At 34.9% G+C, this 144,179-nt stretch overlaps 2 protein-coding genes across 2 annotated transcripts; one reads left to right on the top strand and one right to left on the bottom strand.

Annotated features, from left to right (window-relative positions):
* The first annotated feature begins 48,460 nt into the window (after positions 1-48,460).
* Positions 48,461-86,802, top strand: LOC107193582. Its single transcript, XM_015583055.1, has 6 exons — positions 48,461-48,548; positions 49,382-49,463; positions 81,743-82,524; positions 83,241-83,558; positions 84,983-85,307; positions 86,392-86,802. Exons 2-6 carry the CDS (start codon positions 49,395-49,397, stop codon positions 86,800-86,802), a joined length of 1,905 nt encoding a protein of 634 aa, XP_015438541.1. The 5' UTR covers positions 48,461-48,548; positions 49,382-49,394.
* A 3,491-nt stretch (positions 86,803-90,293) lies between these two features.
* Positions 90,294-94,644, bottom strand: LOC107193457. Its single transcript, XM_015582904.1, has 7 exons — positions 94,523-94,644; positions 94,321-94,432; positions 92,339-92,400; positions 92,144-92,263; positions 90,708-90,848; positions 90,547-90,630; positions 90,294-90,468 (listed from the first exon to the last, which is right to left on the bottom strand). The coding sequence occupies exons 1-7, from the start codon at positions 94,642-94,644 to the stop codon at positions 90,294-90,296; spliced, it is 816 nt and encodes a 271-aa protein (XP_015438390.1).
* Between the last annotated feature and the right edge of the window lie 49,535 nt (positions 94,645-144,179).

The raw sequence follows: 144,179 nt of genomic DNA on the forward strand, positions 1-144,179 counted from the left end.
CTTGAATCTTTTGAGGCCAGTGCATTTGAGTACATGTTTCGTGGAGGTAGAATTTTCTGATGCAGTTCTGGTTCAGTTATTTCAATTTTGTTTCGGAGAAAGATCGTAAATTTATGTAAAATAGTGTTCAGCCGTTTTTGAAATAATAGGAAGTTAAATTCTAAATCTTTATATAATTGAAAAGTTTAGTTGAATTGCTTTAGAGATAGGAATATTAGAAAAGCATTTATAAAGTGATAAATTATGAGATAATTTATGGATAATATATAGGTAAGATTAATTAATTCAGGAATATCTAGTCTACCTACAAATTAAGGCTCACTTGACTGTTTTGCGGCCAGTACATGTTTCGTGGAGGTACAGTTTTCTGTTATAGATCTGGTTCAGTTTTGTTTTTATTTGAGATGAAGATCGTAAATTTATGTGAAATGTTCTTCAGCTGTCTTTGAAATAATAGGAAGCTGAATTCTAATTCTATATTGGTCTGGGGTTTCGGTCAAATTGAAATATGTTATAGTCCATGTAAGAATAGAGGGCCTTTACGTCATCATTTCGCTGGTCTGAAAATCGTTTAAAAAATACCGACCCTTAAAGTAGGCAATTTTCACCGACTTTTTCCGGAAACTACTCTCACAAAAGACTTTTTACCTCTACTACTTTTAAAGTAAGGACGTGAAGGATCATTTTTAAAAACTAATTTTAATTTTTGTACATTCAGTTATTCTGCGATGCAACCATATTAAAAAAAGATATTTTTGTTTTGCAAATTTAATCCCCGATTCAAATCTGAAACAATTTGAAAAAATATTGTTTTTCCCTACTTTGTGATCTTTTCTTTTTAAAATCCATTTTTTTAATTCGCCGAAGATTTAAAGCTAGTGATCCGCTTGGCGTGGAATGATCCTGAGTCATAAGAAAGGTGTTTCTAAAGTGATAGATTATCAGATAATTTAAAGGTAATATCTAGATAAGATTTGTGGATATTTGGAGAAGATTCAAATTAAATTAATTCAGGAATATCTAATGAATCTTTCTATAGTCGTTGCTACCTATAAATCAATGGACATTTGACTGTTTTTAGGCTAGTAACAAACATATTTTATGGAGGTACAATTTTGTGAAGCAGTCTGGTTCCGTTACTTCAGTTTCATTCGAGACAAAGATGCCATGATTCTGTAAAACATTTGAAGTAATGGGAAGCTGAAATCTGAATTTTTCAGATAATCGATGAGCTTAGTTGAGTTGCTTTATAAACAGGCAAATACAAAAGGTGTTTTTAAAGTGAGAGGAATATTTGTGGAGATTTTTAAAAGATTGGAATGTAATTAATTCATATATGTTTAACGAATTTATTTATAGTCTGCTAGGACTAGTGAAGACGATAGCTTTTGAGATCGTTCAAAAGGAACAATATAATTCACAGGATCTGTATAATACATAACAATTATTTTATATATTTCTAAAGCATTTCGTACGATGCAAGGAGATTTCATTGAATAACTTCAATAATAACTTTTCAATCGATGCTAATTTTGATGACGATTTAAGTTACCTATCCAATATTGACGTAGACGCAAATTAATAACATCAATACATTAAAAACGAATAACATTAAAGACAAATCGATAACGTTAACAAATATAGAAATTCTGAAATAGTAGATACACTGAAACAAAAATTAACAATTGAAATACAACTGAAAAAGTGAATGAATACAGAATGGTGAGAATATTCTTGCAAGAATTAAAAAGATTCATGAATGGATGAATATTAAAGAAGTAATATCGAAGTGGTATTAAAATTTCAAGGCGAGGAAGAATGGTTCGGCGAGTGAAAATTAAAATTTAGTACCGTAAATGGACACGATCGATGGCGTTGAAAAAGAAGCGTCGATGGAACGAAAAAAAGGAAAACCTGCTGCGAATTCACGGAGACGGTTAAGAAAGCCTTTAACCAATGGAGAAACGTTTCGAACGGGCGTGAATAATTACCAACAGTGTCCGGTCTACCTCCTTTAAGAGCGTATAGTGAATAAATAATTGAACGTTAACGCAAAACTCGGCGAGCGTGGCATTCTTATATCCGTTATTTAAAAGCGGATGCCGTGGAAGAAATAGGATAACGTGCGTTCCTAATAATCGAGGATCATTTTCTCCCACATAGATCGCGTTTACGATTGAACGAATCAATGGACAACATTGTTTGAAAGTAGCAGACAATAATTTTTCACACAATATGTACAAAGTAGAATCAGAAAATCGATTCAAAATATAGCATGAAAGTTTCACCATTAAAATGACTAATTTAACCCATTAAATCTAAAGCAGTGAAATAAGGCAATTTTTACACATATAATTATATAATGACTTATAAAACTGTGTAAGGAAGAATATAAATCCTATTGAAAAAATGTTCGAAATCGCTACTTTTTGCGTAACAAATTGTTGTGTTTATGCTATTTTGGGCAATCTTTCATTGAAAAATGTGAAAAAATAATTTATATATTGTTTTGTCAAAATATAAAAATGTATTATAGTACCAGATACCATATCACCCACTACTTGAGACAGGTACACGAAAAATTTTCCATGATTTAAGAAAAGAATTAGTGCTATAAATGCTTCAATTTCTTCAAATTTCAAAACCTCGTAAAATTGTAAGTGGCAGAAGAAATAATGACGAAAAAAATATTAAGCAAATTTTTGATATCCTCTTTCATAATTGCAGCATGAAAAACAGAATTTAATAATGTAAATTCACCGAGAAAGAATTGCGAGTGAAATGTTGCGGTAACATAACGTTGGGTTTTAATGGGTTAAAAACACTGAATCAATGTTAGTGTATTTCTTCTTAAGGAGAAGAAGGATTTATAAATTTACAGGCCATTAATTTCAATGTAATAATTTAATGATGTTTTATGTCGTTAATAATAAAGCTGTCGATATTTTCATTTTTGCAGAAGTTGAAATAAAGACGATTAAAATATTACACTTGAAGTGGATGGTCTCCATCTTGGGAAATCTGCTTTTCGTCTCATATTAAAGAGCAAGAGCGAACTTAGAATGCTATTTTATGACTGTAGGTCCCAAGGGGGCCGCGACTAAAGTGCAGAATCCACTTTGCGTTGTGTACTCCGGAGGACTGTATAGACTGTGGAGCATTAGCTTTTCAAGAATTTAAGCAAGTTTCGTCCGTTTCGAGTAAGGATACGGTTATGTTGTAACATGTTATTAACTGCAATATCGTTAATAGTTTTAATTAATGCGGAATTGATACCGAAACGGATACGTACGACCGCGTTCTCGGTTCATAATTCAACTTTAATTATAACTGTACCATGTAACTTCAGTTGTTCGTAACTGTTTCTTTAAGTAACACATTTTCGAAGCTCCTACATGTTGCAACAAATTTGTTAATACATCTGAAGATAAGGTCATGGTTTTTAAGCGAAAAGAAATAGCCACAGAAAGTAGTGTTTGGATGAGATACATCTACACGACATTTAATCTTTAAAACAAATTCTTTAATATACGATAATTATAATTGCGTAATCAGTAATATATTTTTTGAACTGTTAGAAATGTTTCAAACTTTATAATGGATAGAAAAACAAGGCAAGCCCAGCTGACATATGTATACTGCAACAGTTAACAATACATTTAAACAATCGTCGATATATTTTATTCAATATTAGGCAATCCGAAATTAATATCTGTTAAAGAGAGTTCAATTTTAATTGCAATATTTTGTCAATGTTTCGAATAAGAGAACAAAATCACCGTTTCATTTCAATCTTAAGATTTAATGAATAATAGTGATGAAAATATTGAAGTTTAACACTAGAATTGAATATTTATGTCGATTTTTCTAATAAAAGGATAAAATCTCCATTTCACTTCAATTTCAAAATTCAATGACTAATAGTGGTAAAAGTTGTGAAGTTTAACACTAGAACTACCAACGATAAACATAAGTATATCTATTTTTATCAGATAAGTAAACATGACAAATTTTTGAAAATATACATATTTATAAATTAACTAATTTCTTCACTTTCATATTGCAATAACAGTTATAGAAGATTTGAGAAAATGCACTGTAATATTTTAATCATCATTCTAAAAGTGTACCAGTTAGTAAATTTAACTGCTTTGTTAGTTCTAGTGTTAAGACTAATTGTTACATTCAATAATGATGGAAAGTATATGAAAAGTACATACGAACAACAGTAATAAAGAAAAATAGAACTTATTTATAATTCGAGCGAACAATTTTAATATCAACATTTAATCTTGTATTCGTCTGTAAAATATTTCTCATTATTAAAAATGTTAAAATTACTTCTAAAACCAGGTTAAATCGTGTTACTATATTTGAAGGTCGGACTAGATATGGAATTCCTTACGCCTTGACGCGTTAATAAGCGTTTTTCTTTTACTTAATGTGTTTAAGGTGGAACCAAGTTCTATTAGCCAGTGAGTTCGATGAAAGCTGTTGAGCGCTGCATCATATCATGATTACTATCCTATTTACCAGAAGAACCTCGGAGATTCCGGATGCACAGTGTATCCAGCCGGTGAAAGTGAGTTCAGAGGCGTAACCTTGCAGAGATACATGCAAAGATTACCTTCCTCGAGAAGACAGAGATGGGCGGGATGGCGTGAAAAGAAAGCGGTGAACGTTCAGATCGTTCATAAATCGTATCCGATTTTTATAAACCCTTTATCTGTTTTTTCGGCCACACCTTTCAATGACTCGTCGTTTTCTAATTTATTCAGTATGTCATTTATGAATTTGTGTGTTCATACCATAATATTTGTGTTACCGTTGTTAGCGTTGTCAGTATATTAAAATCCATTCATATTTATTGTACGGGAATAAAATTTCTAAAATCTGACACGAATAAAATACAAGAGAAAATGAAATTGAGGTGTATTAACAGAATCGTTTAACTAGACAATAGCTTAAATTTAAATTTTTTGGGTAATAAAAATTCAAAAGATAGCAAATATTAATTAATATTACAGAAATTATAATAGTTTAAATATACTTCGCATATCTATATAATTTTGTCCCACAGCATAGATAAAAAACCGTGTACTGTACCCGATATGCTCCTTTAGCATCTGTGGCAATGGAATTCATGCAATTCGTCAGATCTCCAATCACTTTAATCTACTTTATTTTACACTTTAATACACAATAAATAGAATAATGTGTACGAAAAAGTTTTTCCCTAACACTGTCAGTAGTTGTGAAGATTTAAGTTGATAAAAAATTGGATCAGAGCACTCTAAACACAAGAAAATATTGAAATCCTAGTAAGCACACGTGTATCGCGATCGGCGTTTGTTGATGAACTGATGAAAATGGTGGCTATATGTGGTTGCAACGATGTGAGAAAATTTAAAACCGTTTTTAAAATAATAGGTAGTAAGTCCTGGTTTTACTCAGGTATACGGTTTTGGCCGGGTCTCCCCTATATTTACATTTTTCGTGGTGTACTAAAGGCCATATTGTGTTGATATTATTATAAGAAAAAAATCACCCCGCAGGTTTATTTTGATTCAGATTGATTGATAGTTATTTTTTTTCAATTTTGTAACAGAGAAAGTAAATAAGAACATATTAGAGTGAATCATACGTCTTGTCCAGTTTATATCGTGTTTTATCAATTGATTATTATTTTACTTAAGTATTTCCTTAAGTATTTTCCTCGATTAACAATGTTCACTGTACCGATCACTTGTAAATAACTAAATTTAAATGGTTCACTCTGTGCTATATACTTTGTGCATAAATTGGACAATAACTTACGACTTACCCTTGTAAAACGACTATCCAGATGGCGGGAAATAATTGACGTTTGAATATTGTAAGGTTATTCTTTCCTACGTTAGACATTTTCTATGTATAGAATTTAAGCTGTCCGAGAATAGAGTTTGTAGAATTTGAACGAACAGCATTGAGTGATACAAAACTACAGATGTGAATACTGATCGGCTATCTATTTTCCCACCAGTTTAACAGGACAAATGTCCCAATTGCTGTCATTCTCCCGAATACTGCCTTTATATTTATTTTACTTAATAAAGACGTGACGTACAAAGATTGTGTACAAAAAATTATGTTATTAAATTAGGACTTTGATTTATATGAAAACAAAGAAATACATGAAGATGTATGTACCTGGTATTTAGAAATTAATGTTGAAAAGTGAAAGTGGAATTTGAGCGTCAAAAACGCGACTATGTAAGTAGGAAGTGATGGCGAAATCACACTAAAGAACGAGCCGTAATTTTACTATGGAACCTGTATCTATTGTACAAAATGAATTGTTAACCTCTTAGCTGTGGTGCCGCTTAATAAAAGTGTGTATCTACATTGTGTCGTTAGAACGACACGATGACGAGTATACTCGTCAAACACGGAGTATGTGCAGCTGCTGTAAAATTGAATTAAATTATAAGGCAATAGTACCTATTTCTTTTTTAAAATCAATAATTTCATTGTTTAAATTTATTTATATTGTTTGCAAAACATTCATAACTTTTTTATTAATAAAAATTATTTAGAAAAATGCTATTTTATATACTAATTTTTATTATTAAAAATTAGTCTGGTCCAGTAGTCTCAAAATATTCGGAAATCTCTCAAATTTACAAATATGTTTTAATTTTCATAAAAATTTTAATTCTAATAACAAATGGTAATTACTTTGCTCGTATGTCTAGTATACTTATCATTACATAAAAGATTGCTATTTCTTTATGACGAGTATACTCGTCATTCACAGGTAAGAGGTTAAAGTATACAAGAAATACTTTAATTTTTGCGGTGACAATTATAGGGACACTGTGACTGTTCGCAGATTTCAATTAATTATTAATTAATTCTTCATAATTAATGTACAATACCATATTTTTTAATGAAAAAGGTGTTAAATAATATTAGGTTCCAAACTGAGGCGATTGTTATGTCAAACAGCACGTAAAACGATTAAAGGGATTTACGCTACAATCTTAAAGTGGCAGTAATTGGGAAGTCTACCCTGTCTACTCATTATTACAAAATTCAGGCCACTGATCTCTCGCGAATCCCAGTCCTTTATCAAAGGTTCAACTATTTCCCGCAAGCAATCTTCCTCTTTAATCGCAGCCTCCTTTGTTCAAAGCACCATCCTTCGAACGAAAATCGGTAACAATTGCAGATTCCTCAAAAGCATTTCTGACGAAACACAAAGAAATGCAGCAACCTAGGTACAGAAATAGATACTGATGCAAAGAGAAATGGCGTGTGGGAAGAGTGAGAGTGGGGCCCGGGCCCGATCCGATCGATATTAATCACCCATCCCCGTATTAGGCGGTTCCGGAACTAACGACATCGGTATGCAAGACGGTGACCGAGAAAAGTGAAACGCCGAGAACACGCGGAGGTCGGTACCCGCGTGACCGCGTATCCACGCAACACGGGACAATTTCAAAAAATTGCACCGGCTCGAGAAAGCGACGACCGAGCCGGTGTGGCCCGACGACGGTGACTCATTGTCACGCGAATCGTTAAGCGGGCCGGGAGAGCCCCAGCCGAACAGAAAATTCTTGTGTAGGTGGTGAAAGTGAGTGGACGGGTGACTTAACCAGGGAACCGTGCCCCGTCTGACGAATGCTATAGAGGCCGTATAATAGAGGGAATTTCCATTGCTATATGCATCTGAATTCGAATCTTTAGACGAGAAATGAAAGGGAGCCTGGTCTTCAAATGTTTCAAAAGGTGTCACGTGTTATTTGAAATGAGTACAATGAGTATACCTATTGACTGAAAGAGTATAGTGATGGGGGCAGGAGAAAGTTTAGAATTTATGTTTCTGTGTATACAGGGTGTAAGAAATGTGTTGTAGGTCCTTGAAATGGGTCACTCGTGAAATGATGTGGATCAAGTTTTTCCTTAGCAAAAGTGTTATCCGAGGTTTTGTTAACGAGATATTAACGACAAACCCTGACCAATCAGAGCGCCAGTTTGCCAGACGAGCTTTGATTGGTCGGGCTTTTTCGTTAATACCTCATTAACAAAGCCTCGAATAACAATTTTGCTTCAGGAACCTATAACACTTTTGCTACACTCTGTATATGAATTTAGTATGTTGCACTAGATTGAATATCGTTTTGATGAAAATGATTGATTTGTTTTCTGTGATAGGTATTTTAGTTGTTGACAGAAAATTTTGATAATGAGAAAAGTATGTTTAACCTTTAGAGGTCGAGACGTCTATTCTTAGGCTCCAAAGGGGTCTATTATTTTTGGTAATATAACGCTATAACAAATATATAAAAATGTTAACTCCAAGATAAATAAAATCATGAAAAAACCCGCCCGTTGTCTAAAGGTTAACCTTCGCATGGTGGGCGTGGAAGCCGGTGCTCGGTCACATGTGACCCATACTGGACACAATAGAGAGATATATGTATTATAGAATTTGTAAACATAATGCAAAATTCGAATTTTTGTAAAAAAATTGTTATTCATCAGAAAGATCCTCAATCCTCAAAATATCGAGGCATACTGAACGAAGTGGCCCAAGCATCATTATGTGAGGATTAATGCTTGTTTTGTTAAAATTACGTTGGAAAATACTGGATTCCTCGAAACTATGTATCTTTAATATGATTGTTAATTGCGTGTCTACATGGCCATCAGACCACGGAGTCCTAGATGCAGAAAGTACAGCATTAAAAATTTGTATTTGAACCCATGTTGGCTGAAATAATTTGTTACGTTTATTTCTCGTATTATTAGGTTGATAGGAAATAATTTGGGGATGACCATTAATGTTCGTGGTGTTATAATTTTGTATAGTTTGAATAGATAAAAAAATTATCCATTACAATTCATCTTAATTATACAACCTCTAATCTTGATCGTCCTATTAAACAATAATTGAAGAAACTCTTCATATTTTGCAAGTATAGGAAAGATTATGATACCCCTAAAACACGTTCATTTATTTTCCACTAAATTCACTACAAAGAAAAAAAGCAATGTAAATGTTACTTACACAATGTTTTAACTTGGGAAAATGTAGTTTGAAAGAGATGCTAAATGTGTTATTCACTACTACTTGGTAGACGTGTCTGTTCCTTTCATACCATTTCTACTTATTGTTAGCTCTAGTAACAGTCGAATATACGTGTCTCGACTGAATTTTTTAACCTCTTTAAGCATACTGGCACATGTACATATGTACGTTTAGCTTTTCTTCAATGTAATCATGATTTCAAAAGTTACAATGAACATTATTGTCAATAAATATATACTAGGACAGTCCATGACAAAAAAACAAAATACATATATTACTAATTGTTTGCCATTAATATTCATATAAATATGAATATAAATTTATATATTTATATTTCAAATAAATACAGCTGAAAAAATAATCAAAAAATTATTTTCTTTAGGTTTTAATAAATTCGTTCCTGAAGAGGTAAAATTAACATTCCCGAAAGTCAAACTTTGCAATAAGATAGTATACTCTATAATTTCGACTTATATTTTTCGCATGAGGAATACGGTTATAAGTAGACTGCGGATGTTTATGCTTTTATTGGATCTCCTGATTTGTAAAGCATAGAAAAATAAAGATTTTTATACATTTTTAGGCTCTTTATGTATCATTATTAATATTCCGACGCCTCTAGTGTAAGAAATAAATCTCTGTCCAATTATAATTATATGTTAGTATCCAAAATTTTGAATTTGCATAAACTTCGGCAGTCTACTCGTAAAGATTCGTAGCATTAATAGATACCGTTGAGCTCTATATACCTATGTATAATGTTATAAATTTCATTAATATAGTCTAACTTAAGTTAAGAAATGTAATGCACAAAAAGTTATATCTTATAGTGTAGTTCACTATAAGAAAAGAAAAAGTAGGTACCATATTTTGTCGGAGGTGAAGTAGATGTTTTTCACTTTGTTTTCTTAAGTAAGTACTGCAATATTTTCGTGATATCAAACTTCCGTGTATTTCACAACAATAGCAACCATACCCGAAAAGCTTAAGCGATAAACTGGCCCTGTTACTTTCTCGATCGTTCCCAAATTGCACGACGCCGCGTGTGTGTAGAAAACGGTCGCGGGAGCACACGAAATATCAAACTACTTTCTACTGTTCGCATATCGCACACACGGGTACCGTTAAACCCCGGCGCTAATACGGCGAAAATCGTGGACTCGAACTTCGAAAACCACTTTGGACCGATACCGTATCTCGGCAAATAAAAATGAGAGCCACTTGGTCCTTTAAGAGTTGAACAGTTAGAGAAGTTGCTAATGAATGTGCAAATAAGGAATCTTTATCGATTATAATATAATGCTTTCATCTATACAAATATTATATAATAAAATCAATAAAATGTTAATTTAAACTTATTCTGCTTACGTCTTTAATGTTCCAATACCTTAATATCCTTTTATAAAAGTCAAAACAGAAAAGAATGTTTAATTTTACTAAATTTCAGAACAGATAAGAATATTTAACTTTGTAACCTTTCCACGATATGAACATTTTAATATTGTAAAATGTTTTGTTTAAAACTAGTGTTGTTAGTTTCAATACAAATTCTATTACTTTGCATGATATATCGTACCTTTTTATAGAGTTAACATTTATTATTTTTTTTAGATTATGAAATATTTTGTAACTATACAGTGTTAGATTAATAATCTTTACAAAAGTCTAATTTTATTATATAAACTACTTAAAAGAAATTTGCAAAGGAAGTCATGTAATGCCCTACAGCGAACATTAATAAATAAATAAAAAACAAAAATAATATAAGTTACTTAAATTGAGAAATAATTTGATCTTGTTTCTTCTGACGAGCATTTAATAAGTTTAACAGAAACAGACCACATATTAAACACACATTATTAATTAATTCTTTTTGGTACGAAATACTTCACCACTTTTTCATTACGTATGTTGAGTACGTTAAGTGTACAACAAACACTTAAATACAATGAATTCAAATACGTACAGTAATTAACGCAATCTTGATACTTCATGTAACATGGATTAACGGAATCATATATTTATTGGGGTTTCCGCAGTGTCATGTTAATTGCAAATTTCCTATGAAAGCTTTTTATCTTTGTCAAAATTAAAGATTTCCACTTCGAATCTCACTGTTGTCGACTGATTAGTGGAAGAGAGAGTTCCGGAGCCCACATATCCACGTCATGACTGTGGAACCGAAGCTAATCAAGGTTACGGAAGCAAAAAGGCACGTCAGTAACATTCGCCCAATCATGAAATGAATACGGTAAGAGAAACAGAAAAATTAACAATCATCATTTGTCACGAAATAAATTCTCTCCTTTCAAACTTTCATTACGAAATTCGACACTAATAATAATCAGACTGTGGATCTTTATGCATTCTTAGCATTTCTTATGTTGCGAAATACAGTAAAATAAACATTACAATATAGTTTAGTAATATTTTTCTATTAACATTCTATATCATTAATTTATTTTTTAAGTATTTTAGATTGTGGATTTTTATGCAAAATTAAATTTTATAAAGTAATTGATAAGAACAAGAGCAAAATAATGTAGGAATAATTTTGTTGTCTCAAGTATCTTATTATGTTAAGAATAAAATAGGAAATATGTTACATCTGATGAAAGTTTTGTCTTTTACTGTATTTCATATATGTATACATAAATTCATAAAATTCGTAGTGAAATTATTAGAAATTAACGTTCGAATTTCTCGATTTGCATTAACATCTGCAGTCTGCTAACAATATTTGATGACTTCTTATAATCTTATCTTCTTGTTAAGGAATTTACAACACATGCTTTACTAACGTTGAAACGTGAAAATTATAGTACATTCTAACATCATTGGTATACTTGAAACAAGGTAGATCTATCTAAAAAATACAAAAATTTAGAATACTTGTTTGTGCGAAACTTCGAAACATGAGTTTGTCTGAATAGATTCGTTAAATGTTGGTGAGTCATCTGCATCGGTTCTTCAAACTAACAGGAGCACACGTTACAAATACTTTAAATAAATATTGAGTAACTGAACGAAATATAGAACACTAATTTATGTTAATAACATCTGTTATTTTACTGTAATATTTTCGTATAACGGTAGTGTTATGATTTAAAATAATTGAAGACCATACATGAAAAATGTAAGTCCATTTTTGTTGATTTTCTTATTTTAATGCCTTCTGGTAGTTAAAAACGAGTCCTCTAATATGACATAAACGAAAAGAGGAACCACTTGCTAAATTCGGAGATATAAAGCCTTTTAAAAATAGGTATATTTAAGGTACTAATATGACAGGCCCAAGTGAAGCAAGAAAATAATTTGAATTTAAAATACTGAGTTCACGAAAAACTTAAGACTACAGACTCTATTTAAGGGTAAACTAATAAGTAATACTTATTAACAGGATTTATGAAAATAATTATTAACAGGGGAAAAAGCTAAGCTCATGAAGTTTTGTAAAAAAAACCAGGGGCATAATAAACTAGTGTTACGACAGTCAATATTTTTGAAATGTTCAACAGCATGACAAAAATACATACGTTAAAATTTCCCCACTATAAAAAACTACAAATGCGACATTATGTTTTGTGGTGTTCGATTGATAAAGCTCTATTTCCATTCATTTTCGCAAAAAATCTCTTGGTTATTTGCCAAAAAACTTCATACTAATGTATAATAAAATAAGAACTTCTTTTTTTTCGTAATTATTTAGTCTGCCTGCGGACAATCTATGCGTTTATTGGCGCGTTAAAAGCGTTAAAAGTGCAGCTTCTTCAGGCGTTTTTGCAGGAAATCGCGCCGCCGGCGCTGATACGTCCAGGTTAAAACTGTTCTTCGCACGAGATTAGCATATAGGCACACTGACACACTAAGATCGAGTATCTACGTGCTTTCCTTTTTTCTTTTTTATTTTCTTTCATTCCGATGATGGTTTTTCGGCTCCCGGAACCGCGAATCGAGACTTTAGAGCACGATTAGTTACCGAACGTTCGATCGGATTAGCCGTGGGTAAGCAGACTGATAAAATTAATGAGCTCGAGGCTATAATATAAAGGATGAACAACCTTTTTATTGAGCCTGACACGGGCGTTCTTCTAAGAATATTTTCGAGAGACGTGTCTTGGGCACACTTGGATTTTTAAGCGGATCCTTGTTAAATACATTTCTATTGCATCATTGTATGAAATATTGTACACTCATTCGAATTGACGATTCTGCCCTCCTTAGCTCAACTGTCCTCAATAACAATTGATAAGGTTTTATAATTTTCTTTGTGACGTAACTTGTTTTTCAACATAAAATATTTTAATACAACAAACGGTCTTGAATTATATTTATTGTTTATTTTTCACACACGAACGCAAATAATTGAGGCATAAACAAATTAAACGTAACACTTATTATAGTCATCATTATTGTTAAAAAGTGTTAATGATTCCCGAAAAGCAAGACGATTGGCTTCAATTTTGTAATTAAGTAAACATTTCAAGTGATAACTTAGGATTATCTAACTTAGTGGATCTAGTAAAATCAGCTGAAAAGCAGTTGGGACAAATAAATTAGACTGGCTCTAGAGTTCTAAAAATGACGTAATAAAATTACAAAAGTGTAAAACATGTGGAGCTCCAAATATTTCCAAAAATCTAGAAAAATGATAATTTGTTAGATGAAATATTTTAACTAAGGAGGGCAGTGTGATAGTTCACATGTGATCATAATTAATCTTCCAGTTCAATTATCTGTATTTAATATATTTACGATTCAAAATACAATTTTCAAAAATGCGACTTCAATATAAATTTATTTATTATATTTAAGATTGAAGTATGTTGAAAATACTGTAAATATACTGCTGAATCTCTACAATTTTATGTATTTTATCATGTTTTGTGTATGTATATGTAGATATACTACAAAATGCATAGAACTCACAGTGAAGCGATAAGACGAAATAGGTAGTGAATCTTTGCCTGGAAGAATTGTATGTCTAGCGAAATGATTTAAGGCGTGGGTGGTCGACAACCGAGGACGACTTTCACTTCAATGTGAATGAGCACGCCAGGCCATGCACGTATGTATGTTCTCACAGAATATATTTTAGTACTCGTCAGGTCCTGAAGTACGGGAACCCTTTATCTTTCATGATACTTGCTCCCAGTTACGTAAGTCAACGTAATTTCTTGTTCCTTTTAATAAACACGATATTTCGCAATTAGTAGCATAATTATATCGAAGTTCTTTAATTAATAAGTGACGTAAGTCTGAAATTCTAAAGAATAAATGTATTTTCTTTTTCTTTTAAGTAAAATGATAAAACATTTTTTTTTACTGACAACATATAGGTATTAATTGTTTATTGTGGGAAAATATTGTTCCTTTCGGAGAGCAGAAAATAAATGGAAAATTAATAAATACTTCTTTCTCTGAAATCCATTTGATTGTAGTAATTGAGCAAGAACATTATACAAACGAAACAGTTATAGTCGTTGCTGCGAAAAAAAACGATAAAAAAGAGTTTACATTATTTTTGCTATAATATAGAATTTTAATATAGCAATACGCCAACGTTGACTACCAATCGCAGCGCGTAGCTAATGCTACCGCGGGAACTCAGCCGGCAGACTCGCGCTCTGATTGGTCCGGGTTTTTCGTTAATATTTCGTTAACAATGCCTCGGATAACATTTTTGCTAAGGAAAAACTTGTTTCAAATCACCTCACGAGTCTCCCATTTCCGGGTCCACCAACATTTTCGTTACACCATAAGTGACCTAATACTTAGAAGCGAAAGTGTAAGTCTACATACATAAAACATAATCATAATGGCAACTATACCATAATTTTAAATACAACTTTTTACGTCTATATTCTAAAAACATAACCTTAATGTTCGCCATATGAATAGCGGCACTAAATCAAAATGGCGGACCGTGCACCGCGTCTCAAGCTTAAAGGGTTTCAGTTTCGTGACACGTTCCAGAAACGCTGAGTAAACGAACAAAAACCGGAAGGACATCTTCGCCAGCCCCGATAAATCCACCCTATTCCACCGATGCTTCGCTCGTCTATCCTATCGAAGGAGCTATAAGTCTTAAAAGGATCCCAGTGTCGCATCGCAATGGTGAACCTGAGATTTATACCCACTCGCGATAATTACCGTACGCAGTGGAGGAGGAGGTCGACGGACACGTTGGATGCGTATGTATGATGTACACATTTTCTCGTAGTCCGTGCGGAGAAAAAGAGGAAGAAAGAAAACCAGCGATTCAGTGACCTAAAATTATCGACGGTATCGGCGCGCCGACGGTTTCGCTTGGGACGAACGCCCACGAACGATTGTCTTCACGGCGACGCTCAGTGTGTTGAGTACACGGGTGTCTTTTTACACGGTGGATGCGTACCTTATAAAAGAATACCGTGCCAAAAGAAATCCTGCAAATAAGAACCATATAAGGTACTTGGGTGGGGCAGGGAGGGATGGCAAACAACCATAATTTAGAATTTATTTGGTAGATAGTAGCAAAATGATATCTACAAGTTCATTTGTCATTTCCATTACTAAAATATTGCTTGGCATTTGTTTTAACCTCAGAAATACGTGTATCTCGAACAAGGCTATATTTTAACGTGCATAACCATTTTTTACTGCCACCTAATATTTCATATTTTAATTAAAAAAAGTGTTATCAACAGCGTCAGACTGTTAGCCAGAAGAAAGTAAGTATGTTTCCGATTTATTTTGACCTTTGCATAAATGATTGGCCTACAATTTGACTTGTATTTACCATACAATCTTTTGTTCTGTCTGTATCCTTCCCAATACAGTGGGGTAAGATGCTAGATTATGTATAAAAAAGATTGTTATTTTTATGATTTATCATTTAGTTTTTGTTAATTTAGCAGTGTACATTTCATAATGTGTTGTTTAAATAACAAATGAAGTTTATTAGTTTCATAGAAATATATGCATTAAATTTGTTATACACATAATAAGAAACCTTAGGCATCTTCCCTCCAATTATCTTCAGATAAGGGAACTGTATAAAAAAAGTAGAAAACTTAAATATAGGAATACATTCACAGCAGACATGAAAAACGGTCAATTTGTCGAAGAACTACCTCCTCGCCGATTTTGATGATTTTTAAATACGTTGTAGAAATTAACATTCTGAACAACTTTTTTCTTTCACGAAAATGTTGGATGGCTCTAGTTTCCCAAATATTCACAAAGAACTGTCGCTACCATTACAGTGAAGGTAAAAGTATTGTTTAGGGGACCCATCTCCGATGATCTTGACCTTGATATATGTTGTTGAGGTCATCCTCCTAAGTGACCTACAGAAGACAAGAATTTGATATATTTGTATGGGATACGCATGATTTTCTTGACATTTTTTGTGAACGAATTAGTGGGCGTTTTCAAGGCAACTGTGTAAAAGTAAGTAAAACGTGTAAAAGTCAATTGTGTAAAGGAAACGTTTAAGAGGAGACCCAGTGTATATGGGAGACGAAAATCATAATGTTTGAACTCAATTTTCGACTTGAACACCATAATACTTTTTTTTTTAAGAGAATACAAAGGTACATTCATTGGTACATAAACAAATGTACAGTTCGATCCGAAAAAATTCAGGTGATCCTGATTTTTTATTGAATAAATGTTTTTTATCGATATTTACTATTGCAATTTGTGGTCAACTAAATACTGACTAACTTTTGTTCGAAACATTTTTTTGTCAAATTAATTATAACTACAATACATCATTATCTGAGTCAGAATAAGAATCAGTGTTCGTATTTGACAATTGAATATATGATTTATCCATTATTACTTATATAATTTTTTATATCTTTGTACCTACACAATTTTTAACGTATATTAAATCTATTTATTAAGTGAGCCTATGGTATGTGATAAAGGTCCAAAGAGTGAACGTATAAATAACGACTTTTACCATTGTGGGCAAATTCGAGCAATTGAAGTTGATTTTAATGTAAAATTTATTGTGTCCTAAGTTGAGCAAGGAAAAAGCCACGGAGGTATTTTTTGGTAATTTTTTTAAAAGTCATTTCAAAACTGATAAACATTTTACACAACAATGTTAAGACAATTTATTACTATTTCATTAAGAGTACTCATTAATTTCAAAGGCATTACTGTATTGAACTCAGCTTATAAACACCAAATTAAATAGACAAATGGTCTGTAAATAGCACGTGGCTGAAATAAATGCACAGACTTTTGCAGTAAACTTTACGTCTCAATTTTAACTTTGGTATATTCACCAGTATTTGGTAAGTGGAAATTTGGTAATTGGAAATATTGGTAATTGGTATATAGATCGAATCACAATTTTAACTAATATTACAAATTATATTTTGTTACTAACATTTTAAGATAGAAGAATTTGTAGATCTGAATACTTTGATTTTTTCATTTTTGTCTATTGATCGACACACGACTGGAACGACGTGTGTTCAAGGGGCCACGAATCGAAATTAACAATCGAGCACAATCGAGGTGTGTCCTCGATGTCTCCCTCTTCTTCCTCTTTTTCATGATTTTCCCTCAGCTTGGATTATGAAGGAATCCCTGGCGCAAGGTTCGGCACGTGCAATTAGGCCCGTTAAACCGCGCGGTTTTTCCCCGTTTTGCAGCGTGCATCTTAATTAGCGGTGGAGAGAAGCCACAGATTTTACACGTCGGTGTCCGCGTCGAGGAGAAAGTTGGCTCAAGGTGAACCGTAAGAATGAAACGATGTCGCGTGTCGAGCACACAGGATGCTATGCGGCTCGTTTTAATGACCATTTTTTTTGTTCTTCCATCGTACGCACTTACTTGCTCTTCCGTTTTACGATCTGTACGCCCGAACTGTTGTTTAATGAGTTCAATTAGGCGCGTGAGCTTGGGATCAGCGCGATCGTAATGGAAATCTGATTGACTTGATCCGTTTATTGGACAGTGTGGTTCGTTGCAATGTGAAAAATTAAGGTAGTTGCATACTAAACAACGGTCGACATGTTACATTTCTTTTTAAGCCGATGGCTTGGTTTGTTTCACCATTAATCATTATAAGGGCGAAACGGAAATCTTATTACTTATTACATAAATTTTATTACACATCTAGTTTTTATATTGTCATGTAAGAAAATATCGAAATAAACGAGCATCTCTTTCAGTAACTATTGACTAAAAATAAAATATTCTAAAACCGTTTATGGAGTTCCTCAGACTCTACCTCCGCAGTTAAAGGTTATGTGTGCTTACAATATTGCTATAGAATATTGTAAAATGCGTAAAAATTGTTTAATTTTTCCTGTATATGATATATTAAACATAGGAGGTAGGTATTTATTTATATACTACTTTCCTTACTATTATGTTTGTTATAATATTGTTTTATAATATTGTAAAACGAGTCAACATTGTTTAATCTTTACTGTATATGATTTACCTACATATGATCTAAACATAGGAGATAGGTGTTTATTTATAGATCTAGACCCCAGAGCCAGAGTGTATTAAGTCACACATTTCAAACTTTAGAGGACAGCAAATCAAAGGTGCAAAAACCTTTTAACTTTGAAACTGTTCGGTAAGAATTGAGCGAGAAACAATCGCCACCTTCGAATTATTGAATGGATTTAAGACAAGTCTTCCTACGTAGAAATGGTGCATTGTGTATTAATTCCTCTATCCGATGGACTTTACACTGTTTTAAAAATATGAACTTAATATCATTTTGTGAAGGAGTAATACTGTAATTCGCGCCTTTCTGTATTAGGCAGAGTCATCTGACGTGAGCCTCAGAGTATAGAGGGGGCTAGATGCGTGCGCTAGAACTATAGAGTAGTACATAATATGGCGATGCGTAACGTGAAACGTGCCAAGCACGTGTTTTCTGTTATCTAATTTAATCGGTGTTATAATAAGGGCATACATTAAAATATATAATCACGCATAAACTCTAACACATTTTTAGACTATTATGTACCTATATTAAAAACTAGACGATTTAGAACGAAATAATTTTTACCATCAGAAAGACTGAAATATTTGATACAGGCAACATGTCAAATGTCATTTTGTTAAAAAGTGGACGTAATAAACCAGGGTCTGGGGTCCAGATATGTACTAACTATTCTTATCATTACGTTTGTTACTAACCGAATAAAAATTGTTTAATTTTTCCAGTATATAATGTATTAAACGTAGGATATAGGAATTTTTTTGTATCCTACTATTCTATTAATTCGTTTATTTATCATATTTAATTTTCTTTATTTAACTATTTGTTCCTTAAAGTCTGCACCGAAATTAAAGCGTTACATTGAAACAGGTTCGTTACAATTTCATCGGTTGGCATGAATCACATTAAATTAACATCTAAAGGATTTTATGATTATGTATTTTGAAATTTTGTACTGTATTATAAATTATTTATGCATTTTCAATTGTTTCCGATCTCTACAGCCGAAATGGCTCCGCTCGCCTTTGTATTATTGATTATAATGTCGGCGTACTACTTCCCTCAACGTTTCATCAAGATGATATACGATTCGCTATGTGGGTTAATCCGTTTTTGCATAATATCACGGTTCCCTCTTTAAAACCCCATTAAGTCTTCAATGATTTTTAATTTCATGTAAAATGTGTACTTCTTGAGTACCTATACTGCAAGATTCTTAGTGAAAGCTTAAAGTTTATTAATTGAGGCTGATGGAGTCGACTTTGTGACCACATTGTACAGCAGTTTACGACAAGTATGGCGTAATTATTGTAAATTATCTTCAGAGTACCGTTATGTAATAAATTTTCATGTGATATTTCAAAAAATCATAATGCTCCCTTATTATAGTATACCTAGATAGCGTCTATAAAATACATAGGAAAATTACAAAAGAAAATAAAAGATCTAAAATCTAGAGTCTAGATTCTAGACAAAGGACAAAACACCTTACGCTGTTTTAAATCAAACTTCAAATATGATTTTTGTACAATGCTAGTATTGGATCAGTGTAAAAGTTCTGATGGATTTTGCTATAAAAGAGTTAGATAAACAACATTCCTTTAATTATAATTGAACAATAATTTAATTAAGTACATACTAATATTTATACAATTTAATTTTAAAAATTAATTTAAACGAATTACGCTGGGACTTACTCCCACATCCACCTTATTCGTTTGATCTGACACCCAGCAACTATAATCTGTTCAAAAATTAAAAAAACCTCTACGTGGCAGAGTGGTCCTCTTTTCGAAATGCTGGCTAAAATAAATTTTTTCTAGTAAGTAGCAACTTGTTGCTAGTATGACACATTTAATGTATACATATCAGTGTAACAAATGTCGCTGGAAATTGTAAAATATAGTGGTCGGTTAGTGGAGATATAGCCTATTAAAGTTGACGAAATTTCGTGCTTCGTAATGGATTGAAAACGCTAGCATGTTTAATGTATCAGGCAAATTTTGTTTTGAAAGTAATCATATGTAAAACATTTTAGCATTAAAATACATGTTATAAACATAAACTTTGCATACAAACAATGCCAAAACATCTTGGAATTTATTCTTGTTTATAATTCTTGCATTATTTATTATCATTATCAACAACATATTTGAACTGCATACATGACCTGCTAAACGTAAAAATGCTGAATTTTTCATGAAAATCGAAAACATGAAAATATGGATTGTTATGAAAATCCAACGAAGTTATGATTTTTGGGCAGCTATTTTGGAAAAAAGGATCATTATGTGTGATTTGCAATTTCAGTGGATGAAAGGGACTTCCAACAAATTTTTTAGATTGAAAAGTTACAACGCAAAACAAAAAACATACTCATAGACGAAAATTAAGAAAGTAACAAATGCTAGAATACAATTCCCAGAATTTTTGAAGCACCCCTCGTATTACAGTGTCGTTGCAAGAACAATCGGATGACACGGGCCAAATATTACGTCGGTTTCGGAGCTGATTTCGGGCTGCACCGGGTGCGGATTTGTAATGTTAATTTCGTGGGCGCGGTAAAGACAGCGTTCCCGATGCGGTTTTGGCAGTCGAAAGTATGCCAGAACTAAATCTTCCGTTCGACTTACCACCGAAATGAGCGATCGGAGTTGCGCCGCCTTCGAAATCGACGGTGAGGATCGACGCTCGGAACGCTCCTCGAATTCCTACGATTCGGCAGACGGTACGTACTTAACCGAGGAGGAAATCGGTCAAACGCGCGATTGGATTGGATTCTTCCACGTACGGTGCAGCGGTGCCTTGGAAATTTCAAGTCGTCTCAAAATACCTGATATATCGAGCGTTCACCGAGGTGTTCCGCAAAATGGCCGGTACTTCTTCACCAACTAACCGTGGTACCGCCATTATACGAACGTTCGATCCGACCCTTTATCATCCGAAAGTTCTATTATATTACGGTTGATGTGCAATATGATATATGGTTATTTCGCAACCATAACATTTCCACTTATGGGGTTCCACGTGTTATGGTGGATCATTTTTTTCATTTTCACTTAGAAAATCCTACGTCGGACAACAGAAGATTTGGAATTGTTTAATTTGTTTTAAAAGAAAAATTCAAACAAAGATTTGTATGAATTATGTATATACAGGGTGTTCCACCTAACTCTGCCACCCTTAATTATTCTCTTATTTGTCACGGTACAAAAAAATGCTTCGGGACAAAGTTAATGTATTTTAGGGGGGAAATTAGGCTATGAGATTGGTCATCTCAAGGTCATATCTTCTGAGATTTCTCTAATGGTAACGCTTTTTTGAACGGAATGCCCTATTTTTTTGTTTGCCATTACAAAGAGGAGATCAAAACGTATTCAATAATGTATCACACTATGTCCTTGAAATGACCTTGAGTTAAAAATTTCGCACGAAACTAATTGAGGTGGAAGCTCAAAGAAAATGAATTGCAGAAATAAAATAAACGCCATAATCTCATTATTTATTATTTTAGAGTATAGAAATTTGCAGCCAGAAGTCATTTTAAGGTCATAGTGTGATACATCGTTGGATATATTTTGATCTCCTCTTTGTAATGGCGAACAAAAAAATATTCCCCCTAAAATACACTAAGTTTCTCCCGAATCATTTTTTTGTGCCGTGACAAATAAGAGAATAAGTAAGGGTGGCAGAATTAGATGGGACACCCAGTATAAGGGTGAACCACGAATCGTGATCAGTAGAGATTACTCTGGTATTAGCAGTTCGATCAAAAATGTTTTTATCAGGTATAGCATTGTTTCAAGAGAGCTTTAACGTGATTATAGCAAATTTTTTGTCAACTCTTTTTTCATGATTTTTCAAGGTCATCTTCAATTTTTTGCGAATACACCTATAATTTTTTTACGCCTTTCTGTTAGAGAATTTTAAGACAAATTCGGTAAGTATCGTAACATAACACGTGTTACTTTTTTTCTTAAATGGAATTTTTGAAAGAAAATTGAAGGTGACGTTGAAGAATCATGAAAAAAAAGAGGTGACAAAAATTTGCTATAATCATGTTAAAGCTCTCTTGAAACCATGCTATATCAGATAAAAACATTTTCAATCGGATTGTTAATAACAGAGTGATGTTTACTGATCACGATACGTGGTTCACCCTGTATACTCCTGCTCAAAAGTTTGGAGCACACTTTGCTTTTTAGGCGAAACGAACTGTCTCGTGTATATGCGATTTTTTTTATGAGAAATGTTGTATTAAACAATACTATTATGAATGAAATATTTATTTACCTAAGAAAGTTATTGTTTTATTTTGAAATCGTAAAAGTGCGTATCCACTTGTTGCGTTTCTCGTATCGTAAGTGTTGCATCGTTGCGTCTAAAAATGTATCGTATGGCGATACGATACGATAATACGCAACGGTGATAGTATACGAGGATACGCAACGAATGGATATGCACCTTAAGATGGTCCAAATTTTTTAGGAGTGTATACCGGGTTTCTTTGAAAATTTTCATAATAAAAAGTGAGTTTGTCACTTATTGTTAGATATAAATTCCCAAAAGTTCGGTGTTTTTTTTAAACACATCAAGGTGTTCTTACCTCTTACAGCGTCATCTTCTGAACGTTTTGTGAAATTAAAAAAGGGAAATGATAGAAGCGTAAAGTATAAAAGAATTTTAGGTCTTAAGGACGTCCAGACGAATTCCTATATATTGGATAATGTTACTGCCAATTTTGTAGGTGTACCAATGAGTAATTCATTATTTTTTCTTAAATTCACGTAGAAACACCTACGTTTCCGTTATATCACGGTGTAATTGGACAACCAGAATATTCTACCAAACAAAATTAAAACTGCGTTCACGCAATCCAATTAAAACTGCGGATCTTTATGCATTTATAACATACCTTAACTTGAAAAATGAAATAAAGTATAGATTTTAATTGAGTTTAATACTACTTATGTGTTATTCAAAATTCATAAGTAGTTCAAAAATTCATAAAATTCAAAATTTTGTCCCATTTTAATTTTTAGATATTCGTATGTAAAGTTGTGAATCTGCATAAGCTTCCGGAATAATTTCTTAAGTGTAGGTACTAAGTAATCCCCTCTCGACATATGTAATCAGTAGACTGCGAATTTCATGCATTTATAGCCTATAGGTCTCTGTGAAATACAATGAAGGACAAAACTTTCGTCAGATGCAACGAGTTTTCTATTTTCCTTTAAACCCAATAAGTTACTTAAGGGAAGAAAGAAATTTCTACTTTTGTTTTTGTCTTTTTGAACAACCTTCTAAACTGTGATTTTGCATAAAAATCCGCCGTCTAGTAATCAGTATTCTACTCCAGAGAAACGTACCACCTTATTTTTGAGAATTTGAAATTTCAGACGAAGGGCTTTCACGGTATATGTTACAAAAAATAATACACTGCAGCCACATGGTTAAACATTTCACAAAGTTCACGCCATTCAGCGGTTAAAGCGTTTTTTAAACGTTTGCAATGTTTCTTTCAACGGTGTTCTACGTCAACAGCAGTGCCACAATTCAGAAAAATCAAAACGAAGGAAATGGTAGAACCGGGTTTCGAGCTGTCTGTTAAAAGTTGTCGAGGCTCGTTCTATATCAAATGCAAACTATTAAACGTCGGCGTTATCAACGAGAGTCTCGAATTTTTCTTTTTGCGGCATCCAGGTCGGAGGCTTTAAAAATTGCAGCGGCAATTTTTTCCACGCCACTTTATCAGCCATGGAATGTCACAGCCTGCTGTTGACCTGCAAAAAAAAATCTGCAAATTGTTTAAAATAATTGGAAAGCATTGTTTTTTCACGGTGGCTCTTTACACATCGCGTCACTATAGTTCTGATTGTTTGTTATGCATTTTTCGGTCAATTTTTTCTTTTTAGTGTTAATGTTTGGTATATTATTACATTATTAGTTAATCGGTTATATGTTTCCAGTTTTACCGTTATTTACGGTTAAATAATTTTCGTTTTATGGAAAATAATTACTGTGTCGTTTAAAGATTCCTGTGGATGTTTACGCAAACGTAGATGTTTGTGGATTAATGTATAAGGATCGGAGTCAAGTAGAAATTAGTTTATCTTATTAAGGTTTTTATAAGGCTCGAAAGAAAATAAAAACCTTCGCAAAAGTTGTTTAGTCAACATAATAATTAGGTAAGATGGTTACACGACATAAGAATTACAATACAGGATGTTTCAGAAAGACGGTAACATTTATGTGGACAATTAGTACATGTATATATTATGTTATCTTTGCAAATATGATTCCAATTATACTGAAAGAAAAGATCATCTGAAGAAGATTCCAAGGATGTCTTAAAATGATGATAAACAGGTGGAGACTTTTTGAAGACGAAATACATTTGTTAATATATTTTGTCATCAGTACTGTATCCCTAATAAAGTTAGTTTCATATAAATGTTCAAATTTGTTTAAGTGGCCTGTAGGTTTCATTTTTCCCTTCACTTCTGTACCATATCTGTACCTCAAAATTACAATTTTTTTAGATGAGTCATTCGTCTAACAAACCGACGATACGTTTCCTAGCTTTCTTCAGGTGAAAGGAATTTAATTTACTATATACGCAGAGTTGCAAATTAAAATGTATGCTTTTTTTTACTTTTCTGTGTTCCTCTATGAAATATTTTATTGTTAGAATGTTCGTCATGTTTGTTTATATTATGTATGTTTATGTACGTTTTGTGAATACTATACAGGGTGGATCACGAAACGTGATTAGTTGAGATTCTTCTACTGTACATTACATTCAATGAGAATTGTAGATGCATGCTTAACCATCAGTGGAGACGCTATAAATAGAGCTAAGCAGTCGTTTCTTAACCGTTTGCGTGAGTGCATTACATCCGACGGACACCATTTTGTACATTGTTTTAAGGAAGATAAACGGTATTCTCTTAATGTTTCTTTGGTTTAGAAGGAAAAAAATTATTTGTAAAAAATTAATGTTCGGCAAGCATTAGCAGAATTCGTCTCAGTATCCGCTAAAAGATGGGCTTAATGACCTTGAAAACTCTGAAAAAATAGGTTAACAAAGAATTTCCTCCTTTTTTTGCATGCTTTGTTAAAACTCATATCAAATGCAGTCATTTTATTTTTTACAATCATCTGAAAGCTCTCTTTGAATCATGTTATATTAACTAGAGAAATTTTTGATTGAACAGCTACATAGCAGTAGAATAATTCAAGCTGATCACATTTCGTAGTCCACCTTGTATATTTAAATTAATGTAATGTTCATTATGTATATCAGCAAATGCGTCTGGTACTATTTATATTTATGTAACATTTGTAACTAAACAATTCTCATCTTAACAATATTTTCATTGTAATCATTCCAAAGAGAAAAATTAATGCCTGTACTATTCCTTATTTTGATTTTGCAAATGCATGTATTATGTCTGTCAATTCTGCGTTATTTCGATTTTGATAGCGAAAAAGAAGTGCTTGCAGACATTCTAATGATTACGATAAAGGCCACAACTCCAAAAAACATAAAGTATACCTTGAAAGGACAATTAATTTAAAATAAAGCTGACGTTATACCAGTGGGTCTGGAATGATTTCAGTCCGAAGAAAAGCCCAACTTTCCATCGGTTGCGTGGCGGTGTCTAAACCTCTGTATGTAGGTACGCAGACGACAAAGTAAGATCCGTGTGAAAGCCGTGCGTCTAGGCACCTCGTGAATGGCCGCTGACGTCAATGCTCGTGGAAAAATTGCGCAATTTCACCCGTTCCGACGGCCCGCGAAATTCGTTCGCTCAGCTTTCTTCCGGAATCGGAACCGGGGCCCCCGGTACGAAAGAAGGGAAATTAACGGGGTCGTTGTTTTAGAATGCGCGTTAATTGCGAACCGATTTGCGTTTGTAATTTTCGCGGATCGCCGGTAATTTCCCCGGGGAAAACGCGGCTGGTGTTAACTGGAGGTCAATGTTTTGCAATTTATCGCTTACTTTCGGTTACGCTTCCACTGTTAATATCAAAAGTCGGCCGCGCTGCTGCTGCGTAGTTTTCACGCAAAAGAAATCTGTTGGAATGCCGCGTAAATTTCGTCTGATTATTTTTCGCTACGTTCACGAAAAGAAAATTTGATTTATATCGAGAAACTGTTTTTATAAGTAATGTCTAGGTAACAAGGTCGGATAATTAATTGTTAACACTGATGACGACCGATGATACTACTTTGGCGTCATGTGAGTGTCAACTTGTTAATGACCGATGACGTGGTACCTAGCGCCATGTGTCAACTGGTAATGTTCAGATATTCAGAGTTGTGGAATTTTTTTATATACACCATAAAAAGCAAATTTTGTTAAATCTTGACAAGTACATTCGGACAGTGGTGAAAGTTACTTGCGAAACTACCTGGACGTCATAGTGTTAATATGTCCTTTTTCTGTGAAATGGAATACGTGGTTAACTCTAGAATTACTGAAGAAGTGAAAACGACTGGTTCGTAAATTCTTACGAAAATTGTTACAATGTCATAACAGTACTTCTTCTGAGATTCTTTGCATTTTTTATTGAAATATGTAAGCGAAGAAGTTTGTTCATTTGTCGATTTCTAACGAACGTCATAGACATAGAGACACGTTCATTTTTGATAGCTCTGCTGTTAATCTACATATAGTGATCGATACAGTTAGAGGATTACAATAGGTACTGTAGCCATTGTATTCGTCAATATAGCGTATAATTCATAAAAATGTTATCATCGTAGCAAAACTAAATAGGTGTCGGTATTGTGTAGAAAAGACGTCAATTTATCAAATCCATATTTATTTCGTCTTTTTCACTTGGTGAACACTACAGGAACTTCCACAACAGTCATCCAATTCGAAATCATACAACACCTAATAATATATGAATTAATCATACTCAGGTATCTTACCTTGAACTTAGATTTCATACGGTTCTAAGTTAATTAAATGTTACAGATGTCAGTGTTATTACGATTTATGGTCGAAGCAACAAATTTAAGTCTACCACCCGGAATTTGATGTGGATCAGCTCTAAATACTTGATACACATTAAAATATTAAATATTGATCTATAAACAGTTCATTTTGCGTTTCCAAGGTTCAAGGCTAAATACGTCGTTGTGGATATTTACTTCGTAGACCCACTTTGATTACGAATGTTTAACACTTTCCGCTCCATTGATTTGTTAAACGTCGTTGATTATGGCTGCGTTTAAAGACTGACATCCTATGCGTTGTGATCTTTAGTGATGATTATTATGAAATTTCACTGGTAGTATATCGTCTTCCGTCGTACTGTTCAACTGAAAATACTGTATGTTTTTTTTCATCAATGTACTCATATTCCCAGGTATACATATACATATTATACATACGTATGTGTACACAATCTGTTTAAAATCGTCCTCGAGGGCAAGTATTAGCGAAACTAGATCACAAATAATTTGCTTTCGAAAAAAAAACACTTAAACATTTTTATAGTAATTAGAAAAATAATTTTGACAGTTTGTGCGCAATATTTAAAAATATCGCCCATATGATATGCAATAAAACAGGTCTGTTTGGTCGTTAAATTTAACAAGTTTGTTTTTTATGAACATAACGAATTAAAATTAATTTATATATACTAACCACACGTATTAAGATAATATTACGATGTAAAATAAATTTGATTAAAAATGACCTTTCGTATAATGTTTCGAATAAATACAGAATAAATGGTAAAAATCAAGCTCTTCCAGAAAATAATAAATCTTTGAAAGGAGTTATCAATATTTTTAAAATTATAGGTGGATACGTAGATGTATCGGAAAGTAATTTTATAAAATGAGTTTACTAATGTTACCTAGTAATTAAATTAAGAAATTTAATATCTTCTCGTTACAAATTAACTGTTTCAACACTCATTTTTTTATGAGACATATCTATGTCGCTTGAAACTAGCTTTCATGTTCGCAGCTCATTTGGAGAAATGATACGCATCTTCTACACCGTTTACATAACGCACAAGCGTACAAAAAACTACGTAATTGAAGATGTAGTGTCTAAAAACCCACAGTGACCGTGAACGTTCCTGGTCGAAGACTTTCGCTGCTATGTATCTTGGCCGTGCTCCACTTCCGGTACCCGAAGGATAGAAAGAGAAACAGAGAGATACAGATAGAGGGAAAGAAGAGCGCGTAGTCCACTCAAAACAGATATTCCAAAACTACTTTCTATGAATTGCGATATTAATTACATATATAAAAAGTACGCGTTACCATTTAATGCCACAATTTCTTCATATTTACCATGTGATGTCGCTGCAACAGAAATAAAACATGACTTAATAATGGAAAGTCATTGTGACACTGAATACAATACCGACAAGAAAGGAACTGTTTATTTCATTATATTAGGTGTGTAATAATATTTAGTATTCAATTTGTAGTTACATTTTTTCACTGCAGGCGCTTTGTTAAGTCTGAAAATTCGATGTGCTAATAATATCGTGAAACCCTTAAAACTTTTAACCCTTTAAAGCCCAAACACCTCTCCCGGGGAAAAAAGTATTTATCACAGATTAGTTAACTCAAAAATGGCCCCAATACATGCTTCTAATCAGTATTTTCACGACAAAACCCCTAGAAATATGATTTTTTAGATGCGACGTATACATACGTCGCACTGGGCGTTAAAGGGTAATGAAAAGCCCCTTAACATTGCACAAATCTGTAGCTCCCTATTTCGGCCAAAATAAATCGTACATGAAACATTTCATCAATCATATTCCTATGAAAGTTTTGCTTACTACTTCAATAATTGAGAGTGACGCAATAAATATTTCCAGTACTCCACAGTTAAATAGGTTACCCGTTTTCCAAGAACACCATACCCCAAATCACCGAACCGTGGAAAAAGCGATAGACCGCGTTCCTCCGCAGCAATTTTCGTCGACCCTGAAATCCACGGACAGAGGACTTTCGCTGATATCCGGGGCCCGCCTAGACTTCCGGTATTCGCGGTAGGTAGACCGCGATCGCGCTGCACGCGTCATTCCCCGACGAACGTCGTGATTCAACTTCGCTCCGTTTACGTCTCTTCCTGTGGCTCTCTCGATTCTCGATGATTAAAAAAAAGAAAGTTGTGCCCGAACGGTGCAAAACAGTTAAAGTATTGTCCATAGGTTCTGGGGGATATCAGGTAACTGATCACGGATCCAAGTGGATCATGTCTGATCCCCTTCGCCAATGAAAATTCCTTCGAACGAATTTTCCCGCGTTCCAATCCTGGGATACGCTTTCCTTGTATTCTGGAGGATACTCGCGGATACCAGCGAGGAATTTCGATTTTTCTGGCAGGTGACAGGCTCGTACGGTGGCCTGGCGAGGGTTTTTGGTGAAAGCCAAACCGTGATCCCGAGAGGGGAGAGTATATAGGCTGCGTTTCGTTTCTGGCGGGCTCACAACGAACTCACTCGGCGAACACGTCGCTGTCTTTTAGCCCGTCACCGTTTTATTAATTGATCTCTCCGGTTACCTCCCGGCTTCCCTTTCGTTTCATTTCTTTCTGCAACATATTCGCGAGGATCGCCACCCGTGTCGTCGGAGGAGCAACAGAACGGGATCACAAGTGCCAAGTGTGTGTGCCAATAGGATTATTAGCCTTTCGTGCTACCCGGAAAAAGAGGTTTGTGACTATGTTTTGTGATCAGTGACACTCGATGAACTTACGCTTGCGTATTATAGTGGGTGCGCATCTATGCTCTCGTTGATCCTAGATCTATATCTGTGAACGATTCAAGGTGTCCTCATTTCCTTGCCCCAAAATGTACATATAGGTTTCTTGAAACATTTGCGCCTCCCTGTATCGTTTAGTGATTCGTATACGTGCAAAGTAATCATATTCTCTTTATCATGGCGGAGAAGATGACTTTTAGCCATTGGAGGATGTACAATTTTCCATTTTCTTTTGTACTTAACTAATAAGGTATCACTATAAGTGTGTTAAATGTCTATATAGACGTGATAGTTCAGTTTTTTAGAATTTGTTCCACTCAAAACATTGTATTCAGCTTCTATACTCAATTATTTTCTTTCTGTGAATGATTCGAAGTGTCCTCATTTCCTTGCCCCAAAATGTACATATAGGTTTCTTGAATCATTTGTGACTCCCTGTATCGTTTAGTGATTCGTGTGTACGCGAAGTAACCATATCTATAACATGGAGTGGAAGATGATTTTTAGTCATTGGAGGATATACAGTTCTTCAATTTGCTTTAGTACTTAACCCAAGGAAATACCACTATAAATTTGTTAAATGTCTATACAGATGTGGTTGTTCACTTTTTTTTAAACATTGTTCGATTCAAAATCGTATGAAACTCAATTATTTTGTTTCTGTGAATGTATGCTTTCGGAGAAGGTGCATCGAATGAAGCTGCCGTCTCCTTCCATTCTTCCGTTTTCCTCCCCCCACTCCGAGTGTCTTCTGAATACTCGTTGAAAAGGCAAAAGGGTATGTGGGGTAGCGAGTCAGTGTGTCAGCGTTCTCACGTCTTTCTTCGAGGCGTCCTTCCTTCTCCGGGTCTATGTCGAGAATAAGGCCGCGTGTAGGCAGAGAAAGATCTTCCGCGCGGATGACGGAGAAAAGGAGAGAGAGAGAGGAAGGTGGATGCTTCGCGGGGGCACTAGACGAAGACCAATTCATTCTGAATCTCACGAGCGCCGTCAGAAGATCCGTATACTCGATCTAGCTGCATGAGAGATGGGCCCTCGCGATAAATGCCAATAATTTAAAGATGTAATCGAAACGGCTGGTCGACTTTTCAGCGAAAACTGTTACTGCACGAGCACACTTTTTCACCTTCTTTGAATACCAGTGAAGGTTGCTGTGGTCCTGATAGGACGCTTGTTTTATTCCCGCTGCATAGTTAGAGAAATCTTGTAGTCATCTGTTCGAAGCGTGTTTTTCGACAATTAAATAGCGTATTTAGTTTGTAATTTTTTAAGCATGTTTCTTTATAGATTATGGTTTGAGGTAAATTTCGCTGTATTTTTGTAAGTGGTTCATGAGGTAGCAAAGAAGCTTAGCAGATGGTTAATTCGAATTAAGTGGGTTAGACTGTTTCAAAAATTCTTCAGGTGGTACTAAGTCACTTCAGAAGTTATTGGACTTTAACACGTCCTATGACTTGACAGTATTCAGAAAAACTTAAAGTGGTCAAAATACTTTTTTAACTGTATAGAAGCTGCTTCTTTCAGCTGTAGCCTAGTCCAAGGCACTAAATAAAAGTGAACTGAATTTTGGGCTAAACATGTACTTAACGTTTACTGTTTGATGACGTTAAGTATCACTTCATAGATGAAAAGTAGTCCAAATGAGTCGTTCTAAGGACGGAAACGCAAATGTGTGAATATTTTGTAGGTCCAAGTGAACTCTCTGTCCTGATGAGGATCTCTTCTCAGCACTGATGCTATCTAACAATCAGTATATTTCGGAGGTTAAAATCTCATCATAGGGATAATTTATCCCATTTTGTACGAAAGTTTCAGTCTGCTGGAAAAAGCCATATAAATCCTTTTCACAAATGCGAGAGATGTTAGTTTCGAAATAGTTGCTGATCAATGGGCATGCTAGTTCGTCATCGAATTTCGGTGCCCTCCGACGATTTCGCGGCAGTTAGGAGCTCGTTCTGTTTCACGGAATCAGCAGGATCACCGTCGAGAGCGTTTTATCGGCGACCAACGTTCGTCCCTTTAACAAGCGAGACGAATATTCATGAAAGTTTCTGGGCAACCGCTCGTGTCCACGTGAGTTCAATTTTCCGCAGCACGACGTTGCCTTAATTTCCCGCTTTCTGCCCCGTCCCAGCAGGAAACCGCGGAGAAAGGAACACTCTAATGAATAAAAAAAAAAAGAATTTGTAAAGGAACTTCTCGTCCACTCTTCCATCGCTAGAAATCGTCGAGCAAAGAGCACATGTTGCCATCCAACTTTTATCCGTTTTACTAAACGATGTTTCTTTTGTACTTTCCTCGCTTGATGCTTTTAACACCTGTAACTATCTTCGTCGAAGGTGGTATTTCCTTCTTTGATGTACATTATTTCACATTTTGTGTCGAGTCAGTAAAGTTGAGGGCGTAACATTCATACAGTTCTCGAGGGTGTATTATAGTTTGAGCCTATTTTGGAATTAATGGCACAACAGAAACTCTTCAATACGTATTCTGGCGCTTGGTTAGGATATAAATATTATACACAGATATGGGAAAAATTATAATATTCTTATCATTTCTTAATAGACGTTGAAAGAAAGTTGTACGATAAGTATGGTACGTAATTATTGCTATTACATATATTCATCGAAGTTCATAATAATTTCTCCTTACCTACTCTGCCTGCAGGGATTCTGCGCCTAACCTTATAGCTCTGAAGGCTAAACACCTAATAACCTCAATACGTCACCTCAAATTTTTCGAAAATGGAAACTATCAAATTTCGCACTTCACTCCTTTAACAACCATCAACACAAAAGAAATATAGTATAAAACAACGTCACCTGTTCTACGATCAGTGTTGCTAAATTTGTATGAGTCTCACAAACACAGTTGCCTAAAATCACCCAAAGTCGCTGTAGTGCTATCAAAATACCTTGAAGCTGCAGTTAACGCGGGATTTTTAAATCAAAGTATGTACATTTATGAGCAAACTCGGCTTCTTCTAGGGGAAAAGGCAGTGTGGGGGAAAGGCCTCATACTAATTGGTCCCAGAAGTTACTGAAATTTATGCGAAATTAACATTCTGGTTAACATTTACTTCAATATTTGAAATAAATTTAACAAGTGATCGGAAGTCCTTCCTCTACGCCGATTTTTCCCCTGGTGAAAGCCGAGTTCGTTCGTTAGTGTACTTCTTTTAGTAGGTATAATACATTAAGAAATAGGCATATATAATCAATTATACATAGAAAAACATATATAATGTATATCCATTCGAAATCACCCAATTTGCAACTTCCGATTTCATAAAAAAATGAATTGCAATTTAAGTACAAAATGAGCCCAAATTGCGATAAATCACCCATTCTGGATTGAATACTAAACCGTTATACATTTACCTGTATATCAATAAATAAATGAATAATTATATTTTGTCAGCACTGTACGTCACCAGAAATTCTTCGAAAATGGTAAATCACCAAATTTCCCCCTTCGCTTCTTCATCAACAACCTACAAAAAATAAAAACGGGATAAAACAACTATTCCACGATGCGCATTAGAACGAATTAAGTCTTCGACAGAACGCAAAGTTCGTTCAATCCACTTTCCGCTACAATGTCATTGCGCGATTAACTTTCCATCGATAAGTGGAACATCGTAACCATTAGCATGGTCTCCTCGGGAGTTACCGTTCGTTTTTTTTTCTTCTTCCTTACCTTCGCATCCTATCCTTCGCCGCGTCACTTTCACAACAGGACAGAATTTCGCGGAACACCGTCCCTCCCCGTTGGTGTTCCGCATCGCGTCCGTCCCCCTGGACATTCTTATGGGGTTTCTTCTTTGACCGGTGGGCGCGCGCGCGCACGCTATAACGGTACTCCGTTACGTCACGCGCTCACACCTGTCACGCTTCGCACGGACAAAGGGTTGCACCACCGGTCGAGCTCCGTGTAATAATAACAACCGCATCGAGGAAAAAAAAATGTACGTACGGGGACACCGAGGAGGAAGCGTCGCATCGCCGCCATACGATATCTGATTTCCGTGGCGAGGAAACTGGGACTTCTGCGCTCTCTTCGTTTCCGTCGCGGGCCCCAGTCGTATTCGGAGCGCTACAATGCCCACGGCGACAGACTGTCTCCAGGCACTGATTACCACGGATTACGCCCGGTAAATCACATTCATCGTCGTCTATCCGCTGGTCAAGGTTTAGGCATATACGCGTTTTCGTCTCGACGCTTGGTGTTTCAGGAAATGAAAATCCAACTTAAATTCCTAAACGTGAAATTTCTTTTAAAGGATCCTTCCTTGTTGTATATCGAACTCTGACGCGTGTCCTCAAATTATATAAACTGAGTTTTATGATACTGAATTTTTCGAGCGTATACACTTTTTCGAACCGATGCGTAGTGGTTCAGAATCCGAAAATCCTAGCTAAAATCCTCAAACATGAAATTTCTTTTAAAGAATCCTTACTTGTATATTGAACTCGGACGTATGTCCTCAAACCATATAAATTGAATTTTATTATATTGAATTTTTTGGACGTATAGCGTTTTCATCCCGACGCGTAGTAGTTCAGAATTTGATGATCCTGGCTAAAATGATTAAACATGAAATTTCTTTCAAAGAATTCATACTTGTTGAATATTGAACTTTGTTTAATTAAATCTGTGTACCTAATCCAATTTTATGTATGCCTAAAATACAAGTTAATTAAACTGTTCCTAGTAGTTTAATTAAATCTTTATGTATGTCCTGAACACTAGAACTACTAAACCCGTCGAAATGACGGAATTCAATTTTGTTAATTTACAATTACTGAAATCGTAAAAGTACTTTCGTCGATATTCATGTCGACATTTAATTCATTGTCTATTCTACAATACATTACACTATATTATGCTATACTATATGTATAATATAAATGTTAATATATTATTACATTTAATTTATTATACATTCAACACTGGTAGTTCTAGTGTTAAACCATTTAAACGGAGTTTTATGATACTGAATCTTTCGGGCGTACCTGTACACTTTTTCGTTCTGACGCGTAATGGTTCAAACACCGAATATCCAGGCCAAAAGTCTTTAAGTATGGAATTCATTTTGAAGAATCATTACTCATTGTACAAATTCTGATATGTCCCCTCATACCATACAAACTAGATTTTATGATATTGAATTTTTTGAGCGTATACTCACGTTTTTTTGAACAGACGTGTAGTCGTTCAGAAACCGAAATTTCTGGTCGAAGTCCGTAAATATGAAATTTCTTTGAACTTAAAATCTTCAATTGTAAAAATACAAAGGCTTTCATGTGACTTAAAATTTTCAACTGTAGAATCAGAGAAAGATTTCAGCCAAATTTCGAAATATTTATTAGGTATACCAATAAGTAACCCCCTATTCTTCTTAATTATGATACGACGTATTTTAAATGAAAAATATTTTCCCCATCTTTCGCTGAGAAAAGTGGTCTAGAATTTTCGGAATTCATTATAAACATGAATGAAACAGTAGGTACGGATTCTCAATTGTAATAGTCTTGAATATTGATTTTCTCAAAAAATAGTTGTTTTCTTTCTTTAAGCATTTGAAATCTTGTATCATTTACAATATTACATTTTCTAGTAGGGTGGACGCATCCGTAAATGAACACGTACCAGTGAATGAACATTATAATATATAAAACCGAGTAAATTAAGTCATTAAAATAAGCAAATGATTAAATATTATTTTCTTTCAATTCTTTGTTTCATGTTCAAACAATTTTCGTGTCACTGCTTAGGAATGTTCATTTACTTGACATTGTTCATTCACCGATGAAATCTGTATTTCTTCTTTTTAATTTAATTGACTATATTGTTCCAATTTTCAAATAGAAATCTATACGTTATAAAAAGGTATGGACTATATCTTCTAAGTACATAGTAGATATTATTATAAATTTAAAAAAAATTCTAACCTCAAGAAATAGTGCTTATTGCAACACCTAATAAATTTGTATTAAAATGTTTTAAACATTTCCTCTGATAAAACAAATTCTGCTTCGTAAAAAGGTACAAGACCAACCTTTAACTTACCATACAAATGACGACTACAGTTAATGATTCTCGTTCATAAAACCTCATCCAAATATACCAGTCTATAAAAGTGACATTTCACGTGTGTCGCGCAGCGACCTAATATTTCACGTCTCGTTATTAGTATCATCATCGAACCCGTGTACCTGTTCGAGACTCACGAATGTGGGGTACGGGGGCTTCTCCCCGCAGCCTCCCATGTGTGCTTTTATACCCGCGTTATTCGGCTCGAAAACTTTCCTTTCTCCGTCTCATCCGCGGGGGAATTGACGAAAACGAGGTTAAAGGAAGCGCACGGGAACGGTGCTGGGTGGTGGACGAGCGCGCGTGCGCGCATCGGTCCCGTGAAATAATTGTGCAACGCTGGTTTTCACCAGGCAACGATTACTTTGGGCCGTATACCGACTCGCCTGGCCGCGGTTTAATATGGGCCTTCGTCAGTCTGATTGAGACGATTTCAAGGATGAAATCCCTCTCTGTTGCCCCCACTCCCCGCCCATCCCGTTGGCTCGTTGGAATCCAACGCGAGCTCGATTCCATTGGGTGTCATTTTCCTCGGCGTCTACGCGACCGTATTTAGGACGTGAGACATAAACGACGCATTCTCGACACGCATGCATACTTCCTTACCGTTTCTCTGGGACAAAGCTGTGCGAGAACGACTCAGGTAATTGGAGAAACGAGACAGGTGAAAAAAAATTTACCCCCTCTCGGACCAGGACCGGAAGAAAACACGATTCATTGTGTTGAACGGTTGAATTTCCCGGGGATTTTGTCGGAACAAGATTCTAGTTGTTCACGGGAGTTTGTTTTTTGGTCACCGGAAGTTGGTAAAATTCTTACTTCAAGCGCGAGAACAAAGGGTCTTAATGGGTGAAGTGGTGACGGTTGTTTGTTTCTAGGTCTTATGCAAAAAGTAGTATGTATTAAGACCGTAATTAGCTACTGCAGTGGGTGATCCAATTATTACAGCCACTTTATGAAAAATACGGTTTTTCTTTGTTTGTGTACAAAAAAGACACAATATCAAGGTTTTTACACTGTATAATGTTTCATTAACCATTGAGAAATCAGTGCAAGAGGAAGCTATGCCACAAAGTGTTGAAAAATGAGATTTTTATTAATCTCTTATTATAATTATCTCTTCATGTTTAACTACGTGGCAAAATTCTTGCCTATACTATGATTGTATCAATATATTGTCACTATATACAATGATAGTACACTATGATGTACACTAATTTTTGTATTTTGTAATAGCCTCAATATTTCAGAACGCTACTGTTGTGGCATAGTTTCCTCTTGCACTGCCCCCCTCCATTGCTCATTAAAAATACATTAAAAAAATTAAACTTAGCTTATGTAATTATGAAAAGTACAGGTAAAATCGTAAGATCGTCTTCATTTTCACACAGAATTATTGACTTTTTATTAATAGAAACATCAAATATGAAATAAATGTAAAAACATGAAAATTTTCATAAGTTCAATTTGTACAGTAAATTCAAGGAATTTTCTTACCGGAGTTGTCAGTCGGAGGTGCTCCAAATTTGCACAAGAGTGTTGCAATCTTCGAAAAGAAAAGACATGTATCTTCTGAACGTGCAAAGCACACTTAATAGAAATTTTTAATAATATGTGATATAATTTATTCTATGTTTAATTTCACGAATAAATATAATAAGTAGACTGCGGATGTTTATGCAACTAGGAAATTCTATCGATTAATTCGCAGAATTTGAAATCAGACAAAAATTTGTTTGTCCCATTAAGTGTTCGAATCATTAACTTACTCAATATTTATAATACATATCATGAGCCTTAAGATTCCCGATATATTCTCGAAAATAATACTTAGGAATTACATAATGAATATTCGTTTTTGTTCATAAACAACTGTTTTATTTATTCTTTTCCTTTTTTCCTGTTTTTCTGACACAAAAGAAATAACTATATGTAAAAATATTTTCCTTTTGGTTAGAAAGAAATAACTCTGGTTAGAAAGCATTAATTACACTTTTCACTGTACTGAACTTTAAACAGATATGCTATGAACGCATAAAATCCACAGTCTAATAATAATAAGCGACTCCTTCATTTCTGTCTGAATAAACTGATCTACAAGTCTACGAACTTCCATAAACATCCACAATCTACCAATTATATTCGCCTCCAAGAGTCTGAGTTTGCATAAATGTCCAGAGCATTGGCGTAACTAGAACTTTTTATGGGGGGGGGGGGGGGAACTAATACTCCTCATCAGGCCCCTGTACGTATTTTATACCACGTGTACGTGGGTTGCACAAAATAAAGTTACACATTTTGCAATCATTATTTACATGTTAGTTTAACAGTAAAACTAAGAATAGAAGAAAATACACATAATTTTTAAAAATAAAAGAAATTTGAGATTGATTAAAATCAAGAGTATATTATGTGCAGATACCTATAATTAAAATGTATCATATAAAAGCTTCAATTTGCTGCTTTCTTTTTTGCAAAATATTTTTCACATTCTCGAGCGCTAGTTCCCTTAATTGCATCCGACCCTTCAATCGATGTTGCAGGATTATTAGTTAAGTAGAATTTAAAAATTAAACAGTTTAATTCTGACACAATTTTACTTAATACTTTATAACGTAATGAGGATAGTATTATATTTTTTCTACTTAGTTACGTTGCGTATTGCATTTCGGCCCAAGTATTTATTTTTCGTAATAAAAGATTTTACTAACTGGCGAATGTTTTTTTTCCTAAATATTTCAATAATATCCGAACGGGGGGCCCACCCTGACCGCTATTTAGTTACGCCAATGGTCCAGAGTCAACCAACATGTCTAACAGTCACTGTATCTTTCAGAAATTTATAGAACATGGATGTTTTGTAAGTGGAAGCCGAATGGCCGATGTTAAACAACATACGACTGAATAAGAATTTGATGTAGTAAATGGGTTAAGATTTCGGTGTACGTGTGTCCGCGTATGTAAATCTAAAATATACAACAGATCCTGTCCCGCGGCGAACAGGTGGCCCCCGGTGCCTCCCATTCGGGGTCGTATGTATGAGTAATCGGATAATGGATTTCTGTGTATCCGGAACACGATTCTAGGGTACCCCCGCGCTAGGTTCCCAATTTTCGATCGGCTGTATCGCCGCGGCGCCAACACGAAGGATTAATTTTTCGGGGCCAGCTTTCACCTAATAGCCCACCTTTCTACCGGATCCCATTTCAGGCGTGCATCCTGCTATCGCGGGCGCACGAGCTTGATCGTGGTGACCGTGTATCGTTTATTCGAGCGCGATATCGGTTTTTGCGACGGAATTCTTTGTGGTCGGGCTATGTAAGGTCCACTGGTCACACCGAAACTTCTTGTTCGAGAAAAAAAAAAGAAGGTGGAAGCTATTCGGAGAAGTTTGAGAAAGTCGGAGATGCTTCGGACCTACTTTTGCCGTGACGTAGAACGGAAATTTCTAACATTTTTTTAAGTCTTTCACTCGGGTGTCGAAGGAGGTGTTAAAATTGTATTCGTACCTGCGTGATCGTTTCTTTTCTCTTCTTAATACGATTTAAGTACAGAACTGCCGAGGACGAAGGTGTTTTTAGTTCTGTCATGTTGGTGATGGGGACAGTTTGTTGGAAATATGGAAGTCGTTATTTAACAAACTTCTTCACTTATATATTACAATAAAAGTTGCGAAGTTGCGACAATCAAATTTTCAAACAATGAAAGATTAAAAAAATACGTTGTTATGAGCGTATTAATTATTATGTTAATCATTTTTATAAGAATTTACGAATCAGTCATTTTGACTGTTTTGGTAGTTCGAGTGTTAGTGTATTAACGCAACAACTGCATGAATTTGTTATTAACGATAGGCTGGAACGAGTAGGCTATTGTAATTTACATTATTTTGTCTATTGGTTTCGTTTCTTTGAGACATGTTAGTATGTTAGGGATCTGGCTTGTTGTAGAATTATGTTTCAAGGTCGTTTCAATTGGATCCTTTCGGCGGGAACTTGAAAATTTGGAGCAGTCTAGAATGATATTTTAGACAGTTTTGTACAATTACAGAGTTTACAATAGGGTGTGCCACATTTAGTTATTAAATAGGAGTGAGTAAGCTTAGCATGGTCGATTATAATCGAATTATAATAAGAATTATTAGTCTATCGGTTTGTTCTTTTCTTCTAAAATTTGAACAGTATTGAGGAAAACACTGGTCATCGGTGTCTAAGCTGTATGTCAGTGTAATGTTCTTCCATTTCTAATTCCAATTAATCTTCCGCTTTTGTGAGCAGAATTTTAAAATATCCGTCGTTGGTACGGAGGAGGGATAGTTTGTCGATGTTATCGTCGATTGCTTAATCGACTGCTTTATTGGCTCTTTAATTTCCTATTACTCAATGTGCGACGGGATGCAGACTAATTATTATTGTCTCGTTTTCTTTTTTGATTTTATCATAAGTTTCTCGAACTCCGTAATCTAATTTTTCTGGTTTTAAATATTTATAAAATATACTTTTTTTCCTCAATCTTCTAGTGGAAGAATTCTTTTAACTTTCTATTCGTCGAAAAATAAGGAAGTAATCGAACAAATGAGGTCTCAATTTTGCCGATTCTTCGATTGAATTGAATGTATTTGCTGACCTACTACGGTATTGGTACAGAATTCCAGTGACTGGGTGAAACGATAAGGTTCTTAGGAAAAGAGAAATGGTTCTCGACGACTGGCTGAAAATTGCTTACACCTTCTCCAAATATTCTTCGACGTCTTTACATCTTCGAGTTTCAACGAGTGTAAGAAGTCCTTGTATCGTTTGGTGCGCGTATGAAACGCGAACGTGATGAGAAAGACGGGGATAATGAAATCGAACAGAGAAAAATTGAGAAACAAAAGTAGAAGGGACGTTGATAGCCAGCTCTATTGGCTCTGGGGTGAAGATTGGCGGAAAATGAAAATCTACTTCGGGAAGAATTTTAAAATTACTATCTATTTCCTTGGATAAATAATTTAACACCAGAATTACCAAAGCAGTCAAATTGACTGGTTCGTATCCTTGTATAATAATGATTAAAATGTTATGATGTATTTTCTTAGATCTTCCACAACTTTTTTGCAATATGAAAATGAAGGAATTAGTTGATGTATAAATTTGAATATTTTCAAAAGGCTTATCTATCGGGTAGAAATGAATATACGATCATCGTCGATACTTCTAGTGGTAAATTAACTATCTTCAAATTTTTACATAAAATAATATCGTTACACATACATATAACTGCGAGGAAATTACAGTGATAATTTTAACCTAGATATAAGATTTATGAAGAAAGTTGACATGAAATGGTATTTATGTCATTAACTTTATCGTTGAGAATTTATACTCTAATTTATATAACACAAGATTCGTGTTGCATTGCCAGTTTATAAAAGAAGGATAACGAAACAAATGTAATTCATTTATTGGAATACTTAATAATTATTGTTGTGAAACTTAAAGTGGCGATATTAAAACAGTTTTTCCATTTCGTTTAAAAGAAATCGTTCACGAGTTAAATTCGCGTGGACACCTAATGAATTTATCTCTACATCGTACGATTGCTATCGTGATTGGTTTTTTAATTAACTCCGATACTCCATTTGCATGCAAAGAGACGCCATCGAGTATCTCGATAATCCGGTAATTTCACGTGCTTTTTCTAAAACAAAATAAACAGGAAGGTTAAACTGAAACTGAAATCGTTTCATATAAACGTTGAGGAACCATATAATGTTTCATACTGTATACGCACTTGACTATCGATTTAATTGTTATGCTGATTATCTGCTATTTAAGTAAATTCAGCAAATTCAAGTTAAGAATCTTTATACAATTTCATGAGTGACCATTAGTGGTGTACTTTTCGAAAGGAAATTTCTTGAAGAATTAGTATAAACAGAAATTACCGAATTAAAAATTTGAAAGTAATAGTTTAAATCTACGGCCTCATTATTAAAGCAATTACTATTCGTACATTTCACATGATCTTGGTCTCTTTTCTTTCAACACAAATGCATGTTTTAAAATTCCTATGAGTAATTGATATTACACTACTATGTTTCTGTAATTAAATAAATACTACAAAATACATTTTTGACGCCTGTACACATTGGTAAAGTGATTAATTACCACAGTTCTCGAGTTAGTAAAAATGGCGACGAGAAACGAGGACACTCGCAACAGTCGAAAAATAATTCAACGAAGGGGAAACATTCACTCTCACTTTCACGTATTATCTGCCGTTCGGCGTTATCCCTGCGTATAACGACTACCATAAGCCACTTCCGGATGGACGAGTTAACGCCATGCGGGTGAGGAATCTGGGCCAGGCTGCCGGTTGGCTTTTCTAGTCTCGTTCTTATCGGTCGCGGTGTTACGCAAATCCAGGTTCGCGATGCGATTTCGTAAGGCGAAAACGAAAGTAATACCAGGCTAAGGGCGACATGTTATTGTCTGTACCAGTAGCTTTAAATTTATGAAATTTCTGCTATCTGTGGTTGTACAACAATAGATGAATATGAAAATATGACTGGGCAGCTAATGTTTATGGAAATTCTCAAATAAAAATCAGAATCGAAAAAATTCTATTTAACCAATTAATAAGTTTATTTAAGTAGAAATAAAAATGAAAGTCTTAGTGATCTTTTGTGGAGTTCCGTTTTATTGTGTTCTATATATTTAAATGAAATCTGTAGTATAATATTGATACATTAAATTTAACAAGCTACTATTTGTGCTCAACTAATATACATTGCCTAGGAAATCGAAAACGAATGATACTTCAGTAAAATATGTCAGTTTGATCGAATATATCTCCAAAAGCTCTGTAAAAAGTTGCGTATCTAAGGATGTCAATAGGGGAGTAAAATGTAGTAATCGTTAGAGACTCGCATTTTGGTGCCCCAGAAACTTTCACTGATTTTAACCATGTCATTCCAATGTATATAAGATAATATTAAATCTATATATTGCGTAGCATAACTGTGAAATCACTCTAAAATGTTCAATCCTTATGTATAATGGTTAAAATAAAAACGAACCACTTTTTTCTAGGAAATATAGTTTATTCTTTTCTGAAGCTACATTATTTCTCGACATGATTTCAGAAATGATACACTTAGTTCGTTTTTATTTTAACCACAATACATAAGAATTGAAAATTTTAGGATAATTTTATTAGTATGTCATGCAGTGCATATCATACATATATGTAGGATCATTAAGATGTCCACACAGGAATACACAATACTAAAATCGAATATCAACACCGCAATTCGACACAAAAGCTCGAAAAGACTACTTTTCCTCACATCCACACATAAAATATTTTTTAAACCTTCAAGAGAAATATTTGCGTAAAAGGGATTTGTTCGTGACATCGCTACCAATATTTGATTAATATGTTTCGCGTTGCATCTGTACTGGAGCGTGACATACCGCTTGTACGCAAACAGCTTCTCATCTCCGCCATATTTCATACCCGCGAAAGTGGAGCGTTTTATAATAAGTCTGACTAGGTGGCAGCATTTGCCTGATATACATTGTAATTAATCGACACGTGATAATTATGTAAATTGCTACTTGTCATAGGAAGATGATGAAAATGGTGGACCGTAGGAAGATTGCTTTGGTATTCGACTTATCTTAACGTTCTAGTTCGACATACATATCTACGGTTATCGTGTTTATGTTTTCGCAGCTTTAGAAAGCCAGAAATTCTAATGAAAATGCAAAACTTTATTAAAAATTATTTTTATTAAATAAGTATTTACTCATTTAAGCTTCCACCCTTTCGCGTGAACATTTTTTCTTCGAAGGTAGAGCCAGAAATATATTTTTTCCTTTATCGAAATTTTAAAGTTTTGTAATTTAGCATGTTAATTGCTAGTGTATAGTTTACCGAAGAAGCTGCTGTTATCTTTATTTGGTTATAAAGTTTGACAACTATACCTGTCATAAATGTGAAGATATTAGTGAAGGAACTTCCCTTCTGGTTGAGATATTTCATATGATATTTTAATTAAGAAATGTTACGAAAAACTTGTATAGTCCCCACTTTAATTATAGTCAATTTATATTAACCCATTAAGGACCATGCAGTGAAAGAATATAATTTTTTATTTTTTATAAGATTATATACCTAGATGGAAGAGGAAATACCGACGAAAAAATTATTAAACAAATCGCTTGAATTTCTTTTCATATCCACAATCTTAAAAGCAGAATTTTATATAATGTAGATTGACTGAAGAAAAATTTCAAATGAAATATTACATTAACGCAACATTGATTTCTAACGAGTCAATTGTAAAGTAATTTGTTTAACTCTGTACACATATTACGATCGTTCATACGCCCACGTAAATATTCCTATTTTCTTCGTCATGATCACTTCCAGATTCCGAATCTGTATGCAAAACCACAGTTTCACAAATTCATTCACCAAACTGGAATTAAATGGAACTCTACTTCCTCCAGTTTAATATTCCAATGAAACAAACTAAAAGAAGTACCTACTAAACTATATTAAAGTTTCTATTATACTTTATAGCGTTTCATTCGCCTACGTCTGCCATAAACGTATAAAATCCAGTGATAACGGTTTCCACTAAACACACGGTGGAAAGTACATTCCAAGGTGATAAACCGCAACTTCGCGTGTGTGGATCGTACCCGAGGAAAATGATCGAAGCTTGCGTTTCTATTTTGTTTCTTCGTTTTGCGCCACCAAGCGGTAAGAACGCGTTTATCCGGTCACCGGTGAAAAATCACCGTAACGTCCACGATTCGAGTTGTAGGAGAGTGGGACACGCCCTCGTTTTGGTTTTCTCCGTTCCTCGCGATTTATTGAAATCGAACTTAGTCGAACGAAACTGTTCCATTTGTCAATTTGTTCGCCCGATTCCACCGTCGAGGATCCTTGGCCGTTTAATCGTGCCCATTATTCCAGTCACGATCGGCTGTTTCACCGGTGCGAGAGCGCGCGCACGACGAACGACTGAAATATATTTTCCAGACGTTTACCTACACCTCTTTCTCGCGTTTCAGGCCAACACGGGCCAGCTGACGCTACGATGTTATTACGCACAGAGGGCAGTTTCTGCTGCTTTTCTGTTCTCCTACTACGTGTTTTCTCGTAAATTAGCTCTCTTGGAAAATCGGGTTTCCAACGGTGGAACAACGGAATTTGTGTTCTTCGATACAGTTGCAAGAGAAGTTTAGAAAATTGTAATAAATAACAGGCTGTCTTTGGGTAGCTTGCACGTGATTCGGATGGAAATGAATTAGGACATTGCGATGTGAATTGTAGTCTTCTTTTGCTTTCGTTTTTGAAGCGTACCGTCTTTTTTTAATACTAGAATTATTGAAAATGCACGGGTTTCTATTGGTATTACGTTGGTAAAAGAGACTGACTGTTGAAAATATACAAATCGATGAATTAGTGAAATTTTTTTATTTGTATATTGCAATAAAACTTTGCGAAGGACTCAGAAAATACATTGTTGTGGTATTAGTAATTAATATTAGTTATGTTTATAAGAGTTGACGAACCAGTAATTTTTCTAACTTTGGTAGTTCTAGTGTTAAAATCATTCTTGATATTGTGATTGGTAAAATGACAGTCCTTACGATTTAGTTCAGGACACACTCTAGAATATTTCGATTTGATATTATAGAGGCCTTGTTTAGGGATGGTCATAAATTAAAAGAGAAAATTTTAGTGTAAAAAATTGTGTCAACCTGAGTAAAATTGCGAATAGATTGGCACACATTGTAAGTTGATCACATTCTGGGCGAACAATATTTTTTTATACAAGTTGAGGCTCAAAGTGATCAAGACATTGCATAAAATTTTGTAATGAAATTAGCAAATTATGAAAATTTTTAACTGAAATGCTGTTTTAGGTAATTCTTGGACAAATTAGCACTTGAATCGCTTCGTGCGTTCTAAGAGCATTGAAATCTCAAAGTAGATTAAATGAAATCATTCCTTCAGTATGAAAGTGTTGAAACATTTCTCACTTCACTACGGTCGTTTCTAACATTTTTAAACAAAGTCAGTCCCTTTAAAAATACTTTAATCACTAATATATAAATTTCGAACTGTATGTTTGTTCATAATTTCATTTAATTATGGAGGAATGTATCTGTTAGTTGATTACTCTAGGAATATTTGAATGTTACTACACCAATTATTAGTACTGCGTTAATGTTACTTTTATAACATTAAAATGTCTTATATAGTTGCTGTAGAAAGGTTTATTCGAATGGAAAATTGAAATCCAAGAATTTCCTAAAACAGCGTCCTAGTTGAAAACAAACTATTTATATCTTGAATTTTCATAATTTGTTAATTTTATTCCGAAATGTTATGAAATATTTTGTTTAAAAACCCGAAGGTGACCGTTATATCTTGATAAAAATCAAACATACTAAAAAACATATTATTGCATTATGTATCACTTTTTGATACCATGCAACTATTGTCTAAAATATTTTTTCATAGTCAGTATTATACAAATAATCAAGGTGGTTACGTTAAACGAACTATCCTGTACATCTGATAATAGAAAAATTTACTTATGAACCAGTCGAATACTTAATTACTGAGAGAAATTCAAAGATGTTCTTTCTCTGTCCACGTTTTCGTATCACTCGAGCGAATTAACGTCGAAAATTCCCACAATTATCACAAAATTCCTACTCGCGGCACCCAAAATTCGTATCTGTCGTTCTCACATTCCATTTAACTACCAGCGTTGAATGTACATATACTAAATTAAATTGTATAATAGAATGAAACACATAATACATGGTAGAATTTGGTAAAATATGTTACATAAAATATAAAATTTGTAATAAATTAAAAGTTAATATAAATTACACCAATTGAACTCTGCTGTTCTTCTCACTTACGTATTCTTCATGTTTTGCATGCCTTTGAATAAAATTATTTCAACATTTGAAATGATTGGTTCCTACGAAGTGGAAAATACACAAAAAGTAGGGGTAGAATTTAAACACGTCGGATACTAAAAACAAATATTTAGAAATATCATAACTATCGAAATGTACATATAATCTTCATTTAGGGTCCGATAGACCCGAGGAGAACAGCAGGGTTAAGTAGTCGTAAAATAAGATATCTGGAATCCGTCATTTCGACGGATTCGGTAATTGTAGTGTTAAACTGCTCCCACCCATTCCACCTGGGCCCCACGAAACGTGAAATTTCATTCTCACGAAATCACTCTTTCCACCAACATCAGCGAATTTACGTCGTTCGCCGTGTCGTTTGATCCAGGGCTCGAAAAAAAAGCAGCCCCCATCCCCCGATCAAAAGTCCCCGCGCGCATTCTCCTTGTTTTCGAGAGAACAACGAGCACCGAAAATAAACACGGCTCTCTCCTCCCCGTTCTCTATTTAATGACTCTCGCGCCTCGCTCCGAGCGTCTTTCACCTGTGCTCGAGGAGAGCATCGTACGCCTGTACAGTGAAGGAGGGATAAAGGAAGACCTTTGCGCGGTGGGACAGACGCGTGGAAAGAGAAAGAAAGACAAGCATGTAGGATCGGAGAAAGAAGGAAATGAAAACGGTGGCAGAGAGCGGCTGGACGGAAAGGAAGGGGAAACGTACGGACGGCTCGCGAGCACGGTGGGCCCCTGTTTGGGACCGAGCGTAGAAGGCGGAAGGAGCGTGAGGGGAGAGGGGGGTGAGCGTGTACGGCACGAACGATCGAGATCCGTCAGTAGGTCACTGGGACGTGGCTCGTGGCCGAGACGAGCGTGGCTTGCACCTTCAGTCAGTCCCCGTTGGCCAAGGTAGCCACCTCTGGGCCCCGTCGAGTCGAGTCGCGGCAGACAGACACGCAGTAGTAGTTCCCCCCTTCTTCTTCGTCATTTTTTTTTTCGTCCACCCGAAAAGAAAGGAAGTACGGTGACGCTCGGGCCCGATGAGGAACAACTGACGCGCGACGATCATCAACCGGGGTTATTTCGTGTGATCGACAGCGGTGCTCTTCTTTGGGGGATGAAAAGGATATAAAGAAGGAACAAGAGAAAAAGAAAGGGACACAGGGGTGTTTGGATAGAGGATCGAAGAGGTGGACCTAGTGGTGTCTCGACGAGGAATTCGACAGAGGTGCATCGATTTATCATTCTCATTCGCCCCGTGTTTCGGTTTTCTATCTGTGATTCGTTTCCTGTTCCGCGGGAAGGAATGATATGCCTTTCGTCACGAACTTCTCGTGTAACTTGTTGATCGCAGCGGATCTAATATCCAGCGTCCACTTTGACGTCTGGGGCCCCAGAGTTTTTCCAGTGTTCCACCCTCCGGTCTCCTATCCTTTATCTTTGTACCGGTGTGCGCGAAATTTAATTTTTTCCTTCTTGATTTTTCTATTTTTTTGTTCGATTCTCTCGTCATCCTCCGCCGTTAAAAACTTTATTTCCCAGCCAATTTCCACGGAAACGAAGCTCTACTCCTCGAGGTCTTTGTGTCTCTAGGCGAGCCGGGCGCGGACTTTGAATCCCGCGAGATTGAATTCCCCACTGTTCGTGGATAGGGTTAACTTTTTCTTTCGGCGTTCGCGCGCGTCTTCGTGGGCGAGTTTTTAATTGAGAAGTTCGACTTTTTGGAACGTTGTTTTTGACGAGGCCCGTTGCACAACGCTCTTTTGTGCCTGGCCCGGGACAGTGCACGTGCCACTTGCGCATCCGACTGACTATAAACGGCTGGGCAGCTCATTTGGCCGCCATATTTTTCGTTCGTAATCTGCCAGGAGTCCTGAACTGTGACGCCTTACTAACGTTTCCGTTTACGGGTTCAATTTTAATATGAGCGATCGGATGTGTTTCTTTTACTTATCGATTGAAATGTTGTTTAACGATCGATCCCGTCGATCGTGGGTCAATACATCGAAACGAGTGTTCGCGTGTGGTCACATTGATAGCGAGCACCATTTTTTATTGCAGAGAGGATACTCGCATGATGGAGAGGACGTGGCGGAGTATACGGAAGACAGCTTTAATCTTCTTCCTGCCTTTACTGTTGGCTGTGAGTAAAATTTATTGTTTATATTGTGGTTGAAGGCCGTTTGATATACATGTTAGGCGAATATCGTAACTTATTATTAGACTCCGGATGTTCATGCAAGTATAGATTTGTTAATGTAATTTACAGAATTTGGAATCAGATAAAAGTTTATTTAGTGTATTTATTATTGTACGAGGTTTCAAACAAAATACAGACCTCCAACTTTATCAAACTCTCCACTATACTGAATTCTGATGTGTGTGCAAATATAAATTTTGTTAGTCTAATTTAAAGAAACTGGAATCAGATCAAAATTTATTTAGTAGCTACCTATATTTAGTATTGTACTAGGTACCAAGCAAAATACAAACCTCTTTTAACTTTATCAAACTCTCAACTACACTGAATTCTACCCAATCCTATATGCTATAAATGCATGACATCCGCAGTTGACTTTTTATTCTGTAAAATGAATTTTAATCCACTTAGGACTCATAGTTAGTTTATTATAAACGAAGGAAAAATTATAACAAACGCTTCTTAATTTAATAATTAATATATTTGTGGAAAGTTTAGACTGAATTCACTTGACAAGAGGTTTATCGTCCACTCTGTCCCGAAAGTTGACGATCTTGTCTTCAATGAGTGTTTTAATAATCCGTGCGATCCATCTTGTCACTCGCATTCGTTTTAGCTTCTCCGTCCTTCACCAATTTAATATTTATAACAAGAAAAAAGGAGAAATATTACGCCGATACAACTGCTGCAAAATTACCAGCATCAGTTACGAAGGATTGTTAGCTTCTGGTCTCCAAGGAGACTCTTCGTGAACTTAACTTCTAAACTTCTGAAACTGTCGTCTGCATTCAAGTAATTACAATCCCAGTGATCCTGTCGATGTAGTTCAACTTGGACAGGACTTTTACTTTTTTTATTAATCGTAAACTTTTTTTAATATGATGAAACAATTACAACATGAACAGGCTTTAATCAACTTTCCAGCAGATTTAAACACTCGCACCTGATGCTGTTTAATTCTCATATGGTGACCGGGTCAAGTCTACCCTAGGATATCAAAAACTTCACGTGTCATTTCAGCTTACAGAAACTGATTAAAACCAGTCATTTATAATAATATTGCATAATGCAAATAAGACGACCAGCACATTTTGAAGAAATCACGTTCCAAATCACATGCAAAGACAAATGAATACGGAACTATATCGGGACCCCAGGGCGAGAATGTATTAAGTTTACTTTAATAAAAAAAATGACGTTGTACAATGTTTCCCATATCGAATTTCTCATTCCCTCCTACGGTACAATAAAAATTATCTCGTTCGAAGTTGTTTAGTTTTTAATGAAATAGTATAACAATGGTACATATTAAGTCCATATCTTGTTCCAAGCCAAACAATGTATAGTCTATCACATAGGGGATCTAATGTTCATCATTTCTAGATACGGAGACTTGTCTTAAGTCCATTCAATAGTTCGAAGGTAGTGATTGTTTGTCATTGAATTCTTACCGAACGGTTCCAAAGTCATAAGGTTATTGCACCTTAGATTTGCTTCCCTTCAAACTTTGAAAAGTGTGACTAAATGCACTCTAGATCTGGGGTCCAGGTGAAGATCCAAATGCCGTCATCCATTCGATCATTAAAAACGTTTTCTTAAGGGGTCATGCTCTGTCAGTATCATGTAAGATGGCCGAAAAAAGAGTGTTCTTTAGGAATTTTTTTCTCGAAAACTATAAGACGTTTCTCAAAAAATGTGGTTGTGTTTCAAAGATTGCAGTTTCTAGATTATAAGGTAATTTTTTTATTTAAAAATATTTATTTTTGATCTCCCGGATGTCTCTCCACAAAAAGTGGTCTGCCGTGATCACTAACTTCGTAACGGTTCATCTGAAATAAAAAATTCAGTAAGATTTATGTAATGAAAGAACCAATCTTGTCCTTGAACGCGGGGTTTTTCGAAATATTGATTAGGTACAAAATAGCGGACGTTTTCCTGAAAAAGTGCGATATTCACTTAAAAAATTACTCGTTTTTGGTCAATTAAAAAAAAAGTATGGAACGAACAAAAGAATCCTTGGTTCAAGGACAAGTTTTTCTGATTTGAAATAAGGTGCAGAAGGCTTCATGTAAAAAGACACAGTAGTTTTCGAGAAATATTGATCACCGATTTGAAAAATGTAGTTTCGAGAAAAATGCCTTTAAAGTTTCAAGTCACCCTTACACTTATATAAAATGTTCATTTTTTAACGCCTGTAACTCTGTAATTTTTAATTCGATTACCTTGAAACTTGCACAGAATATTCTCGAGATGTTGTACTTAAAGAAAATGTAGAAAGTGAAAAATCGATTTTTTGAAAATTTTTGACTGAGCATGACCCCATAATTCAGACGATTGTAAATACAAGTTTCTCCCTAGAATATCTTGTGTTCCCACATTTGGGCAATTATCGATGACACTTGTCGATAGAGTATTACCGACGATCACACAGTTTCCCCGAAGTATAGGTTGTGCTGTGGCAAATAATCGATTGCCGCGGTACCACCATCGATATTATTACGTTCTAAGCCACCAATTCATCCTCCAGCGAATGGAGATTGCTACCTAGTGGCTGTTCCCCTCGCACGAAGTGACAGACAGCTCGTACGGGTGACCGTTATGTCGCGCTGCGTAAAACAGGTGAATCTATTGATGCAGTTCGTGTTGTATTGTCGGCTGGATCGTGCTTCCGTTACTGTCGTCGAAATCCTCGAAAATCGATGGACCCTGAAAATTATCGATTATAACATGGGCTACGTTACTTTTGTGTCACTCTGTATTTTTAACGAGATTAACGATAGTTTCCAAGGTAATTATATATATATACATATATGTATATATATACATAGACAAATTTAGTTTACCATTTATGAATTGCCTATGATCTTCAATGATTGACAATCTGTTTCAGTGACAATTTGAACGAGAATATGTAAAAACTCATATGTAGTGAGAATGCATCTGTAAATTTGATAAGTAAATAGATCGATGGATATCGTGCTAGTCTCTTGAAGTAAACTTGAATAATCGATATTGGAATTTCTTTAGTTTATTTATTTTGGGTAACTGTCGTCATTGTGGACATTACAATTCCTCCATCGTTTAGGGTAATATTTGTCAAGCATAAAAAATTGGATATGCAACATTTTTACGATATTCTATATTTTTGTGATTTGTGAGAAACTTCTGTTGACTCTGTTCTAAGAGGGAAACGAAATGGGCGAGTTTCATTCATACACTTGAATGCCTGACAGTTGAATCCCTATTTGCAGAACACACACGTGTCGACTGAGACGCGACGCGACGTTAATGCTTCAGGGGAATCAAGGTAGCCGGGGGGGCCTACTTGTGCCACATATTGTCGTCTGAAGTCTGAAGCCTCAATGAAACGGTTTGCACCCCGAACGGGAATATTCAGTCGTGAATTATTCCTATTCGTCCTATTTCTGTGAGATTAGAGAAATTTTGTAGCAACAAAGTGTACGTGAGATCCTAATTCTTTATTGACTTCTGATTTAATTTGTTGCAAAGGTTGTCTAATTAAAAAAAGTGTCACACTGTAGTAAATGTGAATGTGATGTAGTTTCTATGGGCACACATCTAATGGCTCTACATACAGTAACGGACAAAAAAGTTACTGCTTCATTGATTTTTTTTATTTTTATTATTCCTTAACAACTTATGATCTTAATGTAGTGGCTATTATACAACATTTCATTCTATATCAGAATATATATTAAATAGATACTAAAGTTTTGTTAAAGAATAGCAAGAGTAGAACAAACCTAAAAAGTGGTAAGGTTTTTGTCCGTTACTCTATATGCAGATTTTACCAGTTTTATATTTTTATTTTGATATTTAAATTATTAAAAATGATAAAAGAATTCATAAAATAATCTGGGCAATCGAAGTTCGCGTAAAGATCTGTAGTTTAGTAATTGTATCATTTAGGAATAGTTGTTGCATCTCGCCAATTGCAGAATATATTGCTATATTTTATAATAGTACATGTATTATTATTGTCTTCGTAAACGCAAAAGAGGAAAATCTGACAGAATAGGAGTGATGAAAAGACTAAATGATGAATGTTCTTTCTAAATAATGGGGTCAGGTACGATAGGTTATTCAGAAGATTATTACTAGTGAAATAGATTACAATAATTATGAAAAGAAGAATATTCCAATGGTCCATTAATAATACATTTGGGTAGACGGTTTATTATTGATTACCTATCTAGTTAGACGGTTTTATTTTTTATATTTTGTGTATTAACTTCTAGCAGCTTGTGTTGCACACATTAGAATAACATTATAGAAGCTATATTATATCATTTAATGTCTACAAAAAGTTGAACATTGGTATTATTGATATGATTCATTACATTGTCTCGAAACAGAATTTTGAAGTCATTCTAAAACTGGGGTGGGAAAAAATTAACTATTTGAAATTCATATTAAATGTAATTATTAAACACAAGTTACTGTTTTGTTATTCTAGCTATTGTTTGAAGTCTATACAAATTTTGAAAATATTATGTTGCGGAAAAATAAATGGTCCTTAGAACATGTTAAAATTATTAGTCTTTACATTGCACAATGAAGAGTATTAATCAATAACATAGTTATTAATTGGATAGAGTAATAAAACTTCATACAATTGTAACACTAGAGACATGAACGGTGGCAGGCAATTTTATTCACTGGTGGAACAAGTTACAATAATATTTCTAAAAACCTATTTCTTTAACATTCTATTGATTTGATATTGCACATATTGCATCTCTGAAACATACACATTTATTTTTCATTAACCAATAATTGCTACATGGAAAGCTGTCAATAATCTTTTCATAATTCAGAATTGTTCTGAAATAGATGAACGACTTTAGTTTCTTTCCGGTCGTTTCAGTAAAGGCACTTTGATATTCTATTAAAAAGAAATTCGATGCAAACTTTAGCCGACCTTCGTTCTTTTATTGTTTAATCAGACCGAGTCCAGGGCCAATGGATATTTTATTCACGAGAAAACATTTCGTTTTTGTTTCGAGTGTGACAGCTCGCTCGTAGAGACGGCGACCTGATTGGTTGTAAAAGGTTTAATACAAGAAAATACACGGTTGATGGTTCTGCTTGCATACTACACTCAACTGTAGATGTATTGCACTCTACAGACGATAATTCTACACCGTGCGGATCAACACGATTGCCAGACATCCGTGTAAATTCGTTACGGAATTACAGCAATTAAATCTTTCGTGAATTCATGGATATTTTTCAGACTATAAATACGAATATATAAATCGAGGAAGCGTGCGATGTTTTCATTATTTGTACTAATTAAATTGTTCGACGATGTTGTTTTTGGACAACGTAAGTGCTCGCGTTGATTGCTAAAGAGATTTTATCACGAGATGATTCCAGTATTTTGTAGTCAAATTTTAATTGAATCGATATTGTCTTTTATGTTTTCAATCTTATTTGCATATTGGACGTATGTTACAATTATAATTTACATTATCAATTGTTATATTATAATTGCTATATAACAATTACAGTATAATTGTTAAATTTGTATTTCGTTCCAATATCTCCACAGACAGAATAGTTTCTCCTCTCTGTAAACAGTAAGAAACTTTGACACATAAAAATATAGTAAGTACGTTTTAAACATAAACTAATGTTTCTAGTAAACTACTAAGATTTTAATGCGTTATTTTTAAATTTAGTATATATGAAATTAAACTCCGAATTAAGCTATTTTCATATTGCATACTAAAACTGACCAATGTAATTAAAAGAAAGTCTAATATCAATGTAGAAACTTTTGTTTTATAATAAACACTTTATTATTATTAGAAGTATAAAACAAATTCTTTAAGAAAAATGAAAAATTTAGAACACTTGATCACGTTTATGTATACTTAGTTGTAATAAATCTCTGCCCTGAGGAATTTGATTAACTTTGTAAGGGAAACACAAGATTGTGGATATAATTAATAGATCCAATTGCAGATTTGGGTATATCACAGATGTATAGATTACTGGGATAATTATAACATTACGTCATGACATGCAGTTATTTCGGTTACGATCTAGAGCATTCTATCGTAAAATTAAATTAATTCATTAACTAATTTTCTATAAAAATTCATCAATTTGCACTGTAAAGCACAGTGACGTGAAGCCTCTGTATAAAGCTTAACAACATCGTTAACCTTAAACTAACGAAATCCTAAATGAAGCTATTAAATTGATTAACTCTTTCATTTCTATACAGACTTCTTTCGATTATCGTCTGGCTTGTTTTACACGATTGTTGTCTATGCGTTATCCCAACCACTGGGGGGTGTGGAATCTATCAACCGCATACTTTGTTGCTCCTCCGCTTTTATTGCCGAAGTTCGGGCTTTAGGCAAAAAACGAATTTACGAGGGTCTGTAGCATTTCTCCCTATAAGATTATTGTCCCGGCGCGGACCCCAGTTCGGGACGATAATCGAGAGGAGTCTGTATGTAATTTTTTTTCAAGCTAATTCTTTCAATTCATTTCCAATTTTAATCGAAACTATTCACCAAACATTCCCGGCGTAATCATATTTTATAATGTATGTATTTGTTCAATTAATTATTGTAATACATATAGCACAGAAAGAATATTATATTTATAAATGCAAAGGGGGAAAATCTGTACGAACAAGAGTAACGAATCGAGAAATTCTAAATGATGATGTTCTCCCTAAATAATGGGGTCAGTTACGATTAATGATTCTGAAGATTACTATTGATGAAACAAATTACCGTAAGTAAGAAAACAAAAACACCTACTCGAATTTATTCATTAAACTAAAGCCACTGTACAAAGTTTAGTAACCAATTCAATTTAATTATTCAATTTGTTTAATTAATTTTCAATTCTAATTAAAATTACTATTATTATTTATTATTTATTTTAATCATAGATATTAGTGTACACAAGTAGGAACGTTGCAAGATCCTCACGAACTCTTACGTACTAACATGGTATTGGCTGGCGGGCAGGTGTCTGGTCTCGCGAAGGCCCTAATAGTCTCGTCCCCTTAAACCACGGAGACATGAATGAATGGAAACGCCTAGCCTAGCCTAGCAGGCGCGACGTAGGTACACACACGCACGCATACATACTGTGTGCCCCGCAAACGAATACACCGCGCACGGTATTCAGTGTTAACTATATGGCGAGCAGCCGAAGCGAAGATAGTAGGTCATCACGCGCCGGACGCGTTGCCCTCTTTCGACTATACTCTCTAGACGATCTTCTTTCCTCCATCGGCCGCTCTTGATCGTGTCCTCTCTCGCTCCGCCACCCCCCCCCCTTCCACCAACAACTGTTTCCCTCTTTCTCTGTCAAGGGAACGGGCCCGCGATACGATATATAGCGGGTCAGATTCTAGTCGAGTTCCAGCCAAGGATTGACTTCTTTTCCATTGGCAGCTTTCTTTCCTGAGAAACGTCTCGCCCTGTTTTCGTGCTGCCTGTGTTCCGTCTCGGCTCGACTCGGCCCGCCGGCGTCATGCCTCGTTTCCGATCTTGTCGGGTCTTTAACGCGAAATGGTACCACTTGTCACCGGTCTCGATCCGCGATCACTCCCCTTTTGCCGGTGAAAAAAGATCAACCATGGGAGTTAATAGAGCGGGGTCATTAGAGACTCGTAATTTGAACATTTTGTTCTTCAATTCTTTAGAGGAAAGTAGTCAAGTATCATTTTGTTTTTCGAATGTCATTCTTCCAAGATCACAATTGCACATATATACATTTACAAAATGAAAGATTTTTATGGGTCAAATAAGGGTTATTATCAGTCATATATTTAGGTTCTATTTAGGAGTATTCATAGTCTTCTATTTCTAATTTTATGAACAATTTTCAGTATTGAACTAACATTATAAACACACGAATTGAAGCTAATATGGAATAGGTACTCAAATATGGAACATTGATATCAAAGTATTTTCATGGAAAACAAATAGAAAAATAATTTTATTCTTCTTATTGATTAAGACACTTTGTAAAAGAATAAATACAAGGTAGCTATTAGGAATAATCAGATACCTATGTGTCAAACTCTGCACCAGCACTTTGGCTATACATATTCTATATTTTGAATTTCACAAAGTTAAAAGCACTGTTTTGTAACAAAAATCGCATAGCTCGAGAAATATTTATGAATGTCACAGGCAGGTATGTCAACAACAGCAAAAGAAAAAAAAACAAGTAAGCATGGTGAAGTAATAACCAACACGAATAATACATCAAATTTACGCATTGTCATATGTTTTCGAACACCAGAAAAACAAAACGATCCTGCCATGTCACTAACCTTTGCTCGATTGACAAGTAACAACGTGTGCAGTGCCAAAGAGAGTGAGGGAGATAGCCTACAGCCGTATTTGAAAGATAATCATTTGTCAGATGTTTAAAAATGGCACTATTCCATATTAGATATACTGTGCCATATTTGACCATTTTTCTCTAACACTGGAATTACCAAAGCAGTCGAAATGACTGGTTAGTTTAGAAATATTTCATTTTCTTAGATCTTTGACAAGTTTTATTGCAATTTGCAAATGAAGAAATGAGACAATTTGCAGTATGTTTTCGAAAGTTTATCACGTGTATGGACGTGATAGAAATGTCTATACGTTTATCGTTAGTAGTTCTAATGTTAATAGCTATATAAGAATGTTTGTTTATAAATATGCGGTTCGTGAATACGTTTTGACATCACCATATGTCGAAATAGTAATCTCACTAAATTTTGTTAATCTTTTTATTATTATGCAAGTAATTCACACTGTTAATAATTTCATTCTTACATATTGCAAGCGTATCTTTTATCTTTCCATTCTGATACAAGACTATTACAAATGAAACAAAATAATTAAATTTTTAAATCGTTTTTTATATATGTGTGCGGCGAGATTTTATTATTGGTCATCAATGAGTTCATCGTTTATTGGGTCGTCATCTGAAAGTTATAATTACAAGCAGTTCATTGTCTTTTTCGAATAGTTTTTATCTTTAGATGTTTGACCGCAATGATTTCCATTTAATAATTTTTTTAATATATTCGGATATGAATAATGTTTCATAACTATGATTACTTGAAAGAACGATTAACATAGGAAGTTATGGCCAATTCGGTAAAATTGAAAGTATTCGACTGAAGCGTAAATTAGAAAAGGATTTACAGATGTGTCCACAGAAAATTTATACAAACTGATTTAGTGGGCACTTGAAAATATAATTTTTTTTCTCTGATGTTTTAGAGTTGTTAAAACTAACCAATAATTGCAGTTATCATACAACGTATTTACAAATCTGTATTTCGACAATCATCCAAATGACAATGATATTGGGTGTATTAAAAAGATTTTTGCTACATATAAATAAATAAAGATCCCTTTACACTTCGATTAAACAAAATTCTACTATTGTACACAATTCTACTTATTTCGTAGAGTGCACCAAAGTAAACCTACTGTCTTTTAATTAAGAATTTTTACAGTTACAAATATTAGAACATTTACACTACGAGAAGTCTGTAAAATATTTGAATAACGTTTAAGTATATAAACTTTATATTTGAATATTTAGATTTGTAACTGAATAGAATAAACATACAGTAATTCCTCGATGAATGCGGCACGAGCAATGGTACCCTTTCCACTACTGGGGGAGTCCTCCTCTTGAATCAATCAAAACAGAGTAAACCGAAGGTAAGCAGAGGCACGGTTTCGGGCAAAAGACAAATTTACGAATGCTCCGAAACGGACCCGAGTATGTCGCACTTATCGAGACATTACTGTAATGAGTATAAATAAATACTTACGACAAGCATCACAGTAAGTAAACACTTTGCTGCACATTTTCCTGATACACAATAATCAACTTTAATTTCCACTGTTCGCCACTGCCACCGTATAAATTCAAATGTTTCGCGCTTAACCGCAACGCTCGTCCATTTTGTCAAGTAGCGAGATATTACTCGAAAACGTAATAGATTGTAACTGTCTAACGTGCCTGAGAACACGATGCAATTTCGTTTAATGAAACACAATTTAAAATCGGACTGTTGACAACGGAACTGTGCCTGACGTGTCGCGGAGGAAATTAGATTACGCTGAAATATGCTACGGAGAATTAATGCAAACACCCCGAACAGTCGGGTGTAAACCGTGAAAAATGCGCCCAGCCGCATATTTTCATTTGACTATGAGTTCAGCTGTCGCGACAGGTCAAGGAACCCACTTCACCTTTTCGTTTCGGGAAATTGGAAAAGATTTGCGGGCAATTGCCATCGTTAAACGTCTTTCCCGATAGTTAATATTTTTTCTGAATAGCAGAAAATTAAATAGCCTACGTTGGCTTATTGTATAAATTTCTGTCATAGTGAGATTCAATTTAGCTTTTATATATATTTTGTTTTTTACGTTTCACCCTTGAAGCAGAAAGAAGAATAAAATATATACAGTGGGTAACAAAAGTATCTGCACGAATCCACTTTTGGAAAATAATTTTGTAGAGACCTAGATTATATTATAAAAATTTCCACACCTTCTTCTAATTTAAATGTCTCAAAGTTTCAAACAACATATTTTTTATTATTATATAGTCTTTGTTCTGGTATATATGTTCGTTATAAAAGACCTAATTGGTCAAATACTGTTTTTATCCATTGTATTAAAATATACGTTTCATTGATAAAGATTGGTGAAGATTGATGACGATTCAGCTGTTTATGTCAAACAAAATTGACAGTTGTTGTTAATAAATTTACCAATACTTCTTGGTGTTATTGTACTCTTATTCTTATTTGATACTCGGTATTATTAATTTATTATGATATGTCCATCGAAACACGTTTACTGTCATAGTATCGAATCGTTTAAGTCAGAAACTTGAATATTCATAGGAAATACCATTTTCAATTTTGATATAATATTTCACTACAAAATTTAATATTTCAATGTACAATATTAATGTAATATTAAAAATACAGCATGTGTACTCTGATTGCAAACTATTTACATGGTCCAAGTTCTTAACATTTAATCACTTTTATATTCGTTAATTTATTCAATCTTAAATATCTATATGTGACAGTAGTTTCCATTCGGAATGTTGCTTTGCTTCTTCTAGAATTTGTCTACAATATTAATTTTTTAAATAGTCGTATTGCATTTACAGTTACTACAATAATCATTCAGTTATGTACACTTTTTAATTTATCTTACGCGATGAAATTCAAGTACAGTGTCTTGCATGACCAGAAGCTGCTCAGAGCTACTGTACGACTGGTGTTTAAAGAGAAATGCAAAGGATAGTGAAAACTGATGATTTGGAATAGTTTTCGTAACTGTGGCCAGACCACATTCCGATAACCTTTCTCTTGATTTCGTAATTTGAGATCATTGTGGTGATTCCACCAGACTGTCGATCTAAATCCCTTAATGACAAATATTCAGCTCGTAACATAATTATATACTAACCTCAATTAATGATATTTTCTTTAAGGGGGCACTCGGGTGACAATTAACTGCCAGTAATTTTCCAGACAAATTTTGGAAAATACGTATTTTTATGTAATTTTTTACGTTGAATTCAATTATGTAAGAATTAGTATTGTAAATAAATGTTTTCATAATTCGAGAAAAACAATTTCGAAACAATTGTCGGTCCGTAGCATCCATACCCTTTTTTCTTCACTACCATATATATGTATACACTACAAAAGAAATTTCAGCTCAAAAACTTAATTTTTGTCAAAGTTATTCTAATTTTACGATGAATTATTTACAATTTACAGTATAGCTTCTACGTTTCACGCAAGATACGTAGTAACTGAAAACAATCTGCTCTGTATATTGGACCTTCTTCTTCATGTATGACCCTTTCTCTTCTTAATTGTGCAATTCGTATAATGTTCCTTAGACGTTTATATCTTGCCTGTGTTAGTGAAGAAATAACGGTATGGATTTTACGATCTGATGATTATATTTGAAATTTCTTTTTAAATTATGGACGAAACTTATTTACAAGATTAATTCTTACATGACTGAATTCAGCGTAAAAAATGACATAGGAATAAGTATTTTCAAAATTTTATCTGGAAAATTACTGGTAGTTGATTTCCACCTGAATGCCACCCCCCCTCCCAGGCTTTGTATATTGCCAACTGTGAGCTGTGCTTCATCTTGTTTACAACATCTATAACTCCGTTAATTTTATGAATTCGGGAAAGTCCTTCTGCAGGCATATTCTCCAAAACCTACACTCTCAGAAAATGTAACAAAACAGAAAAACTAATTTTTCGAAAGATCTAGATTAGAATATCCCCTCACCTTCATTCAATGGTAAAAAATGAATACAACGAAGAGATAAATAATTAAATTTGAAAATTAAATGAAGTCTCAGCTAAATTTACCTACACATGGCAGAATAACATCAATTCTTACGGGAAAAATGTATCTAATTGATACAAGGGACGGATAAGGGTTAAAAGAAAAATAGCCGAGACACCGATAAACATGATTTTCCCGTCAGTTTCGCGAAACAGTTTCTACAGACGAAGAAACGGTGCACAGTGGCCGTAGAGCGTAGGACAGACATTTATGCGCGTAAATGCGCGGTCGTTTCGCATAGCAGTACAAACGTGCAGTGTTCTTTAATTAAAATCCCACCCCGCGCGTACTCGTCAACAAAAGACGGCACACTCGCTATGGTTCTCAGCCTGATTCCCACGACTGGAGCCTCCGCTATGATCGCCTTGTTGTAATTAGATCGTCTCCGTTTTTTTTCTGTCCGGAAATCACGTTTTCGGCCGGAAACAACGGATATGATCCTCTAGTCGCACTTGTTCATCAACCGATGCTCTTCTCGAATGGAAAACTATCACTATAAATTGTTTAACCCTTAAGTAGGCAAATTGGGTTACAAACACTTCAATTTAAGTATTTCGCTTTTCTTTTTGTAAAAATAATAAACTGTAATTATCAAACTGATTTATTTGTATTTTGTAATACCTCTTGGTTTACCTAGATTTTCAAAAAAAATTTGGGGTCACATCTGCGTTAATTTATTTATTTAGATTTGTTTCTTGTAAACGTAATACACATGAATTATAAAATTGATGCGTTCTTATTTTTTAATACAATAGATCATGGTTTACTTACATTTTGAAAAGAAATGTAGGGTCCCTGCGGACCCCAAACGCCCACTTGTGATTTTGCCAGCAGAACTGTCGAAAATGAACGAGTTTCTGTTTCTATCACGTTGATAAATGAGATAAGCTTGTTGAAAATATGTAAATCGATAAATTAGCACTCTTCTTCACGTGTACAGGGTGTCTCCAATTTAAACGTCAAAACTTCGATAACGTGTGGGAAATCGATAAGAAATAACGTCCTTTGGAGATTTGCTCGTTTTTACTCCATTTTGGAGGAAATCACAAAAATTGCAACTCGTGATATTTGGTGCACTGCAGGCTACGATTCAATCTTTCTGTTGATTTCTTGAGATGATGTGGAAAATGAACATTTTTATTTCTTTTTTTGTGGCTTTCTCCCAAATGAAACAAAAACGAGCAAATCTCTAAATGACTCTTTTTTTTAGATTATCGGTCGCCTACACGCTTCCGAAGTTTTGACATTTAATTTGAGGATACCCTGTATATGGCACTAAAGTTTGCAAAGAGTCTCAGAATATACATTTACGACATTTGAATAATTTTTATAAGAATTTTCAGTCGTTTTGACTGTTTTAATAGTTCCAATATCGATCACGCTCGGCTTATCGAACAAGCTCGCTCGTTAGGCTATTAAGTCGTTCTGATTGTTACAATTGTCGTCGTGAGAATTTCTGTGACATAATGCATTACGCTGATACTACGGTAATTGGAAGCTTTATAATGGTATTAATAATTATTACGTCGTGAATATAGGAAAACCCTTTCTGTTTTTATTAATGACGTATTCCCTGGTCTGTGCTTGCCTTTATATTATCATTATGTGGCTGCCATTACGTTATTTCCAATGAACAGTAATGCGTTGCGAAGTATATCGAATTTTTCTGTGAATTAATTACTGCCAATGTACTGGATGGTTTTATGCTGTTTAAGATTATATTTTTATCTAATATTATGACTATTATATTTTTCGAAACGAGATTCTCGATTAAAGTTTTGTAGATGAAAAGATCTTTCTATGAAACAGTCGTTTCAAATTTAATTTTGGAAAAATTGTAGGAATTGTGTAAACATTTTTATTACGGAAGATTTTAGAAACTTCGAGGCAAATATATACACGGTGTCCCAAAATCGCGGTACACTCGGTAAGGTGGTAATTCTACATGGGAAAATTAGTCAAAATATGAAGAATATTATTTTTTCAGTTAAGGCTTCGTTTTCGAGAAATTTGTGTTTGAAAATTCATCTATGATATATTACGTGCTGGCAATAAGTAGAAACGGCCTGCAATAAACAGACGCCATACCCATGTTCTATTCTGCTGCCTATGTATCCGATAAATTTTCCAATTCGATTACTTCGAAAACGAAGCATCACCCGAAAAATTTTTATTGTTTTTCTTCGACTTATTTTTTCATGTAGGGAATCATGACCCGACTAGTTGTACCACGATTTCGGGGACAGCATGCATAATGTCCAAGTACGAATAATATTTGGATCATTTGGAGGCTGTAATATTGTTAATATTATATAAAATAATTTTTACACACACATGTAGAACGTAGAACTCACCTTGCAGCTAAAGTCGTAATATACAACGTCTCGTGGTACTGCAATAATTTTTGCTAAAATGTCCCAAACCAATTATTGGATGCGTGATCCACCCACTCAATGCGTTACAAAACATGGTTTACGTGTGATTTTTATAGTATTAACATATCTGTTATGACAACGAATTACTCCATTAGTTGAGCCTTATTTCGGTTGATTTTCAATTGCGCCAAAAAACCATTTACGTACACTGTCGTTTATAAGTATAGTAAATCTTCGATGAGTGTTCAAAGGCGCCTCGGCACTGAACATTAAATATTTCATAAAGTAATGATCGTATGTGGTTGAAATAAATATCATTGGCTTAAGAATTCCGAGCTCTAATACTGTGCCAAACCTAATTATAAAGCCAGCGTTAGACCTGCAGACTTCTCTTTGTCAGCGCCGAGATGCCTTCGAACACTCATCGAGGATTTACCGTATTAAGACACCTGGCCTATATGAAGAAAATGTGATGTTCCATAAATCTTACACATTTCGAGCCACTCTAGCTAGTTTATTTTAGCACAATTGTCATCCATCGAGCTTTAAAATTTCCTGCACCATATTTATGGCAGACCAACAATTTCGTAATACTTTATCTTGATTACTTCATATACGATAAGTGTCCTAATACATATAAACGGTAGTGCGCGTTCATTTGATATTATTTAGAACGATGTCACCAAGTTTTATGAAAATCGGAGTGTGGACGTTTCTAGAACTGCAGCTGAAAATATAATTAAAAATTAAAATGCTCGAGGGTTAAATAAATTTTCCAATTTATGAACAGATTTCTTTCGTCGATTCTCGTTTCACTAAAATAAACTCCCACGAATAAAGCCTTACCATTCGTTGTTAAAAGCCGAAGCATCCAATATTATTTTGAAGCCCCGTTACCTTTCCAAGCCTGACGGAACCAGCAGTCGTCGAATTTTCTCCTCTGCATTTCTCGCTTCTTTTCGTTCGCGAACCGCAGACCCAGCCGCGTTATCGAAAAACCCGCGACATATAGGTACTGTCGTTCGAGCAAACTGACCCGACCCACATTTTGCCAGCATATACACACGGAGAAAGAGACGCGACCCGGTCGTATTACGACGTCGGGGGTTTTCTCTTCGTAAAATCTGCTATCTTATTTTTCGATAGCGTACGAGGGAGAGCCCCGTGGTGGACCCGCAGGATCGCCTGGTAGCTTTCTAAACGGCTGGAACTCGGCCCCATTGGTAGCCGGTGCCTTTTATTTTTCGACGGACCGTCTCGTTCCCTCGTATTCGCCCGCGATCGACCTTCCTCCGCCGTTTCCCATTTTCATCGACGACTCCGGTTAATGGAGTTCCTTGCTGCACGATAGACTCCGTAGTTTCGTTTTCTACGAAATGTTATTGTCAGGTCGGAGCATGTGTTAATATTGCTTTCTGAAGTCTGTAAAAATTTGTTGAATGGATTAAATATTCTATTGGATATTCGTGAATTAAATACAGAATTGAAAGATAATTTCGAAGACTTGGGAAGTACTCGTGACATTCTCGAGCACTTAACCCTTTTATTCCGAAATTATTTAATGATCGCAAAGAAATATCTTTTCGCATTTTGTTTCTGTATGATATTGACATGTAAATGATTCACAAGAACACTTTAACATTTTGAAAAGGTTTATTGCTATCTTCCATTCCGTTGCCATTTGGGAAAATTGTTCACTTTTGTCAGAGTTATGTAGGTATTACAATTTACATTATAAAGTTACCAGATATAATAAAATCCAGTTTTCTTATCTTTCATCAGTAAATCCAGTTGAAATGTTTGAATGAAATTCAGGTTTTGTAGGTTTTTATTCCATTCCTAATAATGCTGAACGCTTGACTTCCAACAAATAAAAGAAACAAAGTATAATATTGTTTTATTTTACCGATAAGCTTGTAAATGTATGTTAAAATTCGTATCAGGCCATCCTCTACAAGACTGGAAGAAACTATTAAATACTCTCCGATATGAAAAAATACACGAAACTAATATTTTATTTCGCAATTTATAACCGCAATATGGCTATAGTGGGAACGAAAGGGTTCAAATTGATGAATGTTATCTACTGAATATAAGTATTGAGCAGTTGATGCGATAGAAATAAACGAAAACAGAATATTTGTAAGTATCAAATTACTGTTGAGAAAATGTGTGCAGTTCGTTTCCTCGCATTTTCGAATGCTCGACAGAACATTTCTCGTCATAAACGTCCACATTATTATTTTTGAATCTTTCAAATCAATATTTACGTACTCTATGAATTAAATACCTTCATGACCCTGATTGACTAAGAAAGAAATGGAATATGGCAGATATAATTTACCAAGTTCCATTTTCAAAAAGACGAAATATTTACCTCAGTGAACAATGGTCAATTATATTCACTTCTTCTTAATCGTTTAATTCTTCGAAGCATGGCGGTATAAAAAATGCCCCACCTTTGTTTATACCCAACTCGTATTGTGGGATATTATTCATACCACCTTTAAATCATGAAATTAATAAAAATAAAACATAATTGAAATCAATCTGTTGTAACATATTTTATACAAAAAAATGTCCGTGCAGCTACGCATTTTTTAATTGTAAAATCCTGTGCTTCAAAAAGTTAACGGTGGTACTTTTTTTTGGAAATATGTAACCGTTTGATTCATATATTTTTTGAACATATACTATTGAAATATATTTTTCAATTTTCATAGTAAAAAGTATTTTTTTCGTGTAACAAGCATATTCCTTATCACCCAAAAATTGGTCATTTTCTCATGACGAGTATATTCGAAACGCAATCAAAATTCTTGTTGCATCAATATTTACGTTGTTCGAAAAAGTTGCAAACCGGACGGTCTAATTGCAACCGAATCGCCGACCGAAGTTAACTGCTCGGACAATTAACGAGCATCCTTTGTCCTCCGGTGTTCAGTGAAAGTGTGCGCTGCCCAACGTGAACGATGGGGGCACGATGACACAGTGGAAAAATGAAATCCGTCTCGGTCTTTCTGAGCCGCTTTCTGCCGGATCCGTCTCGCGGCTGGCTTCTTCCATTAGTGGAACGTGTCGAATGCGCGGGGGCGTATCGAAAGTGACAATATAGGCAACCCAGTCGAGAAATTTCATTAGAGATATAGAAATTTTATGACAGCTGAAAGGTTGACTGTATAACGATGTGGAGAGCCAATACTAGGTCAGATTTGACATGTCTTAAGGGGGATAGAAAGGAGGCCTTCAATGTTATTAGCAAACGTTATTTCATATGGAAATGCACAAAGACTTGTCTGTATGTATACTTGGGTGAAAGTTAAAGAATATTTATGCTTTTCTTCTGTTGGGGATTTAATGTTGCCATAATTGCTTGTGCCGGGTATTATTGGGTTGTGGAAGTTTGTGCAATTCTTCGATATTATAACTTATTTCACAAAAACTAGACTCATGGAAAAGTTCACTTTGACGACTGAAGGGTTTTTTAAATCAAAGACGCATACAAAGTTTTATTAATCTTTGTGTAAGTTTTTATTTCATTGCAGGATATTTTACACTTTGCTTACACTCTCAATATGTATAATTTTTAGTGTAGTTATTTGCGATGGAACTACAATTACAATTTACACTATTCTGTCCAATATTTCGTTTTCTAGGACTAGTAGTATCTTGAGAATCGTACTGATTCTCTAGAAAGGATGGTATGCCTAACAGTTATGGCTGTGTCGTTGACATCAAAGGGCTGTGGATAGAATATTTTTACAATTGAGTGGTTGTCTTAATGTTTCATCTGCCCTTTCCTTTTCTACTGTAATACATATTCCAAAGTAGTAGGAGATCCGGACAAAGATTACAGTTCTGTTGCTTTATTCAGTTATACAATATGTTTATTAAATGTGGAGAATTGAATGATTGTGCGGGAATTCACCATTTATGGTTTCTACAGTCAATGAACATAATCTGCATTGTAGCTAATTTAGTTCGCAATTTTGAAGATTCGTCTGGTAATTTCATTTTTTTTTATAATAGTATCTGCCTCTAGCACTATCCCTTCCTTGAGTATTTATATTCATATAATAAGAATACAAATATATTCAAATTCAAAGAATTGATTAAACAATACTACATTTATTTACCTGATCCTGCAAATATATTATGTATTTAACAGCATTTATTAAGCTACCATTATTATTACTTACTACATACTATTCTAATAACAGTAACAGTTTATGTTTTATTACACTATCTAATTATAGATTATAGGTGCTCGAATATATATTTCCGTGAGTCTATATTACTAGTCACGTGTTATTTACCTTGACCTTCTACTTTTTACCCCATAAGGATACATCCTGTTTCAATTATTTGTAGATCACTGTTTCCAACGGTAATTCCATTTTTCTGAAATAGACTTTTCTTGTTGATTAGCATATTATTGTAGAATGGCAATACATAATTAAAATTGATATCTGCCATTTGTCTATTTCTATTTCCTTAGTTTCATGTTTATTCTACGTATTTACTTTATCGAGTTGTCAATCAAATTTAAGGTGTCTACGTAATATTTCAATGATTCGCGTCATTCGGGTCATACATCAGTTAGTTATGAGAGGCAAGATTTATTTGAGCATCACGTCCATCAGAACAAAATTTATATTTATGAGATCTCTTAAATATTAGGTGCATGCAGAAACAATAATTTTATTTTATCGACGGGGAATTCAATTTATACCAGAAAAAAGAACAAAACTTACAGAAAATGAGAAATATTTCAAGTATCAGATGCTGCAGCACCTGTTCAATATTAATTAAGATTTCTGATGGAAAAACTATCATTTCCTTTGCATAAACCTAATAGTAAAATATATCTGCTTGTATCAAGTCAGTGATTAAGGAGAAACAGACTGAACTTTATACGAAAATTAATACGGGGGACGAACGTTTTCTCAGTTACATACTATACTGTTAAATTTATGTAATACATACAATTTTTATAACAAAATGATTGCTAAAATGATACGTAACCACTTTATTTTGGCCAAGATAGTGAACTACACACTTTTGCAATGAAAATCTGTGTTTATTAATTTCTCTAGTACTAATAACGAGAGATGTATAAGTCATGGCGTGTTTAACATTCAAGTGGTACAATAAATATTTCCAGTACTGTCGCCCACCTGTCATGTTCAATGCTCTTAACTTACACTTTCAGTGAATCATAAAATAATACCAGTAATATACTCCAGAAATAAAAAGTCTCAACATCGAAGATAATCATTTCGATGTATTTAAGAACGTTGTGTACAAAAAAAAATATTAAATTTAGCAGACTTATTATAATAGCATTCCCAACTACGGTATGTCTGTGTACAATTATCGGCGACTTCCACAACTAATGTAACAATAAACATCAATCAGCCCCCAGCCAATCGATATCGGGTCCCTTTTAATTCGTCTTTGTATTTTAAATTATATGTGTAATGAATACACTTTGAAATTTATAAAATAGCATAAAAAAATCAGTGCATGGAGGTAATATTTTCTGCTTAGTAGGTATACACATAAACGAAATAAAACGTAAAATATTTATTGCTTCGAATATATTCGTTTTTATCGATATGATTTATCTTTTAAGTACTTCGACACTTAATTCTAAATAAATAAAAGTTTACTGCAACGAACATTTCGGCTGGTGTAAAAATATTGAATTGGCCCCCCACGTTGTTAGATTGTGGATTGTTTGATTATGACTCTATCTATTATTTATCAGCATTAACTCAAAGAGGTATTTTCCACTTATTTTCTACTATATATTTTTTTTTAAATAAGAAACGAAATGAGCTCCGAAAATTTCCATCGACAATTTTGAAATTTCTATGGGAATAACTTACGACTATTTTTCTCTTTATCACATGTCTGGATTAATTTAAAGAGGTATATTATACGTATGTTCTAGTATTTTTCTATAGAAAAAAAGAAATTGCAACGTAGCTTAAAAACTTTCATCGAGAACTTCGAAATTCCTATGGGAGTAGCGTACTCACAGTCACGACTTGATTTTTTTTCTCTCCACGTCAATCGTTCGACGATTTCGTTTCACGCATCGACCGGTTCCGCGATACTTTTCTGTCCAGAAAGTCCTTAGACCAGATCGGGTGCAGGTGCAAGTAGAACAAGAAAGCGGACAGGTATGCGTACGGTCGACCTGCCTATCGGTCAGGCGCGAAACGTGCATTTCCTGTTGATCCTGAATCGGCTTCTTCTGTCATTCTCGCGCGGTTGGAGAAATTCATTATTTTTTAGAATCCCATTTTTATTTGTACCTGCTATGCATAATATTAATAAATAGTTATATAATAAGCAGATAACATTTGGCTTTCATTACATTAGCACTGGAACTGTCAAGGATGAGAATATATTTATTTCTATCCGATAGATAAACATGACAATCTTGTGAAAATATTCAAATTTATATATCAACTAATTTCTACATTTTTACACTGCAATAAAGATTGTCCATTGTCGTAACATTGTAATCATTGGTATATGTGGGTATTAACCAATCATTTTGACTGTTTTGGTAGTTTTATTATTAATCAACAAGCACTGCAAGAGTCACATGTGCGTTATTATTTACATTTATGTTGTTTGTGTGATGGAGTTTGAAATTATATTAAATCTAAAGGGTGTTTGCGTTTCAGTCTTCTAGTTATGTTGGTGTAGCAAGTTACCGCTATGGTATTTATGTTTGGGATTATGTTATATTTTTTTTATCCAACTCTGATCTTTTGTTCGTTCATGAACCGTGTGATTTCTTCCTGTATAGAGGGGATGTATAATGCTTTGCGAATTGTCATCATTTCTAACGTACCAGAGTACGTCTATAATTGTACGAGGAATTTTGGCTCGAAGGCTTTCCATTTCTTGTATAGGTGGACGATTGAAGAAATGACGAATGATCCGTGCGCGACAGTATTTGATTAGTAGATTCACGCGAATACATTAACGTTACGTTTCGTTTATTAATACTTTTCGCTGTGACATTTTGTTACTAACAATATCAATAAGAAAGAAATTCTTTAAAATTTCTTACAGATTTATTATTTGTATGTATTAAGAAGGTTTTAGTAAAACAGTATATGAAATAGAGAATGTTTCTGATAATGACCTTAGGAATTCTATTATTCTATTTATATTATTAAATTGTCTTATAGGAAATAATACTATTATATATGGAATAAAGTTTCATGTATATTTCGTTGAAATAACAGAGTTTGAGATAATAAACTTACATAATTGTTTTCTTACTATAAATGTTAATAAAGAGGTACATGTTACGATAATATAAGAAGGTGATTGAAATTATATTAATTTAATAGTAAATAAATGAAGGTGGTATACAAGAGTTAGGAGTTTATGAGGAAGTTGTGAGTAACCATTTTCCTCAACATATCAATTGCAATAAATTGAAGATCTTAAGAAGTTTATTATTTATTATTTTCCTTCGAATGTATGTGAAACAAATATTAAATTACCCATCAGTGTAAATAGATAAATTGTATAGCTCCAACGAATTGTAATTAACTAATGAAAATTACTCCTACGTATTGCGATTGTAAATTCTGAAAACGTTTCGTGTTACCATGTAATTTATTATTTTATCGTGTAACAGAGCGTCATAGTGAAACGACAACACGAGGTATCCGAGAGAAAAAAGACGGTTGAATTTCGTAACTTTAGTAACAGGAACTCGTGTAATTTGAGGAACCTGACTATGCATGTACAGTTAACTTTCAACTGTGCCTATACGTGATACTTTTTCGTGATTCTTTTTTTTTCGGATGTAGACAGTGCTCTCGTATGCAGAAGATTTTCGTGATACAGATCGTTACACGAAACTCAATATTCATCGCATTTTTCTGTCTTTTCAACGCTAGGCCGTTTAATTAAAAAATGTAAACAACAATAAGAATGTTAGGAGTAATATTACCTCCGATTGAATTAGTATGACTATATTTTCTATCACAACAAAATATTTAATTATTCAAGACTTTATATTGTAAGTATTCTCTGAAACTGTTAACAAGAAATATTAAATTTTTGTAAAGCTTTATCATTTTTATGATAGGTGAATTGATGAAAAGAAGGTATACAGTTAATCAATGGATTAATATTTAACAGAAAACAACAAGCATAACTATATACGCCTGAAATGTGAGGACGTGATTATGAAACCTTTATTTCTCTAATAATTATCCTTATAATATTTATACAACAGTGATAATTGTACAGAGTTTAGGATTCCAATTCATTGGATGATATGAACTTAATTTATCGAATATTGATTATTCTAAAAATTAAAATGTATATGAACATAAACAATTCTATTCTTGCAATTATTGATTTCTTCCATTTCTTAAACCATACGTCTCATTATTGTAATTATTTACATGCTTTAGTATAAACATAAAATATTATACTACAATAATGTAAATGCGTGAACATAGATGTAAATTAAACAGAAGTACAGAAAAGTAATTTTATACACTAAAATATTCGGAAAATAGAAGTTCTATTATACGATTCTTAGATTGCACGTAGAACTTCAACGTTGAAAAAATAATGAATTAATGACACGAACAGTGAAAAAAGGAAAATGTTTACCAACAGCAACCCACCACTCCGAGAGACATGAAAACTCGAATAATTACAGCTTGTGCAGTTATCACGTCAGAAGAGATCATCCGGACATTATTTCATCATTTTTTCAATGTTCAAGTTCACTTCAAGGTCATCAGTTGGATCTATTTGAATGCACCTTAACACGTGATACATGATACACTAAAAAAAAGTACATGCTGTCTGGCAAACAAACACCGGCGATCTAAAAATAAACCGAAAAAAATGTTCCATGTACGAAACTTCCCTTATGAAACCATTCAAATTATGTCTGAAACAATTATCATATTATAAAAAATAAAAAAAATATTCAGGTATCCGTTTTCAGGTGAGACACCCTGTATATGTTTTTGTTTAATGAGTATGAGCAAATTTCGCAACAAAGTTATACATATACATACACGTTCAATAGAATGTTTAAACTACAGTCTAATGTTTTCTTTCGCATATTTTCTCGTAAAATTTGTAATGCTTAAGTAGTTAAGCAAATTAGCAATCGTTGAATATATTACACGAGGGCTAGCTCTCACTTACTCTTAATGATCATTCTTTAATATTTTTTGGCGTCACCCCCAAAAATAATCTCTGTGAAGTTTGAGCTTGATTGGATAAGGGGAATAAAATCGATTTTATCAAACTTCACATAGATTATTTTTTATTAATTGAAACTATTACGGCTTGTGATATACGCAAGAGCGTAGCTTGTAATATACTTCACCTAATCCTCTGTAAGCAATTTCCGAAGTCGTCGTACGATTCCATCCATGGAATCGCCCGGCAACAAGTTGATTCCGTGTGTAGGGAGGTATATAAATTTGGTCGCGTGCGTACGTCAATCGTGTTAACCTGAAATGTAAAATCCGTGGGCGTTGGTCAGCACACTCGACATCCCCCCAATACGCGTGCCGCGATCGATTCGCGCCGGACGAACCGTCTCTTGTACAACAGTGTATCCCTGTTTTCGGTTGCTTTTAATCGAGTCAGTTAGTATTAATACGAATTCTGTGCCGTGTAATTGACGCCGGGCGTGTGTCGGTCTCGATTCGTGACTCGGTTGCGTTATCGCCGAGGCCCGCCCGCTTCAAACACAAGGAGGAATCGCAATCAGAGCAGACAAATCGGTTGCTCGTGATAATTTGACTTTATGATTTCGCGATGGATGTCAATGCGTGATATACAAGTGTGGATGTTTATGCAAAAATTTGGTTTTGAGGATTTATTTAGGGAAACGGGAAGAAACAGTAGTTTGTACACTCATGGGCGCAACCAGGGTGCCCTTGCCCCCCTAGAGGGAGAAAAGTGGCCTTTGCTCTATCTTAGAGGGAAAACAATTGGAGTTTACCTCCTCCTGGAGGAGAAAAATAGTATGTATTGTGAAATTTATCTCAACATACAGTTTGCTCCCCTCCCCCTGAGTATAATTTGGCTCCGCCTATATATTTACTATATTGAAGCTTCTATCGGATCCCATATATTTACATTTATTAATAACATACGCTGTAAAATTATAATTTTTTATTAAAATGGCAAGAAATAATTTTTTTGTTAATAGGAAGGAGCAATAGTATACAATTCAAAGTAGCAAACCATTGATGCTTTGTTCTCTGGATTTGTGACTCTTATTGTTAGAAGGAACGTATATAAAATAAAAGACGTATTAGAATTTCTTACACTTCTTAATGTATTGAGTTTTAGACAGTCGGGTATGCTATAAATTCATAAAATCCATAATCTAACAATGAATAAGTTAGAAACTTTGATAATGTTTCATATATTTTTGTCGTATTACATTTAACATAATGAATTTATTGTTATCCGTGTAATTCTTGGCTCTATAAATTCATATAAATAAACGTGAAATTTGTTTTTTTATTGACATACTTACGAAGACGAGAATTGAAGGGAAGTTTAACTTTTTATTGGGAGTTTTATTGTGTTTGAACGACAATAAAAATTAAGAACATTTACTTTATTTATAAATGTATAAATATTCATAGTTTCATAATAAGTCTTTCGTGATATTCTCAATTGCTTTTTGGAGTTTGCCATTTGCTTTTTTTAGTCTCTCATATTAGTTTAATGGTTAGTAATAGTAGTTAAGAGAGCGTGAATAGTAATTACTGTTAATATATGTATTTTTGTTTATAGCAACAGTTACGTACGTATATTTTACGGTACCACTATAATTACTCGAATGTGAGCGAGGAACTCACGTGTAGTGTATAAATTTAGCTCACGAATGTAATACAAATACAGATTGTGTTATATATTGGCATGGAATGTAATTAGTTCAGATACATTTCCATTGGGTTTTAGGATTGATATAAAATATTAATAACGATTCACGGCTCTTTAAAAGACTCCAAAGTGGTCATCGTAATGATATATAGGCATGAGGTAAAGCTTAATTATGTTCTAATAAGTTCTATTCCTTTACTTATTTAATATAATTATTGTTACGTGTGGTACACAGGAAAAAGTTCATTCTCACTCAAAATTGAATAAAGATTTTCTGTTGTTGCAAATCAGAACTTCTGCGACAATTACTTTCTCTGAGAAAGTTTTATCTGTTAAAGTTGATCACGAACGTTTTTCATTTTCTCTGGAATATCCATGACTTAATACCATTCTGTCAACAGTGACGAATATTTTCAAATTTTTTACTATCATTTTTCCTAACCATCTATGTATACATATAGATAAAGAGGTTTACAATTACATACATCGTTCCGAAAGTTCTCTTACACACGGTTCATGAATGTGATTCTAATAACTTAACACTAAAATTACCGACAATAACCGTATATCTGTTTTTTAATGCATTCATAATCACGTCAATCTTTTGAAAATAATCACATTTATAAATAATAACACATTATAACTAATTTTTTAATTTTCATAATACCTACAATAAAAGTTGCGAAAAATTTGAGAAAATCCATTGTTGTAACATTTTGACCATAAAAGTGTAATAACGAATCGTTTTGACTGCTTTAGAAGTCCATACAATTAATTAGATAATTAAATATTCTAACGTCAAAAGACGTTATGACAAACAATTATATACAAAACTGGAAGGATTAAATATTGTTATAGTTCCCAGAGCAATATAATTATCCTATCTCACCTGATACGTAAATTCGTATTTAACCTCTATGTTACAGTAATAGTACACGATTATTATTACAACAATTACTATCAGTATTATTAAAAACGAATACACTATTAGGTCGAGAACCTAGAAAACCACAAGCCAATGGAAGATCTCCTAATAATGACGTACAACGAAAAAACGTGACAACAGTTCGAAAGATTAATCGTTGACAGGAGGCACTCGAATATCCAAGAATTCAATTAAAATTCCCACAACGTGCTGACAATTAATGGTATCCTTTCCTTTTCGGTGTCTTTAATATCGATTCGAAGGAACGCGGAGGATCCTCAAGGTCGGGAACGACAATTCGCAGCACAATTCTACGGAATCTCGAGCACCGTAACTCGCGTTCGATTGGCATTCCGTGAAAGGTTGTAACCAGCGGAGTGACGTTCGTGGAATTCTTAATGCAGAGCTGGCCTCTGCTCCGTGTCTCGCGGAACCAGCCTGAAGTGCTCATTGCGTTCATCCAGGTTCGATGTAATTCCAGAAAGAGCGGCGCCTCCGTTCCGTTCCTAGACGTTGTGAAATAGAAAAACAAATTTTTTTTCCATTTATTAGTTTGGTGCCGACGAAATGTCGTTTCTTTAGCATTCAAATTTCGCCGGGCCAACAACGTTCATTAAATTTTTGGTCCGTTCTTCTATTGTTTTGAGCTATTATTATTGAACTATATTCAAATAGGGTAAATCGGTAAATGTCTTAATTACTGCCAGTGTCTCTCAAACTGCCACTTTATTTATTTTACGTAATAAAAACGTAATGTCTAAAGAATAGTGCACATATTTATTATTAAATTGGAACTGTGATTTATATAAAAGCAAAGAAATACATGTACTTGTATGTACTTGGTATTTACAAATTAATGTTGAGAAATGGAAGTGCAATTTGTGCGCCAAAATAGCGACCACGTAAGTAGGAAGTGATGACGAAGTTATACTAACGACAGAGCTATAATTTTACTATTCAATCTATAATTATTGTACAGAATGAATTGCTAAAATATGTAAGAATAAGAAATAGTCTTTAATTTTAGAGGTAATACTTATAGAGACACTGGGATTGCTCACAGATTATGATACTATTTTCACAATGTATGAAACTATATTTTTAATGACAGAGATGTTATATAATATTATGTTCGAAACTGAAACGAGTTTTAGGTGAAACAACATATAAAATGATTAAATGAAGTTACGCTGCAAAAGTTGTTGGAAATATAAATTTAATATTTGGAGAAGGTTATGTAAATGTAAGAACAGGTCAAAGTTGATTCATGAAATTCGAGGCTAGTGATTTTTCTATTAGAAAATGAATCAAGAGAAATGCTAGAAAATACCATTGACAATAATATTGTAAGAAATATCGAAAATAATCTACAACAAGCAACATGAAAAATAGCGTTTAACACTATATGTATAGAATCACTGAATCTGTCAAAATGAAGAATTTAAAATTTTTTTCTTTATAATTACTGAAATTATAAAAGTGCGTCTGTCAAAATTTATGTTGACGTAAAAGTCATTATTTATTATACATTCTACATTACAATATATCGATGGTGTAGCGCACAAATGTTCTAAATACAATTTTAAGCAAAAATATGTTACGTACACACGGAGTTACTCTCTTGGGTAACATTTTAATATGTACACATGGGTTAAGTCTATATTCAAATTTAGTGCCCTATTATCAGTTAAAACTTTCTGTAAAATTTATCGAATTTATATAGAACTGTACACTATGTTTTCTTGAAAATAATAGTTTTGCACTCAAACGTTACACCATCAATAGTATGTTATATTTTATTAATTAGATTGATGCATAAATAATAGGAATTTTCAAAACGATATTTTTGTATTACTGTCCTTACATTTTTCCGAAAACATATCATATTATTAGACTGATATGTTACCCAATGCATAATGGAAAATACATAAAAAATCATTTTATTTTCATATGAAGAAATTCCCAAAATTTATGCGTTAACCCAATACATTATACATATGAAAGTATTATACAATTTAATTTAGTATACATTCCACTATCTGGTACTTCAAATGTTAAATAGCGTCGACGAAACGACGCGTGATTGAAGTTTCATTTGTGAAAACGACATTTCATATGTACCCAACGTAATAAATAAAAAAAAAAGAGGAAGAAGACGAAACGAAAGGGGAGAAAGAAGGTATGGAGACGAGACAGGCGGCGGTGACGACAAAGCGTTCTTCCTCATTTTCCGGCCACGTCTCGCGAGAGTCTATATTTTTCGGTTGGCTCGCCGTTATGACTCTTACGAGGAGGGTTACGAAACGCAGCCGGTTGAATTGCCCTGCTGCATACGTGCAGGGCCTTGAAAAGGGCACTCGTTCTATCGTCGACTGATTCATCCTCCGTTAAAACCTGCTCGCCCGTCTTCCACGGAATTCTCATTTTAATTTAATTCATATGAGATTGCGACATCGCCCTTCACTGTCCCGTACCGGCCCGAGTTTCGAGCTTCCGGTGCCGCTTTGAAAACTGATCGAAGTGTTGAATTATACAGTGTTTGGGACAGTAAATAAAACCGTTTATATAGTTTTAGAACTTTGTCTACCGTTGTTGTTAAAAAAAGTATGACATCGAAAAATTTTTCTGTTCATAAAGAATTTTGTATGCTTTTTAGTTAATTATCTATAAGATATCAATAACTCACAGCAGGACACAATGGATATCGTGTAAAAAGTGATGCGTGATTATGCGTTTATACTGTAATTTTGAAACATTAAAAAATAATAAAATATTTCCGTGGATTGCTTATAAATTAAACGTTTAGTACCTATTTTCATGTAATGTATACTAAAGAGGCAATAATATTTTGACGACTGATATCTGTGTAGTACGTTCAGCTACCTAGTCTGGCAATGAATGACGTGATTACTTACACTGATCACTATATCGCCATCATTCCGAATTCCTGTATTTTTGTTTTAAATGTTTGCTGAATAGTTTCTTACATAGTTTAATTTCAAACTTCGAATAACATTCATAATTAGATTCCCGATTTCTATGAACCTTTTCTATATCTTTTTTAGTCTTAGAAATTGACATTAATTGTTTCTACTTGGAACGTTATCAAAATAAATAGTACAAGATCAAATAAAGTATATACAACGTTATCAAATAAAGGTAATATTAGTAACACATCGGAAGAACAAAATTTGTTCCACAATGTAATTATTTTCTATTTAAGTCATATTAAAGATAATTAATGTACGTGTTCTGATTAATGGAGTATTATTAAACAATTAATGAGAATATTCAGGCAAAGAGTGACAACAATAAAGAGAACATAGCATTTGATTTTACTTTTCTATAAATACAAATGTGTATAATACAAACACAATTATTCTGCAAGGAATAATGTGTACACGTTTCACAACGGAAGTGTGCTGCAATTAGTGTAATATTTCTCAAATTATTACCGAGCCATAATCATTTTCGGTCATTTCGAACGGTCCAATACCGCAAAGCAACCACAGCTATTTTGAGCTTAATTCCACTCAAACCACAATCGATTATTGTTAGCCACAGTGGTAAATTGTACATTATTTGTTTCTCCGAGGCTTTTAGAAGTGAAAATAAATAACCATTCAATTTATTACTTGAATTAATGAATCATTAAGGGAAAATAATTTACTTGTAAATTATACATTTTAATTTAAACACTAACATTAAACAGTTACTTTTGCTTTAATTATATACATATTTACTTACAAGTGACTGGCCATTGTTCTTATATTCTATAATCACTTTAATATTTAAAATAAATACATTTGTGTTGAAAAGAGCAGCCATCTACTCTTCATGTAACAAAAATCCGTGAAGACCGATTATGAAGCACAATTAAGTCAACAACAACTTAAACTGTTTGTTGTACAGTGTAGTTTCATTATGTACGACCCCATACATTAATATAAACGTTTATATTTTGTTATTACTTTTAAAGTAAATAGCTATAAGAAAAATGTCAGTGCTTTTATCTATCGTTTTAGATCAAACTACAAGTCTCGTCGTATTCGTTCCGATTTATCAATCCGATCTAATTGTAACAGAAATGTTCGTCGAAGAAAGTACAAAGAAGTTAGAGAACGAAATATTACGTTTCACAACTACAAACAAAACTTGGCCTAGTCTAAAACAGTCAAGTAATATAAAAGAACTCGGGAAGTGGATTCCTCACAGCTTGACCGCAATGTTCGATGAAGTCTGAAATTTACACTTGAGAAACATTGATCTTCCCATTTGATGGAATGATCCTTTCAAAATTTATCTATCTCAGACTGCAAAACAAAACAACATGTTACACATGTTCACTTTCGAAATTCTGCAGTTTATACATTCAAACATCAATTTCTTATTATCGATTTCAATATTCCTACACGTTTCTTTTGAAACAAGTCCTAGGAATTTTAAGAACATAAATCCTACATAGTAGATTTATCTTCAATAACGCCGTTCTGCCTTAAAACTGTAAATGTTAAAGCCTGTATATCAGATGTGCATACCATAACATGTTCACATTTGCTTAACACAGCGGTGTATTAGATACTACTGTCTTAAACCATCACGTAATCATAATAATAAGATTATATTTTCTGAAATAGTACTGCGAGAGTCGATAGAAACAGCAAATTTTACTTTTATCGTTTAAAACAGTTGAATGTTTCGTACTAATACAAGGTGATCTTTCGCTGGAGATTCTAATCATCCCTACGTAGCTTTCTTATTTTTAGACCTTCTTTGTAACGAGTCATTTTTGGGGCCTACACTGGGAGAATTACCCTACACAAAATAATTGTTTCTAACTTTGATATATTATTACATTCAGTATCGATATTAATATCGATTTTGCAGAAACCAACCTAATTTAGGCCAGACTAGTTATATCCGTAACAGTTATAGCATTATATCGGTTCTCATAATTGCTTCAAGAACCAAAATCATTACTGTTTTCAAGCCTTGATGTAAAGGTCATTTATAAGATCTTTATTAATATTGAACTCTTTATTAATATTGCTCTTGAATTTATTGCTCGAAATAGGTACTTCCCCACATATTCTATAACATTTCGCCATTTCCCTGGCAAAAGCAAAATTCCTCGTCAATAAAGTAGAATAAAACCACATCAACTTCAATGCACAGTCATTACTTTTCTAGGCACCTAATATCTTCAACAAAATATGTCAAATACATGTAATAAGGAGTCCACATGAACCCATAAAAACATTAACAGCAGGGTCAAACTAAACATTACGCTCCAGTTGACAAGATGCCTCACTATCGTTTTACGCACACAAGTAAAATACTGTTAAAGTATAAGTTCATTATTACGATTCTTCAAAAAATATACAAAAATTTGTATTACAAATAAAGCAAGAGCGAGACTATTAGTCGACCGGAATTGCCTAGTGTTGTGACTTGCTTGCGATAAGCTCTCAATTTGCGACCATTGTCTACCTGCGTTAGATCGCAGTACCTAGATTTACTATAACACAAAAATCAAATAGAAAGCGTCAAACGGAAATCTAAATGGACGATTTATTTTTTTTACAGAGAGTAAACTGCGAAGCGCCATTGGTCGACAGCAGTGCGCTGCCCCTGGAGCACAGATCGGTGTACGGTGCGCCGGCCCAATATGGTCCCCCGTCGCAACACGGGGTCGAGGAAAACTGGCCCTTGGCGACCCCGGATACGCCTCAAATCAAGCATCTTCAGGTGCAATGTGAGAAAACTCATATGCGCGTCAACATCGAATTCGATCGTCCGTTCTACGGGATGATCTTCAGCAAAGGCTTCTATTCGGATCCCCATTGCGTCCATTTGAAGCCTGGCACAGGACATCTGAGCGCTACCTTCGAGATTTTCCTGAACTCCTGCGGAATGAGCTCCTCGGCCAATCATAATGTAGCTGCATACGGAGCACCCACGCCGTCCGGTAGCTACGTGGAGAACACCATAATCGTCCAGTACGATCCGTACGTGCAGGAGGTCTGGGATCAGGCCAGGAAGCTACGATGCACCTGGTACGACTTCTACGAGAAGGCGGTCACATTCAGGCCGTTCCAAGTTGACATGTTGCACGCTGTAACGGCGAACTTCCTCGGGGACAATCTCCAGTGCTGGATGCAGATACAGGTTGGCAAGGGACCGTGGGCCAGCGAAGTGTCCGGTATTGTGAAGATTGGGCAGACGATGACGATGGTTCTGGCTATTAAGGATGATGAGAACAAGTTCGATATGTTGGTCAGGAACTGTGTCGCTCACGACGGCAAGAGGGCACCTATTCAACTGGTGGATCAGTATGGTTGCGTTGTTAGGCCGAAGATTATGTCTAGGTAAATGAAGCATCCTTTGTGTACTTTACTGTAAGTCTACTTTCCTCTGAATCTGATAGGATAGGTCTACTGACGGACGATGACCTTTTCGTAGTAACGAATATTCTACTTTCTCAAAGATTATAAACTTCTTGGGTCTTGCAATCTAGTTGTGTACATCCTTTTCGACAAAGCTATCTAGCTCTAATGTCGACGATGTTTGGCATTTTGTGTATGTAATACTATATTTGATTTTAATACTTTCTATGTTTGATTTAAAGATTTATACCGTGTATGAAATAGTGGATCAGAGATATACCATAAACGAAATATGGATCTTCTTAGTTCACAAGCATTTCACATTGCCTTTTAAGTCTATTTCTAGATCTTTTTCAAATAATTTTTGACTTCATTCGTTACTAAACCGGTGAACTGGTAGCTTCTCTACCATAAATGCGCATGCAGGAAGAATTGAGAATTTTTACTAAATTGTAAATAGGACGAACCTGCAGATAAGCAACTAAAGAAATCAGAAATTAGTCCATATTATAGTTAAGTAGAAACAGCCAGTTAACTGGTGCTTTCTGGTTAAAGGGTTACAAAAGGTTCGTTTTTTCCAAGTTGTATGAAGGAAAAAGAAGCTTACATGGTTCTTTTGTTTTTGTAGGTAGAAACGTTCGTTTTTTCCAAGTTGTATGAAGGAAAAAGAAGCTTACATGGTTCTTTTGTTTTTGTAGGTTCCAAAAGATAAAGAACTTCGGACCAAGCGCCTCCGTCGTCAGTTTCGCGTACTTCCAAGCCTTTAAATTCCCGGACAGCATGAATGTCCACTTCCAGTGCGTCATTCAGGTCTGTCGCTACAACTGTCCGGAACCGAAGTGCGGACATCCTGGTCTCGAGTATGGCACCCCTGCCGCGGGTCTGTCTCAGGAATACGGTGCAGCTGTGCACCAGAGTCTTGGCTCGGAATATGGAGTGCCCCCAGTACCTGAATACGGAGTACCACCTGCGTTTGCTGATCCCAGACATCCGAGCGGACCGGCTGGAGCGTATAGGTAAGTCTTCAATGATGAATTAATAGACAAAATAATGATAAAAATGAAGAAGTATTTTTTAATATCGTCCCTGGATTTATTGGTCTGTTATGGAATTCTTCCGTTTGGTCCATTGGTTGGTTCTGCAATTAGCCTCCTTAGTAATCAGTGCTTTCCGGGCTTTTTATTCTATTCGATTTATTTTATTATTCTGCATGTATTGAATTTTTTAATAGGCATTTGAAAAAGTCTTAATATATTGAAGTGCTTGTTTGAATCTATTTCTTGATCAGATTCCTTCTTTATCATAATTTTCTTATTATTATCTTGCTAAAATGTCGTAGAAAGTGTTGCGAAGAAGTCTTCCCTTCATTAATAATGGATAATAATTCTATAATTTCTATAAGAAACATTGAATATAAGGTGGATTTTTGTATTTTTCTTACTTCTTTTGAGGTATCCTTTGTATGGACGTATATTCTTCTCCTGTAGATTTCTGTTATTCGTTGTACCGGGGTCATCGTGGAATTTATGCACGTTATCTTTGAATATTAAATATTCTTAATTTAACCCTTTTTTTTATCTACTTCACCTTGAGTTAGTCGAAAGCATTGGGTAAGTTTCTGAATGTGCATTTATTTATGCGCGGATAGCACTCAAGAATACACGTAAGACAATGAACAATAAAGGTTGCAGATATTTTCGATATTACTTTTGATATACCGAAACCTTCTATAAAAGAAATATACTCCTTTCCAATCTCTCTATCTCTCTCCCTCTCTCTCCCTCTCTCTCCCTCTCTCTCCCTCTCTCCCTGTAACTTATTCTTCAGGCCTATTAATCTTCATAAAAATCTAAAGTTTAACTGTTAGAAAATAAAGTCACTTTATCCCTTAACACTAGAACTACCAACATTGAATGTATGTTAAGTTAAATTGTGTAATATATAATCCAATATAACTTAGTATACTGTAATATAAAGTGTATATGAAAGTATCTCTAGGATTTCAGTAATTGCAAAATAAAAAATCTGAAATCCGTCATTTTGACGGGTTCGGTAGTCTAGTGTTAACCGAACATATAAGAATCTTGTACACAGAGGTAATATGGCATCTGAGGGGCTACTTTTGTTAAGGAATGAAAAAACGATACACGTTCTTACAAAATTCATTTAGTATCTATTAACAACTTTCAAGTATTCCCATTACTATGAAAATCTAAGAAAATTGTGTTTACATAGTTCCATTCCCGAAATGTCTGGTAATTTTAACATTTCACAGGCTTTCAGACGCCACGTGTCCAGTTGAGGGTTAAATATGCAGTCAAAATACATTACCTGCATATATATACCCATCAAATTATTATATAAAATAGAAGTTGAGAAACTCTATTCTTCTGGAATTCAATATTATCCTGAATACTAACCGAATATTATTGCCCAATAGTGAACCGAACGCGGACGTAGTGCCAGCCCCACAGGCACAGACGTCATCCTCGTCACCCAGTTCGACGCCCGGTGATGCGACAGCCAGTAGCTCACCACAAAGTCCACAGGATAACATTCACCTTCCTCCACCCCCTCTTCCTGGTCACCCGGCAGCGGCCTACCAGACCGTGAAGAGAAAGGGAACCGCCGGTTCCGAGGAGCTCGAGGGTAACCTGGCCACCCTCGGAGGTCGGCCGAGGTCGGTAGAAGGTTTCCCAGCCGAGCTTAGAGGTGCCAGAAGGCGAAGGTCCGACAGCCATGAAGACCTGGAAGACGATGATTCCGTAAGTAATATATGCTCATTAGCGATAACGAAAGCAAAGAAATGAAAAGAGTAATCAACAACTGTTCTAATTTGGCTCCTATAAATTTCTGTCGACTTGTGCCGATTTCTAGTTTCAATTATACAGACGTGTAGTTATATCACTACATGGCCTTAACTGCCTAACCACATTAGCTTTGTGGTAGTGATGGAGAACCGTCCTAACAATTGTATTAAGCCTTGCATAAGTACATCACAATAAGACAACTAATATTGACCAACCCTTTTAACCCTCGAATGGCGATGCCTGGGGCCATTGTGACCAAGGATTGCAGAAACTTCACGCACTATTCGCGTTTACATGAACTATCTGAAGCGTACGTTTATTTATATTAGCATTTTATAAGAGGACCTACATATTTTGAAGAAATCCGTTTTACAACATATCTGAAGATAAATGAGTAAGCTGTAAGCTTACCGTAAGTTGGGGTAACTTTGACTCAGTCAGGTTAACTTTGTCCCGAAGTCAGAAAACGATCATTTTCAATTTTAGAACTCTGCAAATTGTTCAATTAAGTTGATTTTCATGCGAAATGGTATTTCATGTACTTGCAAAGGGGCCACAAAATAGAGAATGATCATTTTTTGACTTTGGGACAAAGTTACGCTGACTGTGTCAAAATTACCTTGATTGTACATCAAATTTACCCCACTTACGGTAGAGGTTCACAATTCCTGTTGTTGTCAAGTACTGAATGCCTAATGGAGAATCTCAGGATTGCGTGATGCAGCTGCATAGCTAGGTCTCAATAGTTCCATGTATCTTTAGATGCCTAGAATCTTTAGTCACTTTCAAATTAATATGGAAAGAGTTAAAACTAAATATTCCATATTTAATTGCCGCTCTTAACTTGCAGAACATAATAAAAGAAATATTCTAATAAAGTTTACTGCTATTTCTATATCATTATTAACATTCCGAAGCCTCTACTAGAATAAATAAAATTCCGTCCAAATTCAGTATCACTATACTAGTATCTAAAATTATTCATTTGCATACAATAAAATTCAAAACTCTCTAATTTCGTTTCGTCACCACTTTCCAGAGCATCTACCGAACCATCACCTTGGTCTCCACCCACGTCTACAAGCGAGCGGCCCAAGAGATGACGGACGTGAACACTTCGAGGATAATCCAGGTGGTAGCACCAGGTGATGTGAACTTCGCCCTGGGCACAACGAACTCCAGCAACGACACTACAGTGGTCATTCAGAACGCCAGCGCCTCCTCCGACCCAGAAACAATCTGTATGAGTCTTCCTGGATTTGTTGGTGGTCTGGTGATGCTCCTACTGGTGGTGGTCGTCGCCTCTCTAGTCGCGGCGTTCCTCTTCGTCAGGGTGCGCGCCGTGGATCGGAAGAACCTAGGCATGGTAGGAAGTAGCTTCGTGCATCCAGCGTACGCAGCGGAGAACTGCACCGTTCCCAATCCTGAATTCGTAAAGGTGGCGAATTGAAAGCGACGTTCGACGATCCAGATGAACGAAACTCATTGAGGGCCGAAGAAAGCAGTTTTCTCGAGGATCGGCGATCTCGAGGATAGACCGTGCCGGGATGTTATTTAATTTTTATGTCCGTGTTGCTTCGAACATTCTTCTCATTCTCCCCCCCCCCCCTTCTCTCATCGTTGATCCAAACCTTTCCAGCGGAATCCCGTCCGTTTTTATGCTCTCGGGCGAGATCCAGGTAAACGCGAGCCGCGGCTCTCTCCGTTCGATCGACGGCCGCTTGAATGAAAGAACGAGCAGAATGTTCGGGTACCGTGTAAATAAGTGCCCTAGAAACGCGACTCCATAGGAGAAAGAGAGAGAGAGAGAGAGAGAGAGAGAGAGAGAGAGAGAGAGAGAGAGAGAGGGAGGAAAAAGGAGGACGAATCAAAGAACCGACGACGTCGGAGCACGTTCCGCCGGTCCCTGCTCGTATTTGTTGATCCTTTCACTGCTATGTGGGCCAGCCGTGTGTGATACTCTCTTTTATGCGAGAATGGTATTTTTACTTCGATCGTCGCGTCTAGTAACTAGAAACTAGTGCTATGCAGAGCTGGAAAGAGGTCCAATGGAAGAAATTCGAAAGGAATGCGTGGCCCGATTGGTTTAATCTCCATACGACTACCTTGTCTAGCGCATAGTGGCGATATGGCACAAGTATTTTCATTATTGGCCGATACGGTGAGATATACAATCGAATCATATAGTACCGTGGTGACGAAGAGAACGAACGGGACACATCGAGATCGATTGGGATATAACGCGAGGCGATTTGTCGAACTTGAAATGACGCAGCGTCTCAGGGTGCTAACCATTGGCCTGCAGTAGTCTCTCAGGCAGACTTACGCAGCCGACAAGTTACAGCGCGGTCGTACATATCTTCAAGCGGAAAGGTATGCATATTTCGAGCGTCAGAACATTCATTTAAGAGATCAATAGTACAGTGTCAATTCAGAGCAAAAATACTTCTGATCTTTTCGTCACTGACAACAGCTTACGAAGAGCTTAAAGTTCAAATATTCTAAATGTTAATCATGATTCATAGTCACCCTTGTAGTAAATGTTTTATAGTTAGTCGGCAGCCTTTTCCGTTTTATAGCAAAGGACCCTAAATCTATAAGTTGTATACGGTCCTGTGTCTGGTGACATCGACAAGTGTCCCTGCGTAACGCGATGATTTACGACCACGCTATATCTTGGCGAAAATTATACATACACTCCCGCTCATGAGTATCAGGACACTTATCGAATATGCAGTAAATGTTAGAAGGCATTATAAAATATCTGATAGTCTGAAACAAATATTGTTCAGGGGATCTAGTTCGATGGGCAAGGCTTGTGCTACTATGAAGTAATAAACATGGCCCAAATTTGTCGAAACTTTAAAGTAGATATTGTTAAAAGGGTATCAAAGCTGGACTAGGCTTATGTTATTATGAAGTAGTAAACGTGGCTCCAAATATGTAATCTTTACGGTACGTCACACTTCTTCCATACAGATCCAGGTGTCCTAACACTCATGAGCGCTAGTTTACATCCCATCACCCTGTGCCTTCCACCAGAACATCTTCCCAGCTCTGCATAATAGCTCGAGTTTCGCTTTGCGAAATTAGTCCCCGCGGAATCGATTGTCGCGCGTTCGATGGTCAGTTTTCGAAATAGGTGGCGACGACGGAACGTTCTCCAATCGCGTTTTTCACGGCACGTTGTGGACCGCGATAAGAGACGAGGATATAGGTTTTAATCACCGCGGCAAAGGGTTACGTCGCAGCGTGTGCTAACGAGGCAGACGCGTATATGTTCGTCGACGGTCGCCAGAATAGTCTCGGAGGGCATTGTAAATAAGTCGGAAGTAGTCAGACCGCGGCCCTTCCAAGACTCGCGCGGGTTGTTCCTTCGAATTCCCGCGTCCTCGATCACGAAGCGCGTTTATTTATACGTTTTTTTTTGTACACTCTAAACGGTATTCCTTCTATTGTTTTTTTTTGTTTGTTCCCCAACTTCGTTGTACCTCATATCACGTGACTGTGGGTTCCACGTCGTCGATCTTTCGCGATGGACAGATCGTCGACGACGTCACTTCTCGACACTCATGGAGCTCATGGTAGATCCTTTCATACGCTCGCGTGGCGATTTTTTATTTATTGCTATTATATTTTTGTTACGTTCATTCTCCAACTTCATCACTCCCTTTCTTTTCAACCGATTTAACCTTTATTTATTCATCGAAATTTCTTGCTACGTTACTTTCCTAACTTCTGCGATTTTTCTCCATTTTTGTTCTCTTTTCAGTCTTCTGTCTCTTCATCGTTTAGTGTTTTAAGATTTTCAAGGATGTAGATTCCCCGAGCCCGGGGAATCTTCAGTATGTGTTTTAAGCACACCCACATGAACACACGCAACAAACACATACACACGAAGAATACATACGATCAGACAGTGAACCTATATACATACATGGAGACGCATGCGCGCGTGACTATATTGTATACATTGTTACACTGGCACGAGGAATGTATACATTAAGACAAGAATTGATTATCTGATTAATTATTTTAATTACATATTCATTTTTATTTATACTATCCTGCGTTCCTATTCTTAATCCCTTCGACACCCTATTGTGAAAATAGTTCTCTTATGTTTTTTTATTTAAAGGAATTATGGAGTTCATTTGAAAAAAATGAAAATCTTTTTTTCTTGGAAAAAGATGATAGCTGAAAATATATTTTAACAAATTTCGTTGAAAGCTTTACCACTTCGGGCCCAATATGTGCATTTTAACCTTTCGTGCCTCCTGGGTCTTCTATGGCACAAACGAAATTTCGTGTTCGAAATTCCCCGAAACGAAGAAATTATCATTAAAAAACCTTTTAACATTCAACTTTAAAAATTATCGAATCATGTAGTAGCGATCCAGGGAAATGTCCCTGAATTTAAAAAAATTTTTTGGAACCCCACAAAATAAAAAAAATAGGTTTTGATATAAAAAAACTCAGGGGGGTGACGGAAACAGTGAAACTAACGGGGTTCACGGAGAGTTAAAGTGTGTCACTTAAATGTATAGATTTCATAGAAAGTAGAACAGAAATTTTGTGATGTGTTTCTTAAAAACAATATTGAAGAGCACTATTAATAGCAAGTTTACGTAAGTGAAAGATTCAATGAGAATTTACGTTAAAAAGAAGATAACCTAATCTTCCTTTTTGGATTAATTTTCATTGCTCGGATTTTTATATTGACAGTAACTCGAACTGAATTTTAAGAAGTATTTAGCAGTAATCACTGGAAACAAGGTAAAGTATTTAAGTTTTATGCAAAGACAGACTTTAATAGGTACCAAATTTTTTAATAAAATGTACATTTTACAATGTAGTGTGAATCTTCATGTGCTCAGTGATTGTTACAAAAATCAGAATGCAATAAATTCAATGGGGTGGGCAATCTATGCAATAGAATTATCATGGACGACATCTAGTTTTTAAACTATTCCATACAGACAGGTACGGCTTATACTTTTTAATCATAAGTTTGCGTTGTCTGCCTGATTTTCTAACCTTCCGTAATTCTTGAGCTAAGTCATGTAAACTGTCGTCTGGTTCGAAATGAGAAGTTAACAGGTCATCGAATTTGCATCTGTTACAAGTGAAGAGAAAATTATGTAGCCACTTGTTTTTCTTGATACTTGAATGCACTATGATATTTGAAACTTACTTCAACATGGCGTCTTTCACACTCGTATCCACAAAGTACGACGCTACTTCCTTGTTGAAATTCAGAATTGTACCTAATTCTATCCTGCAATTACATTTGTCACAGTATTAGCTGAATAATCGTATAAAATTCAAACTTGCTTTTGGGTCCATTTATTTTACCTAATAGTTTTTCCATTTGCAAAAAATCGGAGATAAATTTCCCTTCGATTTAAGATCCGTAAGCTGATGTAGTCAGTTAGTTTCATGCATATCATTTTCAGCGAATAGGTGTCTTTGGTATAATCGCAAGGAACATCGTGCCTAAAATTAATAGAAGTTAATAGAATTTTTTGTACACAACTGTTGCTACCATTGCTGCAATGCCACGAAATAGACAATTGTCAACAATTTTTGGACCCTTTTGAGAGTCGGTAATAAAGACATGCAGTTAATATTTGCAGTCACATTAACTTTTCAATTACACAGTCTAATGAGCCTTGAAAATCGTATTTAAATAGTAATTTGTGGAGGGCAAAGAATTGATATTTCAGCCCTAGTAAAATAATGGCAAGGGTATAAGTTGCTTTTTTTTAAATTATCTTTAGATTATCCTTCAATTTTAACAAACTGAAGACCACCTATTTATATTCCCTTGATTTTATTTCTCCTTAAAAACAATAAATTATTGATAATTTTAATTAAATATTCCACCAAACAGTTTAAATTCAAAATATCTTGTCCATATTTAGGTAAGTATTGTAAAGATGGCACTGATTTTTTATTTCTTGAGAAATAGACATTTAAATTGACGAAAAATTGCAACGTCGAATGTATCAATTTGGCATGCAACAAGTATATTTTAAAAACTACTAAGTATAATAATAACGAGCACGTCTTATTGTAAAATTCAATTTTAACTTTTAAAAGAATCAGAAGTAGGTACATATGTACTGCTTTAATAATATCCCTCCTCATCGTCCACCATCCTCCACCCTTTTCAAGAAAGGAAAGGACCGAAAGATATATTACTAATTAGCCCACATAATGAATAAGGAATTACACAATCCCTTTTCCAAGATTTAAAATTTTAGACTATAAGAATTTTACTTACAAAGTCCCTTTTGCAGTTAAAATGGCTATATTTTAAAATCCTATATGGAATTCATTCTGTAAAATCAATTTGTACTAATCACACATTACGTCAGGTCTTTTATAATACATTTCGAACACTGAACCAATTTCCTTAACAAATCTCCCACACTAAAATGACTATATCATTCAAATTCCAGATGGACTCGAAAGATTGTAAAATCAGTTTGTACTAGACACACATCACGTCAGATCTTCCATGATGGATTTCGACCGCTAAAACGATTTTCCTTCGCGCTAGATCACGAGGTAGGTCTAACGTCGGTGTATCCAGACAAATTGCTCAGCGCCGCAACGTTCATTAACCCATTTAACCATGACGCGGCTTCAAAGTCCGTTGGTATCATAGATAGTTGATCGTTAATTGAAAAACTCGATTATTAACGTTTCGCGAAGCGAAGCGATCCCGTTGTAATTAGTAACCCCCTCAGTCGAGCACAATTGCACTACTTTTTTCCGCAACGTACCCGGACCCGACCTCTTCTTCTTCATCGTTGTGGGCCGGGACAACAGGTTTCTGTTTCACGACCTTCTTTTCCTTATTTCGCGGGCTCGCAGACAACGTCGATGGTTTGCCGCTTCTGGAACTGGGCGCGTTTACACGTTACAAGAGAGGATCGACGTAATCGACCGACGACGAAAAAGAAAAAAAAAGTTCTTACCTCTTTAATGGGGACGAGACCCGCGGAGGGAGGAACTTTTCTATGCGGACTGCCGATTTTTCCTGAAATAATAAATCGTCGGTGACGTTACTACAGTCGATGTGCCATTGGAATACTCGAAAAGAAAATAAGTTCGCGATAGAAGTGTCATTGGGTTATTCAGAAAGTTCGTAACGTTTTCAAGGGTAGAGTTACGATCTATATTTTGCAATTTATATCGTAAACTTATTTACTATCTCCTTTTGAAAATTTCTTTCTATTTTTCAATTAATCTGATCGTACCAGATATATGCAGCCAACCCCATATGAGGCGCTGCAAGCTGTTTTCTACGAAACCACTGCACATATCATTGTGAACTTTTGTTTAAGTAAAATGGTTTAGGAGGGCAAATTATTTAGGCTATAAAATATTTCGATGTAATATATAATAAATAGTAATAAATATTGATTGTAAATATCCGTTCCCTTTAACAAGGCTATTTATGCGGACAAAACATTAGAAGATATTTTAATTTCAAAATGGCAAAGTGGTACCTAGTAAATAACTGAAAATTGGACATCCTGTAGTAATAAGTTCGATTGAAATGAATTATATTCACACCGAGCGATACTGGACAGTTTACTTAGCAATTTTAAATATACATAGGGTTTTCTTAAGTTAAAAATTAATAATAGACTGACAGTACCATTACTCTCGTTGAAATTGTTAATTTTCTGTGTTTTAAATATTTGTAAGTGTCGAAAATGCAATAAATCCGTAGTGAAATTATGTCTGTGTGAAGAAACGTAAAGAAGTAAATGAATGACGTAAATGCAATAAACAATTTAATTCGTTATGAGAAACTATGATTGTGTTAATAAAGTTGTATACTCTATCCTAGAACCGTTAATTTTTTGTTACTAATATATTTCCATTCTGTGAATCACATTTTTCAAGCTTTAATATCATAATGGTCTTATGAATAACAAACGGAAATATGACGTGAAACATTTTTGAAGCTTGTTATTCAAAATTTTCCTCTGTTGTGTCAATTACTACATATTGTTTTCTGTTCTTTGTCAGTTATAATTAGATTACACATTTTACGCACTTGTGAGTAAACTATGTACAATACATTGAAACGAAAACATTAACGAGCATAACACAAGCTTTTATTACATTTTTAAATTAATGAATTCTTTTATTAATAAAAGAAATCTTTCGTTAAATCCAACATCTCTAAAACAATTTATGAAAACAGGAATATATACAGACATCCAAAATATAGTTCAAATTAAACTGTACATGTTTAGAAACCAAAAATTAAATAAGGACTACTTTCCTCCACTCGTGATTTCATTAGGATATAAATAAAATAAAGATCTACTCAAATTATATTTAAGTCTCTACTCTATTGCATTTTAACCATTTCGCTCCCTATGAAACCATATGGCTACGTATTATAAACTATGAAATAAAAAATTAGTATATAGTATGTACATGTTTTCTCATATCTTTGAGTATACTAGATTCTCCTAGTCTTGTATAGATGGCATAACATAAATTGTAATATGCATTTCAAAGACTATCTTTAACATAACACCTTATTAGTCCTTTGTTTCTTTAATTTGCTGGATTTCAAGTGTTGATCATTGCTGGCAATACAAAAAAATTTATAAAGATCTAATTTAAAGGTAAGTAAATTAGGTTTTATTATTTATAACATTTTTATAATGGAAATTAATGTATATAACTGTGATGAAAATAAAAAAATTGTCAAATGGCAAAGAACGAAAAATGGCATTAAACTCTTTCAAAATGTTAAAATGTTCTTGTGAATTATTTATATTTCATGTAACATATAATATTTTCTTGTAATTGTTAAATAACGTGGGAACGCAAGGATTAAGCATTTACTCGTGTTTTAAATGCATAAAATCTTCAGTCCAATTTTAACTGTGGAAAATGGTAAAGTTCAAAGCACGAGAACATCCTCACCTACCGCGTACACAGTCTTGACTACCGAGTTCTTTTCGTCTACGTCCCATTTCCACAGGAGCGGCGGTCCTGTCGGATTGTCCCTCCAAATTCCGCCAATCTGATTGTAGGACAGCCTGCAGAAATAATTGGAAACTTGAACTGAAGGTGTCCCCGGGGGTGGACAGTAATTAAAAATTCCAGTGAAATTCTTTTCCGTCACGAACCTCGTCGCGCCGTCCTCGTCAAAGACAACGCCGTTGCCCTTCGTGTCGAATACCCCGACAAGCTGCGACTTCCTTTCCACTCCCACGCAATCCTTGCCTCCTGGGCTGAACACAGTATACATATCGTCTTGAAATTGATTTTAACCGTTTTTATGCCCTTTGCGTGTAATGGATCCACGAGTTTATTTTAATTAGATTACTAGAGTTACTGAAAACTAGCGCACTTTGTTGCGAATTTTTATGCAAAATGAGTAATAAGGGGTGTCACAATCTTTGTGAGGAAAGTATGAAGCTGAAAACTAGCGCACTTTGCCAACTATGTTGCGAATTTTTATGCAAAATGAGTAATAAGGGGTGTCACAATCTTTGTGAGGAAAGTATGAAATATGTTATAATTTATACAAATTCATAACCTTGTAAGAGAATTTGTAAAAATAGAAATTCAGAGAAGTGAATGCCTAATTTCAATCTTTTGCAATCTTTAACACGTTGACTGCCACAGTGAAAAAGGCCGCACGTAGCCAGATACTCTTTATTTCGTTTTTTAAGTCATAAATTGTCGAAAATATTTGAGTTTAGTTAATAGAGACTGTAGGTCTTGTTTTAAATTATACTGCGATATTAATTTCATGCAAACATTTTATAACAGTGTATAAATAATCCAGACACTTTTCAATCTACATGTCATCCATATTTGGGTGACGTGGCAGTCAAAGTGTTAATAAGGTTTATTATTTTACTGTATCCTTTAGAGGCCTGGTTATAAATTTAGATTCTCTTTCTCGCGTAAATTGTATCACACTATTTTTCAGCAACTCATGTATAATTGACTCTCTAGTTGGAGGTTCAACATATAAAAATATTCGTCAAATGTATGAATCCTTGTAAAATTGAAAATTCAAAATATCATACTACCCTCACGATTACATTTGCAAAATTCAGGGAGAATTATTTTAAATATTCATACAGTAACGAGAAACTTGAATTAGCTTGTTATCAGTATTAAAAAATAATTTTTTGCATAAACTATCTTTAATTATTATCATTTTCCTGTGAAAGTTTTTCAATTTTGAATTAGGGATAGATACTCTTATGAACAGACTGAGGATTTTTATGCAACATGGTATTTTCTAAAGTAATTCACAAAGACAACAGTAAATGTAGAAACTTCTATCTTCTCTTAAGTATCATATTGGGTTCAGAATAAAATAGAGAAATCGTTGGATTTGATGAAAGTTTTATTCTTTATTGCATTTTACACACCCCTATAGGCTATAAATGCATAAAATCCGTAGTCTATTCAAGAAAGTCTTTTAGTAAAGTAAAAATTATTAATGTACCAACTTTAGAAGATTAATAAAACAAAAAGAATAATTTCACCAACCACAACTTTCGAAAACGTTACATTAAATTACGTTCATAGGCATCAGCTCTTACAAGTTCTCTAGTAGTCTGACAATTGTTTTCAGTATAACTTTAGATCCTCCAACGAGAATGTCTCTTTCAGGTTTAGTAAATTACGCTTCTATGATTACATTTCTGTTTTTCCTGTCTGCGGACTTCAATGGCCAGCTTCCCGTTTGGATAATACACTTCCCCCGATCCATCGACACGAGAATTCACGAAAACCGTAGCCCCATCGTTGTAGTATGTTCTGCCGCTGCTTTTGTGCCTCTCGAACCTGCTTGTTCGAATAGATTAATGTTTCATCGTAATAAATTATACAAGTTCGGTTTCCGATAACAAACTAGAACACGACACCGTCTATAATGACGCCTTGTTAGGTTTACGCTTCGTCTTAATCGTTAGCTCGTTAGCAACTAATCTCGAAGTTCACTCTTGCGATGTGTAGTATACGAGTTAACGAACTTTTTGCTCACTTACTGTAAGGTGAGCTTACACTTAGTTACATTCTATTATAAATCCGGGGAAATTACTCAATTTTCATGCAAATTAACAGGTCATTTTTGGCTAACATTTTTGGAGCTCAAAATCGGTTTGTTATTGAAGTTTTGAAAGATGCCTTTAACCCTTAATTTGTCAAGTGGGCTCTGAGGATTCTAGGAATATTTTTTATAATACTTTACTTTCATTCAATAGTTAGTTAAAGAGGTGATTGTTTATTTCGATGTTTTCTTATGTGAGAATAAAAAGAATTAGTTATGTAATAATTAATAAGGTTTGTGTATAGTAAGATTTGTATAATTAGTAGGCAAGACCTGGCCAGTTAAGGATTAAAAATAAATGAGACAATATAAATTGTATGAAAAACATGTTTAAAAATATATTATCCGCTTCTTAGGAATATATCGGAAAATCTAGAAGTATTCGTATCGTCAGTGATAGTTCAACCCCGTGGTAGTACCTACCATTCGTCGATTCGTAGACGCGTGAAATTTAACGAGCTACTCCGCATGATCGAATTTTATAAGATTAGCTATAAATGTAACCAAATTTAGTAGTACCACCGACCTGTATCATTTTAAGTATCAAACGAATTTGTGATAAAAGCTTTTTACTCTAGATTTTTCGATTCGTATTCTCCGTGAAGTGTCCAACAATAAAAATATTGTTATTCAACGTATGCTATTAATATTTCCATCTAGAAGAACGATTTCTCTTATTTTAACACATGAATTTATCTTTTATTTCTGACATCTTGCCTTGTAACATCGTGTCAGATTCTTATTGAAGATTTCGAACTCAATTTAATAAATATGAATATTATTCATTTCTTATAAGTCGAAGCACAATACTATAATATAAGTAACTATTATTAACATTTAACGTTTAGAGTAAGTGTACACTTACAACGAACGTATAATTTCCTTTTCTTGTATAAGTAATTTTCTACATTGATCACTAGACTGCGGATGTTTATGCAAATATTAATCTTGGCAGACTATTTTACAGGAACTGGAATGCAACAAAAATTTGTTCACTCTACCAGAATATCTACCAGGTTTGAGAGGTCATATACAATTCTCAATTTGAAAAACTCAATTTTTTTTAAAATATATATTTTGAAAGACACATGTCGTAGAAATATTTTTTTAAACCCACAGCAAACATGAAATTTGAAACGAGTCGTGACACAAGTCAAGTTACAAATTAGTAACGCTTCACGAGGCAAGTTAGAAATTTGTAATAAATTATTGACTAATAATTATTTTGTCAATTATTTAGGCTATAATGGCAAAGGAGGGTCAATTTTATGGTGTTGGAATCGTTGATTAAAGGTATATTATAAGATTTTCATTTGATGCAACTTCAGCCGCGTTTTTCTCGAAACAGCATTTTTCATCTTTCACACACATATTCTAAATAACATTCTCTATCGGCTCATTCATATGAAATGAATCATGCCCACCGTTTGAGGCAGTTCGAACAAAAACGTTCTACGCCATTGCATGTAAACGTCATATTTGTAACAATTTATCATTCTTTCCCCACTTTTCCACTGTATAAACATGTACTTTTATGATGCAAAAAGAATTTAATCCAGTCAGCTTAATAGTTTTCTCTCAAATACTCACAAAATATTGACCACTTTTTAGTGCTAAGAAACGGATATGAAACCTTAATACAAAATAAGAACCTTACTGAACTTTATTCAAGTTCTTATTAAATTTCAAACATGGCGTATGTTATAAATGTATAAAATCTGCAGTGTATTGCTCAAGATAAATAGTTCAGTCAAATATTTTGTTCACAGTAATAGCATCACGTCGACGATTTCCATCACATACCAATTCAGATGAGGTTTCGCTGGTTTCGTCTGGTACTGGATAACTTTTCTCATGGTTTTGGTAATCGGCATCATAGTCCAGCCATGCTGCACAAAGCGCTTGTTTGATAATTGGTACTCGATCAAGCGGCGCTCTGTAACGGAGGAATTTCACGAGGACGTCGGGCCTGCCCCAACGTAGATACGTAGACCGCATTATTTGGACGTGATACGATAATGATGACCAAACGTTTCCAAGCCCCCAAGTGTTCATCCCCGATTAATGATGATTCGGTATCAGAGATTCAGTCAGTCTCTATGGAATCCGGAATTTCGATAATGATGTCGAGTTAGATACCGACGTTGCCAATACGAGATCTCGTCGATGAGATCGATCGTTTCTTTGATAACTTTCAAGCTATTAGAACTACTTTCTAGTCAAGCTATTTTTACTCAAATTTATATTTGTATAAGTTAATTCATGAAAGCAAAAATGAAATAGAAATTTATGTACCCTAAAAAGGATTGAAAATTTTTTTAGACATAAATATTTTGAAAATTGTGTTGCGTAAAATTTGTAATCGAATTATAAGTTTTAAATTAATAAAAAAGGTTTTTTACATCCTTCTGTCATATTTTATGTAACAGATGACAGGAATATTTTGAAAAATTCTGTCATAAGTACGAATAAAAGTATTCCTGAGAAAAAATAATTCTCTTTTTAACGAAAGTGCCAAAGAAGTTTATGTTTCACACTTCCTGAATCTGGATACGAAATTACATTATGTGAAAATATTCAATAAGACTATAAGCTGCAATCAAAGGTTATTTCAGATTGAAGATCATTAAACGTCAAACGCTTTCTTTGTCTTCTTTTCCTTCTCAAACCGAGAAGGGAAAGAATTGTTTTTCAGTTGCAGAATCTCGAATTACTTTTTCCTACCTGTTTCGCGAAGATCCTTTGTCCCCATTTTGTGATAACGAGGTCCATTTATCTTGCTGTAATCGTCGTTCGTTCTACTCGAATCACGCCCTCCGCGTCCCTTCTTACCGGCCTCACTCGTTTCTTTCTTACTCTGGCCATCTGAATTCGGCGTTGATTTATTTTCCGCGCTCCGACCACGTATTTTACCTTTATACGCGAGAGATAATTTAATTCCAATATTACGCTTATTACATACTCCGTGCATCGTTACGTAATTTTCCAACAGAGAAGAGGGAGAAATAATTTCGACGTGTTATTTGTCATTTCTTTTTAGGATGACTATGAATTTATAGCATCACTTTATCTACAAATTACAAAGAATTTACAAAGTATCCAACAGAAGTAATAGAAGTATTTCTTGCTGGCATAGCTCCACATGACAATGAATAGTGAATGTATACATATACATTGTTACGCATGCCAGAAGAATTTATAAAATTATCTACTAATTACAATAAACTAAATGTTTTAATAAATCTTAAAAATATTCGTATGTTATTCCAAATAATAATGAAATTTCTAATATCAGGCATAAGTTCACCTTCGTGTTTCTAAAATTGTGAATTTGAGTAATTATCTGCAATTTAGTAATGAAGTATGAAGAGGACAGTTTGGTTAACTATAACTAGAAACAGAAAAGAGTTGAGATAGATGTTACATATTCTGTTTCGAGGAGAAGACGCCATTTCTTATAACAAATTTTTTTGTCAAACAGAGTTTGCGTTGATTAGAATTGTAATTCTATCCATTATTTTTCTTATCAAATTCAATATTTGTTTTCAAGAAAATACGAAACCCAGGCTCAGTTAATTAATATTTCCCATTCTTCACTTCACGCGATTTGTATGAAACATAACGGCGGGAAGATACACTGAATTCAAATAATATTCCTATCTAATCGAAAAAACAGTGAATTACTAACTGTTACACTTAATATTAGTAAAAAGTGACTAAATATGGAATAATATCCCTAATGTGGAATAGTGCAATTTTTTTAAAATGTAACAAATGATTATCTGTCAAATGGATATAGACTATCTCACGCAGTCACTTTGGCACCGCACACGTTGTGACTCGTCAGTCGAGCGAACGTTAGTGACATGGTAGAATCGTTTTTTTGTTGCCGTTCGAAAACTTTTGACGGTATGAAAGTTTCATGTCTTTTTTGTATTTGTTATGATTTTTATCATACTTATTTATTTTTGTTGTTGTTGACATACTTGCCTATGACATTCATAAGTATTTATAAGGCTACGTGATTTAAAGCAAAAAACAGAATACAGTGATTCGTCGATGAATGCGACACGAGCAACAGCGTTATTCCCACCAATCAAAACAGAGTAAACAGAAGTTAAGCAGAGGCTCGGCTTCGGGCAGAAAAACAAATTTATGAGCATCTGAAAATCGTTCCGTTTTGCCACGAATGGTCCGTAGTGGACCCGAGTACGTCGCACTCATCGAGACATTACTGTACCATGTTTTTAACTTCGTTAAATTCCAAATATTGAATATGACGAATGTGCAGAGCATAACACTTGTATATATATAATTGTTGCAAATAAATATTCTTTTACTTATTTTAAAAAAATGATTTTTCAATCAAAGTGACTTAATGAGTAAGAAGAATGAGACTGTTTGTTGTTTGTTTTCCATGAAAATATTGTATCTGATGTCAGTGTTCCATATTTGGGTGTCTATTCCATATTAGGTAAAATATCCTTTTTTTTAGATAAGACGGCTCTTAAATTGAACGTACATGTGTATATGACTATGTAAGTACCTATAAAAGCTTTTCATCTACTGCGATTGATTTTGCAGGAGTGATATTCGAAAAACAAAGTGGTATTCTCCATATTTGGCTACTGTTTTCTAAAATACGCGCGTATATTGAACCTAACATTTTCAAACAACAAATTTCTTAACTCCCTTGAGAAATACTAATTCTCCGATGACACCCCACTGGCCATGGCAAACTTTCACTAAAAATGTACCTACCACCCTTCTTCGTTAAGTCCGAATCAGTTTCTTCTCCGCTCGAACGATCTCTCCATTTTCCATCACGCTTACGAACAGTTTCTTCCTTATCAAACCCGTAAGACACTCCCTTCTTCCCGCTGTCACGCGCACGTGTTTTTTCCTTCCATCGCCCTCGGGACCCTTTGCTCTCACTAGTATCAGCCGTTTCTTCCATTTCGTCGTTCATCCTTTCGCCCGCTTTTTTTTTATTTCGTCTACCGGTTGTTTTCTCTCCATCATACGTATCGTCTGGAAATTCATTCCTGTAAAGTTTCCTCTGTCTTTTATCGCCTGGTTTCTCGTCAACCGACTCCAGTTTCTTCGATTTTGTCTTTCTCCTCATGAAAGTATCTTCTCCATCCGATCTATCATATACTTCATCGGTCTCCAATCTTGAATTTGATGCCCTCGATCGATTCTTAGACTTATTCTTCCTTCGCGGAGAATCAGCTTCTCTATTCGATCGATCAGATTCTGCATCGTCTCTCAATCTTGACCCCAATGCCACCGATCGATTCTTCAACATCTTCTTCCGTTGCGGCGAACTGGTTGCTCTATCCGCCCGATCATATTCATCATCGTCTCCCAATCTTGACTTCCGTACCCTCCCTCGATCTTTCACCTTCACCCGTCGCGGAGATTCAACATCTCCATCCGATCGACCATATTCTTCATCGTTTCCCCTATTCAACCGATTTCGACCCTGCCTGTTCCTTCCGTCCCGTGATCGGTTGGTTCCATTTTCCTCATTGTCACTCCTCGAGACTCTTTCCTTTTCACGACCCTGACTGGAATTCTTGTCTCTTTTAATTTTCCTCATTTTTCCACCAGCTGTTCCTTCTTCGTCCCGAGCTCCGCGTGGGCCACGACCGACGTTGCTTCCTGCAGGAACATCGTCACGTTCCTCTCGTCTGTCCGACGCGATAGGAGATCCCAGTTCCCTGTCGATATTGCGGCGTCTCCGTGCTCCACCATTCCCCTCGTTCCCATGATACGCCGGCATCTTTGTTAAATCTCTGGCCCCGACTCTGTCAAATTTATCCGGTCCTCGACTCGCCGCGCCGTAACTTTCCGCCCCCGTCCGCCTCGAGGACACTCCGGACTCTCTGCGACGTGTCGCACTTATCTCGCCAGCGTCTCGATATTTTAACGTTCGATCGTGGTCTCTGGATTCCCGGGTAGCATCGGAAAACCTTCTGGGGCTTTTATCCTCGTCGGTGGATTGTGCTTCGACGGATGCATCCTTTTTGAAGCGTCCATCTTGAAACGACTTCGTGAAAGTCGCTGCTGCTCCTGATCGTTCAAGACCTGGGTATAGATCCTCATAATATCTATCAGTGTCCGCGAACGGCAAGCTGTTCGAGCGCTTGGTTCTTATTTCACCGTCGCCACGTTCCTCTTTACTGACGCCCTGTTAACAATGGAGACTTCAGGTGTGCTTGTTATAGTGGAATATGATCCCGATCGATATTGTGGCTTTTCGCGGCGGAGATGCAACGAGGTGGTTACCTCTTTGAAGCATAGATTTTTATTTGAATGTATTTTTTTCAATTGCTTGGTATATTGGATTCGCCTCATTTCAGCACAAAATACTTGGAAAACATGATTGTTAATTTTTTAAATTTGTTCTGCCTAAAAAGAAAAGGAATGGGAAGAACTACATATCGCTGTTTGACAATGATAGTGACACAACTCAAACAATATAAATTCTGGAGAGGTGTTTTACAATTTGCATTTGTATAGTTAACCCTCCGAGCACGGAACATGGTCACCGGTCCGTATGTCATTTCTGACCACACACCGATATTCTACTACACACAGCGACGGCGAGGCTCGAGCTCGAGGCTCTCACCGACACTGTACTAACGCAGTGCTAGTATGGCTCGTATGGCATGAGCTACCGTCACCATGTATACAATGTAATGATTAGCTGGTTCCACGTTATATTTGGATTTTCGTGGTGCTTATTACACTAACTAGAATAAAAATCTCGTGAATTATAAAACAAATTATATTTATTAGTCAATACTTCTGCAGCGTCTTAGCCCGGTCGTTCGCATGTAAACAAACATCGGTCGCTATGCGATTTATGCGACAGCTCTGTCACTGAGTGCGTGTCGCTCACGAGACCGTGTATCCCCACTCCTGACTCTGTCACTGTGTGCGTGTCGCTCTCGCGAACGCGTGACCCAGGGACCGTGCTCGAAGGGTTAAGACCAGGCTGATAGCCACATAACTGTCTTCTGACACAAAACTGATGGAATTATAAATATGCCGTTTTATATGATGAAAATAGAAGCATAATGATAACATTGTATTCAATAAAAGCAAATTTGAAATTTGTTGAGTTGTGCCACTATCAGTACTAAGCAACGATATGTCACTTGTGTTTGAACAGGAGAACTAGTTGAATATTTTAAACACCTGGGAGCACAAAAACACCACTATGTAACACTTCTAGGTTCAGTTGAGGATGTGGTGTATTTTACTTACCACCATGCTTCAAAGACTTAACACATTGAGTGCCGTGTCGGTCATTGGTGACAGACAGGAAGCTTTTTGTGTAGATAGCGTTAGTCATCAATGTTCGACATAGCACTGTCCCTTTTAAATTGTTTTGTATTTTCTTTATAGCATTTCATGGGTAACTTTGTAACATTTGTAAATCACTATCGTATCGGTCAGTTGACCATACCGCGTAAACGGAAAGGTCATCAAAAGCAGCTCTGAGCTTAATGTGTTAAAATAACCGGAAGTTGAAGTTGTTCGTGGTTTGAGTTCCGGAACAGAAGAATTGTAAAAAATATGGGATCTTGGGACAATTTACATGGATCACTAACCGATATTGACTGCTGCAGCGACCATTCTCCCCAGATATCGTAAAATATCTGCAAGCTTTTGCAGCAGTACGTCCCCTGAAAAGATTTCTGAGGTTTCATTTCGAATTTCGAAAACTGAAAATGTTCTATCGTAAAGAAGTAGGTTACATGCGTAATATCATATGGAAGCATAATAGTAAAATCAATTTTGTTTCGTATTTAAGGGGTCATGCTCAGTCAATAATAATCTAGATAGAACTGGTCTGCTGTGATCACTGTAACTTTGTAACGGTTCATCTGAAATTAAAAATTCAGTAAGATTTATGTAATGGAAGAACCAATATTGTCCTTGAATACGGGGTTTTTCGAAATATTGATTAGGAACAAAATGGCGGACATTTTCCTGAAAAAGTGCAATTTTCACCTAAAAATCACTCGTTTTTGGTCAATTAAAAAAAAAGTATGGAACGAACAAAAGAATCCTTCGTTCAAGGACAAGTTTTTCTGATTTGAAATAAGTCGCAAAAGGCTTCATGGAAATCGACAAATATTGATCACCGATTTGAAAAATGTAGTTTCGAGAAAAACGCGTTTAAAATTTCAAGTCAAGCTTACATTTATATAAAATGTTAATTTTTTAACGCCTGTAACTCTGTCAGTTTTAATTGGATTACCTTGAAACTTGCACAGACTATTCCCGAGATGTTGTACTTAAAGAAAATGTAGAAAGTGAAAAATCGATTTTTTGATCATTTCTGACTGAGCATGACCCCTTAATAGATCTTGTTCTATTATTGTTGAAAATACTAACCCATTGTTGAGTTATTTCACTGATAATATGATCGCAGAATCTGCAGATCCTTGCACCCCTATTGCATCGGGAGTTTGTTACGCTCCAGTCTCGAATGAAATTGTTCACGAGACCAAGTACCCATTTCACTTGAGAACAGGACAGTTGCTCTATAACAGATTCATAAAAATTGTACAAAGATATTTCATTGTACTAACAAATCGTACACTTTAATATTCCATAAAAGATATAATCAGTATACAACGTGAAGCATTACTTTAAATACTTTACAAAATTCTATCTCAATTATTAAGTGCGATATAATTCGAAATTATGCGAATAATGATTAAAATGATAAAATTAAGTATTGTCAGTAAACTGCGGATTTTATGCATTTATAGAATATTCGATCTTCTAAAATTCAGTATACTAAAAAAATTCAATAACTTTATTGAGGTTTTTTTTATATTTCGAACCTACCAGCACCCTTGGCAGGGTATATAAATTTTTCTTTGCGTTCAGTTTCGTGAAATTGATCGATAAAATTCTAGATTTGCATAAACATCCGCAGTCTAATTATAGGAAATTGTGTCACATTTATTTATTAGTTTGTTTATTTACCCTTACTGCGTACAATTAGCCGTATCAGTTAATGATTTACCATTTTTTTTTTATTATAAATGTAATTCAAGTCCTAAATATGTTTCTAACATTTTTAATGTTAACAATGACATGTGTTATTAAACAACAATAGCGAACATTATCAACTGGCTACAAATATTTAATTTCCTCAGAAATAAATAATAAATTTGCCAAAAATTTATACTTTAACTATAGATACACTGAGTAATTACTGTAATTTAATTATTGCAAAATTTAACAATTCTTACCTTCTGAAATTTTACGAGAGGAAAGAAGTTTTTCCACCATTTCCTTCAGGAGGTACGACAGCATTTGAAGTTTCTGTGACGTCATGAACGTCGGAATTTCTTCCAAGGTGCACAAAACATCTCTTATGTCACGCATAATATTTTCGAATGCACAACATTCTTGCAAACGTGTTAAAATACTATTTACCTGTTTGTATGAGAAATCGTATTAAATATAATAATAACAATTTTTAACAAAAGTAATCTAGATTATTATTGATATTTGTTGAATATAGAATTATATGGACGAATTAATTTGCATTAGTTGGTCCCATGAAATTCGGAAAAGTATTCGTATTTCTGTAATCGTGTTTCATATATTTGTGATGCCATTGCTTCATCTATTTAAATAATTATATAATGACCAATACACTCAATATACATATAAATAGAAGTTAATTAGTTGTAGGAAGTCTACATAAAATACTACCAATTGTAGTAACTGACATTCTGTCGATTTTAATGCAAGTGCAACAGTTAAATTATTCTATAAAGTTTACAAACAATTATGGGTTCCGAGTCCTCTCAAATTGTCTTAAATCACGGAGTAAAACTCGATAAGCCTTGAAACGACTTGCAAGCGTACTGTCACTGAAAGTTTTGGCAATCTAAGGACTCCGAAGAGCCTTGGGTGTCCTAAAGTTACAGTAAGGTCAGAGTATTTGTCTCAATTTCCTCTTATGGTTATATAAAGATTCATATTCACTTAAATTTATTAAACATACTCAAGATACACGAAGCATTTCCAATTTTCAATCTTATTTTGGTATCAAGACATTACCAAATCGTTAAAAAAAAGTCTATGTCCTTGAATTTAAACCCCACGTGTCGACAAAATTTTCAGGTATGAGTATTGAAATCCCAAATTGGAATGTAAATTTGATACGATGCAAGGTATATGAACACTTCGATTATTACGTTATATAGACACGTACTTAATGATCAATACATTTTTCATGGATCGTTGCACAGAACCGCAGCAACTGCAATAATATCGATATGGAATAAATCCTACCTGCTGAATAATACAAACTGGTACATCTTCGTGCTGTTTTCGTCGCACACAACCGAATATATCGCGAAACAAACCAGGTCGCTGTGATTTCACCGCTTCAGCCACGACGTTCAGTGCTCCATACAAAGGAATTCTGTCGTGATCTATACCACAAGACTTGGATATGCGGAACCTAATTTTGTTGCAATTAATTATTCTATTAATTTAATAAGTAGATTTTCCAACTCGAAAATATAGTTTACTATTAGTTCACGCAATGTTATTGTTAATTAAGTAACTTAGAATAGAACGAACTTGAAGAACACCGTGAAATCTTTCAGTAAATGATAAGCCTTCAAGAAGATCTCCAGTGCAAAGGATAGACATTCTGAATTCTCGATTAATTGATCTTTTCGTACACAGAATTTCCTATTCTGCATTGTGATGATGATCGACTTTTCTCCTGAAATTTTGTAGAAATATTCAGTAAGCTTTCTCATTAATTGGTATGACATGATAGATAGATATAATAAAAGATAATATAAAATGTTTATATTATCTTCATCTATCTCTCTCTCTCTCTAAAATGAACTAGCACTCTACAGAATATGTATTATAATTTATATATGCAGATTACAGAACAATAAATAGCTTGAATTGTGTCTTAAATAAATAAGCAGACGGAATGTAACTTGAAGGTGAAGTTGAAAACAACTGGCGAATTAACTCGTCGTCCTAATTTTCATCGACAAAAAGTATCAAATCGTCATGTACATACGGTTTATAAGGAGATTGCCAGTTCTTTTCATTCATTTATGTATTTGCATTATGTTCTAATATGCAAAACAAACTAATTAATACATTTTCCCGAAACTTTCATGTCACTTATAATAAAATAGAATTTACAAGGGTCGAAATAAACTGTTTCACCTGTTTTTGTGAATTAGTGCAGTATTATGTGAATTTTCATAAAAATTCAAATATGAAAACAATTGTAAAAGTTACTACGAAATTATTGAAGGCCTTAAATTCTTCTTAAGAATACTTTAAAGTATTGTTCTACGATCAATGAGTAATGTTTGATTCAACCTGAAGTATTTAAAATGGTGTTAAATGTATAGTTTGTGCGAAATTTTCTTTTTATTAACGGACCAACTGTTCCAGTTTTTCGTTCTAATCCGTATGGAATTAGACTGCACACGCGTGGATTCACCGGCTCTTTATATTTGGATCTTGCAAACATAAAACATTTCAAATTATCACGCGAACGAAGGAAAAACCCGAGGGAACGTCGTAAATGATGGTGCTCGATGAACCGGGTGAATTTTTAAGCACTTTCGATAATCACACTTTGCGAAGGGGGAAAATCTCTTTGTAGAATCAGCCCATTTGTTTCCATTCACGCCGACATCAATCGCCGCGGTAAATCATCAAGTTCTCCTGACAGTTTTCATCGCAACGGCCGACAGCTAACAACTGACATTCGTTATGCCGCACAAGATATACACGGGCGGTACGTGCTCGCGTCGATGTTTCATGACGATGTTCACGACACTTTACTGGCGAGCCCGTCGCTATTTTTTTATTCGCGCGACCGTACTTCCGGAACGAGAGATACCCTCTCCTTTCGCAGATAGCGTATAAAGTTTATACGTTCAGCTTGAACTGCGCTATATGCAATTCGTTTAGCATGTTTTTAGTAATTATAAGCACAGAGGAAGTGCAGCATATTTGGAATATCGAAGTATCTAAAAAACTACTGACGTTATCTAATTTGTAATAGGGTGGATGCCCCAGTAAATGAAGTAAATTAATTTATTAAAATAGGCAAACGATTAAATACTGATTTTTTTTCAATTCTTTGTTTGATATTGAACCAATTTTCGCACCACAAGTTAGGAATGTTCATTCACTCAATATTGTTAATTCACTGGTGAAATCTGTATTTTTTCTTCTGAATTTAATTAATTACAAGTTTCTAATTTGTCAAATTGAAATCTATACGTTATAAAACCGTAGTGATGTTGAAAACTCTAATTGTCATGTGCCAAATACGTATTAATATTATTATCATTTAAAATTTCACTTTAATAGTTATAAAATCTTTTAAGTATTTATTCGTTGGTGCGTTTACCCTATCATAAAGTAAATAATAGAGACGAATGACATTTGTTGACATACCGTAATTTTTCACATTTTTTACTCGATCTGGACAGGAGTAAAACGTAAATTTGCAACAGTTTTTCAACAACTATTCAATTATGGTAATTATGGTTGAAATATGTCAAAACTTTCGGGTAAATCATTTAATTTATTCATTTGCATATTAATTCTATAGTGTCGTGTCAATTTTGTGAATATTTTGAGAAAAAAAAAATGAGACATAAAATATTAGGTTTTAATATTGCTAATTCGGAATACCGTAGATAAATGTAATTTTGTTACTGAGGAAAATGTTGTGTGCCTCATCTGTAACGTGAATGACAGCGAAGACAAAAGAGAAGAAGAATGGGTGTAATATTTTGTGTGTGAAATGTGGGTAGGGTAGACCGTGGCGAATCGGATCATTTTCTGTTCGATAGTAAAAAACTAATAGTTAAAGTTTAGAAAGCTAATTACGTATTATAAATTCGTAATTAGTACACATTGAACTTGAACATTCATAATAAAAAATTTAAAAAAACCTAAAAGTCTTTCTTTTGCAAACACAACACGAAAAAGTGAGAAATATAATAATCCAGTATCTCAGGTAATCCAGAAATCTCTGAAAAAACTCAAATTTTCATAAAAAATATCTTCAAATTAATTTAAAAAAATATAATTTAATGATAATGGGGTTAATTAACCCTACTTGGCACATAGGACACAAATATAGTGTCCTTTAACTCCACCTCTATCAGCACAATTCTCGTGACACCACTCTTCGCAGATATTACACTGTATCCAATTTTTTTTTATTTTTTATGGACACCATGAACCTTGATTGGTCTTTTTAATGTACTTACGGATTATCTGTATATAAATAATTATTACATTTATAATTGTAAACATATTCAAACGAAAAAAAAGAATGATCCGATTCACCCCAAATGACGTGATTCGATTAGGCTCATACACAAGGACTTTAAATTGAGTAGGATATACATATAGACGAATTATGATATAATAATCTAAAGTACATGAAATATCAAATTTGGACACCATACAAAGTAATAATAATAAACACATTGGAATTTTCGAGCTTACTTTTTTATTTTAAATACGAAATTGCAGATTACGTATCTTACATTCTCGCCAAAATTATAACATTCGTACGCGTTCGTCTCAATGGCAACATATGCCAGCACTAAACAAGTACGTAAAACAATTGATGGGTTATTGGATTGAATGTGGGGTACAAGGATGACACAATATGAGCAATCGAAATGTTCGTTTCCATGAGAATATAAAAAATATAGACTGAATTCTTATTTTGACCCGATTCGTCCTGTGATCCGAAAACCCTAAATTTAAAAAAAAAGAGGGTGCGTATTAGGAGTACTTTTTCAAAACCATTATATTTGATACTCTTTCCTAAATTCGAAGATGCATTTCACTATAATTATTTACATAGATTCTGACAAACCTAACTTTTTATTCCAGCAATAGAAGTGGGAAACTTATTTCATATTTTCTTCCTAGGTTGAGATTCGTGTCTAGATAGTTCCTAATAAATTATGAAATACTGGACTGATAAACTATTCTTAAAGTATCTTCCATCGTTCTGTACTGTAAGACGTGTGAGACGAGTAGAAAGTTGTATGGGTGTCTGGAGAACTTACACAGTTATTTTTTTTCGTCAATCATGGTGATTGAGCGAGGAAACTAGGGGACAGACCTTTGCAGCGACCCTTGCATTTGAAAAACTTTTTATGGTGCCGGATATAATTTATCTCCCAGCAAACTGAATCCTACACTTTTACGTCCCAACTCGGATTTACGTAACTGCAATATTCATTTGAGTATGGACCGAAAGGGGATGCAGTGAGGGAGAACCTAACTAAAATCAGTGCTTCATTGTAATTGAATGTGATTTCAGTCACAGATAAAACGACTTAAGCCTAATTTTACACGTTGTTGATGTTATAGTTACGTACAGTAGAATATCACGACATTATGAAATCATTTTTTTGTATACATATATAGTTGTGATAAAGGTCAAATTTAATGAAAGTCTCATTAATTTTTCAGTTATGAGTCATGTTAAAAGAAATTAATTCACAAACCATTAATATACTAATTTAAAGATCGAGGTCTTGCGGGTAAACCGCCAAATCGAAAAACCGCCGGTACCAAAAATTTTCATTCTCTACATTCCAAAAACTACAGAAGTACATATGGATTTTGCGACTGCTTGAAACAATTGTTGCCACAGAAAATTTTTTCATCAAATTATTTGCTACAAGTCAAAATTTGTATTTAAACATTCACCATTTTCATAAAAATGTTTGTTTTCAGATATCCCTGTGTATTTCTTTAACTTTGCTACGTGGAAACAAAAATTTTTGGTTTTTCGCGTAACGGCTCCAGCCATTTTGTTGAAAAAGAATAAATAAAGAATTTTGTTATAATCTTCAATAGACGTATAATAAACCTCGTGGATTGATTTTTAAATGAAATTCATTTTTTAAAAAAGAAATTGCTAATAAATCTATTATTTTCATGCGTTCATGATGGCAATCCTCTTTAAGGGGGTATTCTAGCCGGTGAGGTATTGTAGCCGGTCAAAAAAAACCATTTTCTTTTCCTTGCATTTTCTTATAGCTCAAAGTCTTGAACATGTGTTTTTGAAACATTATGGGGAAATTCATAAAATTGTCTAACCAGTAGAAGAATAACGGTGCATATACCGCGCGCCCATACCGCATGCAAACTTCAAACGCGTTTTTCTTAAAGTCGTATTTTAGAAAATGTTTGTTACGTATCTCAAATTCTACTTGACCGATCGGGCCCATCTTGCGCGCACAACTTCAGCATATGTATCGCTATCATCCCTACTGGAATTAAACCAAAATATTTTTCTTTTCTAATTTTACAGCCAGAAAAAAGACGAAAAAATCGCAAAAATCGATATTTGATTTTCAAATTGCAGCAATTAAAATTTTTTTTAATATTTCAACCAGAGTTTAAAACGGTTCCGAAATTAACTGTTTCAAACTTTTATATAAAGGTTCCGACTGAAATAGTTATGAAGAACCTCTATTTTAAATAACTGGTATGAAGAACCTAAATTTCAGACTACATATATCAGTTTGAATTACGGTTCCTATATCAGCTTCCATATCAACACTATAACCGCTATATTTTTAGATTCTATATACTTTCCAAAACGGTTATGGAACCGATTTTCGTAATAATTGTACAGAATTTTACAGTAAATGAAATCAGAACATATTACGCTTCATAGATTACTGTATATGTATACATACATATAAGCATATTCTTTGCGAAATCAGAATGGTAAAATTCTGGTAAGCAGTTAAACAATTTATATTAACGAACACTTTTCATATTACAAAATAATTGTATGTATACAAATGTGTACATACATATCCACTTACTTATTAATAATAATTTGTATAGGAGCTAATATGTATAAGAACCGTAACTGAAATATATAGTTTGAAATTTAGGTACTTCATAACAGTTTCGAAAACCTAAATCGGTATCATAACAGTTTTCAAGCCTTGATTTCAACTCAAATCTGGTACCTGTAATAGTCATGCTCGAATAATATAACAATCTTCTTAGTTTATTTTATTTCAAATGAACAGAACGACCAGAATCGTGGCACCAAATCAAGCATATTTTCCGAGATTTTCGACTTTCATGGGCTGCAGCGATATCTTTATTTCATATTTTCAGCCAAACCAAATTGTTACTTATAGTTTAAGATATAATCAATATACAAGATAAAAGTTCAGCATAAAAATCTTTCATTAAGTCTTTAAACAAAATTCCTGAAAAAATGTTTAAAAAATTGTATGTCACAGTAGAATACCTATATAGCGTTCACGATCAGACTACCCCGCACTCAAAGGGTTAACACGAGCAATCGAAGTTCTTCCTACCCACGGAAACAGAAAGTCACAACTCTCCCAGCGCACTATATGAATTTCAATTCAACCCCCAGTTCGCAAAATTCCTTTGTACATTCGTCTCTTACTCCCCCAACATCTCCCGTGTCCCTATAGAGCTCGAGATCGGTCGTAAGACCGCAAGATAGTTGCCCACGATTTACGATATCCTTCGTGTACCCCCCGACGCACCGGCACTCTATACGTGCTCTGTATTAATATAACATCGCGACACACGAAATATTAATATCGTCGCGAGTGTGCAGTCGCTCGGTATGCGCCATATGAGCAGCCGCTGTTCTCTCTTTCTCTCTCACGTACACACAGATGCATACAGTCTCTCTCTTTCTCTGCTCACTACGCAATAATCGCGAGCAGTAACGAAGCAGGGTTGAAGGGGAGGGGCAGGCAAAGCGGTAGTATGCGTCGCTTGGGACAATTTCCAACGGTCGGAATTTAAATATTCCGCCAGCCGGTCTACGGGTTTTTTTAAGGCGAGTCCCCGCAAGAACCAGGAGAAGCATTATCATCGGGGAATCCGAATTTTCGTTGGAACACTCACGATTTCCCTCTCCCCCACGTCTCCATCTTACTCCGCCGTGAATATGGTTAAGGGACATCGCGGAATAGCAAGTTTCGAGCTGCGCGCGGTGAGATTCGCCTGAAGTTGGAAAAGTCCTCCTCGCCCCTTCCCCCTCTTCTCATGTTTCCCTCGCGAAACTGGTTGGTTCGGTGGGATGAGTAACGCCGGTAGATTAGATTCACGAACTGATGGCTTTCGGGGTAATGCTCCGTGGATATGAAACTGCACTAGACTTTATTACGCATCTATTGTGCTTGAAATATCGGCTTTCTTCAATTATGGAGGGTGCTGTTGCTGCTACTGCTGCTGTGTTTAGGCAAACTTTATGCGGTTACGGTAGTTAATCCTGATGGGGATTGAGCGGGGAGTGTGAATACGGAAATGTATTTACATTAAGTGATAGATATTAGGTAACAGTGTGGGTGTAAGTTTCTGTTAATATGAATTATTCGTATTTCAATTGTTTATGGAATATTAATATGTTATATTATATGTACAGCAGCGGCCAAATGTTTTCGGACAAAAATCGTTTGCTGTATTATTTGAATTAAGGATACTATGTAGTGATATTACACTCTGTGTGTGTGTGTGTGTTATGTGCGAATTATAGCCCCGGGCCATTGAATTAGGACCACTTACGGTTTTCGAGATCGTTCATGTTTTCAGTAAAATTGAAAGACCTGAACGACATTTAACTGTAATTAAAACACACTTTAACTGAAACTTAATTACAAACTGTATTAACTATTAAAATATCACACACATACATATTAATAATTTATATATTACCATACATTAAATTTTATTATTTATTACTATTGACTACAGTGAACACCACATGTGTTAATAATAACATTCTAATTAATGTTTTTATTTGTCGAATTTAATATTATTGACCATTATTTATGCATTATTTATTCCGAAGTACCTGTAAAATACATAATATAATATTGAGATTCAATTTAACTAGTCCGTGAATCATTTAGTTTCACTCATATTAAATATTTAACCAAGTAAAAAATCTTATATTAAATACTGAAAAGTGGACGTATACAAAGAATTTATCGTGTCTTAAATTTGTATATCAACTTCGACTAATGCGTAGCTGATTCCTCATTTAATTAAGTTTTTAATGTTTTATATTTTGCATCTGTTAACTATAAAATATGTGTTAAATCGTATGAATTGAAATTAGGCAAATATACTCTTTCAAAAATTAAAATGTCTGTAAAAGGAGATTCTAATGTTAGAATATGAATATGAAATATTTTACGAGTAATTAAGACAATCGATTTCATTCAGTACAAAGCGAAACCACATGTCCTTTTTTGGTCTTCTTATGGCGCTATAGAATTAAAACGTTTGATATGCGTTATTGAAATGTGCAATATGTCCTATTCTTCGGTACTATATTGATCACCCCCGTTTAGGCTAATCGGAAGCAATTAAGCAATTGTAGTCATTGAAAGCACATCTGTTCGAAAGCAAGTCCCTGGGTTTGTCTTTTAATTAAACAATTTTTAGTTTTCATATACAGAATTTTATTCTGATAGATTGTGTGCACATGTTAATATAAGTATTTTAAATTAGCGTTCAAAGAGAATCTTTTGATTTTACCCCCGTTAGTGACCATTTTTCAATCATAATATACAGGGTGCGGCAATAATATTCAAGTTGGTACATGGAAATATTAAACACAAAGCATTTCATAAGAAAGTTTTTTAGACAAAAGTTGTTTGGTTTTGAAGGGGAAAACGAAGGACATTTTTAATCTGGTGAACGTTTTGAAACTCATTTGAAGATCAACTTGGTTTTTTTAAATGGATACCTATATTTTTTGAACAAATCATTCATCCACGCAAAACAATAAACAATTTTTGTTTGAAACGTTTTTTTATTATAATTCCTTTTTTATTTTTGTATCTATTTAAGGAAACGAAGTTGATCTTCAAATAATCTTCAAAACGTTTATCAGATTAAAAATAAATAATGTCATTCTCTTTCCCCCTCAAAACAAAACAGCTTTTGTCTAAAATACTTTCTTATGATATGCTTGGTTTTTATGATATTACCATGTGTCAACTTGAATGCCGCACCCTGTATATTCCAGTCTATGAAATCCACTAATTTTTCTAGAACCATTTCATATTTGAAAAAATTTATTATCTACATTTTAGATAAAGTTTTTCTATGTGCTCTTTTATTAGTTCAGCATTTAGACTTATTGCTCAGAAGATTAAAAAATTACAATTAATTTTGGAGGAATATTGCAACTATTTCAATCTCTAAATACTGTTTTTCAAATTGTTAAAATCGGTTCTTATTTAAATAACCGGTAATCCTGCCGTTAAATTTTATATAAATTTTATATGTAATATTCACATATGTACCTTCCTATAAGTGATTGTCCAAGTGGTTAGAGTCAATTATCTGGTGCAGAGATTTATTTCACCACTTTCTGTGCTTTATATGATCATTCTACGTTACTATAATATGAATTGATTTGTAAAAAATCTTCGAAAATTAAATCCCTTAGTGACGTTGGAAATTGTAGCGTTCCATAAAATTGAATTCATATGTGGAATACAAGGAACGAAATATCTTAGAATCAAAATCAGAATCAAAATGAAAGATTCCATTTTTATAACCATTAGCGCAGATCACACTTTTAGTTGTACGTGTTTTGTGTCTGGTTAACTGAACTTTCACCAATTCCTTTTAAGTCTACAGATGAAAAGTTTATTCACGATTATTTTCATTATCTTTACTTTCCACGAAATATAAGGTTCAAGTTTTTACAATAGTAATTTTACTATGTATCGCATTTTTTATAATACAGTAATAGTTTATTCACGATTATTTTCATTATTTTTATTATCCACGACCATACGTTCATTCACGAAACATAAACTTCCAATTTATTACTATATTTTCCATTCCAAATTCTCCAAAGTAACTTCTTGAGTACAGTAGGGCCCTCTATAATGCGAAAGATACTTTCCGCGTTATACGAAACGTGTTTTCTAACATGAAAGTTTCTTCTAATACAACAAAAAATTAGGCTAAAAGGCGGACGCTTCGAGGGACTCACATATAAGGATTGGGCAGTTAATAGATAAAGCTATTTCTTGTTTATTTCAAGTATTAATTAATATGTTAATGAATAAATTTTTCCCAACAATTGTTACACACGTGGAAAGTTGTCGAATTTGGACCATCACCTAGGTTAGACCACTACTGTAACTTGTCATGTGTAAGCAATGTGCACCGTATGATAGGCAACATGTGTATAATAGTGGTGATTGCATTAATTAACTTATTGTTAGTATATAATAAACACATCTGGTTTATCATATGGCGCAAATTGATTATACATGACAAGTTACAGTAGTGGTCCAACTTAGGCGATGGTCCAAATTCGGCAGCCTTCCTCCATCAAAGGAAAAACACATAGTTACCAGTGAGAAATTAAGGGGTTATTTTGTTTTAAAGAGGTGAGCTTATTATAGATTGTGCACATGTACAGGTGGTATAGAATACACAGGGGACATATTATTTCTTAATGTCAAAGATGAAAGGAGTAGTACTCATCACAAAAGTGCAAGAAGGGATCTATTAGGGGGGGGGGGGGGGAGCCTGGAATAAACAGTTAAACATGAACGAATTTTTGGGAATTTCTTGTGAAGAAAGTATTAAATCAACCTCTTTGAAAGTTTGAAAATACTTTATTGTACAGTTAACTTGGATACACAAATTTTTAAGTTCATGATTGTATACTTATTATTGTTCTAAGGACTTATGTGCAGCCCGTGAACAAACAACAATATTCAACCAACTATCCCAGCCTTGCATGTACATGTGTATTCTTTAACATCTTCTTTTCACTTTAACTTTTACACTTACTTTTTTCTAGTAAACTAATGTTAAAAGATATAATTTATTGAAACAATAGAATTTTAAATGTAGGTTTAGGTTATGAAGAAGATGTTAAAGAACTGGCTACACATAAATTCTTATAACTACAATATTTATGGATTTTTCGTGAAAATAAATTTTCTTATATTCAGTTTAATTGAACTATAAAGTATTTTCAAAGTTTCGAAGAGATTGGTTCAATAATTCCTTCACAAGAAATTCCCAAAAATTCATTCATTTTAGCCCGTTTACACTAGACTGCCTCCTTAAAGGTACGCTTCGCGCGCTCAATAATATGCATTTCATTTTATATTAGAACAATACAACACGTAAAGTATTTTTATTATATGTGTTATTAATTTTTAGTTCGCGTTACACGGGGTTCCACTGTACTCAGTTCCAGTCGATACCACCCTCACGCCCAGGAGTCATCCAACTCGTTTCACAGGCTCCGCGCGGGACAATTAGTTGTCGAGTAACGACGAATAGACACAGGGAACAGTCTACAGGACCGTAGGTTCCTCGAGGCGTCGTATGGAAAAGGCTCTCAATTATTATATTCTCGCCGGTGGTCGCTTTCATCGGGCGAAAGGAAGATTCGTAATTAGCAAAATTTTCGCGCGGCCTAAAGCGCCCGGACTGATCAAAGCAAAACCGGGCCAGCGCAGCATAATTATAGGTGGTGTTCTTATTTGCAAAAAATGCGTTTAGGGACGCATAAATTGGTCGGTTATTGCTTCCCAGGCCTCTTTGAGAGCGATTCGCGTTGGATCGTTCGCCAATTAACGCGACGGACTCGAGGAATTGCCGTTCCCAGAAGTTGACGAATGAAGGGCGGGTGCGTCGTCGTCGTCACTCAGTTGGAGGGGGTGTTCATCCAGTGGTCCTAAAAGTGAGGGAATTCTACGGCTCAGCCCTTTGAACCTGATTCTCTCGCTGATTGCGGGTATCTGTGCCCCTAGCTGCGTTTAAACGACTCGCGAAACGGGGATGTAAATGGCGATCGTTTCGATTAAAAATAAGTATTGTCGTGAATAATGTATTTCTCAAAAGAACAGTGAACAGAAACAGTTTAGCTCTGAATGAAAGACTCATAAGTAGACTCCGGATGTTCATGCAAATGCATATTTTTATAGGAAACAGATAAAACAATCGGACCGGGACAGACATTTTTTTTGTCATAAGAAGGTTGTACAAATACATTTTTTATTTTGCATATTTTGTATAATGCATATGCTCTGCATATTTGTGTTTAAGAACATATGCAATGTATTATTGGATATGTTATTGCATATGTTATTTCTCGAGCATATATGTATGTATGTACATATTTCCTGATTGTATAGAATATTTACCTCGTTAAATTCATTTAGTTCATCAGTAAATTCATAAATCATAACGATTGCTCTAATTCAAGGATACTGTCGGTGACAATAATATTGAATCTAATACCAAAAAAACTAACAGCATACCAAAACAAGGTATTAACTTGTTCGTCGAGCGTTAGGTATGGCAGTTTATATTTCGAATTCAGAAGGTTTAATACGATTTCATAAGTAATATCGAGAATTGTGTATAAGGACATAAAGTGTTTTTAGTGTCAATCAAAGTGTTTTCGAATATTTTGAAAGACGCCGAAAGTTAGGAAAAGTAGAGTAACTTTAATGACAAGTTGGATCGGGGATGATCCCAATTTCGTTATTGATGAAGGCGACGAGAAAACTATTTATTGCCAAATTTGCAATAAAAGTGTAAAATGTGTAAGAAAATCGCAATTAGTAAAAATAAACAAAAAATGAACTACTATTTAAAAAAAAACACAGCATTGCCTGAATTAATAAAAATTTCAAATATTTTAAGCTATACACTTGTAAAAGAACCCATGGCTATTCCAGAATACTGCTGGAGTAAACTCAAATACGCACCAATTACATCATGTGACGTAGAACGGTCATTTTCCGCATACAAATTAATTTTTACGGACAAACGCCGTCAATTAACACAATCGAATTTACAGAAAATGCTTGTAACTTATTGTAATTCAAACTACAAAAAACTAGAATAATTGCAAAATGTATTGCAAATATCTAATATTACATATTATATGTGTACATATATCTTTCGTGCGTAGCTGCATATTTTTCGTGCATATTTGCATATTTATCGTGCATAAACATCCGGAGTCTACTCATAAGTATCTGGAGAAACTGTAAAGTTCATACTTTTGTTGATTTATATTACGTTTACCAATAAGTAATTCACTATTGACCCAATATGGTGATAGCATATTATGTATATCTTTCCAATCTTCTGTCTAGTCAAAATTGCGGAGGATGGTGGGAGCAAATAGCAAATATTTTGAAAATAGGATGGGTGTTTGAATTATTTCGAAACAGCGACTGTCAGACATTACTGTCTGACAGAACTCTCAGAATCGTATCTACTAGACTCTCGTGTGTAGTGACTAGAGATTTGTCCGTGCGCGTCTGTTCTGCAGTTTGTCTTTAACTAAGCGTGACGTGAGATAGTGATTATGGACGTGCAAAAACTGTTTGCTCTTGTTATTGCGTATAATATTATAAAAGAAAGGAAAGAGAAACGCAGACATTATTCTTGCCGGACATTATGTTTCTTGCGCGACAGTTCACGCAGGAATACGAAATTGTTTTGTTTTCGGCAAGTGACTGTCAGATAGGAGACTATTGACTGTCGTGAGTTGCTCTCGAGAGTACTTCTCGTGAGTGAATCGTTCGACTGTATGTCAACTGTCTGTGTGTTTATTATGTGTCGTGACAGTACTCGCGTGCGCGACTCGCGCGAGATACTTTCAAGTGGACGGCTGCCTTAACACTGGATCTTGATTGGAAGCAGGTACCCTCACGAGCAAACTCGGCTTCCGCTAGGGGAAAAAGTGATGTAAGGGAAAGACCTCCTACCACTTGGTCTCGGAGTTATTGAAACTTATGCGAAATTAACATTCGGTTTAACATTTATTTCAGTATTTGTAGTAAATTTACCAAGTAGTAGGAGGCTACATTGCTTTTTCCCCTAGTGGAAGCCGAGCTTGCTCGCGGGTGTACGTTAAAAAAAATAATAATAATAAAGTTAAGCAGTGACGCCATCTTCGCCGAGTTGTAGTTTCTGAACCCCGCCAATCATATCAACTCAACAGCATAAAGGTGCGTATCCATTTGTTACATATCCTCGTATCGTATCACCGTTGCGTATCATTGTATCGTATCACCATACGATACATTTTCACACTGTTTGAGCGTGTGGGAATAGAAAAAGAGATATCGTGGTGAACAGAGAAAAAACGTTACGCGCTTCAATCCGAAATTGAGGAGAAAAAAGAAACGAACAATTGGCTGTACTGATACCTCGTTTAATTCACGTGTAGCACGTGTTTCGACACATGTTCCGGGAATTGTACAGAAAAACGCGACGAGACGCGACAAGGCAGTACGAAGACGAGACAAAGCAAGACAAGGCAAGACAAGAAGAGACAAGAAGGATACATCGCTCGAACGATCAATATACAGGGTGTAACAAAAATGTTGTCCGACCCGGAAACGGGGCACTTGGAGGGTGAATTGGAACAAGTTTTTCCTCAGCAACAATCTAATCTGAGGCTTCGTTACCGAGATATTAACGAAAAACCCCGACCAATCAAAGCGCGAGTTTGCCAGCCCAGTTCCCGCGCTAGCGGTGGCTATGCGCTGCGATTTGTAGCCAACGCTACCGCGGAAACTCGGCTGGCAAACTCGCGCTCTGATTGGGCGGAGTTTTTCGTTGATATCTCGATAACGAAGTCTCAAATTAGATTGTTGCTAAGGAAAAACTTATTCCAATTCACCCCCCGAGTGCCTCATTTCCGGGTCGGACAACATTTTTGTTACACCCTGTATACAAACGCGAAGGAGGCACCGTCGAGCACGGAGACGAGGGGGAACAAAACGAACGGGTTATCGACGCTGCTCGCCGCAACACATACGCAACTATGTAACTCTTGTCTGTCCACATTGACACACAATGGTGATACGATACGAGAATACGCAAAAAGTGGATACGCCCCTTAATAGTTGGATAGAATCAACAAAAAACAAATTACGAAAGAACAAAACGTGAAAAAACCATTTATTTCTTAGATAATGGTTTAACCCTCCGAGCACGGAACATGGTCGATGGCGAGGCTCGAGCTCGAGGCCCTCACCAACACTGTACTAACACAGTGCCAGCATGGCTCGAGCTCGAGACCCTCACCGATATTACTACGCAGTGGCGGTTGCTCGAGCTCCAGCTCGAGCCACCGTCACCATGTATACAATGTAATGATTAGCTAGTCTACATTACATTTGAACTAGAATAAAAATCTCATGATTTATAAAACAAATTATATTTATTAGTCAATACTTCTGCAGCGTGTTGGCCCGGTCGTTCGCATGTAAACAAATATCGGTCGCTATGCGATTTACGCGACAGCTCCGTCACTGCGTGCGTGTCGCTCTCGAGACCGCGTGTCCCCACTCCTGACTCTGTCACTGTGCGCATGTCGCTCTCGCTCTCGCGTGACCCACGGACCGTGCTCGGAGGGTTAAATTTCGGATTTTTGCAAGAGTTTAAGCGCAAATTAACTCTAAACATCGCTGAATTCGCGATAAAGCGCCCAATATGGCCACACTGATTGTACATTGCAATCTGCACTGACTCTGAGTATGTTAATGTTTGTAATCTCCCCGAGTTTCCTAATCGTTCATTATGTCCCAATCTGATCCGCGATTCTCCATTGCACGTTCCAAGTTAGAAGCACAAACCGGTTGCACCGATGGAACAATGAGTGGTACACCCCCCACCCCCCCGCGCGGCATATGTTTTCGAATGGGCCACGTTCGACTCTAATTTGATGAAAAGCGATAAAGGCGCGCGCACGGGATTCCGTCGCCGCGGATATCTCTCCTCGTGTTATTCCGTGAACGTACTCCCGACACGGAGAGGCGGGATCTTTGCAATTTTCCCCGAAGCTTTTCAGCCGCAAAAGCTCATCTCGTGTAAGTGCTCCTCCCTCTCCTCCGGCCCCCTTCCAGCGGGGGCTTTGATGTTCAGCCGTGTACGGGTTCGCCGTAAGTGTTCGCCGCAGAATGCACCGAGAGAAGAGCGCGGGAAAAGGTGGCGGCGCGGATGCCAGGCAGTTAGATTTTACGTTTATCTTTATTGAGAACTTGGCCCCTGGTTACACGTGGGATTGCGCAGGAAGGGAAAGGGGTAGGGGCGGCCACTTAATCGAAGACAAATCAAATCGCCGACACCGACGGATTTTCTCTGGAAAGTAATTACGGTAATCCTTTGCGGACCGGGATCGATTCTCGTTTCCGTCTGCAGCTCCCGTACTGACCACAGAAAGAGCGCCGCCGACCCGACGCTTTTGCCCCCTCGTTTGCTGTACGTTTTCGTGCATTGGGGAACAAACAGGCTTCGAGGTTGATGCGTTACCGTCGACAGAAATTGTATTTTAAGAAGTGGACAGTGGTTTGTCAATATTTCTAAAATTGCGTAAACGTGTGGCATAGGTTTCACCTTTTTTAATATGTGTATTTAATACGGCAGAAGGAGCTGTTGGTCGACTTAGTATCGATAGTTTTCTTGTATGAAGTCATTGATTTTCGATTGCTTTGACTGATCAGTACCTGAGCTGTCGTCTTTCGTATTTGAGTGCTGAAAGGCTCCTCGGCACTGTCAAGAAGAGGTTCCTAGGTATAATGCTGCCTTTTTAATAACGTATAGGATGGCAATAAAGGTTGGAATTCTGAAATCGATGGCATTTGTTTCTGCCACATATGGCCATTAGTTTATGAAATATTTAAGGTTCAATTCCGAGGAGCCTTGGAATACTAATCGAGGATTTACTGTACACGCTGTTATTTCTGTAATTATGGAAAATTCGGAAAAATGTTTCATATGAAAGCTGTTTGATTTCATGGAGTGAACATAATAGTTTGTTTGTATTGTCTTTTATTGTTACTTATAGAGATTTTAATAACAATGTAATTTTTATTTTAATAGAACTACATATTTTTGTTATTGCCGTGTTATTAAGTACTTCAAGACGAATACAAGGGCATACTACAAAAGTACTATTTGAATAATTTCTCGGATAACTGTATGAATATTCTCGCGCGGGTCACACGCTATGGGTGAAAAACGTTAACTGAACTTGACGTTTGTCAGCAATATTCATACAGTTATTCGAGAAATTATTGTTCAAACAGAACTTTCAATGTTGTCGAATTTGTTTCGAAATGCTTCACGGAAATTACAAAAATATGTTGTTCCATTAAAAAAAATTACATTGTTAGTAAAATCTCTGTAACAGTTTAAAAAAATTTTAATGTTCTACTAAGTTTGCTCAGTGAAATCAAACAACTTTCATATAGAACATTTTTTAGCATTTTCAATAGTTAGAGAAGGAATAACGTGTATACGTTTAAACCGAATGTACTATACATTTGTGTACACACTGGAAGGAGCTACGTACTTATCTTTTAAGGAAACATACCGAAGTGACAATCACCGATTTCGTTGTAACTTCGTTGGAACATAGTTCACATGAAAATATTTGACATGTATTTTTGTTAAGCTGCAATTGTCCACGTTAAAGTGGTGAGAGCACCCTTGAAAGTTAGGGGTGAAAAGTATATTGGGTAGAATATCTCGGAACTTATTAAGGGTCTTATCAGAAAACACACAATATTGCCGTTTAAACGTTTTTTCTACCTCTAGAAAGGCAGCCAGAAAATAAATTTTATTAATATTTGTAAAATATAGTATTATAATATACAGAACAGTTTTAATTTTTATAATAATATTTAAGAACAATAATGATAACATCTTTATTACTAAATACTGGACTAAATTTCTATTTACTTTTTGCTTGCATAAATTAGTCAATAGAAATATGCGTTGGCATAAATATTGTATAATAGTTTATCGATAACATAAATTCCAATTGTAAAATCTACTGTAAAATGATCGCTTTTATCTTTCTGATTAAATTTTTGAACAGAGTATAACATAGAATTATTAAGTGAAGAAATAAGTGACTTTATTTGGTTTCGTTAATTCTTTTGTAAACTAATTTAATATTAATGATGGTTTACCGACGTAAACTGACACTACATACTATTATTGACAACCTGTTTTCATTTATTTGTCATTTAATTTATTTCTTCTTATTATATGTTGTTCAATTCGTTTGTTTATTGATGCTTATACAGTTTGGTGGGGAGATATGCATTCTTTTCGATTCCAGTTGAAAATTATTTGTAACCGGATTCGATAAACGGAAATTGCTAATAATTATATGCAACGCTTGATGCAATTTGGAAAAATCTAATTTAAAATACTAGTTTACTCGAGCTAGAAAAGTTTGGCCCAGAGTTGCAAGGGCTGTCCCGTGGAAATTAAACGCACCTGTGTTCCGTTATGAAAAGGCCATATTTTTCTTTTGCCGTGCTTGGAGAATGGTTTTAATAAACTCACGCATTTTTCGAGTTTTTGCATCTAACTGGAGAAAAGTTGCAGCGACCATGCTGGAAGAAAGATTGCTGAGAGTTATTTGCATGCATTATGAAAGTTGAAGGTATTCGCGAATTAATGTGTTACTTTCGCAGAAAAATATGTGAAAAACAGTATTACATATACAATATTGAGTGTGTGATCGAAGTGTGTGATTAAGTGAGTGATCGAGTACGACTTAGCGAATAAATACATGTGGATCCTGTATTGGTATTAAGGCAAATGTTCCTGCCAGTGAGTAATGAATTCTATAGATTTCGTTGAACTATTTAGGCTGAATAAAACAAAAAAAATATTAACTTCGTTTACAAGTCAATATGATATTTATGTTACTTTAATAATAGAGCTGTAGTTTCATTTATGTAGTTCAGTTTACTTTAATTTAAGTCAATTTAGTTTTTCATCGTCATGTATTCCGTTCTTGTTTAACTTATTCTTCATGACTTATATTATTAACATCAGTTTCAATTGTAATTAACTTTGAATTATAACTGAATTTTAGTGAATCTGTAAGTATAATATTAAAAGTTAGTTTCTTTTGAGCCAACGTGTGTGACGCCTCGTCCGAAGGCGCGAGTAGTCGTAGGTGACATCTTTTCAGTTTTCAGTCCGATTTTCAGTAATTATTGTCTTAAAGGAATTATTGGACACTTTTTTCAGATGAGCATAAAATGTTAAACATATTACGTTTATTCTGATGAAGAAAAAACCAGTAGAGGAAGTGGTCTAAATATGGCTTAGCACTTTTACTTCAAGACTTATTGCCAAGCCTGTTGAAGATCTTTAAGATATCTAAAACGTGTTTGCTTTATGATATAGAGTTAAAATAAGTTTCATTTGTTCTTGAGTCTTAATTTCACATTATTCTGGCTGAGGTGAAGCACGTAACATGACTTTACATTTTCAACTAGCCCATATTTATACCCTACTTTATATTTGGACCACCTGCTCTAACGTGTTTAATATCCATTTTATTTAAAGTGGGACAACTGTCTCAGATTTACCTAACAGTGTTTTCAAAAACATATGTATATCTTCCTTTGATCATATAATCAAAAGGAAAAAAACTTCGAGCATCTCACGATTGGATTTTCCGTGATTCAAAAACGTCCGAAAGATCTTCAATATCCTCCTCGGCATCGTTAACGCAGAGAAGATGATATGCGTGATCGCGTCAAGGATCGGTGAATACGACCACGGGATAGGTTTGCCAACGCCCCCGGAGCCCGACGACGGGCCAATATTCTGTTCCTGATGAGTTAACCCAGACAGTTTTGAATATTAGATTAAACGCCGGTCGATCCCCTGTCATTAGCAGGATGCTCTAATCAAAGTCGATCCAAAGTTCGAAACCGTTCAGCGAGTGATGCGTCTTATTAAAGCGGAGACAACCCCTCACCTCCCTACCTCGTATTTCCTCTTTGGCTGTACCGCGCTATCAGCTACACTTTCTATCCAGTATCCGGTTATTCGCATCGTCGGCTGCTTGTGGCACGTTTCACCCTGAATTAAGGGATCATACTCGTCGTCGTGTGTGTGCTAAGTAGTTCCCAGAACAGATTTAAGTGAATCGTGCTGTTTCCTATTTCCCGTCGAGAAAGTTCCCTTGTCTTTTCATAAATACCAATTTATCATTCGAAAAACGATTTCAAGAACAGTAATACCGTAAGAATCCTTTCCGCAAGAATGAAAATATTTCGTTGTAATTACGGGCAATGTTCCAAAGCTTGAAACTGTTTTTGATCAGCGCAAAATTAGCAAACGAGGTTATATTTTCAACTTTGGGTTCAACAAACAATGCTTTTGTGATCGAACGCGGGTCCAAAGTGACTGGACATCAGCTTCAAGGTCTACTCGTAGATTATAAGCAATTCTGAATTTCTCGTTTTGTACGCCAGAATGATTGTCATCATGGACTTCATGGAGAAACACTTTCGTGTTTTAGTTTGCTACACTTCAAACGTTAAATTTCATTTGATATAAAAAATACTCATTAAGGATCCTTGAATGAATTAGACATATCCATAAGTAGTAGAGAGGGCGTGCAAAATCACTAACGGTAATTTATCACAGTGATCACCGAATCACGATCACGGTCGTGATTTAACTTCATTTACGACCGTGATTGCGTTTTATTTTATCTTGAGTGAATTTGCTCACTGCGATCGTAAGTCCTTGATCTTTAAACAGAAAAACGTATTCAATATGATTTTACGATGAATTACATTACTATGTGTGTTTGTAAAAATCAGTAGAAAAAACAAGAAATTCTAAAAGAATGATTTGCTAGGTAACATGTAGATTATAATTTATAATCATTAATTTATTCATTCTTCTTCATTGTTTCTAATTATTCCTTCACTTTATACGATATAACTCGAATTTTTGTTTTGATGTCGTTAACATAAAATATACAGATTATGTGTCGCGTGTAAAGAACTGTTAAGTTTCTCCACCAATCAGAAACGATCACGAGAAATCACGAATCACTGTGAAAAATCACCGTGATTGGGAACGAACGTGATCGAATCACGAGTGATTCACAAGTAGCAGTTCACGCCGTCTCTAATAAGTAGTGATCAGAATGATAGCGTATCAATTCCATCGATTCCAGCCCGCAAATTATGATACCTTATTGAATAATATCAAATATGTAGCTATAAAAAATAGTCGATACCAGTTTGATACTCTACGAAACTATCCATGAATGATTATCGGTAGTTTTAAGTACCTGATATCAATTTTCGATACTGATACCTCTTGAAGCGAGAGATGACCACCGTAACGTGAGCTGAAAGCTTTGTGTTGGTCATCGGACGTTTCGATGGACGTTTCGACGAACGATTGGACAGACGTTCCAACGGACGTTCGACGACGACAAGCTTTTAATGCCTTTCGATACTTCCCATTCATGCTATCCCTACTTTGCTATCGAATTGTTCGAATATCGTCAATATGTATCGGTATCGACCCGATTACTATCCATAAATACTACGTCACGTATTGTAAACTTTAATATTTACTTTTCAGGAAAGCAAATATTCTTAAGGTAAAGAAACGTAGGAAGACACTTTGAATATACACAGTGTATTCAAAAAGTTCCCGGACCTATGTTTGCTACCAAAAAGATTTATAGGTAGACATCATTTTATTGTTTAATGTTCTACATAGTTTTCTCCTCTGTTGATACACTCTTGATGACGTTCATACAGTCCCCGGAAACATCTGGGAAAGTCTACGACTGAAATACCCATTAACGTTGTTGTCACTTTCCGTTCGATTGCTTCCTCATCCTCAAAACGAGTTCCTGACAACATTTCAATGGTCATACGGCGATCTTTCATGAGAAGCTGACGAACTCGCTCAACATTTTCGTCCGTTCTGCTTGTCGACGGACGCTCTTTCCTTGGGTTGTCTTCGAATGACTTGCAACCATTCTTGAAACGTGAATACCATTCAAATACTTGCGTACGACGGAGACAGTCACTTCCATATGGATTTTGCATCATTTGGTATGTCTCTGTAGGACTTTCTCCACTTAAAAAACAAAACCGTATCGCAGCTCTTTGCTCCATCACAAAAATTATTACAACAAAACAAAACTGACAAATTTTAAATGTGCTCTGCAGACAAATGACTAAATCTTTTAAGATTAAACGAAGCTGATAAACAAAAGAAGATCTATAGTCGATAGATTTAGTCTTAAAACACAGATGTCGCCACCAGAAGCTGTCATGTAATAACAGTCCGGGAACTTTTTGAATACACTGTTTAAATCACGTTAAAAGCTATTAGGTTTGATTAAAAAAGAATACTGGGCTATTTACTGGTATCTTAAATACATAAAAGCGTATGGATAAACTTTTATCCCAAATTGGCTTTCAGAATTCTCAAATGAAAAGTGATCGCAAAGCTGCCTATTTTCTGCACCAACGGAAACGAATAAACCCTTAAGGGGTGTATGCAGTCAGAATGCACGTATCCTCAGTCAGAAATTTTCAAAAAATCGATTTTTCACTATCTACATTTTCTTTAAGTACATCTCGAGAATATTCTGTGGAAATTTCTAGGTAATCCAATTAAAAATAACAGAGTTACAGGCGTTAAAAAATGTACATTTTATATAAGTGTAAGCTTGACTTGAAAGTTTAAACACGTTTTTCTCGAGACTACATTTTTCAAATCGGTGATCAATATTTCTCGAAAACTTCTGTGTCGATTTACATGAAGCCTTTTGCGCCTTATTTCAAATCAGAAAAACTTGTCCTTGAACGAAGGATTCTTTTGTTCGTTCCATACTTTTTTTTTAATTGACCAAAAATGAGTGATTTTTTAGGTGAAAATCGCACTTTTTCAGTAAAACGTCCGCTATTTTGTTCCTAATCAATATTTCGAAAAACCCCACGTTCAAGGACAAGATTGGTTCTTCCATTACATAAATCTTACTGAATTTTTAATTTCAAATGTACCGTTACGAAGTTACAGTGATCACAGCAGACCAGTTTTTGTGAAGATACAATCCTACTAATAAATATTTTTAAATAAAAAAATTACTTTATAATCTAGAAATTGCAATCTTTGAAACACAAACACATTTTTTGAAGAAGGTCTTATAGTTTTTGAGAAAAAAATTCGCAAAGACCACTATTTTCGGCCTCCTAACTGAGCATGACCCCTTAAAGAGGTATGTGTCAACCGTGGATTGTTAACGAATCTCCGTCAATTTTCCAGAAATTACGAGATGCCACCGTGTACGACACTCGACGCTGTGCCCTGTGCGTGTTTTCAAGGCTTTCCATTCATGCACCATTTCTCGCGCGTTTCCCTCGCGCTGGCTCATTCATGGCCCGTTACTCTTGAAGTGCAGGTGCGAAACGTGCCCGAAAGCCCCGCCCGTTCATGCTAATTTTATCGCCGTTGGATACGACGCCGAATTACCGCCGGTCGCGCGTCATTATCATGGATTTTGATAATGTCCCTGGGCCCCGTAGATTATCCGCGGCTTTTGTCCGCTCGTTTACGGCGAACGAGCGCGTGATATTTACGCCGTAACAATAGCTGATTGTCCGGGCGTACGAGTACCTACGCACCTACTCTCTTCGTTGTCTGTAAATCAATGAAAATTTAATCGCTCGATAATTCAATCGATACGTTAATTGCGCCTAATTTTATTGATAACCGACCGACCCCTGATACATCGGATAATTATTAACGTGGATCCTCGTCCCTTGTAAATCGCGAAATTTCAGTGTTGCGCGCGCGCACGCGTGTGGAACTGTCGCGTTACGAATTACGTCGTTCTACGATCCTTTGGAGCGTATTATTTTCGTCGTTGCGTTTTATCGCCGAGTGACTCGTGATTTACATCTGGTGGAGTTAATTGGAGAGAAAATCTGGTTCTCGATTATATTGGGCGTAAAAATGATTGTTAGTGCAGATCTGAGAATCGTAAATGAATAGAAGATTACGATATCATTTCGTTATTTATCTGTGAATTGTTCGCTTCTGTAAAGTTGAAGAATATTGTTTGAGAACTTGGTATTTATCTTTAATATTCTTCTGACATTGAACTATTTATTAATTACATAGGGATTAGTTAAGTGGAAGCAATAAGAATATCGCAATTTTCAGAAATTGAACCTTAAATAGACTGTCATCGTGCGTGCGTCACAGATAGTAAAAGGTTAAATCATTTGGTTACAATTTTTAGTTTTCAAGTTGTTATAGTTATGAAACTGATTAAAATACTATTGAATATTTCTATTGAATTTTCTATTTAATAAAACCTTTGTTCTTCATTCTTATTCTTTATTATATTTTTATAGGAAGTTGTATACACTAAAATAATTAAAAAAGAAGATGGTTAAAATATCAATTAGTTGTATAGGTTCTCTATAAAGAAGTAATGAATTTATTAATATTTTAGTGGCAAAACATCTCAGGCATGCAACATTCCGTTTTTTCAGTGATTCTCGCCAACTCACATTCGCTGATCCATTGTATACAATACAACTTACAATTAATATAAGATTAATAGAATAATATGGAGATCCATTTCTGACAAAATTACATTTCTCTGTATGCGATGTTTCAAGCACGCTCACTGCAACTTGCATTTTCTCGTTTATTTCTTGCCACCGTAAACAGAATGACACGGACCGGTTCACGAGTGACGAAAAAAAAGAAGGACGGAAACAACAAGAAACTCTTCTACTCCCTTTTTGAAACCTACGCGGAGAGACGAAGAAGCACTTTCGGGAGCGCGAAACAGGGAAGGGAGGAAAGAAAAAGGTCGGTGATAAATGTTTCAGAAGCCGACGTAATGACAAAACGTTTTCCGGGTCGAGAAGTCACGATTCGGAGTAAGGACATCCCTTTGTCTTTTCCAGCGACACGTAAAGGTAGACACTACGTGGTTCCGTCTTTCGTGATCTTTCGGTTCAATCACAAATACAACTCATCTTTTAATATCAAACTGTTGTTGTTTCGTACTGTTCAATGCAAGCTAACAAAGGAACATCGGGGACTGATACACTCCGATTTTGATGAAACTTTGCATAAATATTTATTAGACCTATCTAAGAAGATAGCTGTAATTCGTTCGTGCCCGTTTTTCACTTTGAGGGAGGTATCAGCCCTTTTATGCGAATCGCCCTTTCTATATGTACGTGTTTATAAATCGGAAACAACAAAAGATATCAAAAAATGGTTGAAATGAAAGTTATACCGTTTCTTGACATCTATAAAGCTGCTTTTATTGATTAAAAACAAAATAAAGTTCTTCAAAAAGGAAGGGTGGGGGGAATTCAATTTTCCAAAAAGAATGATATTTGCAAAAAAATTTACACGCAGCTTTATAGATCTCAAGAAACGGTATAACTTTTATTTCAACCATTCTTTTGTTGTTTACGACTTATAAGCACGTATACAAGGTGAACCACGAATCGTGATCAGTAGAGATTACTCTATTATTAGCAGTCCGATCGAAAATGTTTTTATCAGGTATCGCATGGTTTCAAGAGAGCTTTAACGTGATTATAGCAAATTTTTTGTCTCCATATAGTTGAGATTTCAATATAGTGATTATTTTGTAAATATCTCGTTAACTATTACGTTTAAGATGTATGAAGGTCAACACATTCTTACTGAGAATTTGATACTCTATCGATCAATGGGTAAAAAAAATAGGTCAATCCATTAGAAAAAATCAAGGTGACCTTGAAATATCTGAAATGTCTACACCCACAAAAAGCACATACCTTATAAGATGTGCCCCTTGATGCCGTTTAAATTCCATGCCTCAAAATTTTCATAAAGTGTACCGTTAAGTCATTCGAGGTGATCAAGTTAACTGAGACACCCTGTATACACGTTTATAAGTATTGAGACACCTGGTTTGTATGACAAAAATTTGATGTTTCATGAACATTACATATTTTGGACCATTTTTTACTTTATTGTAGCATAACTGTAGTCCATCGATCTTTAATGTCCCCTAAACAATATTTATTTCAAACTCTCAACAAATTCGTAATTCCTTGCAACACTTTCCTGCATATTTGGTAAGTGTCCTAATACTTATAAGCCGGAATGTACATATAGGACTCAAATCGTTTTTCCAAATTATGAGACTGATATGTATGTTGTGTCTTGTTATTTTTAAGTCGACAATATCGAAATTTAATCGAATTATTTTGTTTATTTTCCTTTTCTTTATTTACTTTTAAAGGGAATATTTGAATTTCTGAACCGAAAACGTTGAGATCTGCACATAAATAATTCTACGGATAATCTATACACATTATTAAAACTACGGATCCTTGCTGACAAAAGTTAAATATTAAACTGGGAACAGAATTTGACGCACTTTTAACATGAGGGTTGCGCTGGTGCAACAATGGGAGTTATGGAGTTAAAATCAGTCATACGAAATTTTAAATCAGTACGTAAATTCTGTATCATTACATAGACTTTGATAAAAAAGTGTTTCTATTTCTAAGATTCATAACTTCACCAACTGCAGGCAGCCATCTAACAGAACATAGAGACATAACAGACACGATATAAGAGAAAATTTTTAAAAAGAACATCGCGAGTCGATAGAGTAGTAAGAGACCTCGACTTCCTTAAAGGAAGTAGATTTACCGGTGATTCCCAGGATTATGAGCCGTCCGAACGAGAGGCAGCTAAACAAATGCTTTGCTATATTTCTTTTGAGGCGAAGAAAACTACCCGGCGAAACGGAGAAGATAACGAAGAAAGAAATGTGTGCACGGGTAGTAGACAGAGAAAGGATGAGTCAACTCTTTTATTGCTCGCCGTCTCCTGATTTGCCCCTCACTTTCAGGGGTGGGGTGTGGGTGACGCGGAGGCAAGAAGATACCTAGGTTCAGGGATAGTCAGATGGCATCCAGACAAATTTCCAGCGAGCCAAGAGCTCGTAAAAGCCTTCTATCCGAACAACCCCTGCCACCTAAGCCCATCGGGGGTGAATGTGATCCACCGGAGGGCGTATTTCAACGGACACGGGGAACGGGGATGATGTCCGTCGACGTGTTTTGGCCAATCCTGTACCTTCTTTAGAAGAACGAGTTTCAGCCCCGCGGAGGACGTCGTAAAGAGCTGCAAATTGCTGTCCACGAACGAACGGACGGAATATATAAAATTTGGCCGAACGCCATCTTCGCCCCCGTCCACCCTTTCCATGGGGGAATAAAATCTCGGCAGGACGTGCGTGGTTTCGTCGATTTTTCTTTTGTAATTAGAATTTCGTTACTGACTTCTCGCATAGATTGAAGCGGATAAAAAAATCAATCTATATGTGCAAATGGAACATTGATCTACTAATATTGTCATTCTGATTTTTTTCCTTGCATTGGTTTATTTTCATTGAACTACCATGTCGTGTATAATTTAAGTTAATAGAAATTTTATGAAGCTGTTTCTGTAAGTATTAAGCACTGTTGCTTTGTTCATTAGGACATTTAGCGTTTCATTCTTACTTTCTGAATACAGTGACTCATACATTTCGTCACAGAAGGCTGTCACATTTATCTTGCCGGATTACGTAACAAACTACGAATCCTATTCCAAAATTAAGAGAAATTTATCACGAAACCATGACAAAAATATAAATCATGAGTGTACATAAATCGAATTCCATAAAAATTTGTACATGCTTCACCATTTGTAAATTAATGTATGCATACAAAAAGATGGATTAATTCTAGGTAGGGCAGACACACCAATGAATAAACATTTAAGAGATTTTGTAACTATTAAAGTCGAATTGTAAATGATAGTAGTACTAATAAATATTTGGTAGATGAGATTTAGATTTTCTTAGTATACTTATACCTTTTTATACCGTGTAGATTTCAATTTGAAAAATGTGGGAAATATAATTAATTAAATTAAAAAGAAAATATACAGATTTCACCGGTGAATGAACAATATTAACCTGTAAATGAATTTCTAACTAGTGGCACGAAAATTGTTTGAATATGAAACCAGGAATTGTTTATTTAATAACTTAATTTACTCGTTTTTATATGTAATGTTCATTCACTAGTACGTGTTCATTTACTGATATATCCACCCTACAATGAATAGAATATTATACAGTTTCAACTATTTTCGACAAAATGCGTTCAGATAATTATCAAAATTACAAGAGTCATAAAATTACAATAATTATCAATGTCACAAATCACAGTCTCACTCCGAACAATAAGACTGACATAATTGTTCTTTGCCAGCTGAAAAATGGGACCTAAAAGATTGCACTGCTGATGATTGGTCGAACAGTGTTCCTGCAACTTTCTTATAATGGTAACTCGGAAAACGTATTTTTTGAGTCGTATCATTTTTGTAGCAAGGGTGGAATATATTACGGGAGGGATATAAATTTTTAAATTAATTTATTGTTCTGATTGTTCCAAGTTCCACAAAGATTTAAGTTTGTTAATCTGTTCACGTCAAAAATCTTTAGAAGATCGTCTGCCTCTTGTTCCAAACAGCACAATCAATCTTTTACAACTTCTGAATATCAAGTCTACATTTTTTTATACAATTTACCAAACATCAGAGTAGGCTAAATATAATCAAATAAATATTGATTCCATCATTTAATCCAATAATACTTAAAAATGATCTTCTTCCTGCATTTTCTGTGCGCAAAGGGGAAGCCATGATTGTCCTATCTTTGCTCACATCTACTCGAAATATTCTCGGAACAATACCTTGGTTCCCGCGCGATTTCAGAGTTTTTTTTTATTACCTCTCGTGTGGCAGGGAAGTTTCAATGGACTTTACCCAATAGTCTGCTTCGTAGTTGGCTCGAAGCTAATAAACTATAAATTCACTCCCCCCACACACGGTCCATTCGATATTCTTTTTTTAACCCGTAGCCAAACGTGGTCGGAACTTTCCTCAACAATAAAGAACCGTCTTCCTGCTCGGCGGACAAATATCCAGGGAGATAAACATATTCGATGACGGCGTGCGTAAGAATTCGAGTAAACTTTAGTACGAGCATAAAGGCGTACAGAAATTATACCACTCAATTGGATTCTGTAGTAAATACACTTTTATGAGGAGAATTCTTTCCGCGTGGATGCCATTTTATGGCATGAAATAAGCTAGAGAACGAATTCATAAACAGAGCCTATAAATATACTGTATTTGCTTTGGATATTGATCGAATTTATTTTTTGTGAAGGGAACATACGAGTGTTGTTATTTAAGAAAATATTGAATATTAATTACTAAATTGCTTATTACATTTTCCATACTTAATGTTGATATGTGAGCAGTTCAGAGGCTAAGGTGACTAACTTGATTTTTTAATTTTTTCAAATTTTAGTGTCAACGCATTTACAAATTTAGTGTTCAACTTCATATTGGTAAAATAAATTGTAAACATAAGTTTTGTGGATATAATCACTTTGGAAAATGAACGGCTCAGATAACATTATAGTCCTTTATTAGTTTGATTTCTGGACGCAATTGTGTACATAATTTAGTGCAGAAAGAATCCGAAGGATTGTAGAATACTATATAACATAATTACTCGAAAAACGCATTAAACACCGTACTTGTTAATTAGTAATCCAACACATTTTAATTATTCCCTAATTTGTTCACAATTTCGTCAGTGCTTTTATCTCCAAATTTTACTTTCATTCAGAAACCGTATTTCTTTCTGATCTATTATCAGACTATAAATTCTTTCATTTACATAGAAGATTTGATATTAGCAATAACGGACCTCTTAATAAACAAAAAGAATCAAATTCTATTTAATCAACATTTTTTTAAAATTCAGCAAAGCTATACAATTAGCAAAGCAGTCAAAATGACTGATCAGTACACTCTTATGACGGTGATCAAGATGTTACAATACCGTATTTTCAGAGATCTTTTACAACTTTTATTGCAATATGAAAGTGTAGAGATTACTTAATTTATAAATTTGTATATTTTCAAAAGTTTATCATGTTTATCTATCTCATAATAATAGAGTATATCGTCGGTAGATCTAATGTTAATAACACCATGAATAAACAATAACGTTTCCACCAATTCGACGAGCTTCAATTGTTTATAAAATTTTAAAAGCACTACTGAAACATAAAAATGCGTCGTTCGAAAGGATGATAGACACAGAACAATTTCAAACAGTTTTTAATACGATTGTTTGCCCAACATGATCGGCAAGAGAAGAAAATAAGCTGAGGGTCTTAACGGGAGTCACGTAGGGAGGCTTAAGTCGCAAACAGCTTTCTCGTCCGTCGGATCTATTAATTTAATACCGTGAGATCGCTTTGTTTCCCGTCTAAACAACTTCATGGCGCAGTTACGACATTGGGAACTTGTCCTTCCCTCACTGGAACCGGAAAGTATCGAGACAAATTGCAAATTGCGCTCCGAAGCGTTACGACTCGTGGCCGATTTTAATTCCGTCAACGCACGCCCTTTTTGGAAAACCGAGAATGTTTCAATTTGAAAGTAGCAATTTGTCTTCTGAATAGAACTAACTAAATTTGTGTATTATGCAAACGTTTGTTTTATTACCTTGCCGTTGTTAGTTCCGTTTGAAACGTTCCCACGGGATTAATTTCACCATCGACAAGAAATAAAATTATTATTATTATGACTTGAAATTTGAATATTTTTTACGTAGATTGTAGATTTTACTGAAGATTTTTCTGATAAAGGTCTTATAAGATATTAATGTTGAGGATATTTCAGTACAATTTGAAGGATATTTGTGACCAAGGTATTACGATGTTAATATTGGGAGGATACTTTAATATGGTTTGAAGGTGATTGTTTTCAAATCGAAAGGAGTATTTTGACGTTGTAAACATTTTTTTCAACGTGAACAAAATGTTAAAATTAGGTAAATCGAATTATATATTTTTATCTCTTGCGCACTGTTATTTTAGTAAAGGAAGGTTTTTTCACTTTACTTTCTTCTATATTACTTTTTAAATTTACTGTCCATTTTCAAAAATTTTGTAGACAATGTAGCATAGAATTTTAGCAGTCTTAATGAAAGCAATACGCTTAGCGCGAAAGTGAACAGAAGCGCATCTGTCACTGTTTGTTTATGTAATTTATATCCTGAAATAACGTAAGCCAATTTGAGAACCCTAGGTAAATTAACTTATTCTGCAGTCTAAAGTCTTGTCAACGATCCTCGGTATCAATGTTAGGGCCAACAGGGTGCAAAGTCTCTTTAATCCCTCAAAACTTACGGGACTATCCCGTTTAAAGGGATTTGATTCTAAACAGGAGAATATGATTAAATAGTTAGGCGATAATTCGAATACATAGGGTGACCAAATTTCTTTCAGATTCAATGGTGTATGTATTTTCAATTTTTCAATGAAATAGAATATAGGACATAATTACATTAAAGGTATTAAGATAAAGAAGAATGTATGGCATTTAAGATTAAATTTTGACAGTAGAAGTCTGTGCTAAGAGTTAGTTGTTAACTAAGAAGCTAGTCTAATTTTTTAGTAGAAGAGAAGAACTTTTTAGTAGAAGACCAGAAGAATAATTTCTATTTTCAATAAAGAAAAACAACCATAATAACTGAAATTATTTATAAAATATAAATTATTATTATTTATAGGAAATTAAGTAACGTTTCTTTTAAGTTGAAATATCTTGAAAGTATTAAAGTTGCTTGCTCCGCAGATATTATGAAGTTATACTATACAGTATTATTTAAATCTGAGTATACAAAACTATTTAATAAAGTTTAAAAAGATTTTTATTTTCCATTGATAATAGATACCTTAATAGAATAATCAAACTTCCGTTTTCAGTATTTGCTAAATTACATAATAAATATCTATATTTCCATAAACACCTACAGTCTTTTTATTATTCTCTACTGTTACATCATCAAATTTAAATTTCTTACGTACCACAGTATTCTAGTTAATTTGATGTATATATACATATATGCATACACATGTATGTACATTGTCATCAACCTTGACTAAAGAGAAGCAAGTTTCAGACTTCATGGAACTTGAAATATTCAGAGAGCGAATGTAAATGTTGGATCTGAAGTTCAGGGCATCAGTAGTACATGAACAGTGGAATATGGCAAGTGTCCTTTTCGAAAGTTTCACGTCGAAGTTTGACATTACAGCGTGAGGAATGATGCTTCACGTTATATGTAACCTAACGGTGTAACCACAACCCAACGTAGGTACGACAGACACGTTCGCCACACAGTTCAAAGTTTCTGTTAATCCGAACAGCTTTACAGGTTTGAAACGCAATACGACTGTTTTTATGATCGCACTCGTAAACATAAACAACGGAAATCCCGTCCCAGTACTTTCAGTCACGCACTAAAATTGCAATGTGTAATAACTTTTCACTAATCGTGTGTACTGACATTCTCAATAATTGTTGATGTTATTTGTTGGTTACCAAATGTGAATTTATTTGTTTCTAATAGAATAATTGGAAAAGTGAACTTGAAATCATACTGTCCAACAAATTTAAACTTTTTTTCTGACCTGCAAAATCCATTGGGAGATCCTTATAGAGTTCCTCGTCCAGATCACGAATGCGAAAGCAGAATTTCTCAATCTCCCTCAGCTTTTGAAAAACATGAGCTTTTGCAAAAACAACCGATTTTGGTAAAAAATGACGTATTACGTGAAAACTAAATACGCCAGAAAGTTCAATTTAATCTTGAAAAATAGAGGAGAGTTCCCTGCATAGAACAGTGTATTTAGTTATTAAATTGTGTAATTCTAAATGGTTGGAAATAGCCCCGAAAGTTTAAAAAAGAGCCGATGTTGCATATTTTCTATGCAATACTTTTGCATTTTTACAAAAAGTTTTTTACCTAGTACGAATTTGCTACAGACTATTGTATTCTGTTGACATTTCTGAAGACGATACCATCCAGAAAAAATGTCGAAACGGTTTTTAATTCGAGAAGGTCGAGAAGATATCTATCGGGAACTCCGCTGGCAGACTCGCGCTCTGATTGGTTAGGGTTCTTCGTTAATATGTCGTTAACAAAGCCTCAGATAACATTTTTGCTCAGGAAAAACTTGTTTCAAATCACCTCACGAGTTTCCCATTTCCGGGTCCTCCAACGTTTTTGTTACACCCTGTAGAATCACTTCCTATTGGAATATGCTACCACTTCAAATACACCCTCTATATTCGCCTAAATAACCGCAGTCTACTCATTATAATTGCGTATCAGATATGTGTGTTCGAAGTGTTGAACAAAAACGGGACAAACGCTCGAAAGACGAAGTTAATCTCTTTTCTAGGGGTGTGCGAGTACTCGTAATTTACACGTAGAGCCGACTCGGTTCGAATGCTCGAGTCGAGTCGAGCGTTTGAATTTTCCGAGCTACTTGAAATCAACGAACTGTTTGAAAAAAATGCGAGCTACTTGAGAAACTCAAGCGGCTCGAATATTCGAACTCTCGTAAAGACTTCGATTTACTTGAAAATGAATTTTCAGCCCGAAAATGTTCGAATTACTGGAATATATTCGAACAGATCTCTTACTTTCGAGTTACTCGTAAATATTTGAACTGCTCGAATTACATGGAGCAGATAAAAAAAAATTTTATTCAACGCTACGACTAAAATACTTTGAATAAATAAGTATCTTCTATTCGTCGGATAATTCTCATCGAATAAATTTATTTATTCGACGCTCGTCGAAAAATACTTTTTTTATTCCAACATCGTATAACAAATCAAATTTTTCCCGCCTTTATTCATTATTTGAAATTTTTGTTTAGATAACAATTTTGCCCGTACGAAATTATTAACTGATTACGTAGAAGATGTGTGTTTTCTTGTTGAAAACATGAAAGCAAATCAGAAGTATTCAATTAGCCTCTTATATTTTTCTTCCTAACAAATAGATTAGTATTTGATAGTAAATAGTTAAATATTCGAGTAATTCGAGCAATTCGAATATTTACGGGTAACTCGAAAGTTAAAGAGCTGTTCGAATTTATCGAGTAATTCAACAATTTTCGAGCTGAAAATTCATTTTCAAGTAAATCGAAGTCTTACGAGTTCTCAAATATTCGAACAGTTTGAATTTTACAAGTTGCTCGCACTTTTTTCGAACAGTTCGTCGATTCCAAGTAGTTTGAAGAATTCGAACGCTCGACTCGGCTCGACCGACCGATCATTATTTGACTCGACATACGAGTTACTCGAATAATTCGAGTACTCGCACACCCTTACTCTTTTCGGTGCGTGCACGGGTAAATGCGTTCAATTTCCAGCCGGTCTCTCTCTCTCTCTCTCCCCGTGTCTCTTCCGTTTCGAGGCTAGCAAAGTGATTATTCGCGCTCATCGCCTTCAAATTTCCTCGTCGCGCGCCGCGGGCCATTCTCGTGCACAGGGCCTCAAAGAAGGCACGAAGCGAACGTAATCTAAGCGGGCGCAATACTCGGGTCCCCTCGCCCTTCCTCCGCGCATCCGTACAATTATTATCAGTCGCCGCACGCGGAAACAAAGTGCGGAATCGTATTTCGTCGTTCAGTCAATGTGGCGCGAAGTGATAAGGCGTCCGCCCTTCGACCTACCCACCCCCTTCCCCCTCCCTATCCCACGCCAGCGTACGCTTACGCGCTTCTACGGGGGTGATTTGCAGGCCTTCCACCTCTGGCTTGACAGCGTTATCAGGTATCAAGTGAAAACTAGTGGATTGACCCACCGAAGTAATTCGGTTGGAATGAAATCGTGTTCGATGCTTCATGTTATTAAAGAAATACATGTAATTAGAGTGAAAGTCGGTAATACGTTCAGAGTGGTCTGGAATCAAAATTTAGCAGTTGAAATGATCGAGAACGAATTTCTTTTATCTACTAAAATATTTAAGTCGAATAGACTGTGGAAGTTTATGCAAATTCACAGTTTCAAATGCTAATATCTAAAAATGAAAATGAAACAGAATAGAGAATTTTGTTCTAGAAACTGTACTATGGTAGTAATAACACATAGATAGTATTACACTTTGTTTTTTTCTTTGTATTTTTCAAGTTAAGAGGTGGTATAAATGCATGAACATCAGTAGTCTATTTATTATTAGGTTGAACGGTTAGTTCTTGCGTTTTTGGTGAGGTGTCTCTGTACCACGAAAATTTTACGAAGATAGTATTAAAAAACTTGTGGAACGATGAGAAAGAATAATAGAGACTAATGGACACTATGTCATTAATTAAATGAATCACTTGTTGTGAAAGCTATACAGTAAAATTTATTTAGAATGAAACGCACGAACTTTTCGGTCAATCCACTATTAACCATGGACGATTTGTTTCATGCATTACTGTTCTCCTCAGATTTTTTCGTATCATCAGTCCCAATAAAAAATAGAACGAAAAATCACTAAAAATTCAGACTTTCATAAAGATGTTGAGAATAAACTGTTAGTAAATGATGACGTCATCAAAGAGGATTCTTAAAACTGATGAAAATGTGTTTTTGTATCTATTTCTGTTTGAATTAACTTTGTATGTCTCAAAATTTTTGATTCGTTGAGCCAAATGAGCGTCTGAGATGCTAAATTGTGATTCTGGACCACGGTCGATTAAACGCCTCACTATTGTTTTATTGGTAATCAAAATTGTTCTATTGTTTTTCAAGGAACGTAAGAATCACATTTATGCTTTAAGGAGTGTTTGCGGGCGACTGAGAAAGTTTCGAATTCGTCGTTTGCAACGGTGTATCTTTACTTATGTGCGTAAAACAATATTGAGTCATTTTATCAACCAGCGCATATTATCTAGTTTTGTCTTATTGGATGTGATTCATATTCGTAATCAGATGGCAAAATACGATGTGTTCCAATTTGTTCGAATTTTCCAAAGTGACAACTATTGTATTCAATCACTGAAATAATTTAACTAGTAGTAAAAGTAGGTATGAAGTTGTATTCGAAGGTTTATGCTATTAAAGAGATTGATCTAATTATTGTTATATGTGATTATAAGCATACATTTTCTATACGAGTGATTGAAGAAGTATTCACTTCATATTTTACCACCTTGACTACCACAGTGAAGAAAGCTGTATGTAACCAGACACACTTTATTTCGTTTCTTAAGTCATAAATCGTAGAAATCATATACGTTTAGTTAATACATCCTATTTGTCTTATGTTAAATTATACTGCGATATTAATTTTCCATATAAAAATGTTGTAATAGTATTTAAATAATCTAGCCTCTTAGCAATATTTCACCGACCAGTTATCTTGTATTTGGCAGTCAACGTATTAATTTTCACTAAAACTATTAGAATAAATTACATTCAACAATGTTTAATTGAAAATTTATAGAATTCTACTATCATCGGTGATAAATATTTTTAAATCTTGTCCATATTTAAGAGGTATTTACATGTTTCCGAATCCCTGTGCAATATCCTTGCGCAGAATTTCTCTCGTAATGGGACTGGGTATAGCACAGGATTCAAAAATTGCTGTGTTTATGACCGTACATGGGCAACTTGTACCAATATTGTACTAGTAAGAACATATGGTTATGTGTGTATCGGTGACTACGTATACCAGTTTGGAATATTCATCGCTCATGATTGTATGCACGCAATCATATACATATATGTATATTGACATCGGTAAATGATACTGTGAGTGTTCCTTCATTGCAAACATCGGCGAAGGTAAACAGCCTCGAAGTTATAGACTACTGATACTTCGTTAAATGTTTGACTTCTACGTGATTGTTCAAGTTCGTAATTATCCAGTATAGCAAAAGTTGTGTATCTATACAGGAATAACAGAATATTAAAATTCAGAAAGTTACTAACTGTTATTTTAAACTGATTTTGTTAAAATTATATTTATAAAGGTCCTTGCATCGGTTGTATTGCTATGAACTGATTGTGTTTAATTGATTCTCATAAATTTGTCAAATTCAGTTTATTGCAGTATTCGTGTATTTGGAAAAAGAGGTCAGTAACTTCGGATTTTTTCATCAAGATTTGAATATCTTGTTACTTAAACTGAGAACTGTTTTATAAACATAGTAAACAAGAACATTATGTGAAATAAAGAAAGAGTGGTACAATATTATAAATTATATTTGATAATAACTTATTATCGCAATGTATGTGCTGTATGACATTTACAACTACATTATCTTTTATATTAGTTAAAATACCCAATAAAATATTACGACTATACAGAACTAATGGCCGTCTTTCTGTCGGAAAGATTTATTAATATTAAGTAGTAAATGTGAAATTTCATGTCGTTAGAATAAGATAGAATAGCAATCCGAACTTAAACATGACGACCATTACTGTTGCATCCGCCTAATCTATATAAAATATACTTACGAAAATATCCATTTGTAATTATATTTTAATCTCTAGAATGTTATCTTCTGGCGAATTACACTGTTGTAACTCTAAAAAAATAATTATTATTCTGATACTTTACAATTTGTAAGAATGCTAAAAGTATGTTGTTAATTTTGTTATTTACACGTCTGAAAATATTTTCGCGAATATTATTCTTATCGAGTGCAATAGTTGCAGTTCGAAAACGTATACCCGGTATGTGACACTGAGGTGTCTAGCATATTGTAGGATCCTTTCCGTCGAGGGGTGGCTACCCTTATCTTTAACAGACAGCATTCCAATCGAAGCGTGTGCTCTCTCCT

This window comes from Dufourea novaeangliae, unplaced genomic scaffold (assembly GCF_001272555.1).
Source record: "Dufourea novaeangliae isolate 0120121106 unplaced genomic scaffold, ASM127255v1 scaffold6, whole genome shotgun sequence".
NCBI lineage: Eukaryota > Metazoa > Arthropoda > Insecta > Hymenoptera > Halictidae > Dufourea > Dufourea novaeangliae.

What these genes read in the sequence shown, in the direction of transcription:
- LOC107193582 (XM_015583055.1), top strand. Translation starts at nt 49,395, where the DNA reads ATGATGGAGAGGACGTGGCGGAGTATACGGAAGACAGCTTTAATCTTC. An exon ending in TCCTGCCTTTACTGTTGGCT is followed by an intron (nt 49,464 to 81,742) that starts GTGAGTAAAATT and finishes TTTTTTTTACAG; the next exon opens with AGAGTAAACTGCGAAGCGCC. An exon ending in AGGCCGAAGATTATGTCTAG is followed by an intron (nt 82,525 to 83,240) that starts GTAAATGAAGCA and finishes TTGTTTTTGTAG; the next exon opens with GTTCCAAAAGATAAAGAACT.
- LOC107193457 (XM_015582904.1), bottom strand. Translation starts at nt 94,644, where the DNA reads ATGTATACTGTGTTCAGCCCAGGAGGCAAGGATTGCGTGGGAGTGGAA. An exon ending in GACGAGGACGGCGCGACGAG is followed by an intron (nt 94,433 to 94,522) that starts GTTCGTGACGGA and finishes TTATTTCTGCAG; the next exon opens with GCTGTCCTACAATCAGATTG. An exon ending in TAGTCAAGACTGTGTACGCG is followed by an intron (nt 92,401 to 94,320) that starts GTAGGTGAGGAT and finishes TTATTATTTCAG; the next exon opens with GAAAAATCGGCAGTCCGCAT.